The 144179-nt window shown below is 40.2% G+C and overlaps 2 protein-coding genes across 6 annotated transcripts; both read right to left on the bottom strand.

The window, feature by feature from the left end:
• Positions 1-14769: 14769 nt before the first annotated feature.
• Positions 14770-16883, bottom strand: tmem200ca (transmembrane protein 200C, genome duplicate a). The gene has a single exon (XM_061240555.1). The coding sequence runs from the start codon at positions 16881-16883 to the stop codon at positions 15249-15251; it is 1635 nt and encodes a 544-aa protein (XP_061096539.1). The 3' UTR covers positions 14770-15248.
• Positions 16884-31781: 14898 nt separating this feature from the next.
• On the bottom strand, positions 31782-119537 carry LOC133126444 (lethal(3)malignant brain tumor-like protein 4). 5 transcript variants are annotated; one of them, XM_061238693.1, is made up of 20 exons: positions 119415-119537; positions 105742-105844; positions 105067-105161; positions 104924-104978; positions 104162-104247; positions 102652-102756; positions 102342-102477; positions 101375-101466; positions 100847-100998; positions 94738-94814; positions 89325-89410; positions 88556-88666; positions 85022-85136; positions 81322-81424; positions 68219-68392; positions 66634-66801; positions 61772-61842; positions 43899-44071; positions 33849-33911; positions 31782-33345 (listed from the first exon to the last, which is right to left on the bottom strand). In XM_061238693.1, the coding sequence occupies exons 3-20, from the start codon at positions 105142-105144 to the stop codon at positions 33190-33192; spliced, it is 2001 nt and encodes a 666-aa protein (XP_061094677.1). In that variant the 5' UTR covers positions 105145-105161; positions 105742-105844; positions 119415-119537; the 3' UTR covers positions 31782-33189. The 5 variants fall into 5 exon arrangements, with proteins under 5 accessions (XP_061094677.1, XP_061094678.1, XP_061094679.1 ...); XM_061238694.1 differs by lacking the exon at positions 105742-105844 and having other exon boundaries at positions 119415-119470; XM_061238695.1 differs by lacking the exon at positions 61772-61842 and having other exon boundaries at positions 33208-33345.
• Between the last annotated feature and the right edge of the window lie 24642 nt (positions 119538-144179).

Here is a 144179-nt window from a genome sequence, read left to right as displayed (position 1 = left end):
AGCCATTCATTGCTCTTCCCAGAAACATATCTGCACGGTCCCTAAAGATACATTCTCTCCCCAAGGCACAGTTAGCCAAGTAATCAATTTCCAAACATTTTCCCTAAGAAAAATATGTTATCCAGTCTTTCAAGTACATTAAAAATATAAATGGGCTGAATTGACCAGCAGCATCATACTATAGGAGGGGGAAGAACTGCTGAGAGACACAACAAGCTGCAAAACCATCCATCCATCCAGGCACAGTAAACACAGGCCATGGCTGAGAACCCCCAGGAACCACTCTATACCTTATTCTTTTCTCCCTCACCCCACTTCATTCTCTCCCATAGCAGATTACTTTGTAGTGTTCTTTGGGGACAAAATTGCTGATAACCGTAAACCCTTTAAGGCTCCGCATGCATGGCTGACCAACCTCACAACCTTAAAGCTCTCAAAAACCCCACTCAGACCTTTCCCCATTTCAAGCAGTCGCTCCCCATCCCCATCTGCTTTCCTTTATCACTTTTCTCTTTAGTATGTCTCTTACGTCTGGCTATTTTCCTTCTGTCTCCTATTTAAAAACACAAACAAAACAGAGCACCCATCCTTTTTGATATAAAAAATATAATCAGTTCTCTACCAATGCTTGAAGATTCTGTGTTCAAATATAATTGCAATTTCCTCTTTCAGGAAACCTATTTTCTTCAGGGCTGGACCATCCCTGGTGATGGTACAGTTCATGGTACAGTAACTGAAGTTTTCCATTTCGCAAGCACTGTCTCCCTTTCAGCAATGATGATTGTGCTGGATCTGCATGGTTTGACATGACCTTGTTAGAAAGCTACAGATGATCCTGTTCATGCAACTGTAAATGGAAATCTCAGGATTTGTAATGGCCCAGCTGAGATACTACAGTTACCAGATATTTACCTGGATCTCAAATCAAAACCAAAATGCTTCACATACCATAGACAGACATGTTCTACCTCCAATACAAACAATAACCTCTGAAAAGGCCTCTCTTTGACTTCCTCCCCACCGCCTTCATGGACTGCAAATAACTTTTTATGTCAGGTTTTGCTTCACTGACAACAGCACTACGCTCACCTGGTCCTGCCAGTTCTTCCTTTCCTGCATGAACATGAGGATCTTTCAGTTTCTGACAACCTCATCCAAGCTCCTGGTCCTGACGCTTGTATTGTTTATCCAACTGGAATACCGCAATTCCCTATTGACCTACATTGTGCAACTTCAAGTCATGCAGAATGTTACTGCTTGGCTGGTCCTCAAACTTCCTGAGAATGTATGTGTTACTTTATCCTTGTTTACGTTCACTGGTTTCCACTTCAGGTAATTGTTCTATGCAGGTGTAGGCAGCTAACAGATGTACATGGGAAGTGAAGGTGCATACAGTACAACTACTATTTATGAAGTGCAGCAATTCGTTTTTATGATACACAGGTTATATTGATTCATGACTGTCTGATCTGCATGAAGCAAATGTTGATATAAGTTTATATTAGTCCTCCTGTGCAAACTAAGTTCCTTTAGTCTCATTTAAGTGTTGTTATTCTTAGCCATGATGACTATTTTTTCAATTCTCTGCTGCTGGTGAAAGTTTAAGCAACAATTTTCAAAGGAGTAAACAAATATACTGAACAGTTATTACCTTCACAGTGGAATTACAAAAGCAACCTCAAAATGGTTACCCAATGTATTAAGTTTATTTTTTGTAATTGTAGGATGCAATGATGGTTTACAGTTTAAATTTGTTATTTAAAGGTTGTAATCCTAATCATCACCCGTGGCAGTCCATTTCGTTGGCTGGATAATTATCTCCTTTTCATGCATTTTAATAGTGTTTTTGTCATTAATTTGTTGCTGATGGAGCTATTTTGTAGTTGATGATGTTTTACTATATTAAACTGAACTGTATTAAACCTAGGTAAGCTGACTCTTGAAGTATAACAATGGAACAGCACTGATCTTTCTGCAGTGACACTACTGATTCACAAAACTTAGGTTTTGGTGAAAGAGGATACAAGAGGAAGCCACACTCTTGTTGTCTTCATGCAATTCATATAAGTCTATCCATGCCTAGGATATGAATTAGGGGGGGGGATTGGAAATTGTTTTGTGCATTAGTCAGTTAGGAATGCACATGTTCTGGGGAGTACTGGCATAAAATAAGAAATATGGACAACATATAGGGTAATACCTATATGACATACACATAAATACATATCATTATGCATTTGTGCAAACATAAAGTGTTATGGAGGGTGTTTCAATAAAGCAATATTGAATGAGAATGTGTTTTATATGATGAATATCAGCACAACTGAAGGGGGTGTTAGGTATAATGTGAAGCATCCTTGTCGATTTGAACTTAATGCCCTATTTTCCTCTCATTGAAGTGAAACATTGGACAGTCCAAATTGATGATGTGATCACTGCATCAAGGAGGCTTAATGTGATATTAAAGGTCTCTTTTTATTATGGTTGACTGCTCACAATATTTCATCTTGAATGTTTTGGTCAATGGGAGGTGAGATGATTTTAAAATGATGTATGAACATTCTATAAGGGCAGCCTGTAGTGTAGTGGTTAAGGTAAATGACTGGGACACACAAGGTCGGTGGTTCTAATCCCGGTGTAGGCACAATAAGATCCACACAGCCGTTGGGCCCTTGAGCAAGGCCCTTAACCCTGCATTGCTCCAGGGGAGGATTGTCTCCTGCTTAGTCTAATCAACTGTACGTCACTCTGGATAAGAGCGTCTGCCAAATGCCAATAATGTGATGTATTTACCCATGCTATAACATGCTGGACTTGGACATAAAGAAACTGCATTGCACATCAAAATTAAATTGTCTCAATTTCCCATTCATAAAGAAAATAAAAAGTATAGTTTACTTATAGTTATATCATAATACACATTTTTTATGATGGATTGATGAATGCTTTAAAGGTTCTTAAAGTGATTGTACAGGAATTAGCATGACCTCCGCTCTTGAATCAATAGCTGCACAAAATGATGAAATGTTTCTGAATTATCAACAGGTATATCCAGGCAATTATTTTCACATAGCACCTAAAACACTAGAATGCATTAAGTGGACCTCAGATGGGGCTATTTGTAATTGCCAATCCTCAAATGCACAGGTAAAAGAGGTGAAAGATTTCAAGTATCTCAATCTCAAATATGATATACACAGAATATATTTATACAAAGTGAAGTGTTGCTATTTCTGACCAAGAGGTCTGCAGGAACCCCCTAAGGAGTGGTGTGAAACACCACTAGGTGGTGCTGAGAGAGAAGTGGAAACATAAGGTATTTAGAGAAAGGAGTTATTCAATACCGAGCCACCATTCGCCTGGAGGCAATTTCAAGCGATTGAAACCGTTTTTTGCTTAATTAGTCTGTTTACATCATACTGTGATGTTGAGACTCCACAACGATTGATGAGCTGCTACATTGTACATTACATACATTGTGTCTCCATAAGTAAAATGTAATTACTAGTAGTACAATTATGATAAATATATCTACATTTTTTAACCTTGAGGACATCTGTGAATGCCTGATTATTATTCAATGAAATGTGTGGGACGTATCTCCCCAGGTAAATGGATCTTTGTACCTGATACTTCTGCACTGTTGGCTGCACTGTGCCTTGCAATTGTGCAAGTGGGGGAGGGGACTAAGGCTGGATGTAGTTATATAAACATCAACCCTTCTTACATAAGACAACCAAGGCCTTTGCACAAGCCAAATTTTGGTTCCACTTTTCAGTACATTTCAATTCTGTATATGAGCATCTTAAACCATTTCTTTCATGCAATTGTTTCAACTTGAAATGGCACATCATTTGTTCCCATGGCTGAATTCATTCTTATAAGTAATACTAGCATATCATGCTAATCAATTTCGAATTAACAGGTGATTCAACATTTTCTGCCAATTCCTTCATCATGTTAGACTAATTAAACATTTTCCAAGATAAGGTAACATTTATAATAAAATAAAGCAACAGTGAAAGAATACAGTACAGCGGGAACTGTGAAGTAATTTTACACGCATGCAATAGTTGGGTTTACCGGAAAGAATGCCAAAAACATCATATATTCAAATGGCAAATCTTTAAGTAAATTGGTCATTAGCTAGATGGTCTATGATAAACATTTTAGAATGCTCCTTTCCATCAAAATTATAAAGTATTGATAAGAATACTTACATCAAATAGGTCCAAGTGCAATTATGCCATCAAATGGATGCAAATGGACGCAATCAAAGCCAGAATACCAGAGACTAATAGCACACATTCAAATCCTGATAGTATTCAAAGGCCTATCAGTATAAGACAAATCTGACAGGTTGCCCTGCGTGCCTTGACATCTTGACTTGACAGTGATATGAATGTGAATGTGAAAGTGCAATCAACAGCTTCCAGGTTGGTGACATGCATGACTTAATATTACTTGACATTGTACAGAGAAGGAAACATCCAGGTTTTCAAAAGGAATAAAGATAAGGCTTGAATAAAAGAGGGATGAACTTGACAGCGGTAGGCACAGCAGATTGTGGCGACTCTGTGACAGCTTATGTGGGCCCTTAAATAGAAGCTCTATTTTCTGTCACTGCTGCGGATGTGGAGGCAGCTTGATTGCACTCAGACCACCACACCATGTGAACATTTAACCATTGGCAATGGTGCCACATGGAAAAATATTAATCAACAGAATCTTTAAACTTTTTAAACGTTTTCCCCTGAAAATTAAATCTTTTGAAATCGCAAAAGAAAAAGCTTCTAAAAAAACTATAAAATGTGCAATAATTGTTTTCTGATTGGTAAAGATGATATATTTAGTTGATAAATTATTCATCATAAAACATTCTTTATATTGTCTATGCGCACAGCCTACAAATCTGACAAGGGAATGTAGAACGGTAGTTCACGTACAGCTGATTTGAAGCTGAGTTAACATAGGAGGATAAAAAGAAGTCCACCCAGGCTTCAATATGTGCATGCAGAATGGTGTATAGCTTCATACTTCTCAAAGAGGTATAACACTGAAGCATGGTACTGCAATAGGGTACAAAAATAACATCCACATTCCCCGTTCTCTCTATTTCCACCACTAAAAGAAAAATAAATCATAGAAAAAATAATAATACATTACAAATCCAATTGCCTTTTTATTATACCATGCACCAGCATGATTTCAACATTAAAACATGGAAAAAAAACTCTAGCCAATAGTGGTTGAAATTGTGTGTTACCACTCATATGGTATGTTGTGCCAGGCATATGCCAAGATTCATTAGATTGCTTAGAAAGGTGTAAATTTCTTCAGGAGCACTCCTTAGAAACAGTCATCCTGAGAAAAGCCTAACAACTCACACTGTAATGGATAGAGAACTGTAATATCAGATAATATTCTTAATAAACTTCACTTTAGTAAGAAACATGGCACTCATGAGACAAAGGCGAGTTTCAGAGGGTAGAGGAGGCAACATTGTAAAACACAGCAGTTAAACCACTCTATCACAGTCCAGCATTGCCCAAACTATATTTCAACCACACAATACCAGTAGGTCTTCTAAATCTACACAATGTACTACATCCTCAATTGTACAATATCATAGAGTTACAGTACTCTTCGGGCCATCAAGTCCTTGGCAGAGGTAAAAAAAGACATAATGAAGTGGGCATGCGCCAAGTTTGCCTATAGTCAAATGTTTGACAAACGATTAGTAGTCATCATCCTGAGTTGAGGGCAGAATTAGTACTACATTACCTTAATGGGCTAACATAAAGATGCATTTGAGTGAAAGGTTAGACAAAACCAATGTCAAATAACAAAAAATAATAATAAAAAAAAATGTCCACCTGTTCCATTTTGCTTTAGAATTAGTCATTGTCTTTTTTCAGGATACACAGCATATCAAGGCATGAAATGAAAAGACACTCAGGATAAATTATTTAAGCTAAGAAAAAAAAGCTGATTGTTCAAAGGAAAAAAACAGCTTCAATTAAAAATGTACAAAACCTTTCACAATGTAGTATTTTCATGGAAAGCAATCTTGAAATTAATATGCAGAAATGATAATCAAAGAAGATGATAATCAAAGAGCAAATTCTCCAAAGGAGTGCTTCAAAACAAAAATGTCAGTAAAAAGAAGAAAGAAACATTTTGCTTCCAGTAAAACGACAACCTCCACCTCCATGATATCCAAGGAAACAGTATAGAGGTTGTGTGATGAAGGGAAACAACACGTTATTTCCACATTGGAGTGCTAAGAACAATATTCTTATTTTGCCTGCCAAAAAAACAAGAGCCTTACTGTACTTTTTTACATTACATTACATTATTGGCATTTGGCAGACGCTCTTATCCAGAGCGACGTACAACAAAGTGCATACCCATAACCAGGGATAAGTTCGCTGAAAGACCCTAGAGGTAAGTACAATTTCAACTGCTACCTGTACAACAAAGATAAGGACAAGGGCCATTTTTTTTTTTTTTTTTTTTTTTTTTTTTTTTGAACAAACAAACAGAGCAAAAGTCACCAAAGTTAACTATCCAAACACTGCTTACCTAGCCAACTAAAATACTGATACACAAGTCACAGAGACAACAATTAAGGTTCACAGGGAGGTAGGGAGGGATGGGGAGAGGTGCTGTTTGAAGAGGTGTGTCTTCAGCTTGCGCTTGAAGGTGGGGAGGGATTCTATAGTTCTGACCTCAACGGGGAGTTCGTTCCACCACCGTGGAGCCAGAACAGACAGTAGTCGTGAGCGTGAGGTGGAGGTTCTGAGAGGGGGAGGTGCCAAGCGGCCTGTGGAGGCTGAACGAAGAGGTCTGGCAGGGGTGTAGGGTCTGATGATTTTTTGCAGATAAGCTGGGGAAGACCCTTTAACTGCTTGGAAGGCTAGCACCAATGTTTTGAATTTGATGCGAGCCATGACAGGCAGCCAGTGGAGGGAAGTAAGCAGGGGGGTGACGTGTGAGTATTTGGGAAGGTTGAAGACCAGACGAGCTGCTGCATTCTGGATGAGTTGGAGGGGTCTGATGGCAGACGCTGGGAGGCCAGCCAAGAGGGAATTGCAGTAGTCCAGGCGGGACAGAACCATCGCTTGGACCAGGAGCTGGGTCGAGTAGGGGGTGAGAAAGGGGCGGATTCTCCGTATGTTGTATAGGAAGAACCTGCAAGACCGGGTCACCGCCGCAATGTTCTCGGAAAAGGACAGTCTGCTGTCAATCACCATGCCGAGGTTCCTTGCACTGGGTGACGGCGTGAGTGTGGTATCCCCGAGGGAAATGGAGAGATCCAGATGGGGAGAGGTATTAGCAGGGATGAATATCATTTCAGTTTTACCTGGGTTGAGCTTTAGATGGTGGTTGTCCATCCAGCTCTGGATGTCCCTCAGGCAAGCAGAGATACGGGCTGAAACCTGCGTATCAGACGGCGGGAACGAGACGAAGAGTTGGGTATCGTCCGCATAGCAGTGGTAGGATAGCCCATGTGCAGTGATCACAGGGCCAAGGGAGCGAGTGTAGAGAGAAAAAAGAAGCGGGCCAAGGACTGAGCCCTGGGGAACTCCTGTGGCGAGGGGCCGAGGTGTCGATACCGAACCAGCCCAGGCAACCTGGAAGGAGCGACCAGAGAGGTAGGACTCAATCCAGTCCAGGGCTGTGCCACAGATGCCCGTTGCTGACAGGGCAGACAGGAGGATGGAGTGATCCACAGTGTCGAAGGCAGCAGAGAGATCTAGAAGAATGAGGACAGAGGAGAGGGAGGCTGCTCGTGCGGCATGAAGTGACTCACTGACGGAGAGGAGTGCAGTCTCTGTCGAGTGGCCCGATCTGAAGCCAGACTGATGGGGGTCTAGCAGGTTGTTGTTAGAAAAGAAGGAAGAAAGTTGAGTAGAAGCGGCTCGTTCTATAGTTTTAGAAAGGAAAGGAAGAAGAGATACCGGGCGGTAGTTCTGGATGATGGAGGGGTCCAGGGTAGGCTTTTTTAGCAGCGGAGTGATGTGGGCCCTCTTGGAGGATGCCGGAAAACAGCCGGAAGACAGGGAGGAGTTGACAAGGGAGGTGACAAATGGGAGAATGTCAGGTGTGATAGTTTGGAGAAGAGAAGAGGGGATAGGGTCAAGGGCACAGGTTGTAGGGCGGTGGCAGAGCAGGAGTTGAGAAACATCAGAGTCTGTAAGGGGGGAGAAAGTGGAAAAGGAAGGGATGGGCCTAGAGGGGGGGAAGGGCACAGTGAGGGGGGCGGCGGTTGTAAAGGATCTGCGGATGACTGCGACCTTCTCATCGAAGAAATCAGCAAAGTCATCAGCAGCGAAGGAGGACTGAGGAGGAGGAGGCGGTGCGTTGAGGAGAGAGGAGAAAATGTGTTCCTCACAACAAACACATAATCACCGCAAAGCTATATGGGTAACCCATTTAAATGGAATCTTCCGACAGCAGGGAGAAAATAATGTAATAAGATGGCAAGCTCGCCATGAATTATTACTGATAATTATTTCTTGAGTATGTGGCCACCTCAACAGCTTTGCAAATTACTAAAGTAGGTTTCATTGAATATTGAATAAACTGGATGTTACCAACTGATTTTGCTCAAAACATTCCTGTCAAACGGGATTCACAATCCTACGAATCACAGAAATGTGTCACGTTTCATGCTTGTCATGTCACGTTTTATGTTTAGTTATTGTCTTGGTTATGTTATTGTCATGTCACATATTATGTTAGTCTTGTCATGTCACGTAATATAGTTTATTGTCATAGTTTTGCAAACTTGTTATGTCACAATTTATGTTTTATGTTATGTTGTACTGTTCATTGATTAGCATACACTTTTTCGTGTCTTTCTGCAAATCTTGCATTCCTGCTTTCTCTCTTTCTCTCTCCCTTTCTGTCACTCATTTCCCTTGTCTTCTTACTAATCTACTAACTTTAGATCAGGATTGGGTAATACTAACATTCTAACCATGTGTTCATGTTACCTTACGTTTCTTGTGCATGTCATTTACTACTTTACTAACGCTAGGGCAGGATAGGTTTATTACTATTACTATTATTAGGGGTGACGTGGCTCAGGCAGTAAGAGCAGTCGCCTGGCAGTCGGAGGGTTGCCGGTTCGATCCCCCGCCCAGGCTGTGTCGAAGTGTCCCTGAGCAAGACACCTAACCCCCAAATGCTCCTGACGAGCTGGTCGGCACCTTTCATGGCAGCCAATTGCCGTCAGTGTGTGTGTGAGTGTGTGTATGAATGGGTGGATGAGAAGCATCAATTGTACAGCGCTTTGGATAAAGGCGCGATATACATGCCAACCATTTACCATTACTAATGATTACTAATTACCTTGTTAACTTGTCAATCCTCCTGATTTCCATTCTCATGCTGCTCTCAAGCTAATTGTCTATACCTGCATATAAGCTCAGTTTCATGTCATGTCTTTGCAAAATTGTTGCCCCCTGTTCGTCAGTGCACCTCTTTAACGTTTTTGGCCATTTGTCTACCTGTTATGATCCAAGCCTGTTTATTGACCAAAGATTATTGACTTCTGTTTTGTTGACCATTGCCTGCCTGTACCATGACTTTGCCTGCTGTCTTTGTGCTTTTACCCCGCGGAGCAGACTTCGGCCGTCATCGACCCTGACCCTGCCTACCGTCCACCTGTACTTCTGCCCTGCTGACAGCTTTCCTGGCTACCGGACTTTTTGCATGGTGTACCGATTACGAGACTGCCTTCTCCCTCAGTACTGGAGTTTGGTTTTGGCTGGATTTTACTTGTACGAATATTGCTTGTTTTTTGACTATGCTCTCTGGATATTCCCCGAATAAAGCCCTGACGGGACTTTATTACACCCGTTTCTGAGTCATGCATTTTGGGTCCAACCCGTCTCAAAATGTCTAGAAATAGAAATCAGACAGGACATGGTACTCCATTATAATTCTTGATATTCTACAGTAAAGTAAACACAATGACATAAATAATAAGGGGAAATTGGGATGAAAATCCAATTAAGTTACAAAAGTTGCACATCCTGTTATTCAATTTCTGCTGTAACACAGGCAGAGCAAAAGCAATATGAACTGAATAGGGCTGAGATTTATAAATATCAGAGTAAAACATTTCATATAACTGCAGTATTGTAAGCTGGAGATAAAATATGAATAATATTTTTGGCAGGAGCTTTATACAATGATCTAAATAAAGATATGACCTGTCCTCCATTCTGTGAACAGATGGAAACTTCACTCTCCTGACAGACATCACACCAGGACTCCACACCAAGTGGTGCAAGAGGATTGTAAAGTGCCGGGCATCCATGTTTCACCCCCAAGGACTTGACCTTCATCCATTTTGCATTTAACCAGGTAAGGCATACAAACATATACTGTTGAGTCTGAGGAATTATTTGCTTTCTCCCAGAAGTTAATAACAATCCACAAGAATTCAACCATCACGGTTTACAACCATCTTCTTTCAAATAACAACTACTAAATGACCAATTATCCACTTTAAACACATGTGGAAAAAAGATTGTTATGGGCCGATTTGTTTGTTTGAAATGTTAAATGGTTAGTAAACATGGGCAGACACCCTGTATGCTCAGGGTCAATGTAGGGTCAATGCTGGTTTACTGCAAATGTCCTGTGTTCTGGATAGGTCACCTTGGTGAGTGCATCCTTAAATTCTCAGGTTCTCACAACTTGACAAAGGTATTCATTCTACTAATTCAAAATGAAATATGATGTATTAGACTTTTGAATGGTATTTAAAATGAAAAAAACACAAAACAAAAACACAATGCACTCCACTACTGGGCCACTATTGAAGAGTGTTAAAATGTGCCAGCAGGAATGCAGGGACACACTACTCTTTTATCTGGCAGTGAGTGATAGCTCTCCTTAACAACTAAACCGAAATTTAGTTAAGTGTAAAATTGTGTTTTTCTACTAATTAGAAAGTGGAGCCCTGACATTCTTTATATCTGAGGTGGAGTTGGTGAGCCAGTCATGAATACAAAACATTTAATTACCCCACACATATTAAAAAAACAGGGAATTAATGGAGTGAATATACAGTACCCTTTCATCAACATCTGTTATTGGTGGATGCTACATCAGAATTTGATTAAATAGCTGATCTAAAATGTAAAACTTGGCACTGATGGTGTTTTTTCTTTACTTGCCAAGAGTGCTCAAGGTACGATATACCATAGCAAAGGATTAACATAGTGTTGGCACTTTGCTGTCACATTCCGTGTCTCTGTTCCACATTCTGGTGATTTCCTGATTTCCTTGTTTTATGTATTTTCTAGTTCCATGTTCAGTTTCATGTCCCTCGCTCACCCTGGACCCTGCCCTGACCCTTGTTCTCTGCCCAGCCCTCCTGCCTGCCTTACTCATCTTTGTCCTAGCCCTGCTCCAGCCCTCCTGCCTGCCTGACCCATATCCTACCCTTCAGCCCTCCTGCCTGCCTCACCTATCTCCTGCCCTTCAGCCCTCCTGTTCTCCAGCTCCCTGCTTCTTGATCTCCTGGCTTTGACCTCCACCTGTGCTGTGACTTTGACTTGCCTGATCTACTGTACCTTGTTTTTTGGATACTGACCCATTACCTGGACTTAACCATAATACTGCTTCCCTGTGTTGCCCTGTCTGCTGTGCTTTGACCATTTCTGCCTACTGTGATTAAAGCCTGCCTTTTACTAAATTCCAGAGTCTGCAATTGGTTCCCATCGATCCTCCCTTAACACATTGCACTTTGGTTTGCAGGACTGGTTGTCAGGACCACAATCGGACTATAGTGTAAATAGATATCTGGATCATTCATTTTGAAATGCATTCTGTGATGATAATTAATTGGAACCACAAGCAGACACCATGTAACAAATAACAGGCTTTAATGAAAGTCACAGGAAACCGGTCAAAGTGCCGCAAACAGATCAATGTACGCTAGGCAGATCGTGGTCAAGTCCAGGCAATGGGTCAGAGTCCAGGTAACCAGAGCAATGAGGAGAAGGCAGGGTGAGGTCCAGAACAGGCAGAAGTCGAAGCCTGGAGATTAAGCAGCGGGGCTGGAGAATGGGAAGGTAGTAGGGCTGGAGACAGGTACATGAACTGGGGGGCTGGAGCAGGGCTTGGACGAGGCAGGTAAGATGGGCAGGAGGGCTAGAGCAGGGCTGGAACAGAGACCGGTAAGGCAGGTATGATAACTGGAGCAGGACGAGGGAGACACAGGACTCGGAAACAGGAACTCGGGAAACAGGTAAGGAGCAGGCAGAAACAACGCTGGAAAGTACAGGGACACAAGCACAAATACAGCGCCAGACGATCTGGCACAGAACAAAGAAACAAGCAGGCTTCTATGACACACAAATGACGAGACAATGAGAAGCAGGTGAGACTATTACAACTGAGGAAATGCATATCAGGTGCGGGGGAGAGTGGACAAGAATTTGTGAGGAAGAGAAAATGTGAAACAGAGAAACCAGGAAATGAACTAAGGCACAGAGGCATGGGACGTGACAGCATTCCCTTGTATAATATTGACAATTAATATTTGCCATTTTGGTCACAGTACCATTAGAACAGAAAAGACAGATACAGACATCACATTTAACGAAATTGTAATGAAGCATGTCTTTAATGAACCAAAGTTGTGTATTTATTTGCTAAGAAGGTACCATACATAGGAGAAAATATTCTGTAAATCATATTCATATGAACACATACTTTGAAGACTGGGACAGCGTTAACCAACAGGATTTACCTTGTAGGATTTAATATGGTTTTGCCAGTTCAGCCATATCATGAATCATTTTAGTGTTGAAGTGATTAAAAAGATAAATTAATCACTATTAACAATACTGTATAATAATGTGTTTCATCAAACAATTACAATGATAAAGTGCCTGTGACATGATTAAAAAGCAATTCTACAAATACCCCTTTGAGTGTGGACAACAAATAAATTAATTAGTGCAAGTGACCAAAATAATTTGAAGATTCCATCTTCATTTTGAGTTGTAAATTCTCACACTAAATTGACATTTTATATGGGAAACGTAATATTCACACATTATATGTAAGATAGTAATTTAAATATTACATTATGGTAAAATGTTAATTCAACATACAACAATGTAATGCCCAAACATGGGTGATTTAAAGTAAATAATTGATAATTACCTCTATCTACTCTCTTCTGATGCCATCAGTGCTAGCAAGCTGAAGGATGCTACTGAACTCTTGAGCGACTATGCTTTCCAAGCAGAATTTGAGTTCACCCATTTGTATGGAGTATGTGCTATACAGACGATATACAGTACACCTAACAAGATCTCAATAAATATATCATTAAGAAACCTGCCCTTAATTTACTAAAGTTATGGTGATTTATTTATAGCCAATGTATGTTCTCTTTAACTACAACTAGCAGACGAATATACAAATGTCCAGGAAGTGATGGGCAAGCATTTTCCCCACACATGTAGAGGAGTCAACCGTTCACACAGCAAAACTTTACTTAAGGAAAAGAAGGACTCATTCCTTGCCAATAGCATTCAAAATGTCAACATAACTTCAGTGTAATTCAATTTCTCAGGCCATATTCATTAGACAACTCTTCAGTGTGCAAAAAACAAACAAACAAAAAAACCAATGTAGTCAATTGAATTCCTCTCCAGAAAAAACATACTGAAAGGATGCATATCTCTGATTGCACGCAGTCTATTGGTTCTCCCTGTGAACAATGTGTTCTGAAACACAACATTTTATGAACATACAGGTTGCGTATGAAGCACTATATCATGATAACAATATCATGGTCAAGTACCAAAAGCTTTTCTTTAGGAAATTAAGATTGATTATGAGGATGGAGAATCTGCATTGTCAGGTCTACAACTGTTGTTGGTTGGGCATATTTTTGTTTGGGCATATGAGTTTGTCATTCATTTGCAGTTGACAGTGTTTTGGGGTGCAAAATTATTTTTATACTCATTGATTAATTGATTTTGTCAAACAAGATTAACAGTAAAATGAATAGAGCATGCCAATATTCTACTGCAGCTGCATCACAACTTCAAATTGTATGATATATTGAAGAACATAAAAAATTGTGACCCATATCAAAGGTTCTTGTGCTTAGTAAGGAATGAGTATTACAGGGTATCATCAACTATTGAGTTAATTTGTCACATCATAGGCACTTCAAGGTCCAAAATATGTCAATATATTTGAACGGATTGGCACAGAACACCAACAAGGTATTTTAAAGGTATTACAGTATAGTACTATAGATTTCTTCATTAAAACTATTTGTACTAAGGGGTGGAATAAACCGAGACACTGTGCCATCTCCGTAAGCTCAGCAGTGATTCGTGCTCGTATGTCAAATGTTTGATTTATCTCATGCCAATCTTGCAGGTTATACTGTATACACAAATTTCTAGACAAGCAAGCCAAGCATTCAAATTAAGCATCAACATACCTGTGTAATTCAAGGATTGAAATAAATGCTATCCTTGCAGTGAGAGAAAAATACAACTCTCTTTTGTATTCATTCACAATTAGAATTTGACACTTTCTTGTATTGCCAAGTTTGGTTTTCAAACTTACAAAACAAGTCCATCCAGCGATAGAAAACTACTTAGAAACACATAAAAAAATAACAGGCTTAGACTGTAGCTCCTATTTGGATTGACTTACAGTAATTAATAAACTACTAGTATTATTAAACTAGGTTTAACAGCCACATATACTGTAAATACACACTAATTAATCTAGTGAGACACACTATCACAATTTAACAGTGCACCATTATTTTTGTGTTTTGTCTCGTTTTTGCTTTTACTCTTCTTCAGTAAACATTAACTGCAACATTCTGAGATTCTTTGGGTTATGACTTCTATAACTGCTTGTACTCCATCAATACTTTTAAGGGTCATACTACATTAATGTTGCAAATCAATATATAAATGCTTTACAAACTTGAATTGAGACAAAATACATGTTTTTTAATATCATGTTTTTTAATATCATGTTTGCAATATCTCTCTTTGACTGCAAGATCAGCAAAGAGGAGCTTCATCAGAGATGAGCCTCATCAGAGATTTAGACACTATGCCCATATACTACAGCCCATATAATTTGTACTGATCTGTTTTTGAATAATTTATAAAGTGTCCTTTTGCAAATCTGTAGAATGTCACCCTTGTGCAATTAAACACTTAAATGTTCCTTCAAATGTCAGTGCTTTCCTCTTCCTCATCGTCCAAAGTGGTGTCTGATCTGGATATCATCAGCAGCTTTTCCTTGTTGGAGTATTGCCTTTTAATTGCTGGCTGTAGCTCGCCAGAGTTGGCATCTTCCTGGTCAGGAGTAGCTACCTTTCTCTGACCATCTGCCAGTCTTTCCACTGAGACCTCTCGACTGGAGGCTAATATCTCGGAGGACTCAAAAGACTCCCCTCCCAGGTCCCCCAGTTTTATGTAGCCCTTGTTGTTTGAGTAGTCCAGGCGAGGACAGCTGAGGCGACGAGGCCTCTCTGGCTGCCTCTCCTTGGCTGTTGATGGACAGATGCCCAGGTCGATGGACGTTGAGTAGTCCGAGAGGGCGCTGAGGGACAAGTGCGACCCCGTTAGCCTCCGACCGGGTGAGGCAGGCAGGAGCTGTACCTGTGAGCCCTGCGGTGAAGCACGTGGCAACCCCGGGAGGCTGCCCATGCTCTTGTAAACATCCAGCGAATCCTGGTGTGAGATCCCTGCATCTCCTGAGGCCTCCACTTTGGTTTCTGGGTCGCAGGAGCTCCACTGAGCATCCTGGGCCTCGCAGACAACAGCCTTGGCTTTACAGTCAAGTGCACTCTCCACATCTGCTTTTCCAGATCGTCTTCTGTCCTCCACCGCGCAGTTATTAAGTTTTATCACTGGGAGAGTGAAAGCGTTAACGGAGGAGGTGACTATGGACCTGGTCTCCCACTCTCTGGGTTCTGTCACCTGCTCAGTCATCCTGTTCTGCTCTCTGTATATGCTGTAGACAGTGTCGGTGAATGTTTGCCTCTCTGGTGATAAGCTGTGCCGCTTCAGAAAGGACTGCTGCTTCGATCTGCCATCAGCCCCATGCTCTTGTAGTTTTCCTGAAAGCGTGGAGGGCCAGGAGTTGTTGGCAAGCACAGCAGTGCTGTAGGCGGTACTGGGCTTGCCTTCTAAACCCCTCGACTGAACATAGTTCACAAAGCCATTTAGTGGGCTACTGTCCTTGGTCCGCAAGCTGTGGATATCGATAACTGTCGAATAGATGTCCCTAAGGTTGATGATTTTGGTCTTTTTATCTCTGTTTTCATGCAGCACTGCATTGGCACAAATGAAAAGAAAAATTCCAATGCCCATAATCAGAGGGCCAAACACTTTCAACTTATCTGAATACATGTGCTGGGCAAGGAACTCTGCAAAGAAACCAAGGGTTGGAGGAGCATCAGTAGTCGAGGTGCCACTGGTACGATTAAACTCAATGAAGCGTTCATCTATAGGTTGCACATTTTGGCTATTGCTTGTCAAGTTAACAAATACAGGCAGTATTTTGCCATAGGTCCTTGTAGCTTTAGGCTTCGCCACCTGCCGACCGGGGTAAACAGAGCTGTCCTTCGGCCAGTATCCCAGGACGGCCATGGATATTCCCACCAGGAGCACAAGGATCCCCACTCCAGCGACCAGCCCTGAAATGGAGCATAGCTTGAGTTTGCCCTTGACCACCACCACATCATTCTTCCTCTTCTTCTTCGCTTTCCTCTTACGCTTGTTCTCCGCTCGATTCTTTGCCCTGAGCGAGTCTTGTCGCCTAGCAGAAATCCGCAGCAGGCCACCAGTGGCTATCATGATCAGGACTGGACAGCAAGGCAGTCACTCATCCTGGGAAGAAAGGAAATGTAGAGAGGGAGAGAGGGTCAATGACTCATCCAAAACTACTCTTGTTCACTTAGTATCTAGCACATTGAAGTGCCTTCCATGTACATTTTATCGAGAAGTGAACTTCAAGCCAAATAATAAGGCACATCAGTGAAGGATGAACATAAGCATTTATACATGACACTGATAACACTTTTCTGACAAACATTACATCTTTAATGAAACTTTTGCTATATATAGCTGGCCACAAAACCAAGCCTAATATACTAATACTTCTCAACAGGCATATTCTAGATCCAATATTTTCAAACAATTTTACAAAGACAATTTCCAGTAGTAGGAGATGGTCCTTCTCATTTCTATTTTATTGTGACACAAACCCTTTAGAAAATGTCTAAATGGCATGTGTATTTTGAAGGGACTGTGACAAAAGTTTTATAGTTCTGTCAATTTCATTGATGACCAAGAGTACAGATCGATAGTGGTGGTTGCTTACAAGTTGAGCTAGATGTACTTTGTCACAGGTTGAGGGTTAGGAAATGAGGCATGTACCCCATCAGAAATGTGTTTGCCAGCGCAGCTACAAGCAAGGAAATGCACTGAAAATAGAAATGGGGCATTCTGTCACTGATGACACAACTGCAAAGGCAGTCTATAGGCCAGAGGAGGATGGGGATCCCCCTATAGCTGGCTTCCTCCTGACATTTCTTTCCATCGGTGAGTTTTTTCTCGACACCGTTTGAGGGTTTTTCTATCCACTTGGGAATTTTTTTTTTTTACCTCATGCTGTCTGGGGGCTTAGAGCTGGTATATCCTTTGTTTCTTCCCTTCTGTTACTCTGTAAAGCGTCATTGTGACAGACTTCTGTGAAAAGCGCTATACATATAAAATTGAATTAAATGAATATCCAAATGGGTGAATGATTATTGAATAATCACACAGACAAATTCCGGATTCATATCTGACTCAGAACTTGCAGGTAAATTCACTAAGGGATACTCATTATGAAAGTCTACTGTATCTGCAGATACTTATGAATAATGCATTATACCATATCCTGAAATTCAATTTAGCACAGCAATAACAGGGCACATTTTGATGATGGCCATCTCTCTGAGTGAATGCACACTGAAAGCCCATCACTGTGTTGTTTATCCTACCACGCAAAAGTGCACAGCACATTCCCAAACAAATGCCGTATAGGCGAAACCTCAAAAGGTGACATAATCTTTCCTTGATATCAATACATTTAAAGACACCCTCTGTGTACTTAATTTAAGTTTTTCAGCTGAATGACCAAATTAGTACTGGATGAGGGCACTTGCTGCAGAATGCATAGAGGAGGCAGAAAAAAGGCAGGGCGCTTGGCTTAATGAAAAGAGACAACACAAATCACCCATGGACCCTGTGGAGCAATTTAAGCACTCTACCTTGGCATCTGTTCCTGAAAGATCTGCATGCTGCATGATTTCAGAAGAACTGGCCACCCTGTATTCTTCTGCAGTTAGTTAAGTATACAATGCAGTCTCTTTGTGTTGTGCCCACAATCTCAGAAGTGGATACTATTAAGAATGATTAATTTTCTACCAACTGCTGCAGTGTTACATAAATAAAGAGAATAGGAACATGCTGCACCTTTCCTCTCTCATTCATAATGTCTTTCTTTATTTAATCTACAAAGAGCTCCAGAATTATTGGCACCCTTGATAGAAATGAAGAAAAAAGGCTGCATATAATAAACAACACAGATAATAATTTACTTTCGATGTCATGCTCAAACATATGTGAAAACTATATACTTTCATTTCAATACATGCACTTTCATGTTTCAATGTTTCAAGTAATCTCATTCTTTCTGAAAACCATAGGTATCAGACTTATTGGCACCATACATAAATGGTTAAACATAACTTAACTTAAATGTGAAACATACTGAATGGTTTCAAACTTTTCAAACAGTGAAAATGTTTGTGATGGAGGCCATAAAGAAAAGATCACAGCTTAAAAATTATAGAGATTGTTTGCATGTTGGGGTAACCAAGTCTCAAAAAGATGAAGTCTCAATAGAATGGCACCTCCATACCACCAAACTCTTTGGAAGGGTGGCACAAAGACAGCCTTTACTGAGCACAATAAACGAAACCAATCATCTGGAGTCCGCAATTCCTCATTGGAATTATGACTGGAAAAATTACAAAGATGAGAACAAAACTGAACCTTCACATACACACAATCAACGTTTAGCTGCAAAAGAGGAATGCATACAAGGAGAAGAATGCATATCTACTGTCAAATATGTGGTCCAGGGGCATTCATTAAGATCAATAGCACAGTGAAAATCTTGTTGTCTGCCAGGAAGCTGAGACTTGGTAGGTAGATTGTCCAGCAGGACAGCCCACTGTATATTCCAGATATACATTATGATCAAAATCGAATTGTCCCGAGAATACTTTTTTATGATACATAACATATAAACACAAAGAATCTTGAAACCACCCCATTGTTGACCTCCAGCTATACGGTGCTGAAAAACCATATGAAGTGAGAATGCAGAGACAAAGCAAATATGATAGGCAAGGCAAGGTTCAGTAAATCCTCACAAACAATGGGACAGTAATGGCGGTAATGGCCTCCCTGAAGTATTGGTGTCATTTTTCTTAATTTGTGATGGCATGTTTATGATTATGGCCAGGAAAACTAACATCGCACCACAACCTCACACCGCATTCACAAAAGGCCTTTTTCTCCCTGAGCTTTTGGGTCAGTTTAATTGATTGCCTCACAGCTTGATGCCCAGCGTTAACCACAGAGAGAAGGAGATTTTGAGGACTAACTCAAACAAACAATATGTATTGATAATGTTGACTGCATTCCTGATGCAGCACATTGTGTTTTTCAAGTAATGTAATCGTGCAACCAGAGCTATGATCATAAGTACTATATCTAGGTTGACTAAAATTGTTTTCATGCCTTTGTAAAATGTGCATCTTGGTCCAAGAAACATTTTATACTGTAGTCTAGCCATACTTTATCTCAAAGAAAGGAAATGTTCAATATAGCCACATATTAGTTAGTCCTAGTTCATAACCAGCACACCAAAGTTTGAGTGAATCAAGGCTGCCTTGCTAATTGTTTTCTAAATTAACACAGAAACACATACAAACACTCTTCATGAGGCAGGCATGGATGTGTCAGTGACTACTCTCCACAGAAGACTTCACAAACAGATCTACAGAGGCTATATTGCAAGATACAACCACTAGTTAGCCACAAAAACAGGATTATCAGGTTAGAGTTTGCTAATAAGTACCAAAAGGTGAAAATGGTCTTGTGGACAGATTATACCAATGTTAACTATCAAAGTGATGGCAAAAACTACGTGGCCAAAACAAACTGCCCAAGATCCCTTCATCTGTGAAACATGTTGCTGTATGATTTAGGCATGTATGGCTGCCACAGGTACTGGCTTACTTGACTTTATTCATTAAGTAACTGCTGGTAGCAGCAACAGCATAAAATATTCTGAAGAATAAATTCTGTAGTTTACAGAAGCATCTTATCTGCTAAAATTCAACTAAATGCCTTCAAACTGATTGAACGTTACTTCATCCTATAGCAAGACAATGAAACCAAACATACCAAAGCAACAAAGGGGCTTTTGAAAGCCAAAAACGGGCTCAATTCTTGATTGACCAAGTCATTCAGCCAATCAAAATCCAATTGAACATGCATCCAATCTGCTCAAGAGAAAATGTCGCTGAAGATCGCAGCCGTGCAGGTCTGGCAGAGCATCACTAGAGAAGATCAGTCAGTGATGCCTATGGGTCAGAATTCAAGCAGTCATTGCATGCAAATGATATGCAACAAAGCACTAAACATGACTTTCTTTTACATAGAGTAACATTAATATGACGCAAACATAATGGTGCCCTGAAATATGAGGTCTGTGTATAAAAAGTCCTGTAATTTCTACATGGTGAAATCTAAAATTGTGGAGTGCAAAGTAATATTAAGGAAAAAAAGGCTTTGTCTGAAACTTCATGGAGCTCACTATACTTACTGGGTTGGGAATATTGTTAGCCAGTTCTAGCTCCATTACCTGTATAAATCAGGTGAATTAACTAACAGTATGTTCTCCTGCTCTGTGAATAAGTATCACAATTGGTGAGAAAGTTGTGTTTTTAAGTTGCTGTTTTTTCCCCAGTGCCTGTGGGGAGCACCATTTCGTACAGTTGCAGGACCAGCCACTTTAGTGATATGGGTGGATAGACATGTCCTGTCTCCATATAACACCTCTAAAATTAAAGTCACATGTTAATCTACTGTTAATCCTGTTGTGTTTTAATGGGCAGTTAAAAGTACATCTTAGAAATACACATTCTACCATAGAGTTTGCTCTCCCAATAAGAGCATTAAACAAAGTGTCTTGTGCCGCAGTGTCATGCTGAGGCTGCACTAACCTTTGATTAATGGCTCTCATTATCATAAACATTGCTTGTAGGAATGTGTTCTTTATGATACAGGTGGCTCCTCCTCTCTGCACTGCGGCCCTCGTTCATCACCGACCTCTGTTTACCCTGTTTAGGTCCTGAAAAACCCATAAAGATAAAATGATCTGTAAAAACGACTTCCACTTCCTGCCCACGGTGGATTAGTCACTAAAATTCTATTTCTGTCCCCTGTGACGTGGAACAGGCTGAAGATTTGTGTGGCTCTCGCCATATTTATGTCGAAATGAAACAATAACACCTGCGACATGAGTCAATCCAAGACTGATGTTACCAAGGTCGCTTCCTTCTGTGTTTGTTCTGAACATATGCCTGGATATTGTGATAGTGATAAAGGATTTCGCTCTGGAAATGCTTCATACAAATGGAGCGCAGATGATTGCAAAATCTGGAAATCACTTTGACATTCCTGCAATCTAGCTTTTATTTTTGTTGGTAAATTCCTTTTGTAGACTTAATGTTTAATTGTACTATTTTTTACACAGACTATTTGTTTACTTGCCATACACTCTCATGCAGGACTATGCTATATGTCTCAGAAGATACACATACTTTATATAAACAGTACATACACAAAGAAAACTCCAGCTACCAGCAAAGTTAACTAAAGAAGGTAAAACAGGTCTCTCAAAGCCATTACAAGCAAAAATCTTTAAAATATAGAATCTGCTATCAATTGTTATTACATTACATTACATTATTAGCATTTGGCAGACGCTCTTATCCAGAGCAACATACAGTAGATTAGACTAAGCAGGAGACAATCTTCCCCTGGAGCAATGCAGGGTTAAGGGCCTTGCTCAAGGACCCAACGGCTGTGCAGATCTTATTGTGGCTACACCGGGATTAGAGCCACCGACCTTGCGTGTCCCAGTCATTTACCTTAACCATTACGCTACAGGTCGCCCTCAGTAAGTGATATATTTGGAAAAAATCCACACTCAAGTGTAGATTCAGTAAGACTATTATGGAGTTCCTAACAACATGCAACAAACAACATGCCATAGAAAGGAATTGCACTCTTATAAAAACATGTATGTCAAAAACAGATAACTGCATGATAAGTAGCAGCATTTAATTCATTGCAGTATACTGAAATATTGTAATCGTCACCCTCATCTTTACTGAAAAACAGAGATTAAGGCTTATTGGCACCATAGATAAGAATCTAGTTCCATTCAAACATATGGGAAAATGATTGACTTTTATTTCAACACATTTACTCTCGTTTCAATGTTGTTGTTTTCTGAAAACCATAGGCGTCAAGAATATTGCCCCCCAGAACAATTGTTGTAAATAAAATCTAATTAAATTAGATACAATTTTACTTAATTTAGTTAATCTCAGTCTAAAGAAACTATATTGTGTCATTACATAATTTCCAGTTTCACTAGAGAATAAAAATGAGGTAACAAGCATGCAAAATCCCTTTGTCATCCATCAGCATGGGAAAAGCCAAAGAACTGTCAATTCAAGGTAACTGATATTCATACGTCTGGTAATGGGTACTAAAAAATACATAAATGATTAAACATACCACTTAGCACAGTAACCACTTGCAAACGTTACAGAAAGAGGATGCAATGCATGTTATCCCCACAAACAGTGAGGAAAATGGTGAGGGAGGCCATAAAGAACCCAACAAAGTCTTTGGAAGGGTGGCACAAAGACAGCCCTTACTGAGCACAATAAACAAAGCCAACCATCTGGAGTGTGCCAAACCTCATTGGAATTATGACTGGAAGAGGGTGCTGTATTTAAACAGTTTTTAAAGACAAACCGTATAGCACCAAACAATCTGGATGAGCACTCACTGGTTCTAATCTGGTGCACAACTGCCACTCACATCCATGCACAGGAGGTACTGGGAGTCAAAGTGTATTCTGACTGTCTATTGCAGCCTCAACATAGGGTATCATTTTCAGACACAATTCCAATGTCGTGTTGCATATAGAATATTTATATAAATGTACTTGAATGTTTATGATTTTATAGAAATAGAATGCATGGAAAATAATGTACCAATGATTCTAAAGCAGAGTCTTTTTAACAAAATGGATCCCATTGGGAATGATCAATTGTCTCTCTCCAGGGTGCTGAATTGCATGACAAGACACCAGTGCATGTGTCCATTTCTTCAACAACTGAGGTTAATGCTGTAAATATTTTAACCATTTTAGTCTACGAGTGTTGTTGTCAAGTAAATGGCTTAATAAACTGGATGAATAAATCATTTTATTTGGAGGGGATGGTGGAGGGCAGAATATTTAGGCATCCAATATTATTATCAGTGAGATATCTTCATTTCCTTCCATTACTTTACTGGGCTGTAGGCCATTTGGCAGCCTGTATGTGCAAAAGGTGAAAGATGAAAGGTACAGACTGATATTCTCCAGGCTCATTCCTAGATCTCCCTACCAAAAACAAAACCCAAATAATAACCTTGGCGTTATTTTCTGTCCCCGAGAGACAAAAACAGAGCTGCAATGGTTACATGAATGCCACTGGAGTTCAAACATCTGTCCTATACTCACATTATTTTCACTGATACTGTATGCTATAAAAAACATTCCTGTCACATATGTGCCCTTTTGCTGTTGTGTTTTCTGTGTATTCACTCACCTTCCTAATATTTTTCTGTTTCCTTTGCATTTTGTGTCTTATGTCCCTGTTCTCTTTCCGTAGCCCATTCTGTTCTGCCAGTTCATTCTCTTCACCTGTGTCTCCGCCTTCCACTCCTTATATGTATTTCCTACTTGTCTCTTGTCACTCGTTTCACCTGTTACTGATTGTGTGCTCGTTGTTTTTGTATTTAAGCCTGTCCTTTTTCAGTTCTTGTTGTATCTTATTCCGTATCTGTCTTATCCCCTATCTGACCGCCTATTATTTTCCTGTCCCTGGTTCTAGCCGCTGCTTCCTTGTTTCCGTTACCTGTGTTCTTCTGTTCTTCTTCTGTTTGGATTTTCTGTGTACGACATCTGCCTGGATTATTTGTATTCTGCTTCTGGATTGTTCTTTTGATACTTTTTCCTCTGTGAACTGTGTACCCATTACCAAACTATACCTGTTTACCCTTACGCTCTTGATGTCCCTTGATATACCTGTTTGCTGGTTTTTGACCTCTGCCTGCCTGGATCTGCCTTTTACTATTAAAGCCTGCCATTTTCACGTTATCCCTGAGTCTGCGCTTGGTTCCTCTGTCCCACATCCCTGACAATTCCATTCCAGCCAGTTTGGGACTACACTCACTTGTAATCACAAACAAATGTGTTTGGCCTAAATACAGACCATCCTGGATGATTATGTAAAAATAATGTTGGGGTCACCACAAACCTTCTGGAGGTTAAACAAAGTACAGTGCCAATAATGTCTAGAATAGTCAAGCAGTGTCTGTCCCTGTTGGTGTCCAATCAGAGGGGGGTTGTCATATCTGCTGCAACTGCAAGGAGAGGCGGAAACACAGTCCACTACAGGGGTCATAATAAGACATTCTATGACAGGCACAGCATCAGAACAGAAACTGACAGGATTTGTATCATGTGCATTTCATGTAAAAAGTGAGCAAACAGTAATGTGCCAGCAGAGCCCAATCCACACCCAAGCATTCAAGCATGACATTGATATCCTCCAGAGAACTGTTTAGGGTGCCTTTCCTGTACACTGTGGTTCAAATGTCTGACATGTGACCTCCACAAAGTCTCTGTAGCCTTAGCCTTGTTCCAGGAGGAATCTGTGGAGATACACTTGTATCATTCCCCCAACTGTGCAACAGAAAGCTAATCCAAATGCCCAGGGGAATTCTCCAGAAGAGTATCAGAAGGTCAAGGTTGAGCTGCATTCAAAATGTGTGCATGAGATAGAAATGTGTAGTTGGTATGTATCACACAATAACAAACTATTGAGTTTCCCCTCAAGGAATAGGCATACTTCATTCAGACACAATATTCTGGCATGGCTCATAACTGTTAATTTAATAATGAATGCATGCATAACTGACCAAATTCAGCATCTACTAAAAAATGTTAACAAGCCACTCATGTTATTCAAATTTTAAAGAACTGTATTCCTGCCAAAATGTAATACCTTAAAACAGATCATTCTGCTTTACCATCATTAATTGACAGGCGCCACTTTTACGCTTGGCTGTTCCCTGTAATTGGCAAGTCCACATTGGTGGTTTCGGAGCAGTATCGGCTACAACGAATACCCGGCAGATCAGCTCATCAGATTCTACTTTCTGTAAATCGAGGTTCAGAGGACAAATAAAGCACGTGCATATGGTTAACGTATAGGGGCGCAGCAGTTCATATCCTCCTAGTACAAGAGCAGGAACCGGAGCAGTTGCAACTTTATGCCGTAGTTGAACGTTCGTTCTTTGGGGAACGATAATTACGATAAAGTGCAGGCATTATTCCCAGAAGTCTATGAAGTAGAACTAAAACCGATCATGAATAAATGCACGTTTATATCAACAGTGTGACTCACCAGCTATAGCTGTGTACATCAAAACATCTGCATACATAATATGCACAATTAAAAAACGAACACTTGGCAATGGATTTCCAGTAGCCAACATAATCGGTAATTTTGCCCCTAGGAATAACATACGAATCAGTATATTGAATAATATTGTCATTCTAATATTATAGGCTACGAATATATATGGGGGGGCTCTAATATAGGCTTTTGTCAATTCCTGCACATAAGTCTCGCTATTATGTGCGCAATCCTATTGCAAACTATTTCAACATTGCCTCTGCATATATGATTCGTCAGTTGTATTGAATGCCTACCCCAAAGTACGACAAATCAGTGAACGACAGTTTAAAACAGCCGTTGTGTTGCTGATAAATTGCATTAACATTTTTAAATTACAGTTTTTTTGCATGGTTGATAACATCTGAGAGCAGCTTCTTCATACAACACAGCGTAGCTACGTTTTTTTTTTTTAAATGTAACACGAGGCTTTTTTAAAAAATAGCAGCGCCTTCGCATAACATATTCAGATGTGATATTCTCGTATTCTTACTATGATATCGTATGGAGTAAAAATCCATGAGAAATGAAGTATGCTGATATGGTGATATTTGAAGTGATACTCAACGTGAAAAACGATGTAAGCTGCTGAAGGGTTCGTTTCTATTTCCGTATTTATATAATATACTGACCAGTTTAACTTACCGAGGAAGACATGCGAATCAGTACTATAGAAAATATGAGCCATTCCGCGTTTTATTTAAAGATATTTAAAGTTTCTCTTCAGCGAGGGGTGTCGTGCGATGAAAAGCGCTGTAGCGTAGACTCCGTGAAAGTCCATTTGAAAAAAAAAAAACTTCCTCGGTCACGAGCAAAAACATCATATTGTAGTTTCCATAGAGTGTTCCAGTATAGCTGCGTCTCTCTCACGAATACCTTTCCCTTTATTCGGCGCGTTCGCGCTGGCTCCCCGGAGTAGTCCGTCAGCAGGCTGCGCGTAGAGTTTGAGATGGCGAGTTTTGTGGTGCCAGGCAGGCGATTGGGATATTGCCGAAGTTACCGATGTTATGATCCTTGGCTGTTGCTATGGCACAACAGCTGTGTTGAAATGAAACTGCTGCAGGATGTGAATAATTGCTTCTTACCTATCCTCGCAGTAACGAATGCTGTCCAAGCTTGGATGCACAGTACCTCCGGCGAGACACAGTGTTTGAGTAGTCAGTAGTCTGACAAATCTCCTCACAATTTTCAACATTAGGAGCATAGCTCTACTGATATGAACTCTGATATGAACCTGCACAAGGTATCATCCGGCATCATCTTCAACCTCCACAATCCAAAAGCTGTGTCCAAATTGTGCTATGATACAGATCTCGAAATAGAACCACATTAGGGCTGCTGGTTGTTCGAGTGTTAGAGCTGCAGGCTATATTAGAAAAACAACATTGAGTTTGGTCCGCACTATTACATCACGATATAGGCAACAAGAAGTTATTATTCTACTTGTCCATGGCGCCCCACTGCTTAACAGTTGCTGACTGCCAAATAATCGCAGGTAATTAATTCGGTTGCATTGTACCTTACCCAAAACTGATCCAAGACCACACATCCTCCTAAACGAAATCCACACTGCAATTATTTCCCCCAGGATCCAAAAAATGAAGCTGGAAATAAAACGCTTATGTGTGCGGGATTTCAGAATATTCCACCGGGGGTGGGGTACCCATTACGTTTATGAACGTTTTTTTTTATTTTTTATTTTTTTTTAGAATTTTGCAAGAAATGCACCACTGAGTAGATTTTCCATTGTGCCTCGTGTATTTCATACTTCGAGGTAATATACATTATACGTAGCCTATAGCCTACAGTTTTCGAACGATTTTCTTACCCATCTTCCGAAGTAAAGAATCGAAATAGCTACCTAATTTATTCTCGTTCTTCGTTTGGACATGTACACTACATGGTAGCCTATACAGTTACCCGAAACGTCGAATTCAAAACATAAAGAAACAGACTGGTGGTATCTGTTAGTAGCCTAAAGTGTTCGATGTGAGGAAATATTTCGGGAATAGCCTATTTGGGAATTCTTTAATAGCGCAATGCAAATTTGAATAACAAATATAAAGAAAACATATTAAACACGTTAAATATGATATAAAATAGATATTAAAATAAATATATTAAAACGATAAGAAAACTGCGTTTTCAGCTTTTCAATCGAACATAGCCTACAGTTACACCTCACGACAAGGTGTTAACAGATGTGGTTGCAAGGCAAGTGAGGTAGTCTTTTTCGCTCCTAAAATGCCGGCGTTTTAGCGAAAGGTATAGAAATTATAAATGGTTAGGCTCTGAGTGGAAGCCTTCTCACTGTTGTGGAAATAAGGAAAATATAGCCATGCCACGTCCTGTACGGCAAACTAAATCTTTCTCAGCAATAATGAAAGGGTCTTACACCTAAAGCCTAATATTAAGAACCAGGTCCCACACATCAAACATTTATACAGATTAACCGTCTCAAAGTGAACGAGTAATGATTATTCAGGTGATTGAACTAGCCCTAGCTGATGAAGAATGTTCTGCGTGCCTTGAAAGACACTCATTTAGGAAAACCACTGCATTTTGTGAGCTTTGCTGCAGTTCTCGAGAGCCTTGGAATGCCGTTCATTTCCCCCCTCTGAGCGCTCAGTCTCAAAACTCAAATGGCTGCCTGCTTCCACCTAAATGTGTCTTCACAATTCCCAAGAGCTCACCTCCCACAGGAGGGCTGTAAAAAAGCATTTGCCAAACTGGAGTTTTCTATTTAATAACAAAATATTTGACTTGATCAGCCTGTCATAATTCACAAAATCCTAAAACATGCAATACTCCCTGCAATGAGTATTGACATTGCAAAATAATTGATTGTTTAGACAAGGAAAGGTCTTGTGGGATAAACAGTACATATAGCAAGCTCCACAAGTCCGAGGGGACAATGTCATATTTTTCTTGATTTGGTCAGGCACTCCACAATTTTATATGTCATCAAACAATTCACATGTGTAGACATGTGACAGTTGTGCACATTGCCAAATCAAGAAAGTATGTCTTGTAAATAAATGCCTGAAAGACTGAAATCAGCATTAAGGGAAACAGTTAAATGCAGAAAGTATTTGGACAGTGACACAATTTTTGTCATTTCGGCTGTGAACTCATTGGTTTTGAAATAAAACTAATGATATGAGGCTAAACTGTCTGATTTAATTTGAGGGGCTTTACATCCATATTGGGTGATCCATGCAGGAACTACAGCCCTTTTTAAACAGTCCCTTTATTTTAGGGGAGCAAACGTAATGGGAGAATTTGCTGCCCAGCTATTTGCTGGCCAGTGGTGATTAAATTGGTAAAAAAAAACACTGGGTAAGTCAAAACCAAGTGTTTGATACATTGGTTGGAAGCAAGAATTAAATGGTGAGCTCAGCAATAGCAAATGACCTGGTAGACCACAGAAGACTGCTGTAGTGGATGGCCAAAGATTACGTTGAATTGTGAAGAAACCCCCCCCCCCCCCCCATTCTGTGAAGAATGGTGTTATGGATTGGGCATGCATCAGTGACAGGAACTGGTACAATTGTGTCCATTGATGATATGACTACTGACAGCAGCTGCAGGATGAATTCTTAAGTGCACAGAACTGTCTGCATTTAACTGTACATTTAAGAAATTAATTAACTACCCTACTTATTCCTGGTCAGGGTCGTGGGGGGTCCTGGAGCCTATCCCAGCGTGCTTTGGGCAAGAGGTAGGAATATACGCTGTACAGGCCGCCATTCCATCGCAGGGCACACATACCATTCACTCATACCTCATACCTAGGGGCAATTTAGATGGTCCAATTAATTTTAGCTGCACGTCTTTGGACTGTTAGAGGAAACTTGAGGAAACCCACACGGGCACGGAGAGAACATGCAAACTCCACACAGAAAGGCTGGGATTCAAACTTACTGTAAGACCATGCTGTGAGGCAACAGCGCTGCAGGGAAAGGAATAAAGGGAATTCAGGTTGATTAAAGGAGAGAACTGAACTGAAGGGATCTGTGTGGGAGGAATATGTAATTGGAACTGAGTTTGCTGAATTGGATTGGATTTCAGATTCTCTAAATTGATTTTCAATTCAGTTAATTGGAATAAGGAACTGCATTAGAATTGAATTAAAATAGGAGGGGTGAGAGTCAGCAGTTGGAGGATTGCCAGTTCGATCCTGCCCTGGGTTTGTCGAAGTGTCCCTGAGCAAGACACCTAATCCCCAATTGGTGTGCGAGTGTGAATGGGAAAATGACTAGCATCAATTGCACAGCGCTATATAAATGCAGACTATTTACAATTTAAGTTATTGGAATTGACCCAAACCATGTAACTTCAGGTGGCCCCAGTGTCTTACAGTCTCTGTTGCTAATGTTAACAAACAAGCTAGATTTGCTATTCTATGGAGCAATCAATATATCAAAAAATGTAGGGAGACTGATAGGACTGGATAAATGCACACTGGTTACCGTGTGATACAAACTCTGGAAGATTGATTGTGCTGTAACTATTGTTGGGCACATATACATTTCACCCGCTGTAGTCACGACTCAATGCTAGCATTCTGAAGATCCTCAATAAACCTTCCCTACAGCTGTAGTTAATCCAATGAAGGGTGAAATCAGCATGAGTACATCGACTATCACTGGTACAAGTTGGATAGACCTTTGCCCTTTCATGGATACATTTAAACTTGCCCATGATAACCTCAAATTAAATGTATAATAATTTGTATACAACTCAATTTGTGAAACTAAAAGGAACACTTAAGTAAATTGGTTTGTTTTATTCAGAATTCTATACCTTTCTTCTGTTCTGATTCCACCTAGCAGGTCTCCTCACAAGGTGAGGAATAATTCCATCTCCTATATTATTCATCTGTCTACATTATCTCCACAGGCCTTACTGATGACGCTGCTTTCCTGCCTCTGGACTCTTGGGTATCTCTTCAGATCTGTCTCTCTCTCTCACCCTCTCGCTCCAATGTGTCGCACTGGCATCTTTCTTCAAATTAACTCTCCCCCTTTCGCAAACCTGAGTGACTTCTAGTCAGTCACACTCACTCACTGCTTTCATACTGAACGGCGCAACTGTGTTATCAGAAACTGGAATACGCTAAGACATTACTGTTTCTCAGTGCATCTGTGGTACAATATAGCATCTACAGGCATTCTCTTTGAAAAGGTGGCCATCTGACGTATGTTAGATCACATCATAGACATCGAATCACAACATTATCCTTGTCCATCCGACTATTCAATACCTACAGTACAGATTTGCTTAGGAGAAATAAAAGACTATGGAAGATGCCAGAACAACGAGAGTACTCAGGGTACTGATTTAACTTAAAGTTAAGTTAAAATGCATGTTATATGGTGGTTAAAATTAATGTAGACTTCAGCAAGCAAGCAGTGTCTCTTGTCAGCATTTGAGATTTGAAACAGTGGGAGCAAAACCAGCTGAAAACAGACTCATTAGGGCTTATATTCCAATCTACTGGTACTGAAGCCTTCTGCTCCAGAGAAGCAGTTAACAACTATGAGAATTCTGTAGAATCAATGTAATTACTATAATAGGTTTATGCATATCTAAGTATTATATTTTCAAGAAGAAGAGAGCAGAAACATAATGATGGGGTGTTGTACTGGTATGGCAAGCTCAAACTAGAAATACTATGTGTCATTAATAGGAGCAAAATGAGAATGTCATATTTACATTTTTCAAGCCATTAAATCGGATGATGATCAGACATTTGAGCATGTAGTTAGTTGCTTTCGACTTATTTGGAAAGGAAGGAAATACAACAAGAAGGAAAGTCTAATTGATAAAGATGTATTTTGAATTTTATTCTGAAATAAGAGGTTACTGATGTGATCTGAACTGTATAAAGAGTGAATTCACAAGTTGGAAACCAGGCTTACAAATATGCAAAGTACAATTTAGTTAAAGACCGACAATTTTTAAGAAAGAATCAGGGGCATGCCTGTTCTGGTACATTCCTTGCACTGGAGTAAAAAGAGCACTCTCTTTTTAAGACAGAAAAAAGAAGCAAAATGTATCTTAGCCCTAAAAACTTTGGATTACAACAGGCCCCAGAGAAAAATGCACAATGACACTGAGCAGATTCGCATTCCTGAAGATTCTCTGGTGTTAAGGTTTGGCCATAATATTTCTTCTGCTCATTGACATACACAGAATTTTAAACTTCTGATGTTGCATTAAAATGTACCATTTCTAGCAAATATAGATTTTAATTACATACTTAAACATGTTTTGTTTTCAATGGTTTTCAAAAAAATTAAGAAAAATGCTTTACTGGTTAACACAGTTCTTAAACAAATGAACAGAGTGGTTGCCGACTTAATGTTCCAGGTTTGGAGAGACAGGTTTGGCATTTACTAAAATAATAGGATAATGGCCTATTCACATAACATCAGCTATAAAAATTTCAAGACCGAATAATATGCTTCAACTACTACATTTAGATTTGATTTGGAATTTCTTCAAAGAAACTGAGCAATAGGAATTTCTAGCTACCCATTAAAAAATTAAATACTTTTTTAGATATAATATAGTGTAAAATAAATTACATAAATTTAAACATAAACCCATTTGGTATTCCAGAATCTTGTATATACATATTATTAACGTCCTAGAAATGCTTCTAAATTTGTGAGTATCTCATAATAAATAGGAGTGAATCAGTAGGTCCAGTGAAATTATAAAGCACTTATAGAAAACAGAATCAAATTAAATAAGAAAACAAAACATTGGGTATGTCAAAATTTAAAGCCAGCCGCCAAAAACAGACATATCAGAAACAAACCCCTGTATAATTCTTAAACGCTTGTATTTTGAATACAGATAGCACCTTGATGACCAAGCAGATGACAGCTGAACTGTCACATTGTGATTGTCAGTCCTGTACTGTACTGTAGAAAATTACAGAGTTGTAGAATGAATATATACCAGCATATTGTCGATGCATCGTGATGTAAAACAGAGACCAATGCAACAATGTTTTGAGCATTTTTCTAGAGAAAGAATCAGGGGAGCCCACGTAAGAAGAGTGACGAGAGTGACTAAAACCAAAATCCCAAAGTCCAAGACAGACTAGGTTTTCCCAGCCAAATTCTCCCTGTGTAACTCTATACCAAAGCTCCTGGAATGCACAGATACATCTGTATATGTATATAGATAGAAAAGGTAAGGGTTGGTTTTGGTTGGCTTCATGTGTTGGTGTCGCTGCTTGCTGATTGGTTGTCTTCTGCATGTTTGAACATCAGGATGGAGTTGTAGATCTTCAGAGCTGGGCCCAGTTTCACACTCATTATCTTTACAATGTCGCGTTGAGTCAGGAGCAGAAATGCCTTTCCATCTATTTGCTGTTGGAAGAAAATGTTCCAAAATGTGATGGAACAAATATATTTTCAGTGGATTGTAAACAAAGAAAAAAAAACTTTTATCTCTAAATTGCACACACAAGTTGTTAATTTATATGAATAATTTCTCTTTCCCCAAGATGGTGACATTACTACGGCCGTTTAACTCTTAGAATATCACAAACAGCAAATTAAAGTTCTGCTTTAGGAACAAGACATTTGCTCTGGATTTGCTCTGCGGCCATTCTGTATCTTGCAGCCTACGATTCAAACTTTATCTTTTTCCCAAGGCTGATTTCTAATTCAAACAAACCGACGCTTACAAAATGAGAATAAACCCTGCCATCCCCTTGTGTCCAACAGTTGACACTTGCAAATGTGTTCCATAGCAGAGGCTTCTCTGCACCTGTTCTACCTAATTAAGCCAATATATCAAAACTCATTTGCTTTCTCTTAACGATTAAGGACATCCTGGGAATTTCTTTAGACACCGTGGGTCTGCTTACCTCTTCTTTGAACTGTTTGGCTTGTTCCTCACAGCCAGGCAGAGAATGGATGAAACCAGCCACCTAGACACACAAAGACAGGTACAGACTCTTATATTAAAGAAGGCGGCACTCAAAAAAGTACCTTTGTCTGCAGAGCAGCCATTTTAGAAAAGGCCTCGATTTCATATCTTAAATGGACCACTACTGTAGACCAGTTGCTAAGCGTACTTTCCACAGTCAGGTAAAATGTGGATACAGTGGTGAGTTGGGAATTAATGGCAAGTGTATAAAATTCTTAATAGTACTGAAAAATCCACATATCCCACAGATATATCCACAGATGTAACTAGTAGTTAATAGCAGTGCACTCTGCATAGTTCTCAGAAACACACCTGCACCCTTCCCACCGACACACTGTAATTTCCAACAATATTTTATTCAGCTCATCATCAACCCGTCTGAAAAGAGTTGCCTATATCTGAGATTCAGGTCACTTCAATGTGCAGCAATTTACAGAACTTATGGGGATCTCAATGGAATATTCAGTCATATTTCGATGCGCACAAATTTATGCGAAGAAATTTGATGGAAAACAGAACAGTCAGTTTTTCTCCATTACCTCCCGTTGCATATACGTTTCCGCTGAGACATACGGTAAAAACCACAGCCGTTGCCATTACGTCCCCGTCAGAGAAACGATAACCTGACGTCTACGTCAAAAGATATATTTACAAAAGACGCTCTTCCCTGCTTTGAGAAGAAGGCCGCAGGAATGTTCTGCTTCCAGTGCTGCCTTTTGGGTTTTGTCACATAACATAAGCAAGAGGACAGAGACACTCGGTGGAGGGGGGAACGGGATTCCTTCCCCCGCTCTTAGCGAACATCCTCGCTCTGAGTGGGTGTGAATATAGCCAGAGCCGCTCGCATCCCCTGGGGGGCTCCTGGAGTTCCTTTAGTCTGAGGAAAATCCGACTCTTTGTTTGCGAGGTGGCTGTTTGATGAATGCAGGGGTGACAGATACGCCTCTGTGCTCCTGAGGTATATGTGAGCTCAGTGTATTGTGTCTGCAAGAAGGTCAAGAATATGTGCTGACTCGGCTTCAAGTCATTGAACCTCAGCCAATCATAGACAGAGTGAAATGACAGTGAAATTCAGTTCTTAGATTATACAGGAGGAAGATTAAACCTCACAAACTCCATATCAGTGCTCCTCCTACATACACATACACACACACTATACCTTACTTCAGAAGGAGAAGGCAGAGCTGGAATGATGCTGCATCCATACAGGGACTGCGCCATTCTGTGCCCACTTGAGTCTGTGGACCGACGCGATCCACAGTGACATTTACCTTCACAGCAGCGAAACCCCGCGGCCTTCACACCCCTCCTTCTCAGCCGTTCAAAAAAGAAATTCCACAACCTCTCAAAGCGGCAGCAGCACAAGCCAGCACCAATGTGCCTGGAAGAGTTCCTTCCCTCTCACACTGCAGTGGCCAGGAAACAGAGTAAACTAAAGAAAACATCCAGTTTCCTTACCAGAGGAACTGCCTTCTGTTTGTCTGAGTAGTATGAAGGCCTTCTCCTAAGCCAGATGTAAAATGTATGTTTTTTTTAAAAAGGCTGGGTTGAAAGAACAGAACGTTAAAAGAGAGCTTGTGGCGTCAGGAGCCCTTCCTGGCACGCGAGGTTGTCTCTAATTAATGCAATTGGGTTTTATTTTAGTCTGTCGCAGACTGCCTGAGAGCTGATTGTCACTTTGAATATTTGTTCTATGTCAGAATTAATATTTAACATCTGCAGCGACATTACTCAAGAAACAAGGGCTGTCAAATGGTGCCCTTTTAGACAGCAAAGCACCTCACAATCAATATGCATGCTCTATGACATGAATGAGGATGTCCCGTACTGACTTACAAACTATTTAAATACATACATGACCCATACCTACTATGAAATGCTGCCCTTTTAGACAGCAAAGCATCTTGCAATCAATACGCATGCTTTAACGCATGACTAAGGATGTCCTCTTCTGACTTAAAAACAATTTCAATACATAAATGACCCATACCTGCCATGACCCATCGATTTCACCATAAATGGGTCCTTCAGTCTAAAACTAGCCACTGTCAAAGTGAGTGTTACAGAACTGGACAGATTCATGAGCAATGGAACAAAACACTCAGACCCTGCACTTTATGTTGGTTAGTTAGTTATTGTTAGTCTTCTAGGACTAGCAAGTGCACCACTCAGCATTATGGATAAGAGATTAATTCTCGTGAAAGGCAATCAGTGACTTGACAATAGAAGATCCCTCTTTGATAAACACAATTTAGTTTTTTCATCAGTAAACATTTTTGCACTTACATTTTCACTGCTTCTGCCCTGCCTAGGAAACTACCTTTTTTATTGTCCTATGAATAGGAAGCAGAATTAATTCACACAACTGGGTAACTATAAATTAAGCAGCATACAGAAAATGTAGGATGATGGAGAGAGGGTTTTGGGGCGTAACAATTCAACAGATATTAACCTGGGACTAATAAGAGTTAATGAGGAAGTCATGTAGCTTACACAGTAAATTAGTATTTTCTGTCCAACTCAAACAGTGAGATGGAACCTATGTATGAAACATTGCAGTGCAATAAAATTACTCTGGTAAATTAATGTACCAAATGTAGGGGTTTGACCTGTAGTGGTTAAGGTACATGACTGGGATATGCAGGGTCGGTGGTTCGATCCCCGGTGTAGACGCAATAAGATCCGCACAGCCAGTGGGCCCTTGAGCAAGGCCCTTAACCCTGCATTGCTCCAGGGGAGGATTGTCTCTTGCTTATTCTAATCAACTGTACGTCGCTCTGGATAAGAGCGTCTGCCAAATGCCAGTAATGTAATGTAATGTAATGTAATGTATAGGATCCACACTGTTTAAGAGCCATCTGATATACTGCCCTTAATGCAAATCCACCCCTTCTGGCTATTGCAAGGCCAGTTAGCAGATATGAGAATCGCCTCACGGAAGACTGCCTTCGGAAACTGAAACTTAACCGTAACGCAAGTGATTTTCTATGACCAATTCCAGTGACGTTCGGTCACGGTTGATCACTCCTCCATGCATCATTCATTATCCAGGCAGCTTGGGGCAATTACCAGCACCTGCAGGCCACTGATGGATTGTGGTTAACGTCTTGCAGAGCGACACACGATTAAAAAGTGTGAACTTATCATCCATCGCAAATACTGTGAGTTAGTTGCTTTCTATTTAATACAAGGTTTAAATTGATAGACACTTGCATGACGTGGTCATCTAAACCGCCCTAGAAAAATTTGCCCTGTAAATTTGACACCATGCATGTAACTAAAACAAGAGGTATTCCCATACCTCCCTTTGTGTACAGAGTAGCTCAATTTACAGCCTATAATGACAGGACTACGAAATCTGTGTGACGAGGAACATCATTACCTATTGGCTTTCTGCCAAGATTTTGAATCATGCATTAATGTGCTAAAACCATATTATCACATTTAAGTCTTCTCAAAACATGTTGTAAAGCTTCTGTTATAAATCTAAGCAAAAATTAATTTTTTCATTGTTGAATAAACATTTTCAAGTTAAATTTGGAAAGTAACAGATACATCTGTGAAATTAGCATAGCTATATAAAAATTTTAAAAAGCCTTTTTTTTAAAAAAAGGTTTACATGAGCAACATGCAGACCATCAGCCATTAGGGAAAGCTTTACTGTGAAATTATTTTGAAATTAAATTTCCTTTTCTCCAGAATCTGAGGGCTGGCCAAGAACAGTGAACATTTCTGAGTGAGTAGCTGGCGAGCTGACTAGCTTACTAGCTGACTTATTTGAATGATATTTCTGGCCAAGTTATGAGATGGTTGCGATGTGATGTTGCCTTGGGCATCATTTGGCGGCTAGCCATCTGCTCAGTGCTCTCTCGTAACTAGTTGCCGAGATATCTATTGATATCTACAGATAATCTTTCCTAAATATAACGGTAAAACAATTTATTTTCTGCAGACAGCATTTTGCAACTCTGTAATCAAGGAGAGGTTTCATTTATGGATATGATACAGTATTTCAGAAGAGATCTAGATCTAGAAGTCGGTAACCGCAAGGAGAGAAACCTTTTGATCGTTGATCATGCACTACCCTTAATAGGCTAATGAATTTACGAACAAACCAGTTAGGATATAACCAGTTAGGATATATTAGCAATCATGCTGCCACAACATTTATAGCTGATTTTGTTGGATAGGTTGTGATATGTTGATAGGTTTATAACTCTCAGACATACTGTATGTTCTGAGACTTTTAATAAACTCTGAAACGCAGTACATGGTTGGAAAATGCAGTTAGAATAAGGCCAAAGACAACTGTGTGAAGTGCAACTGATTTGTGTGTAGTCCGGGCTCGCACAAATTACCACGCTTTGTGTTCTCTGTAGGAAATGAAATGCTCCAAATGGGTAAGAGGGACAGTGCTAAAATACTCCAAATAGCAGAACAGGGGAAGGGAGAAGTGTACCAAATGTATTTAAGTTATAACGGAATTAATTATTTTAAAAGAAAATTCTCCTTTGTATCATTTTAACTGCTTTTGTATTTTGTTGTGTTTTGCAGTTTAGTGCTTTCCTCAGTGTGTCTGTAATATGCCTTGATATGCATTTTCCTTATACAGCAGAGCCTCAGACCCGAAAACTGAAAAGTCCGGTCAACTGGACAAGGCATGGAATCGACGGAAAGACGACCGCAAAACGTAAACACTATTAATTGAAAACTTGAAATGATATTAGACATGGGACTATTAACATTAGACATCTTAATGTTGTTAGAGAGCCTACAAGGAAAGTATAGCATTTAGACATAGCGCGAAGCAGGTGAAAAATTTTATATCCAGCAAAGATTGCGTCACGTTGAAGGCTACAGACAATGCAAGCGGCGACTTTGCTTAGCATTGGTAACCAACTTACATAAGCCCAAATAAGTAAACTTATCCAAAGCACACAAAGACTCCAATCCACGTTCCATGGCTCATTTTATGCCACACCACCTGTTTTAGGACACATGACATGAGTCTGAAAATAGTGGCCTGGTCTCATTGACCTTAAATGGCAAGGAAGTGTCTTCTGGAACCTTCCAGGTACATGAAAAGAAGGACCAGTACCATTTATGGACAAAAAGTCATGGGTTTCAGTTTCTGACAATGTTCCTCACAGGCTATATCCAGGGTCTGGGTGAACTAGTCTTGTTTCAGAAATTGCTGTCGTTCTCCTAAAATATACTTTCTTTGCTACAATCCGCAGACACATCTTCAGCAGGAAATTGAAACTGCAGTGAGGGGTTTTGAAGTAGGTCAACTGGTCTGGTTTAAAAATGTAGAAGAAGTCAGAATAAATTGGTTGCTAAATTAGTCAATGTATGTTGCACGGTAGACTTTTTTAAGAGTGCGTGGGTAGTAATAGTAATATAAGCTTGATACTGAAGGCTTTAACATGTGCTGATATTCTCTTCTTTAAATAAATATTTGTATTTTAAGCAATTTAGATACAGAAAATTTTAAACATTTTTGTTTTCCTGCAACTCCCCCCCCCCCCCCAGCTGATATTCTTTTCTGATAATCACAATAATAATAGCTTGTTTTACTAGCATTACAATTTGATCATGTAATAATACATTACATTGTTGATGCATCAAACTTCAAATGATGAAGATTAGGGAAATAATGTGTGTAAAATGGCTTTAAATATCGATGCCCAGTCACTCCTAAAATTAATATTGAAAGAAAAACCTACCGTAGTTATGATGCCACGGCAGGCTTAATGCCCTGATGTCTGAATGGGCCTGAGACATTAGCCAAGTTGTAAATTCTGCATCGCTGTTAACTTGAATAGGCCCCTGGCTTCCGTTCACTCCCAGGCAGGAACACAAAGTTCCAGTTCAATAAAGATCTTTGGTCTGACACAATGGGCTTTGTCTTCAGCAGCAAACTAACTGTACTCCATTGCTGGATAGGTTTGTTAGCATGACAGGCAAGAGCTGACAGCACTTCTCAACATATAGGCATTATCTCGTAGACGCCATGGCACCGTGAACTCGAGGGTTCTGTCATTGCGTTTGGGGCAAACTGAAAGTCTTCCTGTGCATTCTATTTTTCAGCTGACGTTGACCTTACAGAGATATGATTTCTTGTAATTGGACTTGGGGGAATCTTGGAGAAGACCAGTGGATCGACTTCTTGTTTCAAGAGTGAGACTCAAAGGAATTGGGTCCATGGTTTTAAAGCACAGTCAGAGCCTTAACCACAATTTTAAAGCTGCTTGATGCTAAATATGTACATGAAAATGTCTTTAAATCCAGTGCCCAAGGGCTTGGAAAATCATCACTTAACTAAAGAAGAATACAGTAAACCGAAAAAAGAATATAGTTATTGACATACACTCATTGAGCAATTTATAAGGTTAATGCAAATATTTAATCAGCCAATCAGGTGGCAGCAACTAAATGGATAAAGACATGCAGATGTGTGTTCAGCTGTTGTTCAGACCAAATGTCAGAATGGGAAAGAAATGTGATCTTTGACTGTGTAATGATTGTTGGTGCCAGACAGGGTGGTTTGAGTGCCTCAGAAACTGCTGATCTCCTGTGATTTTCACGCAGTCTCTAGAGTTTGCAGAGAATGTTGCGAAAAACCAAAAACATCCAGTGAGCAGCAGTTCTGTGGGCAAAAAATCTATTGTTTATGAGAAAATTCAGAGGAGAAGGGCCAGACTGGTCGAAGCTGACAGGAAGGTGACAGTAACATAAATAACCACACATTACAACAGTGGTATGCAGAACAGCATGTCTGAACACATAATGCGTCAAACCTCTAAGTGGATAGGCTAAAGCAGCAGAAGGCCAATAAGTAAAAAAAATAAGTCTAATAAATACCCAATAAAGTGCTCACTCAGTGTACAATGGATTTGCTAAGTATTTTGACAGCAGTGCAATTTTTGTGCCTTTGCCTCAGAATTCCAGCAGGCTTCATCTTTTCAGGGATTTTAGAGTATTTACATCCATATCGGACAATCAATGTAAAAGGAGAGGCGCCTCAAACCACGGTGAAATATGGTGGTGGCTCAGTGAACAACAGGCCATTCAGTCCAGCAATGCTTGCCTTTCCCTACCACTAAAGTGTACCTACTGCTTATTTGCCTAAAAGCTATATGGTATCTAGTGCCATATCTGGCCTGGTCTTGAAAACCCCCAGTGTTTGAGCCTCTACTACATGTCCTCCTACATATTTTGTCCAGGGGCACTACATATTCACCAAGTATCAGGCAGTCTTGGCTAACAATCTCTACCACAAGGCTGATACTGAAACAAGGCCGCAGATGAACTTTCCAGCAAGACAATGACCCAAAGTATACCTCAAAATCCACACAGAAACGCTTACATGACAACAAAATCTATGTTCTGCAATGGCAATCTCAGGCGCAGGAACTCAATCCAATCGAAAACCTGTGGGATGAACTCAAGAGGGCCCAAACTCAAGGATTTGAAGGGTCTTGCAAAGTTCTGCATAAAGGAATTGTTCAAAATCCCTCCAAATGCATTCCTTAACCATGTCAATCATTAAATTGTTTATTTTTTGTGCCAGTCAATCATTCTGGAGTAACATAATTGGATGCTTTCAAAGTCCTTTATGTAGCTCCCATTCAATGATAACTGGCCTGAAAACCACAACGTGCTACTAGTGTAAACCAATAGGAAAGCTGCACTGTGTACTGTAAGCTGAACAGGCGAGAGGAGAGCTGATCACTGTGGCAGAGAATGAGTGCGGGTGGGGGCTCTCTCAATTTTAACTTGCTTTGCTTCATTGACATAACAAAAGCTACAAACATACGTATTAATAGGACACATTTTCATTGCAGATATTCAACACAAATTGCCATACCAATAAACATATAGGTGAACCTCCTTTCTCTCCTCGCTATCTTTGATGATCCAACACTCGCTGTGCGCTTGTGTTTCTAGGCATCTATCAAGGAGCTTTCACTCTGCGCAGAGCCAGTATTGATCCCCCCCCTCTCTCGCCCCCCTACTGCGCACCGCATTCCTCCCTGTCCTCAGAACGCAGCGGCAATGAGACGGACAGAAGCAGTGGGCCGGAACCAGCTTGACGCCGTGGCGGGAGACGCTCGCCTTAGCAGAGGGGAAACTTCTGGAAGAATATCGTGCACTCGTCATCAGTTAATGAGAGAGTGACAGAGAGAGAGACAGGGGGAGAAAGAGAGAAGGACAGGAACAGGGAGAGAGGGAGAGAGAGAGAGAGAGAGAGAGAGAGAGAGAGAGAGAGAGAGAGAGAGAGAGAGAGAGAGAGAGAGAGAGAGCGTGTGGAAGACATTGAGAGAGAGAGAGGGGGGAGAGGAGAGGGAGAGAGAGAGAGGGGGAGAGAGAGAGAGAGAGGGGGAGAGAGAGAGAGAGAGAGAGAGAGAGAGAGAGAGATGCACCCTGAGGATTCCTCATGTCGTGCCACAGCCTGTACAGTGCAGTGACATAGCATAGAGGCTGTGGAACTGGGCTTGCAGCCAGCATGCTGCAGGTAATGTTTTAGGTTTACCTTCATTTCCTCACTGCAAGATGCCGCTGTACTAATGGAGAAGTTATCCTTGATGATGCCGTGTACTGATAAAATAAATTGCGGTTTGTAATTTCATGCAACACTGATGAGCATGACATTTTAGCAATATACAGCTTAATTGTAATGAACTAAATGTAAAAGGTCTAGTGATTTTCATAACCTTTGAAAGAATACCTTTCATGTTTGCCCTTTTAAAAGGGAAGTGGAAGACTTCTTAAAGAGAAACACACATTCACTGAACACTATTAGGAACACCTGTACACCTATCATTATGGCAGCAGTGCAATGTATAAAATCATGCAGATACATCAGAATGGAGAAAAAGGTGACAATAATGCAATAACCACACATCAGAACAGTGGTATGCAGAAGAGCGTCTCTGACCAACACGTCAAACCTCTAAGTGGATAGGCTACAGCGGCAGAAGGCTTAATAAGTCTAAAAAAATAAGTCAAATAAGTACCTAATAAATACCTACACCCTGAAGACAAGGAAGGACTTGACTTGTGCATCAGAGCAGGAGAAAATGGGAGCTTCTACACGACATTGTAAAATTGAGACTCTACAACCCTTTTCTGTCTTGATCATACATTTCTACAATGATACTTTTCAAAACTTTCCTCAACCTTATGTGGAGGTTGCAGGAGAGCACTACTATAATAGCACACACAGCTAGCACTACTAGCCTACGATGGGAACTGGTTGCCATAGTAACGTGCAGTGCAAACAAAGACACAGCAGCTGCTTTTTGACAATGATGACGGTTGATATTTGAAAAAGTGTGCGTTTATACCATACTAATAAAGCAAATGGTTTACATAACCTGGCCTGTTCCCATGCAATGCTCTCTGTCACTTTACCGTGTACAGTGCACACATGTGCAGGTGAGATTACCATACCATGTAAATCCGTTCAAGGGCAAATGCTTTTTCAGCACTGACTTAAACGAGAGAGCACGAGAAAGTCTTTCCGGAAGACATTATTTTTTTACCACAAATCAAAGAGACTTAAAATACCATTATGAGAACAAAAACTACTGGATTCTTGTTTTAATCTCAAGCGAACATCATCCGCTTTTCAAATCACATTACACATATTGACATGAAATCTACACATAAACTTGGCAGAGCAACACAAACTGGCAACATTTCAGCCTTATTTTTTCCAATCCCATTTTCCCTCATTATACAGTATGCCGAGTGCCAGTTTTCATAACGAGATTGTGGCAGTGATGACACGATCATGCGACTGCACGCAGTAGAATAACAGCGAGTCGTATGTTTTTATGAACACCGGCGTCTGGGGGCGTTATTTATTTTCAGTTCGCTGCTGTGGTACAATTTTCCAACCGTGAACTCAATCAATTTTATTAGGCCAATTAAGACTGCACAAAAACACGAGGCGACAGGGAGAGTGTGCTTTCCTCCTTACCTCTTCGACGGTCCAGTGCGCTACGCGGCTGGCCTGGACGCCCTCCACGCCGGGCAGAAGCTTGCAGTGTTGTTCCCAGCAGAGGGGCAGGTCGCGGCTGGGGTGAGCAGACATGGCCGACAAGAAGACGGACTGGTGCAGGGCCTGCTGCATGCTGTCCACACAGCGCTCGGCTGGGGGAAACAGACCACAGAGCGGTTGGAAAGCTGCGGGCCGCGCGGCTAGCCTCCGTTAGCGCCGGCAACTCGTCAAAGTGACAAATGTGCATTTGTATCATTGGGTAGCGACGGCTACGGTTAGCGTTTCTGGTCGCGTGTAATGTTTGGATTACAGTTATCGTCATGGAAAAATAACAGCTACAGGGTATGGTTATTACATTGTGAAGAATCCACATGAATGACTGACTCCAATAGGAAGGAATGCCTAATACACAAGTTTTGTAGAATACTCTTTTATGGGATCTCGCTGTGATACAGTTATCAATCATCAAAATTCTGTCCTGAAAGCATACATGCAGAATTTCAGAGTGACAAGTACAGGGTCAAAGTTAATTTTAGGGAAATAAACAAAATCACTTGATCATGCAAATGCAAATGCAAAAAAAAAAAGAAAAAAGAAGGGATTATTTGACAAAGGCATCAATAGCAGTCATAAAAACAAAATAACTCAACATATAATACATCTTTAACTATAAATGAATTGATTACAAGGGTGGAGTGATTACTGCAGTCTCTGTGTCCGGTTTCCTCGATGTGCCACTAACGTCATGTGTGACACAGTGCTGATTGATGGTGGTCACAGGAGAAGAGTGACCACAGGAGGCGGATATCCGATGTCCTCATTAACAGAGGTAAAACCATGCTGTACACAAGTACAGCATGGTTCCCCATAATGTGCTCATAGTTCACTGCTTGACCACAGAAGCTTTAGCTATCATTAGCTCCATCAGTTGACATGCACACATTTCTATGCAGTGGGAAGAATATAGAGACAGAAAGGCACATTTTGATCACAGATTCAGGAAAATGTTGCGTTTGTACACATTAATTGGTTTAAAGCAGGGCTTACACAGATCCAATAATTGGTATATGACATGGATTTGGCAGCCAAATCGTTGAACTCGATTAAACCATCCAAATTATTGAAAGATCAGTGGATCTGTGTGGCACTTGCTATCAACTGGCTATCCTGAAATTGTCTTGTTGTCTTGCAGGTAGTCTTGTCCTAACTACAATAGCACGATATACGCTTTTAAAAAATCTGAAATAAAATCTGTAAAAGATGATGGGGCCATCATATGCTGTTATTAACTCCACATGTCCATGGTTCATCACATTATGGAGGTTTCATAACACCACTTGCGATCAAACAACTCATTAGAGCATTAATCAGTCATTATTCAGTTTAATGAAGGTACGCACAAAAATAAGGCCATGTGTGAGAAAGGTTTTAAGTCATAGAAAGCAGCTAAAAGCATGGTATGGTGTGTTTTACACTATGAATTGGAAAATTGATGGACTTATGAATGAAACTATAAGCACAATCATTAAAAATTATGAGAATACAGTAACTCAGCATCTTACAGTAGGAATACATTCATACATTCATACATTTTTCATCTTTTCAGATTTTAAGTGTGTGAATAACTAAACTTATTGTCAAAAATATTTGGTCTGCTTGTACAAAAAACAAAACCAAAAAAAATATATAATATCTATTATATGACATTTAGTTTGAGAATCTAGAATTCTACTGGAAGACAAAGTTGGGAAATGATGCTCAGGGGGAAAAAATTACTTCAATGAATCACTTTCATGTCATCTAACACCATCCTGAGAGGATTCTGATCTTTTAAATGTACTTTCCAGCAGAGCTTAGCTAATTCACACTAAGAGCAGCTTCCCATGAAGACTCTTCTGAATTTCCTGTCTCAGTCACTGCTTCCCGTTTCACCTACAATCAATGTCACATATCACAAACAGCCATGTTTGTAAATTGGCTGAAAGCACAACAACCTCCTTCCTGCTTGCAAGATTTAAATGATACCGGGGCTTTAGTGCGGAACTGAGTCAAGCGTACTTTGATCAGGCGTCTTTGATCATTTAAGTCGGGTGTTAGGTGAGGAAGCGCAGATCTCATATTATGACAACACCATTACAGCCAACCAGAGAACCAGGTCTTGCAAGCGGTCCTATCATCCGCCATTTCACCTGTCAACAAGGTGCCCGCATACAGGAATGGAGTTGGGTAATCCTGTTAACGATCTCCGTGATTTTGTGAGCGTGTCGTCGGAATTTACAACCATAAACAATGAATAATTCTTCAGCCTTATTCCTTTTTGGCAAAGCCTTATGGGTTTGGGGTGATACCAGAAGAGACAACACATTGTGAAAGGCAGACCACAAGAACAGCTGTTTTTCTGTGACAGAAGCTGATAAACTACTGAGATGAAACACTAAGCCAGGGATCATCCAATCACAGTCCACATGGTCCAAGAACTGCTAGTTTTCCACCCGCCCTTTACCTGGGAGGCAGTCTGGCCAATCAGTAGCCCTAACCATTCAGCTAACCGGGGCAGTTGTGGATTCGAGGTCCAGATTTGATGATAGCTGCACTAAACGAATGCTAAAATATTTTCCTGCATGCTGGTCTTGAAAACTCGACAGAGCCCTACAGCAGTTCCTCACCGTGTGCCCTACTCCCCTCGGTGGGCCGGGGACGCTGTCAGTCAGAGCAGGCTGCTGCCACTACGCTATCTTTGTGCTTTCACGCTCCCCTGGCGAGCCCAACACACCAAGCCGCTACCGGCGCCCTCCCTCCTCGGCTTCCAGTGAGTGATGTGAGCGTCTCGACAGCTACCAACACCAACACGACTCCGCACTCCCCGTCCTTCTATGATACTTCAAACGTCATTGTGCGCAATTATGGTGTAATTAAGCGTAATGAGCGGAATAAAACAATGGAGCAATTTACTGTAAATGATCCGCTGAAAGAAGGGCTATGCAAGTAGCGCTATTTAACCGTTTACATTCCAGCAGGCGATATGTTCTGCGGCATCCATTTTAACAGATTAACTAACCGTATGTGATGCATGGCAGAGATGACTTATGGCAATAGCGAAGTTTACGGTTGATGTTCATGGTTGTAAATTCTGACAACACGCTCACAACATCACGGAGATCGTTAACAGGATTACCCGACTCCGTTCCTGTATGCGGGCACCTTAATATCCTGGGCCAGTGCCAAATTAGCCCTACAATTTTTTTTAAATACACCTGACCATCACAAAATGACACACTGCGCATTCATATTAACTGACTCTGTTGAGACAAGATCAAAGCTAAGTACGAACGTGGCACTGAGACTATCCATGCCCATGAATTATCTATACAGCACAGTTAGGTGGCTTAAGACTGAGCTAGTGCTTCTCTCCACTCTCTGAGCCCTCTCCAGTGAATTGTGCTTTTAAGATTAAATTGTGCCATTTAAAGCAATGTGGGGGTGTAATTGTATCACACAGCACCACAGAGCCCCTCACGACAACAATGATGAATTACACGAAAGGAAATACGGCAGTAACGAATAGAGTTCATATTTTTGGAAAGAGCCAAAAAATATACTCAAATATATTCAAATCCATGGTCTAGCGCTGCGCAGAAAGAGCTGTAAAGGCACGTGTTTGTACACTCTACCTGGGAAAAAAAAGGGAGACGGCCTGCAACTTAATTGCATCCCCACAATGCACCGGTTTCTGCGGGTTATCTGTGAACCCTGCCCGCCTTTCCCTCTTCCCAAATCTGCTCAGTTTGTCAGCACAGCGGTCATAAGAAAAGGAAATGGCCTGGACCGCGCTATTCGAGCAAAATCAATCTTCAGGCCTCTCCACCGTAATTCCCTGCGCAGGCTCCAATCACCCTCCACAAAGAATGGCAGGCCGTGGTGAGGAAATAAAGAACAGCGCGTGATGCAACAATATTAAATGTGCATAAGACAGGGCCCCAGGACGAAAAGAAATAAACATAAAGCCTTCACATCTGTGACTGCTCTCCTCTTGTTCCTCTTTTAAATATTAATAAAACAACGTGATTATGAATGAGCAACTAAGACAAAAACATCTACGGAGTAACATGAAAAACGTTGTTGTAAAAGAGATACAGTAATCAGGGTGCATTTTCATGTCCCTTTTCTGTCAGATTAAAATATCAATACAATTTATACCTGCATACATTTTTTCCCTGTTAGAAACAGAGGGGTATAACTCAGCCAGCTATTGAAATCTGTTCATGAATATTCAACAACCCACAGTGTAGATAGCAGTTGGTATAATTTACCATGTGCATAAATACTGTATACAGTCTGTTACCTGTCCTCTCCAAACCCCTTTCCACTATTCTAGATTTACTGTAGAGCAAATGACGTTGGGGATTGATGTTGCTGGCTTCAGCGTAGTGATGAACTGGTTTTCAGTATTGAGTACAGCTGGAGTTTAAGTCCAGGCATTTTAGTCTCATGTACCACTGACGCAGTGGAGTGAGGAGACGAAACAGCAGTTATAGTTTGGCCACGTGCACTCTTTCACACGCTATCGTTATAGGGAGGGGGGAGGACTTGAGAGCGATCGATAGCACGGATGCTGTATGATAAGCCAGTGCGCTGAGCGCGTACGTACTGTGGGCGTTCTTGAAAAGACAAACAGTCAGTTTTAGCATGTTCTGAACTGAAGAAATGCCTGTGTTTTCAACTAGAATGGACTGTAAAAAAAAGAAAGAATAATAATTAATTAGTATGCATGTGCGTTATTGGCCCGCGGTTGGGCGAGCATATGCAAAGTTCCAAAACCTGGCCAGTTTTTGTGATGGGAAAAATAACTTATGATTAGCAAATAATATTGAGTCTTAGCTTTAAAAGTATTAAAGGCCCCCATGCATTCTCTTCCTGGATTTAGTATCTAAAATGCCCACAAAGAGTCTAATTCTCTCACACCCTTGGCCCTGGTTATCGCTCTGTGATAACATTCAGCATCCGATAATTAAGCAAAAACAAACATCATGACAACAAGCTTGAAAAAATTTCAGTTAGACCATAAAATCTGCATATCTTCTACTTGAATCCGCATGAAACACAAATGGAAAGCGGCAGGATGATATGAAAAACACAAAAAAGCTTGGGGGTTTTTCAGTGACTTTTTGCAGTGTTTATTTACTATTCTTTTTTTACAAGCTACCCTCAGCTAGGTGCTGTTATGTCGCTACCTGTCTCAGAGCTACATGCTCTCAGCCTGCTTGGTCTAAACAGTCACAGCGAAAACAACAATGCACAAAAGGTGCATCTACAGCCATCCTGGCCAAGGAAACATGCTGCCTAAGCAAATCGATAACAGTGATTTCAGATGGCCATCGTGCATAATGACAGCAAAAATGTATCACAATTAAGTTAAGCAGTTTGAATGTGGGGCTTTTGCTTGTGTTAGCACCATTAATAAACAGGCCTGAAAAACAGAAACAGATAACACCGCAGTGGTAAAACTGAAAGCAAGCGAAAGAGCAGTGATGCAGTGTTCACTTCAGTACAGAAAGAATCAATAACCCCACGTCAATAAAAAATAGAAAAACTTAAAAATTCAGAGGAAGCAAAAATAAGTATTGGCTGCACATACTGTACCTGTGGCCCAGCCTGCCATAATAACAGGGGGTGAGCTTTATCACTTAAAATTCCTATATGACTTCCACATGACTTCCAGAAGTGGCTTCTACAGGAATCGTGTATTATTTAAATTGAGGCAAGGCTCAATTCCCAACGCAGATATGGCTAAAAAGGTTTGATGTATGGGCTCCGCGCAGACAGCTTGACAGCAATCCAATAGTGTCTCTGGGGTGCCTGGTGGGAGAGAATGTGGGCAAGGCCTCCAGCCAGAACAGCAGAGAGCAGTTGACAATGCCTAATGGGGCTCCATTATACTTCACCAGCACCCCGCCAGAGGTCATCTTATGAGAGAAAGCGGTCTTAATGACAAAACAAACAACACTCTGAAAATGACCTCACGTTGCTGGGCTTTGATATGTTCCAAAAAGCAGGATTTAAGAACAGCGCAGCAGGCAGAAACAGGAAAACTGACGTGAGCACATTTGAAGAGCACAGACAGCAGAAGCCCAAGCCACCAGCTCAGCGACACTGCGGATACATCTTCCTGTCCAGTCTATCTTACAAAGACATGACGTTGATAACACGGGGCTGTGCTGTGCAGTTCCACCAAGCATTCGTTCTCTATGACACACACTCATAGAGACAATTACTTTTTCCCTTATCAAAACCATTAGCTGAAGGTCATATCAGTGCGTGACTCAATTTGAAAATGCTTGCCATGTATATATTACTCAGGCAGTATGCAATGAAACTCCTGTCGAGCCTTGGGTGTTTCGCTTAATTGCATGGCAAGAGATTCTTTACCTTAGAGGGCGACTGGCCGTGAAAACACTTTTGCATGTTGTGTTTTTTAGGACACAATGACAAGCCTTAGAGAATAAGGAGATGACACTGATTAGGGGAAAAAAATCTGCATCTAATCTCAAATCTCAATGAGTCTTGTTTTCACTAATTACGCTTGTACAGAGAAAATTAAGAATGTTCAAGATTACGATCAGTTTCGCATTGCTTATCCATTTATGCATCATCCTAATTAAAATTGGACAAATTAGGGAAGCTGGAAAACAGCTAGCCATGGGTACAACATAAGGTACTGTCCTACCCATAGGTAAATTGTATGCATCTTATTTGAGCTACATTGGGGATTTACAGATACAAACACACTGAATTTATATCTTGAAATATTTTACTTATTCTTGCTTTGCCCTGTACTTATAACGGCTATGCATCATTTCAAATTCAAGCTGCACAAGGCGCATCTGTTCATATTGTACTTCACGTTTTGAATAAAACACACGATTGATATTTCCTTGGTCTAAGAGTCTTTCCAGAAAATGACAAGCTGCTGAGCGGTTCCGTGTAAAAGCGGAGCACTTTTTACCGGCACCCCGCAGCCTCAGGTACAGGTGCAAGAACTGAGCTTCACAGCACAAAGGAAAGCTAATGCAAATCAAAATTAGAGCATGTAAAACCTTTTATACATGAAGAAACATCAAACACTTTAAAAGGCAGAAGACCTGAATCGATCACCTGATACGGTTGGCAGAGGAAAACGACAAACATTTTTACAAAACAGTAGAGAATAAAATAAAGCCCCAAAGTTCAGTTAGCTTTGAAGAGTCTCCCCAGTCCCATTACTAAGGTAGACTCCTGTGACAGCCCCCTGGGTGATGTCTTTTCATGTCTTTGTCAATTCAAAGCCAGACTGAAAAGGCAATTAATTATTCAGTTAAACAAACAAAACCATCAGCTTTTTACAGGAAAGAAAAAGCTGCCGTTCCATGGAAAGGGTAGCTTTTGAAATTCAGAAGCCAAATTGCATAAATTATCAAGACCTCTAACTATGACAAATAAGGACAGAGTGATGTTACAATGTCCCACATAACAAGCATTTATATATATTGGGGCAATTCAATTTACAAATTCTACAGGACACAATACATTGTAAAAAAACTGAGCATGGAGCTACACCTCTTTATTGGGAAAAGGCCAGTGATCGTAGGGTCCCCATAATATGACATCAAAGGTCATCATCAGCAGTTGACACACTGTACTATTTATGTATTAAACCAAGAACTCTTTTTGGCAGACCGATATTGGCACACAAACATTTTTAATCATAAAGCATGGACAAAATAAATAAGACAAATAGATTTTACTGGAAAGAAGATCTATCCGGAACAAAAGACTTAGCAAATTGTGAATGCTAAAAGAAGATAATCTGCTCATTCTCACATTGACCAATATGCTATTAACCACCAAATATCTTCAATCAGCATTTTGTCTCCCTTGCCGATTTGGGCTGGACCTCAGTGGATTTGAAGTGGCTGTTGTGTAATCATCAGCCGTGGCACAACTCTCAAGCTCAGCCCAATTAATTCCATGTAATCAGAGCTGCCACTTCTGATACTCCTTACCCACTCGCCTCATAAGAGGCTGGCAGTAATGGAGTCGAGGGTCGGACCTCGACAGACACCCGTGTGGCGGTCCCCTCAATCAGACAACGGTGGGAAATGTGGATGGAAGAACCTCCCGGAACTCCGACCAAGGGAAGATAACAAAGTCGCAAAACCAATTATGCGCAGAGAAAAGAAAGGCTTGCCAGTTTTGTGCCAGGGGCATCCTAGCATGCTTAAAGACGGTATCTGTACACGTGACAGATTGATGAGCTTGGTGAGCGATAGCCCTAGCTCGAGAATGCAATCGGTTGGTGCATTACAAAATTACATCCTCTGATGTAGTGCATCGTGAGTGATTTGTTAATGTTACTCAAATTCAGGCACTGTGATAGCAAGAATTCATCAAAACCACTCAGTGCCCGCACTTTTCCCCTTTGGATGCCAAACTGCCAATATTTGCAATTAATTTCCTTCATTTGTCACCCAGATGAAGCAGATCAGGAATAATGATATTTACAATGCAGTCTGTAAATATTTGGAAAGTGGTACAATTTCTGCTGTTTTGGCTCTTTTGGTGTTGCATACCAGCACATTGGATTTGAAACGAAACAATGAATAATAAAGTGAATAATAAAGAAATTGCATCCCTTTTTGTACAGACACCCATTTTTGGGGACCAAAAGTAATTGGACAGCTGGCTTCCCCGCCATTTATGATTAGTCAGGAGCACAGAACCAAAATAACAGAAATTGTACCACTGTGAAAATACTTAAGGGCTGCAGTGTATGCTGCCTGTTATGATGCCTATACAAGTTCAGACACTGAGTATGATGCAGTACATCAACAGCACTGCTAATTCCCTCTCACTGCAACACATTGAAACAAACATATTCTCTTTTCGAACGCGCGGTGCTCGTTTCCTGATATTATGCTGCTCCTCTATCAGCTCGCCATGTTTTTGCACTGACTCAGCCATCTGAGATGCCCGAGGCCATTGTCCAAAGTCTTACAGTAAGTGTCACTGGCCTGCTGCCACCGGCCTTTGGTTCAGCTGCTGGGAAATACCCATTACTTCCAAGTGCTCTCTGCGACTTCACTGTATGTTCTCTGGAGGTGCAATGCTAAGTCACTTCCTTCTCAAATGCAATGAGAGAGAGCGAGAGAACAAAAAAAACAGAACCAGATTAACAGGGAAAGCAACTGTGACGGACGCGGTTCGCTGATGCATTGTAATTCTAATGAGACGGGCGCTTGAGCGGCCAATCAAACCCCATAAGGACCCGGGACGATGTTTATTCCACCAACGGCCTCTGAGATCCACAGGAAACGGCTTGCGGTAATAAAGCTTCGGCTTAATTTGCGTCATCCTTTCATATTCAGCGGCCGTGGAGGAACATCTTGTACACGGTACAGGATGGAAATGGAAAATCTTTTTGAAACATCTAATGGGGAGCAAAGTGGGACTGATCTCAATCAAAGCCTGAAGAGCTTCTTATCCTGGCCCGATCTGAATTGTTAATCTGGTCTTAATGCTGTGAACATATCTTCTGCATCAACGCTGTCAACAGTGCATTTAAGTTCATAAAACTCTTCACGTAAACTACTTGAACAGTTTGATTTGAACAAATGTGTATATACTGGTGAAACAAAATGACAGATTTTGAAATGTGTTGAATATACACTCAGTGAAAACTAGAAAGCGATGTATGATCTAAGGCACTCAACGTCCCTTTACAGATTGACCAATAACGATCAATACACCGTAACACTTAATCTATCTATGCTGCATTCTTTCAGTTCAGTAGATTGCAAAAAACTGTAAAATTATTCCTCTCATTACTTTCTTGAGAACACGCAAAGGGTGCAGATCAGGACAGTTAAACATGCAGCATCACTGTCAAGGTCATTTTCAAAAGTCAGTGGTCTGCTTTCGGTTAAAGCCTATTGTAGCCTGTTAATTACACAGTGGTTTCAGGCCAATCTGCTGTCCACTACAAATTCACTGAAAGCACATGACAGATTATTTCATAATCCACAATCAGATGAATATGTTTATCATTATTGTTTATCAAAGTAAAAATGAAAGGAAACAAGCATCTGTAACTATTTGATTGGTAAAGATCCTGTTTTGAGAGTTAATCAAAATTCCAATACTGCCATTTTAGGGAAAGACTGAAAGTGTATACCACAATCTCTGTCCAATATTGTTATTTAAAGGAGTACTCTGTACACACTCCACAAAAAAAGTCGGAGAGTCAAGCTTGATTTAAGTAGAGGGAACTGCAAACAAGCTCCTGACAATGATCCTTTCATTGAGTCTCTGTGCAACAAGGTGGCTTTTCATCTGAAAACTCCACAGTACAGATTAGCATAATGTATTCCTATGGCCGGGTAGGGATCACAATCTTAGCATCAAGGCTTTGATGCTGGGAGCTGGGCCAGACAGAATCTCCCTCTCCCTCTCCCTCTCTATCTCTTTCAGAACGGAGGCATGTGCCAAACTATATGAAGCATAAAAAACGGCCTGACATAACTGAACACTGCGGTGAACTGAATGTAGCATTTGGATTATTTTATCAGTACGGAAAATTCAGAAGATGCCATATTTCATATGTATTCTCTGCCATTGCCACCGCACACAAAATTAATATCTTAAGATACTTCAAGGAAATTCCACAAATGATGAACAAATTGGCAAGTGTCGCTGTGATTCATATGCCTCTTAAATAGGCATGAGATGTAAAGAATGGCCTGTGAAAGCTTCAATGCAATGGACTATCATCGTTACAGGAAGTGACAGCTCAGGGTTGTCATAGCAACTTCCAATTCAATAAAAGATGAAGAACATTACATCCCAATGCCAGTGATTACACTACATTTGAACTTCAACATTTCAGCGACAATAATAATGGGCTTCAAATGAAGTCGTCTTCGTGAACTATCAACGCTGCAATTTCAAATATTTTTCTGGAATTATTAATCAACAAAATGCTTGATACATTTTGATACATACTGTACTTTGCATTGTGCGAAAAGTAGTCAGGAGCATTGAAGACATCTTACAGCCACGGGACTTCAGAGTATTATCACCAAGCTCACTGTAAATAAAAGAGAATTATTCTAAGCTATTGGCACAGAGGTCGTCTTGACTACTATGAGATGAGATCCTCCAATGGCTTGGCCCCAAGTGTTACTATACGACCTAGGGAGCGTTTTAGCTTGATGAATTGTGCTGAGGACTGGGGGGTGCCCTAGGGAGTGTTTTAGCTACATGAGCTGAGTTGGGGATTGGGTGTGCCCGGGGCCCCAGAGAATGGAGGTAGGAGAAACAGGGCTTTTTGAGCAACATTCAAGGAACAAGGGGTCACAATGCAATCGTCCCTTAAATAAGTCCTCTGAGAGGAAGGGTGAACCGACCCTTGCTGTAAACTTCCTCACAGTGAGGACTGCTGCTTCTGACACTGACATAACCTTCCCTGCAGTGTGAGGGCACCTGCATGAGCAGAGTGAACACATTCAAATGCATGCAGGTACACACACACACACTCACACACACAGTGCTCAAAGAAAAACAGTCTCTGAAACAAGAGGGCAAATTCGCAAAGCTTTTAGGAGATGGGATAATGCCAACGCAATCAGGAGGGGAATCCGTCGTCACGTTGACATCCTTCATTACGTGAAGAGGTTTATGAACAACCCCTTGCCCTCCTAGTAACTGTAGCAAATGTTGAGAGGGATTTGAACCAGGGAATAATGCTGCGGTGCTTCACAAATACAACCTGGGGAATGACTCTGGAGGACTACAGCAACTGTGCACTGAGAATTACAGCGTACAGCCAAGGAAGGATTCAAGTACATTGCCTCCAATTTCAAATAAATTACTTTTTTTTCTCCTGTTGTGTTCCAATTTCCCAATTTATCATGCTCTCTTAGCCAGAGCCGGAACAGCGCCTGAAAAGATTGCTTTCGCCAGCAAGTCTCCTTCATTATAATCCAGTCCCATGTAATTAACGTTCAGACTTTCTGTTCTTCGGAATGTTTTCAGATGCCCTCCTTCTGGTGGAGTAGTTTCCTTTTAACAAAATACACAAAATATTTTGTGTGCATCATGACTGCTACATATTTGTACCAGTTTAATTTGATATGTCGGTACTGTTCGCCCAATGTATGCTGGGATAGGCTCCAGCCCCCCTGCGACCCTGTTCAGGATAAGTGGGTTAAGATAATGGATGGATGGGTACTGTTGCATTTCATTACTGAATATTTCACACTTAGTGCACACAACATCCAACAATTAAAATGGCGAAATGGTGGAAAATTAGTCCTAATTGCCTCTAAGGCTTGAAGAGCTCGATCCCCTATTTGTTAAACAATATTATACAATATATATGCGTGGATATACTCATACACACATGCACACACCCTACAGTAGCTTAAAAATAGCTGCCACTGGGTTGCTCTCAGTTTTTTTTAATTCAGAAAAGGGATACAAATCCAAGGGATAAAAATGATGTCAATTTTCTGTCCACTTGATCCACTTTCTAGTCATCAATTAGTTTGCCCCATTCAGGGCCCAAAACACAAGCATACAGTAAGTATCTCCAATTCTGTCAAGTTTTCCACAGCTACTGTAGACTCTTGAGAAGCAGCCAACTGTTTCACAACATCCGTTGCATTCCACAGTTCTCTGTTTCAAAACTGACGCACATTGCATCCTTGTGCCCAGTGAAATAGCCACCATATATGTATTGGCACAAAGGCCTGGAAAAGACACACCTAGTACATTACATTACATTATAGTCATTTCGAAGATGCTCTTATCCAGACAATAAAGTACAAATCATAACCACAGACAAGTGCACTGAAAACCCTAGATGGAGGTACGGTGCTCGAGTGCTAGGGTGATCGCATACTGCAGATAAAAACCTGAACCTTTGTAGAATAATCTGATACCTGTCCAAGTAGCAATACCACAGTTGGCAGCTAGAACACCACAAATAGCAACATATTAAAACACAAGGGCGATCATTACATACTATAGCATACAAATAGCATACACGGCTAATTATTACACTGAGGTAGGGAGGGAAAGGTGCAGCCTGAAAAGATTGCGCTTGAAGGCGGACAAAGACTCTGCTGTTCTGACGTCCCCACCACCGTGGAGCCAGAACAGACAAGCAGTCGTGACCGAGGAGTGCAGGTGTGACAAGGAGGCGTCAGGCGTGCAACGGTAAGAGGTGGTACAGGCAAGCCCCTGAAACAACAGAATGAAAGTGTGCTAACCTACTCTGAAAGGTGAGTGTTGTGGTGTCACCCTAGTTACACCGGCTGGCTGGCAACCAAGCTCCCCTCAGGTGCTATGGCAACAGACAGATTATAAAGAGAATAATTACCGCCACAGCCCGAGAGAAGCCAATTGGCCATTAATATGCTATTGGGCAATTGGCCATTAATTGGTTTAACATAAGCCTTTCCATCCTTATGTCCATAACACCGAATAATGTCCACTTGCACGCCAGTAACTGCCATTTGAGTAGACGGATGGAAAGTCCACTGTGCATTTCATCTATTTGAAAGTGGTTCCTGACTGCTTGTCGAGCTGCTCAGAACAACTCATGTATCATGCCAGCGTGGTGACCGGGCCACCACATCCCAGTGTGTGAGTTGCAAAGGCCAGATGGATTTCTGATATTACAATTATTGTCTGCAATGCCCTTCACTCCTGCCAGGTTCTACCAGTGACCATCTGTTTCCACAGCGAGGGGAGAGAGAGGTGTGCCATGTTCCTGGGGATTCTATGTGAAGCAGTGAGTCTACAACAGACTAGCAAACGACAGACTAGGGATTAATGAATATATAAATATTAATGAAATTGTGCGAGTGATAACGGTGCTATGCCTTATTGTGGGTGGTTGAAAGAAGGAGAAAAACGGTTGGATTCAGAACATAAGCTTTTTCGACGGTTTGCCACCTCCTATGAGACTACATGAAAGCAAAAAGTCAATACTGCCAAGATCCCTGCTGATATCAGCAATCACATTGATTTGTTAACATCTGTAGACATCTTTTCACAAAAATAGAGAAGATCATTGCTGTCTTCAGGAAAATGAGCTCAAATCAAAATGTTCAGGATCTCAGTCCTTTTCTCCTGTTGTTTTATATTCCATAATTGTGTCAATATTGATATGAACTTGGTGCAGATTTCAGGCACCAGAAATAAAGCTTTAAATTGTTGGCATTTTTTACATAGCGCCTTCATCCAAAGCGCTGTACAATTGATGCTTCTCATTCACCCATTCATACACACACTCACACACCGACGGCGATTGGCTGCCATGCAAGGCCCCGACCAGCTCGTAAGGAGCATTTTGGGTTAGGTGTCTTGCTCAGGGACACAGCCCGGGCGGGGGATCGAACCAGCAACCCTCCGACTGCCAGACGACTGCTCTTACTGCCTGAGCCATGTCGCTTTAGATACGTGGATTAGCCTTTAACCAATGAGAAACATGTTGAGGAGCTGTTGATCTGTTTCTCGTCTTTAAAGTATCCGCTCCGATGAATTTTAAAAAGACTGTTTGACCTGTCATTCCGAAAGGGCAATTTCAAAAACGCTTTTGGAATTTCTATAATTTCAGGGCTGCGTAAAATGATTTCACGACGAGGGAAAAACAGATTGCGAGGACTGAAGTTAAGTTTAAAACTTTTTAACAAGCTGAAAACACATTTAATTTTTTGAATAAAATAAATTAGGCACCTGCCCCAGTGTGTTTGTGCAAACTGAGTGATTGACAGCTCTGTACCTGCTAGGATCTGTCCCTTGTCTAAGCCGTGCCCTCCCCTGTCTTCAAACTGCCCTCACTTGCCCTCACTTGCCCGCAGGGAGGCAATATATTTGCTGCCTTATCTGTGGTATCGGTCTCCTCGCTCCCCACGCACTCGAAAATTCACTCAGCGTTTGTCACCTGGTTCACGCCTGCCACGGTGCTAAATTTGTCAAACTGAGAAGGCAGGGATTTCTACAGTGAAATTAAAATGCCTGTTACAAAGCCTTGCTTGGGAGGAGATACAACCCTCAATGGAAAGCTGTTGCTTTCATACATCTGATAAAGAGAAACGCGAACACTGAGAAAGTGAAGGGGGTTATAGAAATGTTTTCTGCGGAAGGCAACAGTGCTGCTGTCGACAGTCCCACACAACGAGCCCTTGACCTGTGAAACTCCATAGAGGATTCGACTGCGTCAAACCGTTATGGTGAAAACACCAAGGCTTCACTGCTCACGATACGCATTGGATCTACGGAAACCAGCACCCACTCCTCATTTCATTAACAAATAACCACATACAGTTTTGAATGTATAACTAACAAATATTATAAACCTGCCAAACCCTTCAAAAACAAGCCACGTGACCGATGACAAAACCAGAACGGCAGTTTGGACGTCTGAAAGAAGCCGCACGCGTTGGAAAGTGGTCGGGAGACGGCAGACGGTCACAGTCGGCGCGGCTGGCTGGCCTGGCGGTGGAAGTAATATGTTCTGTCACCACACCTCGCTCTCTTTCACCTCCTCTTATCATCCCAGAGGGCCGGGGACGCTGTTGCGGGCACGGAGCTAAAATTAGTTTTTCACTTGGATGAGCCGCTAACAAATGCGTTTGGTCAAAAAGGATATGCAAAGGGGCTCTTTTGAGATGTCGTATTTCTTGCCAGAAAAATCATGTAAACAAAGGCATCCGGCTCCAACTGACAGTAACAGAACCGAGAAGGGCTTCGAATCTTCCGCTTCCTGTAAAATTAATATGAGCTTGAGGCCTTAGTCTCCATGGAAACAATCAGTGATTCATAACAATTGTTTAGGTTCCCACTATGAATGCAGATGCAATCACAGCCGCAAATATTTATTCCAGTGGAGAGAAAAATAATGCCAGAAATGTTTTTTTTTTTTTTTTTTCAGAGAAACAGGCAACACGTGATGTGTTCTGCAGTTTTCACTCGTCTACGATGAGCAGAACAGGCATCTGTGATGAGCTTAGAACAGATTAATCAATTTATCGCAAGAGTTCCTTCCTAAATCCCAGGGAGGTGATTCATTAACCTCGGGCAACTCAAGATAAGACAACTGGGGTGAAGCGTTTGGCAGAGGTACTGCATCTTTAACAGTGGTTCGTAGCCTGTAATTTCCTCAAAGGAAAACTATTATTAACCTGCTTTAAATTCAAAGCAACAGATTAAAATCCTTTATCATTAATGGCCGTATTAAATAGCCTTATATTTAAAAACTGCCATTTTATTTTACTAAGCAACATTTTTATTCTATCAAATTTAGATGTTCCTTTCTTGTTGATATAAGCACAGATCTAAGAGGTCAGAGGGTGCAGTAAGCCCTGTGTGTGTCCCCGGTTTGATAGCTCACCACTGGGTGCAAAACAGAAGTCAGTTTGTGTGCTAAAACAACTATACGGCCCCAAGCTTCACAGGCCATTAAATTTAAGTATCTGGGATGGTCGGCAGTGATTCTAACAGGGCCTCTTGCATGGTCCTGAACCATAAAATGACTCAGAAGGGTCCTCAACACCTATCCACTGCACCGTAGCAGCTTATACTGGAAATTTCTGAAAACGTATGTCAGAAGTTGAAGAAAAGATTTAACCTGAAATAATGCCTCATGTCACAAGAAATCCTTCCTGTAAAGCAGCTACAAAGGATTAATATCCAAAAGGTATTTAATGTCAACTAAATCCTTTGAGTGAGCATGGTTTTTCAGCTCCTTTTCTCAGTTTGTTAAATAGTCAGCCCCAGAATTATTGGCACCCTTAATAAAAATGAAAAAAGGCAATAAACAATAGAGATAATAATCTATATGTTATGTTAAAACATATGGGAAAACTATACTTTTTCAATAAATTTCCTCTCATTTTTTCAGAAAATCATAGGTGTAATTCCATCACTCCTTGTTTCACTAGAGTATAAAAATCAGGTAACAAGCATGCAAAATCCCTTTGTCATCCATCAGCATGGGAAAAGTACTGAACTGTCAATTCAGAAGAGACAGATGCTAACTGACCTTCAGAAGTCTGGTAATGGGTGCAAAAACCCAAGGAATACACTATAAGAATAAAGAGATTGGTTGGATCTCTCACCAAGTCTCAAAAGGAACCATAAAATGGCAACGCCATACCAACAAACTCCTTCGAAGGACGGCACAAAGACAGCCCCTACTGAGCACAATGAACAAAACCAATCATGTGGAGTTTGCCAAACCTCATTCGAATTATGACTGGAAAAATGGGCTATGGTCAGATGAGACCAAAATTGAATGTTTTGGCCATACACACCATCAACATGTTTGTGGCAAAAAAGGAATGTATACAAGGAGAAGCACCTCATCATATCCACTGTCAAATATCGAGGTGGGTGATTGATGTTTTTGAGATATTTTGCTGCCAGTGGTCCAGGGGGCACTATTTAATGGCATAATGAATTCAGCAAAGCACCAGGACTTTTTGCAGATCTGGTTGTCTCTGCTTGGAAGCTGAGACTTGGTCATAAGATTGTCTAGCCGTTCAATGACTCCAAACATCAAAACATCAAACATCAAAATCCACACAGAAATGGGTCCGACTCAAGATATCAATGATTCTGAAAAGTTCAGCATGGAGGAATAGATCCCTTCAAATGTGTTCTCTAACCTTTGAAAAAGACTCATTGCTGTGAGTTTTCTGACCATGTTTAATGGGTTCTGTCACAAAAACAGATCAGTAAAATAGTAAAACATTTATTTTAAAAAAGCAATATTTTGAAATCGTGAATTGGAAATGTGTAAAATGTGTTACCTCTAAGGACACTGTGTAGATCAATCTCCTCCTCCTCTTCTTTGATTTTTAGATACTTCGTTTGAGAAAGCCTATGCGAAGAAAAAGAGAGAGGGAGGGAGGGAGGGAGAGCGAGAGAGAGAGATGCATTGAGGGTGATTATCTTGTCAAGTGGAACTAATTCACTATAGCAGCAAGAATCAGAGTAAGCAGCAAGTACACAAGAGGGAGGTTGACAATGCACTGACGAAATGGCAACCTTTACCATGACCCTTACCATTTACTTAGCTCAGGTCTGTGTCAACACGCTCTAAACACTGTACGTGCAACCTGTTAGCTATTTACACAGATGGTGTTTTACTGGAACAGTTCAGTTGGGAAAGTGAGCCACAGGCAAACACACTCACACAAACGCATACACACGCATGCACACGTATGCAGATCTGACCTGAGCTCACACCCAAAACCACCCGGTGGTGACGGACTGGCTGGTCGGGCTAAGACGACACGGTGCATGGTGTGCACCTTCCCTTTGGGCGACAAGCCCGCTCCCCCCCCCCCGATCTCGTAGAGACAGTGTGTAGACAGAAGACTGGCTGGCACGGACAAGCCTCACACGTTTACTGAGGCATGGAATCGTGACATTAAACCAGGGGGGACAGGACTGCCCAACTTTTAACTTTTAATGCTAGAGCTGCATAACTTTAAATGCTAGAGGGTGATGTGGTCTGACTGGGTGTCCTTGTGTGGTTGGTACATCAATGTCAGACTACTCTTGAAAGCAGCCCTGCTGGCGCTGGACTGGGGATGGCAGGTGGGGGAGTGGGGGGGGGGGGGTCATCTAACTAACTGAGACCACCGACCAGAGTGGGCAGCAAAACTGGTCTCTCAACCTACGAACCACTCCCACTACCACCACACAACCATCATTACCAGCACAACTACCACTACATTTCTTTGTATTGGACAGTTCAAATAAAGACCTGCAACCCACCCACAGTTTAACAATGTAAATGCATCGGAATTTGCCAAATAATACAATATATTTTACAAATATACCTTATATTATATTGCAAGTAGTTTAATACTTTAATGTACACAATGAAAAATAGCATAAATTCCCTTATCAATTCTCTTACAAAATCTAGGATCAAAATATCTTGCACCAAACTTTGTGATTCATACATACTAATAAAAATAATAATAAATGTCATGCACAAAGGAATGTCTCCTGGCCCAGGTAGGTGCAAGTAAGCAAGTTTGTGACGTTTTTGGTTGAGCGCCATCTCATTGTGATATCTTCCTCTAAATGTAACCACATTTTAAAAAGGGACTTTCCAAAAAGGACCACGACATTAACAAGTTCAGACAACAGGCGAAATGTGTTTCAGTCAGAAGGCACGGTTCAGTGACTGTGGTTTCAGCCCTTTTTTGTGCGGTTGGTGTGACACTCAATGGTGGGGGTGGATGGGGACAGTGAAAATGGCGCTTTCAGCCGACGATCCCAGCTCTTAGCCTTCATGCTCGACCTGGAGCGCAAGCTTATGAGAGGGAATTGTGGCGACGAATGAAAACGTCCAAGCTTAGCCTTAGCGGCCCTGATATTCGCGGTCAGAGAGCAAATCTCACACTCAGTGGGCTGCAGCGCCTCGCTGATTCAACGCTGAGAAAATTCTACTGTCCACGCGAGAACACAAAAGCTAGGCACTTGGTGTTAAGATGCTTCAAACGGAGTTCTGAAGCAGGGTTTCTTTTACACAGTGTATATACACTTTTCTTACAGCCTGTGACAAAAGAACATTAGTAATGAAGATTGGAGATAAGGGGTGGTCCAGCTGCTTCAAGGCAACACAGAAAGCTGGAGGGATTATAACACTGGACATGCAGTAAATGGCATCAAACCTCTACCAGTGGCATTAGTATGTTCATGCAAATCTGAAATTAAGTTAGATAAACTGAAAAACAAGGTACCTGTACAAATGCTTATGTCAAATTTTGTTCTTGAAATATTTATTGAAAATGCAACTTTTCACCACACCTATCAAGCCACTTCAGGGTTAAAAACCTTCAGAATTCAGCTATTCAACTGGCTATATTGTTATTCAGTGATTTTTGTTTCAACATCACTGAAAGGAATGTTGAATTCAGCATAACCTCACTTGACCCCAGATATTTTCAGTAGAAAGTAGATTTGAACCCAGGAACAACAGAATAATTTGCATAAAACATGGGCATGAAGCTGATGATAGTTATTTTCAGGAAATGTCATTTGCTTTGTTTTATTTTCTGAGCTGTGAGGACTCCAGCTCCACATAGCAGAATTATCGGCATTAGCTAGTTCTGAGAAATTTATCATCAGCTTACACTGAGAAAGCCTCCCTCTTTGATAAAAAACCACACCTCCCTTGCTCACTCCTACACAACACAGAACATTGTACGACACGTACAAAATTGAGTGTTAGAAACATGTTTATGTGCTAAGAATGGCTTTTGTGTGTTGAAAATAACAGAAAATAACCCATCTGCACCTGCTGCATTGTGGAAAGAAACTGGGTTTAGCTTGGAAATTATTTTTCTAGTCAAAAATTGCTTTACCACTTGTTATTGAGAGTGCCTGTCTACCAGACACACAAGGCTGAAAGAATTACTTTCAGAATCAAGCCCACAGTACAAGGCCCTCTCTTATTGACTAAAGACACCCTTGGCCAAGTATCTTGCATTATGAAAGATTTAGAATACAAATATCAGCACTTCCCAATCTGAGGTGTGTTTATGTCCATATGTTAACAGTTATTGCTTGAAATGGTATAAACAGAGATAAAGAGGTGAGTAACAGAGTCAGGTGGATACATATAAATTTGTATTGATATAGATTTAGTCATGATATCAACACAGAAATAAAACAGCCAATTGCTGACATTATATAGCAGTTCAGGTGGAAGTAAATCTCACTGCGAAAAAACAATCCTTCTTTCAAAGCAGAATGCTTAGGTTATAGTTTTTCCTCTGTTTATTTCCAATGACAGGAAACAACACAACAATAGCTACAAAACAAACCTTTTAAATGATGGCTAAAGCTCTCAATGCTACTAACAAAACGTGCTTACAGTGAGATGAAGTGATGTACAGTAGGGCGGTCATTGTAATGGACAATTTTGATTTCTGATTATGTGATGAGGGATTCAGCATGCAGTCACTTCATTGTAAATTGTAAATATTAACCCTCGAGTGCTTTTTTGTCTCTTGTCTCAACTCAATGTTTTTTTCAATTACCAGGACTGATTGTAATGGTAATCATTAAGAACATTAAGAACATTCTAAACATGCATTTGCGATCTGATATAGGGTTAATAATAGGGTTAATGGTCAAATACAGTCATACTTATTTCAGAAGGAGCATAAGAAAGTACAATATGCATTCAAAATGAACCGCAGCACTCCCCTATAGGGATGCATTTACATCCGAAAAATAATGACTTGCAAAATATCTCCTCTGGTGACAGTCACTCACAACACTCATTCTATAACAGGCAGTCAGCTGCAAGCGAAACAGAATTTCAAACTAGACCAAAGAGGCGACTGATGATGGGCCCAGGATTTTCTACGCAGCTTTAATTAGAAACGACCCGCGGCGTTGCACCCGATAGACAAGTTCGCGGGAAACTGCCGAGGTCGACCGCTTGACTCCAGAGAGCGTTCGCTGGCCTGCGGGGGGTCTGGCCCGTGTGTCAGCACATCCCGCGTAACTGTGATAAAGCCATCCTTCCGGAAGGTGCTGAAAGCTGGGTGCCTGCCACTTCCCTCTGAAACATCACAGTGTTGTGCGGAGCAAAGCTGTGAAGGCAAGACACAGAAACGAAAGCTTCCTCCCTGAGGCACATTACCCAGGTTTCTCAGCGACGAGCTACGGCACGCGCCTTCTGACACGACGCCGGCCTGAGACACGTGCAGGTCAACGCGCTAATTGCTATAAACAGACTTAAACTCAGTCGTTGCTATAAACATACTTCAAACCGTATAAAAAGGCAGAGCTCTGCAAGATCTCTTCTCTGTATTTTTAGGACTCCTTGTCTCAGTCTAACTGGACAAATTCCAGTCCTGGATGCATCCTCCAGCTAAAGGACACTGCCAATGATAAAAAAACTATTCAAAGGGAAAGACTGAATACTAATAGCAAAGGGTTTCGACGCTAAAATAGGCAGCATTTTACATTGTAAATTCATCATAGCCAATGCGAGCTCAAACTGCCACCTTCTTCTTAGATAAATGCCAATACTCAATGCCTCAACACAAAATAGTATTTTAACACAGTACAAAATTTTGCTTTCTTCAGCCATATCTTTATATTTTCACAAATCTGCCTCTAGCATCTATATGACAGCATATGCAATTTAACCTACCCCTTCCTATTATTTGATACATGCATTATTTATAAAATGGCATTCAGTCTCACGTGAGTCAGCCTCTCAGCATGAACCTTCAGTAAGAACTGTACAGAGGAAGGTGATACTAACAGCCTTTTGTGTTTGTATGCCCCCTTCCAAAAATTTAATAGGGAGATGCATCAATTCATCAACTTGACATACAGTATGGGATAAATGGCTGTGTTTATTGAGCTAACAGCTAACAGGTCACAAACACCACGAGCTCCACACTAATACAGAAGCCATTTTCGGGAATCCTGGCTTCGCTCTTCCAACTACCCTCACATCAACCCCTCTAAAAACACCCCGACAAGCAAAATGTGTGAAACAATCACCAGCTAGCTAAGAGATGGCACTTCTATGAGGGCAGGTGTAGACTAGCTTCATGTCCAACAGTCAGGGCTGTGCACTTTCAGAAAGAGGCAGGGATTCAGAAGGTGGGAGGGGATTTTGGCCTACCTGCCCGGGGGCCGACCCCTCTTCCCGTGGGGGGCGGGAGGTTTCTGTTCCTGAGTGTAAGGTTCATCCCTGTGCTCCCTCTTCATCAGCGTGTATCTGGGAGGTCGTGGGTTCGAGGCGTATCGCCCCCTCAGACGGCTCGCGCCCTCGTAACCCGACAACATGGCTCTGGGGAATCAGCCGGGGCAGACATTCAGGAAACCAAGAGGGCAAACGGTTACAAGGCCCGTCCACACCAAGAACTATAGCTATAACTATAACTATAAAGATAACGATGTGAGCAGTCACACTGCTGCATGATAACTTTCTGTAAATAGTCTCTCAGCTATGTCATCTGCCATTTTGGATTTGATTGGCTGTCAGGGTTTTATAATTCCTGCAGCTTGAAAAACAATTGCTCTGAAAGTGACATCATTCATCACTGTCATTTTCGTTCTTGGTATGAATGGGCCTTTACCTAGGCCAGGTTGGGCCACATAAGTGTTTAGGCAAAAGGCAGATACCTATTTTAGAGTATGTTTTAGAGTCTTAAAAATCAGAGGCTACATGCAGCATACTCTCACTAACTTTTAAAGTGCTGTCGGGGGGGAAAACTACCTTCTTTTTTAAAATGGATTAAAGTAATGCATGTACAGGCGCATATAGAGCAGAAGAGATTATTTGTTCAGCTGAATAACAAAGGGCATTTTTTTCAGTACATATTTCTCAAGGATAGCCAACTGTAATACTGTACTGTGATAATATAAAGGCTGCAGTGATAGATACTGTTGTGGAGCACATCCGTCCCCCAAAGGAAATGTATATCAAAAACATTCATCACACCCCTGATTGCCTTTGACTGGCTTCCAAAGCTGCCACCAACTAGTCTGAACAGAGGAGGCAAATGCAATTTTATAATATCACTCTGAGCCTTGAATAAGTGGATTTGGAGTGCTGAGTCAACATTCAACAACAACAAGCCTGAACTCATTTTTGTGAAAACACAGGCACAATTTAAAATCTATACTTCTTTTAGACAGGGCATATTTTTCGCCTTCCTCTGCTGATTAAAAATAGAAAATGAAAACCGAAACTCGCTGATAAAAAAACAACATCTCTAACTCATCTCTTAAGATTGGGTTTTGACAGGTGCTAAGACAACGGGAGTCTGTTATTAATCCGTTAAGGGTAAACTTGGTGGAGTCTTGTTATGGATTATGCCGCAGTTTATTCTATTTTATCTCCGTTTCCACGCCGTAAATCTGAATCGGATGCCTTAACACCCACTGTGAAAAAAGAATTCCGGGGCCCCTGGCTGTTGGCATATCCTTTCATAGACTGGCAATGGGTTTAAGCTTTCAGCTGCAGAGACTGGGAAATATGCCTAATGCACTTATCTGGCGAGCTCCACCAGCAGCTGCAAACTGTGCGGCTCCTGAGGTAAGAATTAGCAAAAGGCCTCTGCTGGATGAAAGAGCCAGGAGGAGAAGACACTTCACAGCCAAAACCGTGAGAGTCACCTGGGACCTCTCGGCATACAAGCAGGCGGGAACGCACAGTTAATCTCGTCCTGTGAACACGCTGGCTCCGTAGGCATTTTCCGCACCTTGTTTCCACGTGAGAGTCCTCGGGCTTTTGGCCTTCTTCCCCGGCGCTGAGTCGCCGGGTCTTCTGCACGAAGTGCACGGGGACGAAGGTGATCTGCTTCTCGCCCCCGAGCCGGTCTGGGAGCGCCACCTCTTTCTTCATGTTCATCTCCGAGTAGGGACAGCCGAAGGCACTGCAGGATATCAGTAGAGAGCGTTAGGCTGGTACACAAGAAGGGAGAAGCTACAGTACCAGTGGGGGAAACAACTGCGTTAAGCATTCATTTCATCAGTGCCTCAGTCTAGAATGTTCCAAAAAGTAGTAAATGGACAAGGTGCTTTGGAACTCTCTGAAATGCTCTGTTACCTGTAGATACAAGAATGCCTAACCAGCAGCCATACCACCATGCACCCAGCTCCTGCTGAATGGCTGAAACTAAGCATGTGTGGGTTTGGTTAGTACTTGGATGGGAGACCTCCTGGGAAAAACTTGGATGGGAGACCTCCTGGGAAAAACTAGTCAGGTCCATCTTTTTGGCTCTATACACCACCACAATGGATTTGAAATGAAACGAACAAGATGTGCTTTAACCGCAGACTTTCAGCTTTAATTTGAGTGTAGGAATTACAACAGTTTCTATATGTGCCTCCCACTTTTTAAGGGATCAAAAGTAATGGGACAAACTAACAATCATAAATCAAACTATCACTTTTTAATACTTGATTGCAAATCCTTTACAGTCAATTACAGCCTGAAGTCTGGAACGCATAGACATCACCAGACGCTGGGTTTCATCCCTGGTGATGCTCTGCCAGGCCTCTACGGCAACTGTCTTCAGTTCCTGCTTGTTCTTGGAGCATTTTCCCTCCAGTTTTGTCTTCAGCAAGTGAAATGCATGTTCAATCGGATTCAGGTCAGGTGATTGACTTGGCCATTGCATAACATTCCACTTCTTTGCCTTAAAAAACTCTTTGGTTGCTTTCGCAGTATGCTTTGGGTCATTGTCCATCTGCACTGTGAAGCGCCACCTGAAGCATTTGGCTGAATATGAGCAGATAATATTGCCCGAAACACTTCAGAATTCATCCTGCTGCTTTTGTCAGCAGTCACATCATCAATAAATACAAGGGAACCAGTTCCATTGGCAGGCATACATGCCCACGCCATGACACTACCACCACCATGCTTCACTGATGAGGTGGTATGTTTTGGATCAGTTTTGGATCATACATCAGTATGTTTTGAGCAGTTCCTTTCCTTCTCCATACTCTTCTCTTCCCATCATTCAGGTACAAGTTGATCTTTGTCTCATCTGTCCATAGGATGTTGTTCCAGAACTGTAAAGGCTTTTTTAGATGTTGTTTGGCAAACTCTAATCTGGTCTTCCTGTTTTTGAGGCTCACCAATGGTTTACATCTTGTGGTGAACCCTCTGGATTCACTCTGGTGAAGTCTTCTCTTGATTGTTGACTTTGACACACATACACCTACCTCCTGGAGAGTGTTCTTGATCTGCCAACTGTTGTGAAGGGGTTTTTCTTCACCAGGGAAGGAATTCTTCTGTCATCCACCACAGTTGTTTTCCGTGGTCTTCCGGGTCTTTTGGTGTTGCTGAGCTCACCGGTGCGTTCTTTATTTTTAAGAATGTTCCAAACAGTTGATTTGGCCACACCTAATGTTTTTGCTATCTCTCTGATGGGTTTGTTTTGATTTTTCAGCCTAATGATGGCTTGCTTCACTGATAGTGACAGCTCTTTGGATCTCATATCGAGAGTTGACAGCAACAGATTCCAAATGCAAATAGCACACTTGAAATGAACTCTACACCTTTTATCTGCTCCTTGTAAATGAGATAATGAGGGAATAACACACACCTGGCCATGGAACAGAGCAGCCAATTGCCCCATTACTTTTGGTCCCTTAAAAAGTGGGAGGCACATATAAACTGTTGTAATTCCTACACCGTTAACCTGATTTGGATGTAAATACCCTCAAATTAAAGCTGACTAACTGCATCCTGAGTCTGCAGTTAAGTTTGTTTCATTTCAAATCCATTGTGGTGGTGTATAGAGCCAAAAAGAGGAGAATTGTGTCGATGTTCCAATATTTATGGACCTGACTGTAAGTCGATACTGGAAGTGGTGTTGGTGGGCCAGCAGGGGGCGATCTTGCCTCCGGTCAAATTATCCACAATGCCCAATGAAGTGATGGGGACATGTTAAACAGGTCCTGATTCACTGTGGTCATTAAAGATTCCACAACACTCTTTGCAAAGAGTAGGAGGTTCCCCTGGTGTCCTGGTTCTTTCAACCTGCCACCTAATCATCCCCTGATTCAACTGGCAAAAACATTGTTCTCTCCCTCTCTACCTCAGCTGGTGTGTGGTGAGCGTTCTGCCACAAAATGGCAGCTGTGCATCACCCAGTTTGGTGCTACACAGTCGTGGGGTTGTGGCAAGTTTTCCCCTCATCACTGTAAGCGCTTTGAATGTCTAGAAAAGCACTATATAAAATGTAACGATCTATCTATCTAATGCCACCAAAATATAACAGCATAAATATACATAGAAAAACCTACATGCATAATGAATTCACACATCTAATGGTCTGATAAAAGAATACTTTGAGAAAAGGTTAAGCAGGGACACGGTTTAGGCACTATTACGGAGAAATTATTAAACAGCTAAATTATGAAATGCATTAAATGTACTTTCCTCATAACAGGATTTCAGAAAGCACTGAAACCAACCATCTAGAACACAAAGTATAACCTTACATGGAAGAGCACAGCTAAACGTTTAATATGCCAGCTGACGAGTAAAGAGAGATGTATTCATGCGAACAAGAGCTTAGCCAATCACATCTTACCCTTTGCCAAATGTGGTGCTCACAGTGGTAGACTGTTGCCCTTTCACAGATTAAGAGGCATTAAATACACTGCTTGCAAGAACCTGCTTATTTGAGGGCGGGGGGGGAAATCCAGTAATGCCATCCCTTTTCCACAGGATTCATAATGTTCCACAGGCACGGAAGGACTTAGAGTGGCATAAAACAGCCTGACCCCAAGCTGTGGTCAGAGGATTTTGTGCGTCTAAAAGCGCCCTTAAGAAAGGCTTACACTCGAAGATAAGTTACAATTAAAGCCATGGCAACGGTGCGAAATCAGCGCAGGACCAGAAAGGAAAGGGCAAACCATCCGTGAAATGGATTTGAATAAAGACGCACTGCATCCCTGTTACTTTTACCTCCCCCACCCCCACCACAACCACAACCACAACATAAAATAAAAAAACAATCCATGGATTGCAGATTGTAGCCAATTCATTAGGTGAGCAACCTTTGAAGGACAGAGCACTTTTTCGTTTATAGAACTAAACTCATTCACATCTGGGAGGACCATCTGGCCCCCGCTTCGTGTGCGTTTGGAAGGACGTTCTGCCCCCCTTCCCTCCCTCTTTGTGCGGTGCCGGCACTGCCTATAGTGGAGCATATGGCGCCACGAGCAAACGCATGAGTGCAGATGATTCAGTGAGCATGCGCCGTGCTCAGGGCTAGAGAAACCCTACAGTGTTACCTGTTCTGCCTATCTGGAGGAGTCCTGCTGAGAATTTCAAGCTAAAGCTCTTACATAAATGTTCACTGATCTTGTGAAGGCAAAGCATTGATGTTTTATTCAGACATAACCATAACAAGTTATGCAAGAAATACACTTTTTTTGGCTCATGATTAAGGTTTAGGGTTATGGTTTAGTTCAGATATGCAGTATACAATATGTACTTTTTGAAACCATTTCAAATATCTCAAGTTTTCCCATTTAATCTGAATGTGTTTCTACCTTACTCAGTATACAGAACTTAAGGGGACCTTTGTTTACAATTAGTTGAATGAATCCAACAATGATTGCTTCCGATTTTAAACTTTTGTTTAACAAAATGGAGTGCATCAGGCACAGACACTGTCATTTAAAATAACAGAACGTGATAAAGGCCACAATAAAAGATGACACTTCCTGTTCCACTGCACAACGTCGCCTCGACTTCCGTTTATTTAGCTTTTACTTATTTAACACAGGCCTTCGAAATAACTAAAACTTCAGCCATTACCCGTCAAGCTAAACTGAACTCTTGACTTTCTCTGAATAACAATGTTGAATTAAACACCCAGTAGGGCTGTGTTGGAGGCTGTAAGAATGCACTCACTGTATGTTACTTTTAAGCCTATAAAAAAAGAGAATGACCTGCGCAGAGGAACAACATATCACTCATCTCAAGAAAGTGTCCAGCATTCAAATCCCCTGGCAGACATAATGGTTTAGCATCATTCAAAGCTGAGGCCACAATTTGAAATGTCAACATGAGGCATCACTTTGTGGCTTTCACGCCTGTAGTTATTGCATTTTAAGAATCGCTTTGGAAACTATTTTAGTTTGGAGTTTTGCTAGATAGCCCGTCTACACAGGGTTAGTGAGAATTAGCTAAGTGGTTAAAGTATTATACTTTAAGATTACTTAAGAGGACAGACAACACTATGCAGCTGATTAGAGTCCACCACACTAAATAGAAAAGTGTATATAAGGTCTATTCAACTTGCACGCCAGGTGTCAAATGTGGCCGGCCACAGATGCAATCAGTGACCAAAGCAGAAAGCAAAAAGTGTCTGACCTTTGCAGACATTCCTGACAATATCATTGAAATCAACTATTGTCCAGAAATAGTGGATGTTATCATCCTGAATTATAACATGCATCACATATTGTTTACTACATTTCAAGCAAATAAATAAACTCTGCCATTATGTTTCTAGGATACCACCGAGCCAATAATAAGAAATAAAGACAGGTTTATTATTTAGTGACCACACTGCAACAAAGAGGTTCAGTATATGGGGGGACTGCCCAACTAGTTATGACAAAATGGAGGGGAAGTAACTTTTTTAACAGTCAAATACAAAAAATAAATAACAACACTGCCTGTTTTCATGGAATTAAAATGTCAGTCCAATGTCAGCCCAGTACCTACATCCATTTTAAACAATGCATTGAGAAAGAAACTATTCACAACTGGCAGGCAGACAGTCTGCACTCGCGACAGTGAAAGGCTCCCCATGCGAAATTGGCAGCGAAGAGAAGCAAGCGTGATTGCTACAAATAGCCTGCAATTACAGGCGAGCCTGGGATAAGGTGGAGGGCAGGGGACAGTGCAGACCTGTGAAGGAGCGCTTACAGCTGGCAGAGGAAGAGGACAGGAAGAACAGCCAGCTGCAGACCAGCAAGCCAAAACCCCCACGTCTTCACAGCCAATTACAGGGCTTAACGGCCTCCCCTTGCTCCTCGTAAACCTTAAGAAACATACCAGCAATTTCACACTGCTTTCACGCAGTCACAATGGCAAGTTTTGTCCTTTTAAAATTGAACAGGTAAAAAAAAGTAGTACCATTTCACCTAGTTTCTTCATTTCTACAATTTTTTGCACAAAGGATTTTATTGTTCAATTGTAACGCAACAAGAATGAGAACAGCCTTGAGGACAGGGAATTTAAGATAGCAGGATTTCAAAACACTTCCCCCATTGTCCACCCCCATTTGAAATGGCCAGTTGCAACTGAAGACCTATTCCACTGAAAAAATATCCTCAGTCATACTGAGATTTTGGGGCGGCAAAACAAATTCTAAAATTTATCAGCTGAGCACCCACAGATACAGCTAGTGCAGGCAGGAAGATATCAGCCATCGAGTGGACCAGAAGAGTGTGTGTGTTGAGGTAGAGTCCAGCCTGCTAAGTGAAAACCCCCCCTTTGTGCTACGCTGCAGGTCCAAAGGCCACAGCAGATACCGTCATGGCAGTCATTTGACAAGCCTGCCTAACATTACGCCGGTTTGGACCCATCTAGACCAGTACTACCCAAACTGGAGAATGGGATCCACTGCCATGTCAAGAGAGGGACTGAAGTGTGTTGCAAGATAAAAAAGTAACTTTTCTGGACATACCATAGCAGACTTTCAACAGTTAATTAACACGAGTCCAATTAAACACAGCACTGTTGAAACTTGCAGTTTATATGAGGTTATTTTCAAAAGTTAAAACGTAAAAGGTATGGTAATTCCATATTTGGACATATGTCAGGCTAAACTTTAAAGTGGCAAGTCACAGAAAAACATTCCTTCATTAAGTGGGTAATGGGATGAAAATATGTTGGGGCTAGACGATTTTGTTAATGCAATTTCTAGAATATACTCTCTGTCAATGTTAGTGCATTGACACACAGTTTTCACGGAGGGATTGTTTGGTACGGCACTGAGTAGCAGAGTCAGCACAAAGAAAACTTAACCACACTGCAAATAAATACTTTGCTCAGCATACCAAGCTAGGCTTTCCCTATTGGCCTTTGAAAAAATAGCATCCAGCCCTTCATTATTCTGCACGGCTAACAGCCACCACATTAGAGGTCTATACCTTGACGCAAGCTCTATACTATTCATAAAAATTCCAGCTGTATTCCCAGAAGCAGTTATTTTGAAATCTGCCTCGTTTGAAAAGGCATTTCTTCAACACTTTCTTCAAAGATTAAATTCACATGCATTCCATTTTGCTTTGGATTTTGGTGCAAGACTCTGCAGAATCAGCAAGTATTAGCAAGCAACCCTCTCAGATAGTAACACGACCCTTCTGCTATACAATTACAATGCGTTACCTTATCTTTTCCTGGATTCAAAACACATCCTCAGGTAATATGATAAAAATGACTGCAGCCATTATTCTCTTAAATCTGCTATTTACTCTAGTGTGAAAATGCACAAACAGCAATAAAAAATAGCTTAGCGGGTGGAGAACTTTGCAGACTTTGAAGATTTATGAGTCCTCCTGATTTACTGCAGTAGCTGAACAGGCTGAATATAGACAGCTTTAAATTCTCAAAGAGGATTCCACATAGGTCAATATGAACTCAATTTCAGTTTAGTAAGGGCCATAATATGAAACTAGATGTGCTGTTGTGGGCACAAAAAAAGACAGTGGCCTTCTATTGAAGACGGGTCATACGTGAGAGTAAGCCAACAGGGAATAAATCAACACCCACAGCAGGGATACCAGCTGGCCAGCTTTATAAACCTCTTCAGAGAGGATTATCTTGTTCAGAAATCGAAGGGTTAAAGTGTAAAGACCATGAAAAAGAACCACTAGATACTACAGTACATCTACTGGTAATGTTATCAATAGAACTGACAGATTTGCAGTCCAAAAGATTGGTTAAACAGAAAAAACATTATTTTTGTGGGTTAGTGAATGCCTTAAAGAGATAGCAAAATTACATATAGTTTCATTCAATAATTAAAAAAAACCAAATGACTTAGGCAAAATGAACACAAAATCAACCGGGTGTGGAATAGGAGAGCAACTGCAACCAATTGTACCAGCGGGAAGCACAATTTGTAACAGTTCTTAACCTTTAGGAGAAACAAATAAGAGCGAACTTCAAGCGCTGTGAGATAAGGTTATAAAATGAAATTTAAAAACTCATGCATCGTATGTAATTAAGAATATTGTCCTTACAGTAGGGATACTTATGAACAAAAGCAGTGCAGTACAATATTCAAGGAACTGGGCTTGTAGCTCAGCTGGGCTGGTGGTTTCGACTAGCTGGAGCATGTTCTCTCAATAGATCTCCCCAGTCCCCACCAATGTTTCCGGTCTTATTTTATGCGTGTGCCTGTAGCTGTAGAGTTATAGCATTTTTTATTACCATGACAACCCTAATATGCACACATTCTTTCTCTCACTCTCTCACTCAGGTACACACAATGAGCGTAATGGTATCAAATGTTAATACTCAGCGTGTATTTCTGTGCAGAGGGGAAAAGGACAACAGACCCGAACACAGACAAAACAGGGCACTTCAAAGCTTACAGTTCATAAATACTATATCGGTTCATCTGGAGGTCATTTGATTTGGAAGCTGTGAAAGGGGCATGAACTATGAATGAGGCTATAAAGAAGAAGAAATCGAGAATATTCCAAAATTCATGTGTGTGCATGCATGCTTGTTTCTGAACAGAGGGCAAAGGGACAAAAGACAAAACAGGGCACTTCCACACTTACATTTTTTAAATACTTTCGGTACAATTGGAGGCAGGAAAAGGCCAGATTGGAGGATGGGGGCTAATGCAATACTATATACAGGAAAGAGAGAATTTAGGTTATGAATGAATTCATGTGGTTTTATATAAATGTGTGTACGCATAGTTCAATACATGTAGGAATAATATTTCCTTGTTCTCCATCTCAATCTCCACCTCATACATTCGATAGGTTGTGTGTGTGCACATGTGTACACATTATGGTTGTCACATTAAGAAAAAAATGCACAGAAGCAATAATATATACATGCCCACACTAAAATAAGTCAGAACAAAAAAAGTTTGTGGGTAAATCCCTTGAGGGAACATAGGGCTAAGGGAAATTAAATAAAGTTTCTGAAATAAAAAATGAACAGCACTGGGAGTTGCCATTGCCAAAACACCATGTGGCGTTATTGGAAAAGGAGCAATTGCCAAGCTCAAGAATGGTATTCTCAATTCAAGATAAATGGCCTGAAATATAATTAATCTGTAATTAGTGGGATGCTGAATCAATCTCAATTCATCCCCAAAGGAAATAAATAATTATTATCCCTCTTGGGATTTAACCAGTCAAAGCCCTAGTTGGAGATAATTAAAAACAAATCAACAGTTTTTGTAGATAATGAGAAATTACATATATATAAATTTTGTATAAAGTTTGCTATATAAACAAATATAGAATGTACAGAACACATATGGACTACTTAAATTTGCAATCAAACGACATGTGGTTCAAGTGTACATTCTCAGCTTTTATTGAAGGGTATTTTTATATACTTTGGTTTTTGGACACTTTGGTCACCAAGTAGAAATGACAAAAAAAGTAAAAAACACTTTTTTTTTTTACATAGCCCCCCATTTGATGACATCATAATGTTCGGGAAATATCAATTTGATGAAAGAATGTAAATGAGATTAGATATGTTCAGCATAAAATGACAGCTTGAAGTCTGTGATGGACATCACCAGGTGCTGAGCATCTTCTCAAGCTCTGCTAAGCCTGCTAAAACATGAATATCTAAATTCACCTACAAAACATCACTGTCCAAAAACAACTTCAGCCTGGCTCCAACTAAGCACATTTCTGCACACCCACATCAAAACCATGACTTTCTCAGCACACAACTTAAATGTTTGCCTCTGTGACCTGTCATTCACTTTGGTCTCAATCTAAAACTCTTCTTTCAGGTGAGGGCACACCTTTATTCCCATGGAAGGGAAGTGTCCCTGTTAAACATACACACTTTTTTCGTTCCACTTTTTTGTGTGAGACATGTTAGATCCCAAACCCAGCACTTCTACTATGATGACATAATTAGATTAAATCAAATGAGTTTGCCTTTTAGAATTATTCAGATTTTTTAAAATGAACACACAAGTGCACAAAGAAAAGATCACTAAATATAAATAAAATGACTGAAAGCCTGAAACCAAAGTCCACAGCTGTGCATAAGGACACATGTGATATTGAGAATGCTAATACCATTTATTACTGTATAATGCATTCAAAATGAAAAAGCTATGTATATGCATGGCTTTATTATGGATCACACTCAGCTGTAACAGGTCTTCTTTTAAACCGGCCTTAGGCGAGCAAACAGTATGATGTCATTAAAGTCATGCAAAGAATAATGTCAGAAGTTTATATGAAATAAACGTTCCCACAGCAGGGATGTGGGATAATAATTGATAATAATAAGTGCACAAGTGATAATAATTCCGTAAATCGCACTCAGGCATTGGAAAATTGATGTGTTTGGCTATTATAAAAGAGAGAAAAGACAATTCTGTTCTACAGTGGCAAATAAAACGAAATGCTATGTTAATACAGTGTAAATTAATGCAAAGAGAATGTAAATGAAACGATAATTAAGTTTGGGGTGTCCCACTTCTTAACAGCTCAGAAATTACAGTGGCTCTGTTTGCAATCATGGTGCACATGAAATCCGAGTCTCTGAAATAATTCAGAATAATCCGATCCTGCAGTCTGCAGAGAAGCCCTGGCTCTTGCTCGATTCAGTTAGTGATTACTCTTTTGACAAGACGAGAGGCCAGATTAATGAGAAGCCTCTTTGATGAGGAGCGAAGAGCAGAAATAAAGAAACTGAAATTTAGGTAGAATCAGATGCTGTATTACATGAAGCGCACAATAAATGATTTATTTGATGAGGCAGAGTACAGGGGTAGTACCCAGATATATCACAGTAATAAATAACACAGTGTAAAACATAAATATCACATGTAAACCCATGTCTTTCCCATTGCAGACTTGCTTGGTTATCAATGCTGAAAAATAATGGTTTACCAGACCCATGTCAAACAGACGTAAAGCTTGATGCTAATATAAATTTAACAAGATGGAGAATATGAATTTTGTAACAACTCTGCAGAGAGCTCATCAGGATCATTCAGCATCGATCAGGATCAATGCTACAGTAATCCTCTGCATAATGTTTCTTTCCGTGAAAACCTTGTTGTAACTTGGCAGTGTGAAGTAGATTCAATGTTTTGTGGCTGAAACAGGCGTAGGTTAAATGTACTTATGTAAAAATGTTTTACTTTTTTACTTTTTATCAAGTTTTCTGCACAGAAGTTTCATTTTGCCACTTTCCAAATTGGCAGATTTAACTTGGTGAACCCACTGCATTGCACAGCAATCGGGAGCACAATCAGACTGCTGTCGAATGGCACTGTAGATTGGAACAACGGCCACTTACACAACAGGTATTTCCACAATGTTTAAATACCTGTTTAACTACAGTGAGAAGGTCCCGGATCTAGGGAGTTACCTTGCATATTTATTATGTTTATTAATTATGACTTATCATAGAAACAAGGTTTAATGTAGTTGAAGACTACATTGGAACATAAGTGCATCAAGGAAAATCTGTTTATTTTTATCACTGTGACAGGCAGTGAAATTCAAGTAGACTACAGCTCGGTACTAGTACTTGCATTGTCACACTAACAGATGACGCACAAAAATACATTTTGTTACGCACTTACAATGTGAGATGGTATCTCACACAGACACAAAGGACCACCTTCCTGTGGTTCTGAAACTGACAAATAAGGCCAAATAAGACTAAAACCCTGCCACAAAGGTGAAACACAGTTCATAAAAGCCTACCTCGGCATGCTTTTGGCTGAAATGTAAATAAATAAATAAATAGATTTAGGACTGTGTGAGGCAGATATTTCTGCTGTTCCTTAAAGCTCTTTTCTCTGTGAAATGACTTTCCAGCCCTGGCAACCAGGACCTCTCAGGATGAAAAGCTTTAAGCGGCTGTCCCCTCCACAGACACACGCCGCCGCGAGGGAACACAGTCGTCTGCCGTCTGACACTCTTACGCATGGTGCGAGGTGATTACAGCTGAATACGACATTTGTATTTGCATTAATGGAGGTCAAAAAGGCACGCGTGTGATGAAGGAAGGAATATTAGATATTTTAGGGAGGGGCTCCTTTTGACCCTGCTTCTGGGGGTCATCAATATGACAGACTGGCAGGCAGGGCTCCAGACTGACATTTTCAACTGGTGGTGCAATCACAAAACTCAGCTGCGCAACATTTTGACGTTTGACAATATATTTCACACACACACACACACACACACACACACACACACACACACACACACACACACACACACACACACACACACACACACACACACACACACACACACACACACACACACACACACACACACACAGAGCCCTTTTTTGATAGACCTGTAGGTAAATGCAAAATATTTCATCAGCCAATCATGTGGCAGCGACTAAGGTCAAGAGGTTCAGTTGTTTTACCGAGCAAATGTCAGAATGGGGAGGACATTTGATCCAAGTCACTTTGACCATGGAATGAGTGCTGGTGCCAGGCAGGGTGATTTCAATATAGCAGAAAAAGTTATCCCCCCCACCCAAGACACGATAACTATAACATAATAAGTCTCCAATAATCACGGCTGCATCTGTACATACTCCAGTCAGTCAAGCGTATTCCTTTTAACAGCATAACAGTGCTTTTTCCTTTTTAAATGTCATTAAAATGTCCTTGCAAACTGGTAATATATGACTGTGACATCTGCAGAAAATAGAAAGGTTACTATAATTTTACTCTAAATTGCATGCTTTGTGATTTATTTAGCTGAATACAATCATTTAAACTAATAAACTGAAAAAAACATTTTAAGTAGGGTATTTTTATGCATCAATATAAACTGCACAGATAGACACAAGTAGAGACATTTGCGGGGGGAACGAATGATGAGAGCAATTTTAAAAGTTTGTTAAATAATAATAATACTCGCACAGCCCAAAAAAAATGTTGCAAAATTTGATCATTTAGTCACAGCCAGGAGGCCTCTCAGGGAAAGTTCATGACATCTGTATTGTTCCATGAAAGACATGGGAATAGAATGAGATGGACCAATGCGGGCTATCCAGAGATTGCTGTGTTTGTGGGTATGTTGTGCTAACACATAAACAGTTCAAATTACATATTTATGCACTCAGGCATATTGGGATATAAAGATTGAACACACTGAATTAAGGTGATATAACTACATCCAGAGCCAAGATGGTGATCAATGAGGGGATGCTGCCAAGTTGTGTACCTTTTCCTAATTCAGCTCCAAAACCACAAAGCCAACAAAATCACCAAGATAATAACTCAGGAAAGCAAAGCTTGCCATTAAATTAAATGCCAAGTGACCTTTTAAAATTCCAATTCTAAGGTTACAAATGGGCCTTATAAAAACTGGAACAATTTTAAAGGTCTCTATTTGAGTTCAAAGAACTCAACATTACATTTTTTACTGCAGACAAACAGTCCCAAACAAGGTACTGAACTAGCACTGAAAAAGCTGATAATTTACATAAATTGTTTAAACAAACAGGAGAAGGTGCGATTTCAGCGAGGAGGGACAGGGCATTTAGCCTATCCATCTCAGAAAACCACAGCTCTAAAATGGCTGACTTGTTTACAGTGTAGTGGGAATTTAAGCTCACCTGTGGTGTCCTGTGTATCTGGCGCCTTTGATGTGGCCGACTCCCCGACATCCTGGAGTCGGGCACGTTCCTGGGGCTGCAGTGTTCTTGAGGTCTGAGTATCCTAAAAACAATGATGACCAGTCAAAAACACATTCCCCCTGTTCTGCCATCCTTTTATCTATCATTTTAGTTTATGGTGTATATAGAGTATGTATTTCTGCACTCTTCAACTCTCCCACTAATAATTCTAACTGAATGCATTCAATATGACTCCATTGTATACCTTCTTGTGAATAATATGAATATAACAAAAACAAAATTTTCCCAAATCAGATAGCAGCACAGATACCCATTTCACAAATAATTATATTTTCTCTCCTTCATGAATGCATTTAAAATGTTGAACTGATTGAAACATCATTATTCACTGCATCATCTTATCCCAACATAATTATTAAATAACCAAGAACTTGTGGAGGGGAAATGCCACATTAATATTGAACTGGATATGAAATGTATGTACTGCCTCAACCTGTACATCTTAGTGAATAGTATTTACTCCATTCATGTTCTTACACTCCAATTCCTCATCCTATTCAGCCAAGAGCATATTATCAATAACCTGACCGTGGGACATGACCTTAATTCAGCCACAACTGCGTATAATGATTAGTCAGGATAAAATTCATGTAGGATGTCAAGGAATCACTTAATTAAATAATTAATCAGCAGATGCAATGAAGACTATAAACATCTGTCATAATGTATGGTTTGGTGAAATACAGTGGTGTTGATGAATTATACTTAAGGCTGGGTATCTGTCATGGAAAATATTGACTGTCACGGAGTCATGGAGCAGTCAACGTGGCGGAAAACCATGGAGAAAATGATTTAATAAAGAATCAATTTTAGGGTGTTTGCCCAAAGTATTAAACCGGGGTGCCAACAATTAGTTAAACCAGTTTTTAGGGAAATACATTTTTTATTTGGTTGATTCAAATGAAACAATAATAAAGCACACAGAGAGTAATCATTTCCGTGTTTAAAAATAATAATAATAATTTTTTAAAAAAAAATATATATATATATATTACCTATGTGGGATCTGTAGTCCCATGCTTGAATAAAACAGAATCCAAATAATTCCTCGTTTATGTGTTTGGAATTCACTACACCGGAGTCTATTGCTGACAAAACCAATTTCTGGGAAATACTAGCTTGTGTATTCTAAAGCCAAAAAAACTAAATGTATCAGCACCCAAAGGACACTCAAACATGCATTTACAAATATTTTCAGTTCCTCAGATTACATTGATTAATATACTGTATTAAACGAAAAGGGGAAGAGATGCGTCTCCAAAATCTCCATCTTGGATGAAATCTACAGTCACAATTCAACTGGTGAAGATACTGCAAGTGGCTTTCTTTCTATTTCCATCCTGTATTCATTCCCTAAAATTGAGTTGTAAAGTCTGGGCTGAGTTCACAAGCAGCCAAATCCACCAAAACACCTGTACCCTTTATCTACTATAAAAATATCTCAACTATGACAACCATTCATGCAAAAAAAACTCAGAACTGGATGGTAACATCTATATCTTCTGTGAAGGAGTGGACAGAGCCTTAGCTTATCTTGTCCAACACATCAATAACCCAAGCTTTCGCCTACCTATTATGCCAGGATTTTCATTCTTGTCCAATAAATAATAGCACAACGTGTGGTTTACAGAGTGGAAAAATAAATCCTCAACAACAGCCAAAAAATGTTACTATGACTGATGCGTATTGCTCTCATGCCTTTTTAAGTCTGGAATGCAAAACCTTTTCCCTCCACAGTTTCTCTGGATTTCTGCCAGAGAAACACCTTAACACCCCTGCGTGACAATTTCTGAAATGCGTCAAACAGGATGGTTTTTTGTTCCATCTACCCTACCTCTGGTGCCACAACAGACAGGTACTCTCCTGTAATTACACTCATTTATCAATGTCCCAAAGCACCCAAAAATAGCTGGCTATACAATTTCTTGCAAACTTCTTGCATTTCACCCTCTGCTACAGAAACCCATTCAAGCTTCTATGATTTATTTCTATACAGGCAAATCTGACTTCTGCAACACAGAGAAGTTTGATGTTAATGCGCAAGTATAATACAAGTATATTGACAGCTGAGTTGCAGAGAGTTCCAGTGGGTTACAGGGCCACAGCTCCAGACTAGGGGGTGGCCAATCCACCCGGAAGACCGCTGAGAGACAAATTGAGGTCTATACCACAATCTCTTATGCAGTACTGCTTCAATTCTCTAATGGTTATCAATGTAATATGCTTTGAAACATTTACATAATGCAAATTAAGCAAAAAAAGAACCTTTTTCTGACCTCAATTTAAAAGTCTCTACTACACCGTCTGTCATTGCATAAGGCACAGTATAAAATGTACATTCAGATTAGTTTCTTTAGTAGCTATGGCTTACTTCATGTAAGAATGCAGTCTGAAAAACTTTAGCGACATTTTAGTAATTAAATCAACTAAACATGAGAAGCTCACTCAGTTTTCCTAATCAAAATATAAGAAGCTCCCTATTCAGTATATTCAACTAAAACATTACAAAAACAAAAACCAGAAATATTTTAGTGGCTCAGAGCATTGACATTTCTCATATGCGTGTTGTTAGGTGCAATACTCCCCAAAGCTTATCGATGGGCATGCCCTGTAATGATCTTTATGCCCCTGTTGTGACAAATAAAGACCGACCAGTTGTCCAGATTGATTTGAAATTGCTACTGAAATGTAAAAATTTCCTATTTTACCCCTCTAAAATGCTATGCTGAATACAATGCTAAGTGCATTCAAGCTAATTTGTCACACAATTTAGGTTTGTTCACAGATTTGTCCAAGGGAACCACTGTATTGCCCAGTTACTGTCTGTGTATATGCAGAGAGATTCTGTACATTTCTGAGAGCATTGCTTCCCAATTATCAGAAAAGTACTTACGGAATCACATAACAATGCACAGTACACAGTAAATAAACTCACTACTCACTATTTGATGAGCTGTATCAACAGCTTTTGACAAGTACTGTGGGTGACAGCAAAAGTTCGTTTTTTGGGTTTAAAGCTAGAAGCTGAGAAAATCCTTTATATTTTGTGATATAAATGTTTATGAAGGTGGTGAAGGTCATAAATTTGGATTAAATGAATTACACAAAACGGCTAAGTTTTGGAAGGTATAATCACTTTGGCAATCTTAAGAAAAACAGGCCTTCTTTCTTTGCAAAGTAAGAGTGGCCTGTAGAATTTCTTTTCACTTGAAGGCACTGACATTCATTTTATTGACTTAACATGCATTCCATTCTACACTTTCTACACAATATCAGGCTTTCTTCTTGGTGGATGAACAAAAGCCAATTATGCAGAAAAGCGGGTGGCTGCTCTTTCATTCCGCACATGACCCACTCTCCTGTGTACGTAAGACGTAATGATATTCTCCTTTCAGCTACTGCATGCGGGAATGGCAGAGTAGATCACTATCAAATGCTGAGATACACTGCTCCACATGCGTCAGGGAGATTTATCGCCAACGGAGAGGTGAGTGCAAAATCAATACCGGGGATCAAAATGAAGGAGAGGGCTTGAAGCCAGAGAATGTAGCAGAATTTTTATTATGTCCAAATTGCAGGTGTATAGATCAGAAAACCCTCAGGGTTCGAGTAGACTCACTTGGGGGTGGTTCCAGAGGATGGCCCGTTCGGTTGCACCAGCCGGAAGGGTGTAGGTCTGGGAGGTCCGAGTCCACCCAGAAATCAAACTTCTCATGCCAGCCGTCAAAGTGGATCTATTCGGGGTGCGCAAGTCAAACGATCCCACATTACTTATTCAGTTAGCATACACCCATATCTCACATGACTTTGCATCACTTTGTTTGTTTACATGACCAAACAAATCCCTCAAACTCAAGGCACATTGACAATTTTTATTCAATTTCATTTACTTCTGGCACAGCTCTCGATAAAGCTTCAGTCAGGAACTCTGATGAAAAATTAATGCTAGAGGGCCAAGGCCAAATAGTAATCAAAAGGGAAATAAAAAATGGATATTCAGGGACAGGCAGACTTGTCCTTAAACACATGAATTTTGCATTTCCCATTTGAAATGCACAGATTTATTGCAGTAGCATATTAATCTTACCCAGGTGGGCAATCTATTGGTTTGTTTTACATGCAATACATTTTTGTGCACCCGTGCATTCAAGCTTGCCAGGAATTTGGCATCTTTTGTGAGTTATCAAAACCAAAGCAGCACACATTTTCAATATTTATCAGGTTATATTCTGAGGGTTAAGCCAACAACCAGGCAAAAACAGGAGGGAAAATCATGACCATTTTACATGCATGTTAACCTCAGCCCTATACTACATGGCTGAAGTCAATGAAATGTCTGTCAGCTTTACCTGTTTCATGCATGCAATGACAGCGTATAAAAATGTTTTCTTTTCCATGCTTTTTCATTTTAAGCTTATGTTAAATCACTGTTTCTATGGTTTACCCTAGTAATTCCAACAGAGAATATTATACTTTTTTTATTCACTGGATGCCAAAAGCATTGTCACAGGGACATTAACATGTATTATTTTTTAGGCAATTAAACTTTAACTTTTTCAGCAATATGCTGGAGTTTAATGACCGAAAGCTTTCTGAAGTATTTCTGTTATTAAAAATCCCATTTCCATCCTGGAGACACCTTGTCACTGTTATTCTTTCTTTGTTAATGCTCTCCAGAAATTTTTGACTGGCCAACTCATACATTTTAAGACCTCATTTTAAGCATCTGGATGCTTCTGTATCTACTCATGAGGCTTTTCAATTTGGCATTTAAATACAAATGACCAAAGGATGTTAAGAATAAAAAGTAAATTCAAAACAAAACATCTGAACAAAAAGCATTTATTCAAGCTTTTGATCAAAAACCTGTCAGGGCTATAACCGAAAGCTTAGCTCTCGAGAAAATGTTTGCCTCTGGCACTTCTGAGTGGTTTTCCTGAACTTGGTCAAAATACAAAAAACAATAAACAAATGAAAAGGAAGGATTTTCATTTTTTACCCTCGATGTTATTCAGCCTACAATCAACTCTCCATTGACTAATACTCCATGGTTTTTATATTAAGTAAAGAAACAAGGTAATATCATATAAATATAAATCAACGTCTTCATTTAACAACAGCCAATTCTAAAACCCAGTGAAGTGCACATCAAACAATTTTGAATGAACTACATCTAGGGTAGGATAAAATCTGTCTGCACACCATCCAGGTATTCTCCTTGCTGACATTACCAAACTGGGTCAGGAAGTGATCAAAACCATCCAAATGTTATGCCAGTTAAAGGCTTGCTATGATAAGTTATCAGTACTGCTGCCACAGGGTGAGCGACTACAGCCAGCTGTTGTCTAGAGTATCAGTCTGCAATTTAAAGCTAAATTACACATTTCAGCTCCCAAACAATGCCATTATTAGGTCACGGAAATAGATTTCACGCTTCCGCTAAACTGAAAATCAATGCCAAATAAAGCGTGAACGATAAAAATGAGAATTGCAAATTGACGTTAACACTTTCACACCTTGCTTCGCTTGCCATATGTCATGACGCTCATGGAATACGAACAACGGTGCCGTTTGTGTACAAGAACCGACAATTTGTGCATCCCAGCGGTGGTCATGGGTGTCGGACACTCAAATTGATTAAATCAGCACCATCCTTCTTATCTGCTTTTATAAACAGACTGCAAAACAAACACGATCAAGTCCCTACAGAGCATTACAAACAGGTAAGGGTTCGATAAATCGACTGTTTCTGAATGCGATGCTAAAGAACCTGAATAGCACTGTTTACATCCATGGAGAAATCCATCAATAAAGGAATAACGTCAACAATACAGACTTATTGGTACTGTCAGGAACTGTGGTGACCGACATACCAGCAAGCAAACAAGCTGGTCACATGCCCCCTCCTTTTAATGAATGACCTTTATGAGTTATGTTCTTCCTAAGCTGTTGACTGGCTACCTGATTGTTTACATAAAGTCCTACCATGAACACACAAATGTAAAGAGGCATGCGGAAAGATCAATGGACTTATTGATTTGCATTATTTGCATAATAATGATTAAAAGATGCACGGACTCAGCTGAAAGGCATTCAGTCGTGCCTATAGATGGCATTAATCATCACTTGCACAGAACCACATAGCCAATCATTCAGAATATATATTATATATGGCAAAGAATAATTACGCAATAAATATAAGTGTTTCAAAAAACCTGCTCGCTATAATATAACATTAATTTCTGGACAATCAGCTGTGCAATGGTAATAAAGCAGGTTTATCAATTTTGAATAGCACCATGTGGCATCAATAACACTGTACATTGATTTACTTTAATCATGAAACATGTTGCATAAAAGTTGTAAAATGGTCTCGCGCTGTGTGTCAGAAAAACAGCCTCTACTTGCAATGTAAATGGTCATCTTTTTTTTTTCCATGTTTAGTATGTTCCATGCTTGGGGCAGTAGATCCCTACAGTAATGTGGAAATACCTTTTCACTCCTCAATCTGTGTCTGTTGCTCAAACAGGGTGCTAATAGCCATATAATAACCACACATATTCTGCTTGATTATAAATTGCCATTTTAATACAAATATTTATTCCTATATTCTGACTATATTGCTCTATGGTGAAACACATGGTGAATGCATTAATTATTGTCAATTATAAATATGTTGTTACAACACAATAAAACCAGTTCATATTCCCACATGATTGTAGACTGCTGTGAACTTCTGAACTCCTTATTTTTTAATTACAGTTAAGTTTACTAAAGTTAAGAATTCAGGAAGAGTATGCTGGGAAATCAAGAGACCAATGAAGATAATATGTCATGATACAGTATGACCTAGATATAGGGTCAAAGATACCTACCTACCAATTAGATTAAAGTTCATTTAATTGGTTTTATTTGACAAAACATACTGTATTACTGTGTCCTTGGGATGGGTCACCGAGTAACAGACACGACCAAATGAGTAATGTTTCTTTTTTCCTTTACCAGCTTAGAGTCAATCCATTGTCTTTGGGGAAGGAGCAACATATTGTAGCTGTACCTACTGCAGGATTATTCAAACTGCCTGGAGAGTAGAGAAAGTTTTTTGATCTGAATTTTGCTTTGACAAGCGCTGAGCGCAGTTAAACTCCCTCACCTTGACGCGGTAGTCCTCCGTGTCGACAATGGTGGCCGCCCGTATCAGCATGGGGTTCCGTCTGTCCACCGCCTCCAGCTTCATGTTCAGCTGGAACCTGTGTGGTGGCCTCTGAAAGACGCATCATTGCATGTATTCATTTACCTTTATTTAACCAGGTATCAATCGATCCATTTTTATTTGTATAGCGCTTTGTCACAAAGGGACTTAGTCATAAAGGAGCTTTACAAAGAACCGGCCCCCAAGAGTAGGCCTCGGGCAACAGCGGCAAGGAAAAACTCCCTGGCTGATAACAGGAAGAAACCTTGAGCAGAACCTGACTCAGAGGGGAAACCCATCTGCCGCTGGTTGGCACCGGTCTGTTGTATAAAATGGTATTACAAGATACATTTGTAATTAAAAAAGAGAGACCTGGCCAAGGTCAGTCAGGATCACAAGGTCAGTCACCTTGTCCTTTTCACTGAAATATGTTTTAAATAGCTAAAATTATGAGCGTTTTTCAAGATGAAGGATGTCCTTCAACAATGGCATTGCGTATTAAATCCTAGGATGCAGCTCTATTACTTGTATTTAAAAGTGATTCAGATTTAACTTCAGGCCTGGTCCTCTTTGATCAGACACACATAATGGTAATTTAACTTTTACAGTGACACCACCAAGCACTTTAAATGATTAAGCAAATTGCAGCAAACCACAGAGGTAAAGGTAGCAAGTCACGCACAGGAATTATAGCTTTTAAGATGTCCGCTGTGATTTACACAAAGCTTACCATACAAAAGGCCTGGCTCGGAACCACAGAAGAGCCAGTGTCTTCCAAGTATTCCTCCCACAGAAAATTTTCTGGATTGGGGTGTCCTGCAAAATGTAAAAATGTGATGATTCTCGACTGTATTCCGAATAAGGAATTCCAGAAACTTCCATGTAGTAATCAGCACAGGAATGCTTTAAAAATCATCTTGCATGCCATGTAGTGTTTGCAGCACATGTGAGGAAACAAAGCCAAGGTAAAGCTTCATTTAGAAGTTAATAATTTACATTACATTATATTACGGGCATTTGGCAGAAGCTTTAATCCAGAGCGACATGCAACAAAGTGCATAACCATGTACAACAAAGTGCATACCCATAACCAGGGATAAGTGCGCCGAAAAACCCTAGAGGGAAGTACAGTTCCAAGTGCTAGACGTGACCACATAGATAAAACCTTGAATCCTGTAGATTAACCTGATGAATACAAACCAACAAAGAAGCAGCAATAAAACAGTTTTGGTAAACAATAATCGTCTTCTCTCAGTTTCAATAATTGAGGTTTTGCGCTGGTTTTGCTCAGACCACAGTGGGCTTATGTGTTAACTCTACCCCCCACTGTTTCACTAGTGATTGCTCAACCATGAGTTTTATGTATTTTCCCTTTCACTTGAAAAAGAAAATTTCACAGAAAATCAGAGGGGCATGTTTACTTTGTGCTTTTAGCCCTCGTTATGTTTTCCTAAATAACTACAGCAGCAAAGATAAATTACAACACGCAAGTACAGCCCATGCTATCGAGTCCAATAAATTGGATGAAGGGGCTCAAGGAAAGTAAATCCCAGTGAAAATATCAATATACAGTAACAAGCAAGTACAAATAATGTCTTACATAGAAACTGGAATGTAAGTGTAAATTGCAGCACCACGCTGTTGACTTTGACTATGAACTATACATTATGAATGCAGGCGTCTACAGCAAGAACAAGACACAAATTTCATGGGCTGTTGTGAGCAGAGCTTTCAGATTAGTGGAGTGAAAACAAATTGGATTTCGCCCAACAAGGTTTACACGCAAAACCGAAGAATGCCGTGAATGCATTATTCATGTTGCTTCTTGGCTGGAGGTGCATTGTTTTACCCCTGCACATAATAAATAAACCTAATGAAATTGAGAATTGTGAACTACAGTATAATGGAATACAGACTAACCTCTAATATACAGGGGATATACAAGCATTCTAGGCCAACCGCAATACAATTCCAGTCAAAAGCTGCACCCAAAGTGCTTGTGTTGCCCCGGGCTTCAGGTAGGTGAAAGCACCATTATGAAAACTATCATGAAGATTGCACAAGCACAAGCTGTGAGCCAAGTTTGTTAAACTATTTCTGGTAATTGTACTGAAGACACCCTGAAACGGTCGTTCTGAAAGTGGTGGCCATGATAGACAAACCTACTGAGCAGCCAATGCTGCTACCAAGCATTTGGCTGGTTTCTCCGGCAGACAGTATGGCTACTGTGGTTCAGAGCTATAATAGCTACAGTAGTATGGACTACACTGTAGATCCAGCTACAGTAATTGCTTTTATTGGTGGAGGTTCTGCTTCCGCCTTCTGAGATGGGCGATAAAACCATACACGCAACCTCTTCCACTCTGTTCTATTGCCCTATACTACGCTCATTGTCCATGTGGTCATGGAAAAAAAGTTGAGAGACTATGAGGTGCTCTTGGCGTACTCTCATCTGGAAAAATTGATGGACTTACCAAGGCAATAGCACACATGTCTGTCACCACAAAGGAGACAAACTTCAGAAACTGTATGCCTTCGCCTTAAATCTCACTCCATATGATTGACATTCACAAAAGATAATCCCTACAATAATTGGGCTTTATCAGTAGCACACACATTTTGCATACAAGAAAGATGAAACACCAATGAAAAATGTAGGATGAGTGTGCTGGGAATTCAAGGGACCAACGTAGATTATAAGTAATAAGACAGTATGACCTAGATATAAGGTTAATGCAGCAGTATCCACCCTCACACAAAGCCATCTCTAAATGCAAATGCAATTTTATGTATGAAGTACAAAAAGGGGAAAAAAGGAACACTGGAAATAGTCCATGAATAAGATTTTATTTTAATCATAAGAAAATTTAATAAATTTCACCTATGCATTTTTTTCTTTTCTGTATGTCATTTATATAAGCTCACATTCTCACATCTGTAAAAACTGGAAAAATGGCAAGACTGCTGCCTATTTTAATGTACAATATAAAAATAATTGCACCTGATATGGCATAGTAGAACCTTTATATAATTATGTGTCACTACATTGGCAAGACCTGAGGCTTATTCTAAAATGGGAATAGGTTCATGCAGCTAATTATAACCAGGAAATAGGAGTTTTACTTTTTTCTTTTCTTGTCCTTTTCCCTTGAGTATTCATTACTAGAAATGACAAAGCTAACATTTCCATGTTTTCCGCATTAGCTTTTGACCAAAACGGCTATAAAGGCTGCTGTCCGTCTGCGGCTTATTTCCTCACCAAAGCCAAAGTGCCAAGTCACGTTCCAGCTCCTTGTCCATGGTCCCTTAATCTTAGCACTGGTGATGTGTGCTATCTGGGTTATGGCAGGGGATCGATTACACACAACGCACTGCCGGGTTTTAGGAGCTGGTTATAATGGTGCTCTGACTGGCCATGATTGCAGAGCCTGATACAGTCCCCCGCTTTCCTTGTGGCAAGTTATCAGATGCATAATGATTCTGCTCCAGAACTAATTTGAACAGCCCACACGATTTTAAGGGGGAAAAAAAAACTGATGATGCAAGCACTTTGGGAGAAAACTCTTGAGGAGCACACAATCGAGTTCTGCCGCTCAGCTCGGTAGATTGATGAGTGTGCCAAAGGGGCGGGTCTGAAATACACTGACCTGGATTCCTGGGGAATGGAGTACGACGTGCGTTCGGAACCGCTAATGCGATTAACTTGCCGCCGTCAAACCCCTCGGGTGTAGCTGCCGTCAGCAGTGGCGCTGCTCGGCAATACCCAGGGCGAATCGCAGCACATTTGGACGCTATAGACCCAATCATGTGCCGTGGACGGCCAAGAGTGAGCAGGTTTTCATTCCAACCTATCAGCACACCAGCTGCTTTCGCCAATTAGTCCCCTCCTCTCTGGTTGAAGTGCGAATGACTGAAATCAGCTGGTCTAGTGATTGGTCAGAATGAAACCATGGCACATGACTGGGCACCCCTGCTATAGAATTAACCAAGGCGGATGGGAAGCTTTATAATGTCTGGTGTGGACACCGCAGAACGAAAGAGGATTGGAAAGCTGTTTGTCTGAAGCTGTGCCAACCAGAAGACTGCACTTTTATTTCTTCATTTATCGCCTTGTTTTTCTACCAGCTTGTTTTTCTTCCCGCACCAAAGATTACAGTAGAAATGATGGAGGAACAAAATGCTTTGGCTCACTCGGCAGCCTCCTCCGTTGTGTTGGGAAATGTGCGTAGATTCCCTGACAGCACAAATCAATAGGAGGATATGGAGTGTGTGGAGGCTGAATGACAATCCTGACACCTGATCAAAACCTCAGTAAAAGCAGGACCAGAGATCACAGCGAGGCCTCGGGTCAAAGCCAAAGATAAATCTCAAATACATGACACGGATTGCTCTCTTGATTTACAGATTACTCTACTTCTGCCCTCACAAAGTATGACGGACGCTGAACAGTGTTTGCGATAGAGCGCTTATTCGGCATCTTTAACCGTGATGTCCTGTAATTCCGACACGGTTCACCAGATATGGATGTAAAAACCCTGAAATTGAAGCGGGAAGTCCTGCACTTTAACCACATAGCCCAGTGATTGTTTTATTTAAACTGTTTTTGCTCTGTTCTCCAGCAAGCAAACAACAGAATATGTGTCACTTCAAATACTTATGGACTGCACTGTATGAAATAACAATAAATTATTCTTTAAAATGAGAAAAAAAAGATATAATTTCAGTGAAAATTACATTAATGAAAAATCATGTTTTTTTAACTTAGTGGCCTTACTGCCCTGGCATGTGGCCTTTATGCCCTCAAAAAGTTGCCCCAAAGGCCAAGTGGCCTTACCCCTAAAATTATGAAATTCTAGGTCTGCTCACAGGGTATATTTTTCTAAATTAATATAATTGTTTGTCAGATACATAGGTGCATTTATGCTTTTCTCACACCTAAAGTGTTTTACAGTGATGAGGGTGAAACTTGCCTCAACCACCACCAATGTGTCACACAGAACTGAGTGATACACAGCTGCCATTTTGTACCAGAACGCTTACCACACATAAGCTAAACAATACTTTGGCCAAATAAATCAGGGGATGATTTGGTGCCAGGCAGAAAGAGCCAGGCTGGGAACCGGGAAACCCCCAACTCTTTCCGATGAGTGTCATGGGATCTATAATGACCACAGTGAGTCATGACCTTGGTTTAACATCTCATCTGAAAGTTGGTATATCCTACAGCACATCGTCACCATCACTGCACTGGGGCATTAGGGCTTATTTTGCCAGAGGGAAGATGACCCCCTACTGGCTGAACAAAAGCATTTCCAGCAACAACTTGAGTTTTCTCAAGAGGTCTCCCATCCAAGTACTTACGAAGCCCACACAAGCATAGCTTCAGGAAGGAGCAGGGTGCGTTCTGGTATGCTGTTGTTGTAATTGTGTTGTTGGCAGGTGAAGTAAATTAAACGCATCATTAAAAAGCTTAGCTTTATCTGTGACATACAGAAAATAGTATGAAAACAGAAGCTAGGAACAAGTCAGGGTCAGGGAAGGGAGGTCACAAACGATGACCAGACACATTAACATCTTCCTCTTCACCTGCCAAAAATATAGCACTCTCATAGATGAATTCCACAAATATCTTGGCTCATGCATTGCAAGTCCCAATATCTCCAAAGGTGAAAAACAAGTTAAACCGGCTATATTAAGTGGGAGAACGGAGAATGATTGATTGAGACAACAAATTCAATCAAACTGTTCAGAATGGATGCATAATTGTATGTCTACTGGAGTACATTGTAAAATTGTCAATAAGTAGATTTTTGCTGACCACACACATACAGTACAGTAGCAGGGATTCTTTGTGTACAGAGACACAAATTTAATTTCCCTCAGTTTTGTTACTGTGCTCTCAGTTAGTGCAACAATACAGTACATATAAGAGGGAAACTCCACCACACAAAGAATATTTAATGAACTACGTCTCTGACTTGGTTCCAGATTGAAAGTTGTTTGCTTTTTTGTGATTTCCGCTTAAGGCTGACGACCATTGACAAACACAACAATGTAGTCTTCTCTGTTTCAACCTACTTCTGCGAGTCTAATGAGGGGATCAGGGGGGACCTACTGCTGTGAGGTTAAGCTTAGATACTCACCCTGAGGTGCTGTGAGAGGTCGCCCATGGTCCTGACACCATCCCACGGGGTGAATGTGTGGACTGGTGGCATCACACCTGAGACAAGAAAAACACCTGTTCCATTACAGGGCACAAAAATAAACCAAATGAATGAAGCATGCTATTATTCATCAGCTGCAGGGTGCAGTCTGTAGCATAGATATATGACTGGGACCCAGAAGGTTGGTGGTTAAAGTCCCAGCTATTGGGCCCTTGTTCCTGAGGGGACTGTCCCCTGTTTACTGTTGCTTTGGATGAAACGTCAGTCATACACATCAGAGGTATTAAGTCATACACATCAGAGGTACAGTACCATATATCATATGTACCATCAATATACAGTACATAAAGAAAATATTTGTGAAGGTGCATCCTTATTAAAAAGCTCATCGATCCATCTGAGGTACAGTGAGCTGACTTTATTTTCTAGAATGTTTTGCTCGTGGCGGTTCTGGGCCAACCACCACCCAGAAATCCAAGGAAAAAGGATCAATAAAACACCCAAAGATAGGGATGCCGGAATATTCTTAATTTATATAAAAAATGACAAATTAACTTTGGAATTCCACCAGAAACAAAATACATGAACAGATCTATTCAAAATATATCCCCATGTTTCTGATGGTGAGAACACATGTGGCAATTTAAACAGGGCTTGGGTCAAAAGCCTACCACAGCTGCTCGGCACTGCAGAGAAAGAACAAACTGATAACAAAACGAGTCCCCTTCTACCCATGCGCACACAGGCGCACACTGTAAACGGCTCAACCGCGACTTAATTTTGAAACCGCCGAGCAGGACCTTAATTCTACCCGGTGGATGCTTTTATCTGCCAGCGAAGGGTACGCAGATGGTTTACGGACAGATGTCAGCGGGCGACGGAGAGAGCAGGGTACGCTCTCCCACCGCACATGCTCAGAAGCGGGCCGGCGCGTGACGCAGCTCTGCGATTCCTGGAATCCGGACGGACGGCGGAGTTAGCTTCTCCTGCTGGACGGTGTCAGTACAGCAGAGAGAGACCCGGAGCAAGGGAACCGCACAGCTGCAGTGCAGGCCTGACCGGGGGAGTCAGCAATAAACGGCCACAGCAATTTCCTACAATTAAATAAGCCAAAAACCTGATGTATGCCTCCCCCTCCAGGAGGCTCAGTGCAGTTTTACTTTAACATAATACAGCCTGACAGTATTGTTCCCAAACCTTCCAATATTTCCACATTTCTACCGCCTAACTGGCCCTGTGGTGTAATTTCATAGAGTCAGAGGAAAAATACTTCAGAGAATTAGATGCAAGTGGAACAGAATAAAAATGGCTGCTCAAACACAAAATAAAAAATGCAATTACTACTTGACTGCAAGGAACAAGGACGTGACAGACACAGGCCAGCACAGTAGATTCTTGGTACTTTCTGGGTACTTTCAATCAACGTTGTGGGTAAAGGGTATTACTGGCTGTATTGTACCTACAGACACTGTTTTCAGAATTGATTCATCATGCAACATTGATTCCAGAGAATAGTGCGGCCTGTAGTGTAGTGGTTAAGGTACATGACTGGGACACGCAAGGCCGGTGGTTCTAAACCCAGTGTAGCCACAATAAGAACTACACAGCTGTTGGGCCCTTGGGCAAGGCCCTTAACCCTGCATTGCCCCAGGGGAGGATTGTCTCCGGCTTAGTCTAATCAACTGTACATCGCTCTGGATAAGAGCGTCTGCCAAATGCCATGAATGTAATGTAATGTAGTTCCCTAAATATCAGGGCTATGCATATTAGAGAGCACAGCAACAGCATCATTTGGAGTATTTCTACTCATTCTTCTCAATTTGTGCGCATTTGCCTGATCAGGATCCAAAAACATATTAGCAAATTGTAAACGAGCACTTCTGGAACAAACTTTATTTTGTTCCCAATGCAAGATCAGTGGTCTCCACAGTGCTACTCAAGAGGTGTAACTCTCCCATCTGTTCTCCTAGCTACTGGGTTTTTAAAAGCTGGCTAAGCACCAAAATAAATAGATAAATAAATAAAGGAGACAGTAATAGTGACAGTAGCTGTCTAGAAAAACTACAGCCGAGTACATGGCACATACATCATTTAGAAATCATAAACAGGAAAGAATCTTCTTTAGGTATAATTAAAAATAAAATCTAGCAAAGTATATTGTCATCATGATTCATTGCAAAGTTTGTTGGTCATTAGAATCAGAAACTTGGCAACCAATTATGGGCATGAGAGCTTATTGCCTACAAAATGTTTTTTATGATAAGGACTGCCCTTGAAGGAAACAAAAGGCTGTGTCTTAAAAAAATGGAAGCAGTTGTAAAAACAAACTTACAAGTTAAGTTGAACTTTCTGAGTGTAAATTGAATTGTCAAATACATCCAGTAAGCGCTTTATTAGTTCTTTTTTATTGGTCTTCTGCTGCTGTAGCATATCCACTTAAGAGGTTTGACACATTGTGTGTTCAGAGATGCTCTTCGGCATACCACTGTTGAAATGCTTGGTCTTTTGCGTTATTGTTACTTGTCAGCTTTGATCAGTCTGGCCCTTCTCCTCTGCTCTGTCTCATTAACGTTTTTTGCCCGCAAACTGCTGCTCACTGGATGTTTTTCGCACCATTCTCAGCAAACTCTAGAGACTGTTGTGCATGAATATCCCAGGAGATAAGCAATTTATGAGATACTCAAACCACCCTGTCTGGCACCAACAATCCTATTCTGACATTCGGTCTGAAAAACAGCTGAACCTCTTGACCACGTCTGCATGCTTTTATGCATTTAGTTGCAGATTGCCTGATTAAATATTTGCATTAATAGGCAGATGTACAGATCCACCTAATTAAGTGGTCACTGAGTGTACATTTACATAGTTACTGTAAACTCCTTAGTATATAAAGACATTAGTTTCTCCATTTATAGCCAATGGGGAAATAGAGAGGTGTGGCACACACAATGCAATAGTGATTGCTACGGTAACAGGTTATGTCCATTCCATATCATGGAATTCACCGATTTAATCAATCAACATTGACGTGACTGCACATGTGTGATTGCACATTACTTTACGAAGAGCTGACACTCTACTAAGTTTTGAATTAAGGACACAGGGTGCAACTGCCTAGTTGTATACATTCTAGTAGCTACTAAGCCTGTAGTGTTAGCTTTTCATTGCAACTTAAGGGAAAACCCAGGTTGTAGTTTTCTAACAAGAAATGTCATGTGGCCTTTGGTGTCTTAAACACCAAAAAAACAACAGACCTGAAAATCTTGTATGGTGGGATCCTAATGAATAATGTGTGAGATTGGGACTACAAAGGTCTACCACAAAGTTCATACAACAAGACAACTAGACAAGAACCCATGAATTCAAAATTAACATATGCTGTGGGGTTGGGATACTAACCTAACAGCTCCTTCCACCCTTACAGATATACAATACCCTGCAGAGTCAACAAAACAAATAAACGAGGACGATTTACAAGAGCTGCAACTGAACTATACGTTGGTCCCAAAACAGCCTTAAATCCAAGAATTCAGCACATTTTAATGTCTTTTTTTTAACTCAGGGATTTTCCTCCGTGGGATGTATTTCACAACGGAAGCCGGTTCGACATCTTTACAAATGCAGCAAATGAAGTGGCAAATCCAGAGGGGGTTTCCACTTCACAAAGAATCCACACAGAATATTTCCACTCTTTCTGCCTTTCTGAAAATGAGCGGTACTCTGTTGCCTCACTGAAAATCTGTACGCTCCAAAGATCTTCTGGAAAAACATGATTCTGTGTTTATTAAAATCAGGTCCCTCCCCATGTCAACCAAAATTCCCCAGAGACATATAACAAAGGTCTCAGTATAAGATAGAGGTTTCAAAATTGTAGCCGCTGGGATCTCTTAAAGCAGCCCTGCATCAATATAATATGACTTTTTACACAATGTCCCTCAATATTAAATGAGGTAGCATTTGCTCCAGCTTCCAAATCCCATCACCAAACATCTAAATTCAATGCACCTCAAATCAGAAGTCACTACCAGGCCCATAAGATGAATCTGTTATGCATGGTACATTTTAGGTTTTGGGACTTATTCTCAAGCTTCCAGTCAGCTCCCAAGTCCTCTGCCATGCCATCGCTCTGAGGCTCATTTACCAAAATATACCATACAGTTCAGAAGGTGATTTTTAACTTACATTTCTGTTATAACATCTACTTGAGCTTAACTGTCTTTTTGATACTTGCACACTAGCTAGTGCAAAGAGGCAATTATTATCATCAATGTCACTTGCCAGTTTGAAGGTACATTATTTTATCAAATAATGTAATTGCACTATACAAAAGCTTGTAGGCTGTTTAGGCTTGTATTCAACACATGCAATATCTGCTCAGTTTATTGGTTCCAGCTTTACTAGCAATTACATTTTCAACATAATGGAATCACTTCAGGGGCAGGTACGGCTGCATTGCCTCACTGCCCTTACTCTGCAGAAAACAATGTGATATTTGCTGAAGGTTGAAAGGGAGGATATCAAGTTCTCCCGTCTCCATGAAAATGCCTACGCAGTGTTACAATGTCTTCATTTAAATCATATGACCCAAAATGACTTTCCCTACACAAACAAAAAACCACTGTTCTAATATTATTCAGCAATGCAGTTAATTTCCTTCCATTTACCGTCTCCATAACTGTTAAGAAGATGTTTAGTGCAATAGCCATTAAATAGCTGTCACATTTTATATATTTTCTCCTTAATTAATTAATGAATTCTTGAATGAAGCCAATTTGGGCTGAAGTATATAAATCTGAAAACAGGATCGGTAATTGTGCGTTCTCAGCTACATCAAGTCCTGACGATGTCTATGAGACAGAATACAGTTAAGATTAATTGGAACTGTCCATTGGATATACAGTACAGGTCTGTCCAGACATACTAAGATACATGATGAAGCTTTCACTAACCAGCTGGCTAAATCTCATAAATCATTTTAACCGACTGTATGTCAAAAGGAAGTGTCACATTCATGCTGAGGATTAGGAGACATAAATAAATTTTGCCAGCCTGTAAAAAAATAATTTTAACTGAGTGATACAGTGCTACATCATTTGGCTATGCACCATACTGCAATGCCATGACAAATAGTTTTTGCCAGTTGAGTTTCTGTCTCTAAACCGGGAAAGCCAAGACAACTGACAGATGGACATTTGCATCTGCCTTCATCGTCAGAATATTGAGATGTATTGTAGAAGCACTAAACGCCAGTCAAATCGATCATCACAAGCACTGCCTGGAGAGACAATATATTATAAGCAACACACAGCATTAGACACAAAAATGGACAGTGATCAGATATAGTTATTGCTGTACAATATAGTGTTCTGTCATTTTTAAGTGAATATGAACTAGTGTTGAAGTCAGATTACAGCAAAGCTATTAATACAGTTGAAATGACAATCGTGCAATAATGCAAGAATCAAACAAACACTTGGTTCCAATGAAAAGTAACTGAAACATTGTCTTGTATGCCATTCAAGAGACTCCAGAAAACTCTCATAAATCGTTTGTGCAATCCACCAATTTTTCACAGTCCACATGTCATGTTTGGCAAGATATGAAAAGTATCTTTTGCATAAAATAGTCACTCAAAATGACAGAAGAATTGCCCTGCACTTATTCTGAACCTAAGCTTTTTACAATACACTACAGGCATCAAACTACAGGCTTGATTTTGGCAGCTACTTTAAAATGTCTAGCCTTAATTTAAAAATTTTCTAAAGTTTGTTTTCACACTCCAAATACCAGAGTTCCACGCTAGGAGCAGAGTGCAGTGTATTTTGGAGAAGGAAAGAAGCCTACCTAGAAGCAATCAACAATGTCCGATGCGGTAATATTGAGCAACTCATCAAACCAAATTCAAAATTAAATCAAAAATGTCTGAATGACAAACTAAAGATTATTTTGTGTGACGATTCAAGGGGGCCCCCCCGGTCTTATCCTAAACGACTATAGCCACCAATCACATTAGATAGATCAAATTAATTTGCCACAGCATTACAAAATGGGCTCTTGCACATCCACATATAAATAGCCAGCGTCTCACCAGTAGTCGTACGTGTCGTCCCAGTTGTCGAAGTGCACCAGGAAACGGTTGTCTACGATGTCGGCAACAGTTGCCACACACACCAGGCAGGGATTCTTCCGGTCGACCGCCTCCAACTTCATGCCCACTTGAAATTTTGTGTTTGTTGCCGTCTGTTCGCAAAACAACGTTACAGTCCCATTCAGCCAACCAACGCTACATGCCACTTCATCTTTACTGCATATTTTTTTCATCTTTCATCTTTTTTCATCTTTTTTTCATCTTTTTCATGTAGAAACAACATGGATGAAGAGCTCTCAGAATAGGGCTCTTCACCCTTGCAAACAACAGAAATCCTTGCCCTCGAGAATATTCTTACTCACCTCAACTGAAACAGAGAATGCAAAATCATGACTCAACCCTATCCATTCATGTTCCAGACTTTATAATGATGCCAATATCTGTTTCTCCATGAGCCAATTATGCAGAGAACTGTATCTCCGGCTGCAGTGCAAGTCTGTGGAATCTACACAGAAATACAGTACTTACGCTATTTTGGGTTTTGAACAGATTCTTTGGTGCAGTTTGAGCATTGCAAGCCTCTTGGTACTTCGCCCAGTTAAACTCATGCTCTTTATAACCTAAAATTAATGGAGAGAGAAGCGCATATGAGGACTGCAGGGATCACAGTACTGGGACTCACTTATTTTACTCAAAGCTCACTTCACGCAAAATTACTCAAAACCGCATTCATTACCCCTTAAATTGGAAGATTACGTATGGGATTAGATTATAGTTCTTAACTAAACATTTTAATGCTGATACAACAATCACTACTGGCAACTGAATGCAATGGACACCAACTGAAAAAAAAAAAGATGAGTACATCCAAAAAATCCTGAATGTTTATAGACCACACATATTTCTAGTTTCTATTATGATGGCATTATTATATATTAAACACTCACTGAGCACTTTATTAGGCATTTACTAGACTTTTACTTATTGGTCTTCTGCTGCTGTAGCCTATCCACTTAGAGGTTTGACGCATTGATGCTCTTCTGTATACCACAGTTGTAATGCGTGGTTATTTGCATTACTATCACCTTCCTGTCATCTTTGACCAGTCTGGCCGTTCTCCTCTGACCTCTATCATTAACAGAACATTTTTTCCTGCAGAACTGCTGCTCATTGGATGTCTTTTTTTAGAGATGTTGTGCATGAAAATCCCATGACATCAGCAGTTTCTGAGATACTCAAACCCAATAATCTAAAGCCAATAATCATTCCACAGGCAAAATGACTCAGATCACATTTTTTCCCATTCTAATGGTTGATGTGAACCTTAACTGAAGCTCCTGACCCATATCTGCATGATTTTATGCATTCAAGTAGGTGTACCGGTCCTAATAGTGCCCAGTGAGTGTATTATATACTGTTAAGCAGTTTGTTTTTATTATTGTGAAATTGCGATGGGTGCATTAAGCTTTGTGAATACACAGACATGGCAACAGACCTTTCGGAGGGTGTAGCTTGTGTCCCGACATCTCGCACCACCCAGCAGGCCTTATGTTTGGAGAATCTGCATTTATCCAGAAGTCATAGCACTCCGAGTATCCCTCAACATGTAGCCGCATCCGATAGCCAATCACCTTTTGGGGAAAAAAACGCATAGTGCTACATTGATATTTGCACAAAAAACAAGTTCAGTCATCAAATCGTCAGGCCGTTGGGGCACTCTTTCCAGAAACATCTTGACCTTATCTGAACTGAAGCCAAACTGCCCCAACCCAACCCCCCGACCCCCCGACCCCTCCCAAACTCACCTCGGCCACAGACAGCACGCAGAACATGGAGGGATGGAGAGGGTCGATTCCCTCCAGCAGCATCCCCTGTTTATACCCGTTCCTGTTATTAGGAATGGACTGACACTGCGGGGAGACAGACAAAAAAAAGTACCGCCAAACCCGGAGATTAAAAAACCAACACACGAGCAGACCCGAAGACGTTTCCCAGCGCACACCGATTCATTAATTCAATATTATCGCGCTTGCATTTTCTAGCCGGTGGCATCGCTCTGAAGTGCCTCTGCAGCTTGGTTGCTATAGAAACAGCTGTTTATGCTTCTGAAAGAACAGATGTCTCATCAAATCCTGTCAGAGGAGGAAAAAAAAAACCTCATCTGTACGCTGCATGTTGGAGAGGATCTATTCCGGCATGAATCACTGGTGGGGGGGGGGGGGCAGGGGGGGTTGAAAAACAGGGGGGCGTACTGGCCACAGAAGCCAGCTCAAATCTCCGCCATGGGGCGATTGTTATAGCACTCCCCAGAGACACTGCAGACTGATTATGTTCCAACTGCACAGTTATAACTCCGATGACAAACAGTTATTTCTTTTTGCAAACTCTCACACAAACTGTCCCAAAAACAGGGCTGAGCATGAAAGAAAATACAACCCTTCACAGGCAGTGGGTAGAGTTTTTATACTGCATCCACCCCTGAGGCATAGCAATGGAAACTGTGGTCATCCGTAGATTCAACAAACATCCCACTCTCACAGTCAAAATTAGTAATCAGACAAATAATTAGAATAGCATACAAATCTGTCGGAATCCACAAATATGTATTCACTTCATGAATCAGACATGAAAGATCATGAGATCTGCTCTCCCCATAAATAACGCACTGCATACAGTAGCTGGAAATGAATTTTAGGCTAGTGAAATGAAGAAAATGGTTATCTTACAATATTGCAGCAGTCTTACTGAAATTAACTGGACAATGAATGCCAACTGATTCATTTACATTTTTCTGTTTCAAACATTTAACATTTGCATTCAATTCAATTCATGAAAAATATATGTACGCAACATTGCAAAAAAATATGCCACATGCATATTAAAAGTCCCATATTGTACACCTTTACAGTGTTTTATTTTAGGTCCTGACAACCATAAGATGTACCAAAAACAATGTCTATCTTGTTTTCAATTCTCCAGCACCTCTCATGAGCTTAAAAAGAATAGGCTGTTTTAGTGACTTTGTCCTTAAAGCTCATTGATATTAATGAACCTCTGTTCTGATTGGCTGGCTAGCTCCAATGAACTGAACGCCATCTATGCCGAGCTCTTGGATTTGTTCCGGCTACACGGTGGGTGTTGCTGAAGCAAATGAGCGAATTTGTGACATCTTGGTCCAAACGTTTTCTTCATACGTGTGGATATATCTGGGAACTATCTTTCACTGTGTTTTTATAGCACCTTCAACTCCATTATAATCTACATAGCAATGTCATTTTCCACAATATGGGACTTTTAATAAACACATTTTGATACCTCTGTGAACAGTCTTGCTGGGGCAGCAATGGCCTTCTCCTCCTCCAGGTACCGATCCCACGACCACAGCTTCCTCTTGCTATTAACTGCCACAGAATGAGAAAAAATAGCACTGCACTTTGGTACCAGATGCATACGTCCACCATCCATACCTGCTTATTCCTGGGCGCGGGGGTTTCTGAAGCCTATCCCAGCATGCATTTTGGTGAGAGGCAGGAATACACCCCGGACAGGTTGCCATTCTATCATAGGGTACAGGCACCATTCACTCACACACTCATACCTAGGGGCAATTTAGACTCTCCAATTAACCTAACCTGCTTTGAACTGTGGGCGGAAACCGGAGTACCCGGAAGAAACCACACGGACATGGGGAGAGCAAGGCCCCGTCAGGGAGATGAACCCAGAAAAGATTAACCCACTGTGTCACCATATCGCCTTAGATGCAGACAGCATGTCCGAACAGTGCATTAATCTACTTTGGTGTAAATAAATACATTTTACAAAAGGATATTTGAAAAATAAATACTGTCACATTTTGAAAACAACTAAAATTAGTCACAGGGAAGACCACATTTCTCAAAATAGGGTGCACAGCAATGCATGCTATAGACCGCATATATTTGCTTTTTCAAAATACTTTTCTACTTCTACTAAAACCTATTCCAACACCATTTTAAAATAACACTAAAGACTATTTTTCACACATTGCCACAGCTTATGGGCTTGCTACAAGTAAAATGTTATCTGAGGATAGCTCACCATGCGAACTAGACATTTTATTCTTCATCTTTGCCTCGTCTTCTCTTGGTCTCTCCTGAAATGCAAGAGCTTTAGTTAGTAAAAGTGGAAGATGGTGCTTTTGTCCAGCTGAAATCCAGCAGATAAGAGGGAGAGATACGTACTCTCAGACAGTATTCATCTGAAGCGCCTTTGGAGTTCATACTTAGTTTCCTTCTCTTCCTTTCTTCTCCCTGCATCATTAGAAGCTGGATAGAATCTATACAGAAAAAAACAAAACGAGTATTAAGATACAATACAACATTTCATGTCAATATGAATTCCAGCAGATCCCTGAAACCATATGTTCCTACTTTCTAGGTCAAAATGTTTTCCCACATTGTTTGTGTGTAAAATCCTTTAAATGGTTCATCAGACAGCAAGTCTAGAAACCTTCAAAATCCGTCCATAAAAAGCGCCAATTTCTATTTTTATATCCACTGCGGAGAATTCCATACAAATCCTCACAAATCTGGTCATCTGTCAAATTACATTCTACCATACAGTGCATTAGTTCTACAGCGCAAAAGCAACTAGGCCGTCCCTTGAACACCTCAGAATCAGGATAATAAACATGGTATTTTGTTGCCATTTGGGTTCTGTTATGCATGCAGAATATAAAAATAGGCAAACGGCCCCTGCTGATACGGTGTCCTGGATTTTAATTCCATAAAGGACAGACAGTTTCATTTCATTAAGCCAGTTATTCCCCAGCTAGCAGAGATTTAGTGTTTGTGTGCGTTGCGTTAAGTGTCCCGTTAATTGGAAAGCGGAGAAACAGCTCAATCCGGATCCCTCACCCTTGGGTGTCCGCACCCTGCCCACACTACCGAGGACCCGGCCGTCCAGCTTCCATGATAATCACATTCTACGTCTTCGGCCGATGTGTCCCCAAGTCCTTGTCTGAAGGAGACAGCAAAGCATATTGGTTTTACTCTTGGCCCCAAATTCCAGTTGTCCACCTCTGCTTCTGGACCTCTCCAGTAAAACAAAAAGATTCTGATGGCAAAGGGGTGGAACACCTAAATCAAGTGTCGGCCTGCAGTCCAGGACCCCAAAGGTGAAACGAGAATTACCGAAGACGCATTAATCCGTAAGCCCCTGATTAATGCATTCAGGGTGCCAAATCCCTCGACAGACTTTCCTTTGAGCCGGTTCCCCAAGGTGCATAATTGATCTCTCAGTTTAATTCACAGGAGGACGTCTGAACACCATGACATTTCGCAAGAAAAATATTTGTTGAATGAAGGGCATATCTGAGAGAGCGAAAAATACTAAAAGCTCTTACATGCTTCTTGTAACTTCTCAATATTTCGAATTTCAAGGTCAAGGGTTTTTTATATTTCCACCAAAGCCACACATATCAAGGAAAGAAAATGACTGTATTAGTTAGTGAGTGGTGCACACTGCTACAGCAGTCATTTTCGGTGTATGGCACACATTGGGTCTGGGATCAGGTCTTGACCATGTCGGGGGTTGCTAGTGGCTGGGAGCCTTAAATGGCAGTGCTCTGTGTAAAACACTGAGGCGCTGTATTACTTTACAGAGCCGTCGTCTTCGGTTTAAAGGCCCACACACATATTTGTGTTTTTGAGCTTTTCATATAATCCTGGAGCTTACGATTTGTGTTCCATATCAGTTGAAGAAAAAACTTTGGTCGAAGTAGGCACATTTTGGTGTCTAACTGCTATTTCTCCAAGCTGTTCGTAAAATGATTTTCCACATGAAGTGATGTATGTTTTTAGTAGTTAGTTACTAGTTAGTTGTTTTATTTTGTTCCTTTATCACTCTCCCTCTCCTTTGCTATTGTATTCTCTTAAGCTACAAAGTCACCACTATCCATGGTAACACAGCTGACCACAGGAGGTGGATGGGGAGGGAGAATTGGGCTCTGGTGGCGGGGTTAGGGACTTTTCAAAAACCCTTTGTGGGCGTTTTAGATGCTAAAACCAGAAAGAGAAGGCTGGTGCATGTCGGGCCTTTAAACAAACACCATGTTTGTTGAATAAGAACAAATCAGAATCCCCAGACTGCTAAGGGCTAATGGTTGCAAATTGCTCACTGACTGTCAAATTGATTCCTTGTACCTTGATCCAGTGGCTTTGCTAAAGCACTGTTTACAACTGAGTCATGTTACACGCATAATGCATTTAATCAAGATAAATGTTGTTCAGGAGCCAATACCTTCAGGGACCATTGCAGTAGCATTGACAAATCCATGGCATGTCAAGCGTTACACTGAGAGACCACGACCACGCTCACATACACCTTCCAGACGTAATATATGTAATGTGAAAGCTTATTACCAAACTCATTACTGATTGATTTGAAAATCAAACGGAGCTTAAAACAGCTGAGCAGTGGTGTTCAGAATAATAATCGCAGGGCTTGGTAGTGTTCATAATGAAGAGTGTTTTGAACTTCAGCGGGGCTGTTTCTTTCAACCTGCACAACTGAATTTCCACTGTTGCCAAACTGGCCGAAGTCGAGTCAAATACTGCATACGTAGGAGTTGCAGTTTCTAGCCTTTGGCATTTGGGACACAATAATACTCACAACAAAGAAATATACGCAAAACTCAGCATTAATGCAAGTTTGTACTTATTGGGGTCGCTGCAACCGGCTACGTACAACAGATGTCACAGGTTGTAGCGCTGTGTGGTTTGTACTCTGGGCGTCTCGGAGTGTGTCTACCATTTATAACCATTTATGACTGTATAACGACCACAGTCTATGTTGGGCAACAACAGAACTTTCACCAATGTTTTGCAATTTCAGTCGAGCAACACTCTGTCGCTGGACCAAGAACTGGTCTTTACTCACTTTAGAAGGGGAAACAACAACTTACTGACAAACTGAGTCGATTTCTTTTTTTTTTTTTATATATGAACAGTGACCACCACGGGACATCTCAGAGGACATTAAATTCAATGTGCTATATGTTCAACAAAATCCAAACAAGTAGAATCCCTGGTTTGTTCTGCCGGTTCATTTGTGGTACTGATTGGCTAGACTGTCATCAGACCTGACTCCCAAGTAAAGGGGTGGAAATTTACCAATTCTCGGCCCTCGAGGACCGCAAATCGCTGATATTTGGTGCATTGCTGCTCAAAAAATATTGAGAGGAGAGAATTCCAAAACAACCAATTTTCTTAATGAATCTGCCTATTCCTTCACTAACGTAATTTCATGTGCCCGTCTACCATTTGAACAACATGCAGCAGATGAGACGAGTTTGAGGGTGAAATGGAAGCTAAATGTGGAAGCTACAGATGAACACAAAGTGCCAAGCCCCGGGTTGCCAGCACCATCATTATAAAGTACACTCAAGAAAGAACAAAACGACAAAAATAATCATGCCTCTATTTTGACAACAGGCCTCAAAAACACACTCCACGCAAACCCGTGGTGTATGCTTTCGGCTAATTTGCTACCCATCAAAAAAAACAAAAAACATGTTCCCTCTGTAAGTCAATTGTCTGCTTCAAAGTAAACTGATGGGTGATATGCGTCAATGCGACTCGGTGATCTGCATTAAAGCACGGAATAAGCAGCAGTTGTTATTTAGGCAAATCAAATACCACATCCCACATTATATACAAACCTACAGCCCCAACTCAATATTTGAACTAATTATATAATCAGAAACAGGAATAAAAATGAGCATATACACGACCCTCCATGGCACTGAATTGGAGGCCACTGATCTGAGTTAATCAGGCCTGAACATTGGTTGTAAGTCCAGGGGTCCTGCCATGCGTTTCTTTCACCCAGGAACTCAGGCAGTTGATTTCATTAATTAGTTCTACCTCCTTTTCTGCAAATATTCTGCTAATTTTCTAATCCAGGTGATTGGAACAAAATCCGGGGGAGGACTTTTATTTCTGAACCTGAATTGTTCCACCTCAGGGCCTGCGACATACAGTATGCATTCCAGCTTTCCCTCATCATTGCCTGACTCATTGCTGTGAGTACACCCATCACCGCCTTCTGTGGTCTGGCCTGGACAGGGCAGTTTGGGCGCATGCCAATTCCCCATTCTAAAATCTTTCTAAATACTGTTATACCTTCAGTTTAATGACGGTCAGTCTACTCTTCCCTCAAAAAGCAGCCATTTTTGCCATTTAATTGTACATTAATCATTGTGTCACAATGACTGGGACACGCAAGGTCGGTGGTTCGAATCCCAGTGTAGCCACAATAAGATCTGCACAGCCGTTGGGCCCTTGAGCAAGGCCCTTAAACCTGCATTGCTCCAGGGGAGGATTGTCCCCTGCTTAGTCTAATCAACTGTATGTCGCTCTGGATGAGAGCGTCTGCCAAATGCCAATAATGTAATGTAATGTAATGTAATGTACCGCATCTTCGAGTACCTTGAAAAGTGCTCTATAAATAAAATGTATTATTATTATTACAATTATTAACAGAATAATATTTTTTATCAATATGCTATAGGCCTAGAAATAATTCAATAGTGTTTTGGACCAGGAAGAGAAATGTGAACTTAATTTAATTTACCTGTGGAGTCCTGATGGAGTGCTGGCGGCATTGCCCCTGTGCAATTATCAGAATCGACAGATGAGCAGAGCGTGAACCTGTTCAGAAGTGCTTTTCAAACAAGCTGAGTAGGGAGTGGGGTCCTCCTGAGGCCAATCGGACTACAGACATCAGGAAACGCATAGCCTCTCGTGCTCGAGACCGCACAATTCAGCCGTCTCAGTTTTAACAGCGTAACGGAATTACGGATAAATAGCGGCTTCAACGCGCAAGTTTTCAGAAAGCAACGCTCTGCTCTCGTGAGGAGCTGAGAGTACGGTGCACTTAACTTCGATGCAAGTGCCTTAAGATATGGAAAAGCATGCAGTATATCAACACGCATGAAATACATGCAACTTTAAAAAAACTAAACAAAAGTTTCAAATGCCAAACAATTGAACACATTATTTAATAGTTAGTATTGTCTACGGGGGACCTATATAGAGCTTTAGTTTAGAATCTGAAAAAATATAGTCACCAGTTTGGAAGGGCCCAGATTGGGTTTAATATTTCTGGTTTTGGTGAGCTGAACCAGCTTGTTACATCTTGTTTTATACAAGGATTCAGTAAAAAGTAATAATCTTTTATAAAAAAAAAATTATTAAAAAAAAGTCATCACTGCATGCAGTAGTACGAAAAACGCTTACACTTCACGCGGCACAATTGTCTCAGAGTAATAAAGAATCGAATGGTTCACAACACTGCCTTGTTAAAGCGTTCCCTGGAGCATAACGTCTGAAATGCCACTGGAAGGCCTACGGAAATGATCGATAGCGGGCCAGTAATTCCCCAGACCTTGCCGTAAAAATGCCACAGAACACTTAAAACACATAAAAGAAATGTCACTGAGGCAATGATGCTGGAGGCTGCAGCCCAGCAACAGAAGGGCACTTTGGACGCCCCCTCAGGCCAGTATCATTTGCCCAGCTGTTGGCAGGATGGTGCTCGTAGACCCATATTCCAGCCATAATCTACTGAGGGAGGTGGCATTAACAAAACTGCTACAAATCCATGGACAAAAAGGTACAAAATCTCCTTCCTGACAGATGCTTGACATCGCATTAATGGAGACAGTTACAGCCCATCATTACCAATCGACTGTATTAGCAGACTAGCACAGTTGAGGTGGACATCAGCAATATTAGCGTTGTTGAAACTACAGCTGCGACACTTGACACGCATACAAAAGCCCTCGCTCCATTTACTTCAAATTATCCTATTGTTCCTTCGAAAGTGATTTAGCCTAAACCATGTCCATTTTTACATCAGTAAAAATGAGCAAAACCATAGGCATTTCACATTAATGATATTGTCTGCAGGCAACAATGAACAACAGTTTGAAGACAGGCCATTTCTTGAACCTACAGAAGCAGTTGTAACTGTTCCCATACTTCCATAGCAATGTGAAGAAACACTTAGCCTTGAACTTTGAGTGTTTACAACACACATTTATTTAAATAGGCTACATGACTCCATGTTTAATTCATGTTGCGCACTGAAATGGATGCATTTGCGAAAAGGGAATATACAGCAATTGTTTACTGTCACTCATTTAAAATGAAAGAGAGGATTGATTGAATGTATTAGCCTACACTGTAACTTGCATTAAAATTTACTGGCAAGGGACAAGGGTCGATAAAAACTGTGGCAATGCTGAACATCAGTAGAACTTCAGAAGCCAGCCGATACAGCTTCCAACTGCAGAAGCCTGATTTTTTTTTAGTGTAAGGCTTTTATATGACAAGTACACAATCCAGATGCATTACCATGAATAATGCATTTCTGAAGGTAGTACATAGCTCAACAATCAGTGAACAATGAACTGAAAACAGTACTCTCTTCTAGATTTGAACCAGTATTTGGCATTCTAAAAACTAAAAATATTATTTTTCAAATCCAAAAATGTCATTTAGCAAAGACCAAATATATGCAGAATTTATGAGCATTAGGCTGCATTTGTTCAAATAAAACTCCACAAGTTTATACCCTGTTATTGAACACTTGGTAAAATTGTCAAATATCTCTTACAGTTGCATAACATTTATCACATTACATCTTAGTTTGAAGTACAAATAATTTATAATAAAAATCATGACTAACACAAACCCAAACTTCCATACTGAAGGATAAAAATAGCAATGACAATGTACCAGCTAACAATAATAAGTTATCCACTGCAAGGAAGACTGAGATACGTATATCTAAACAGCATTTTTGCCTGATTCCATCTGGAGCTCTTTAAACTAATCTTCCTTAAACTGCCTGTAGACTAGGATGGCTAGCTATGGCAAAATCTAATTGACATTCTTCAACAGGTTACTTCAGTACAAAACAGTGGTTCAGTGCAGAAGATTAATACTCAATCAATGTTATTCTCATTGGATTGGGGTTAGCAATAGAAAGAACCAGAAGAACTGTTGGCCAAGCATTGCTGAAAAGCAACAGGGTCGAGCATGACACAAGGCTAATTAAAGAAGATAAATGAAAGTTAATTGATTTCATTAAACAAGAAATCCAGGAAGCTAATGTAATATGTATATTGTACTAAGGCAGTCAATTTAACAGCCAACAAAAGTGTTTTTGGGTCAAATGTGTTACCTTAGCAACATGAAAAGATCTTGTGAATAAAATGACACATTAATGGAAGGATTTTATATGCCAGCACCAAATATAGAAAATCGTTTGAGGCAGAGTAAATATTTTGGACTCGACAAATGTGTATGGATTTTATAAGAGAATATGGGTGGATTACTGAAGCTGTAAAACGGTAAAGCACATCATTAGCATGGCACACAACCTCTCAACAATGCTAAAAAATGAAACAAACAATCAACAAATTTGAAAATCACGCCTTCTCAACAGCATTTCTGCATTCACACTTGTATCGGCCCAGTACTTGTGAACGTAAGCAATCCGAGAAGTGATAACGATGACAAGGCTGAAGGATAAAATAAGACTGGTTCAAGCCATTGCACAGTGTCTCTGTCAACAATGTGGCAGATATAAAAAAGGATCCATAAAACAGGACTGCTACTCTACGGCTTGGTGGTCATTAACCATTCATCCAGTTTTATCCATTACAGTATGTGAAACAACAGCATTTAGAAAACACAAATACGAAACAAAAAACGAACAACTAAAATATGGTAGTAACCAAATATCCCAGAATGGATACTCGCACTCGCACTCAGTCACCCTCTCTCTTGCTTCCATGCAGTCCACTAGCAGCTGGTGCAGCCTCTCCCTCAGCTCCTCAATCAGACGCAAAATGGATGTATCCTCAACAAGACTAATTCTCAGGATGCTCAACACTGTAACAGGCACATCACACATGCCACAGTCCCGAGCATGTGGTATTCAAGGAGTTGTGTTAAATTAAATCATTCATTTGTCAGACATGAACTAGTCAGCTTTATCGAAGGCCAACAAACATGGAGAGTTCAGCACTTTAAATAATGTGCACTGCTAACATGGAAAATGAGCTTGACAACAGAGTATTGCAAGCCAACCGGTTGCATAAACTTGGATTCCAAGCTAAGCAATCAAACTAGCAATTTGCTAAATAGTCCAAGTAAGCTCAAAAACTGTCCACTTATAGTACACTTCATTATCTTCTTTACTTTATTTGAAGCCACAACTGCTTCACACAAATATAGTAGCATATTATTGTAGGGACCACATTTCTCACGATCCCACAGGACAATTCCATGACATCCACCCAGCATGACGTCTAGTTCGGTTCAGCCAATCCCGAAATGGCAGGAGCAATAAACTTTCCCCGTATAAGAGCAAGGCATTCTCTTGGGACTTCTCGCTCTTTCGAAGCACTTCTCTTTTTGGACACTCTCTATGACCATTCTCTTCACTTCATCTGCTGACAGAGGCTGAATACTGCACAGCACACCACCAGGCCTATGGACACACCTCACGGTAACTTAGTGGCCTATAGTGAGTGGAAACTGGTGTATGCGGATCGCTACATCAGCTCACCAGCGAACTACAGCAACAAACTTTTCCACACGGAAAACGGACCAGCAGACAACACCCCAGCTTTATGCACCTCTCCAGGGCAGCATTCACAGCACCGTCGCTGCTTCTACAAGGACAGCACGTCTTTTGGATCCAGAAATGCGTATGATATTGTGATATTTCTATATTTGCTTTGTCTTATCATTTGAATGTATTCTGTTAGCCATATATGTACGTGAATAGATTCGCCGTCGTATGCGTATGCAATTATAGAGTAAAACTACACTAAACTAAAACTAAGTAGTCTCTCTTTCCACAGCTAATACTCTAACACTCCCACTTTTACCTTTCCTTTGTTCAAGGGACACGCGCGCTTGCAAACATTCCTAACATACCTTATCCTACTAACTTCCCGTTAGTTCAACCCCCTATATGTACGTCTGTTTACTAAATATATTTTATTAAACCCGGCTTTTGTTTTGATGTCACATAGACATGAGAGCCGAATCAAATCAGTCTTTCAAAGAACTTCCAACTTTTTAAAATTATTAATTAAAATACTACATTTGTGGTTAGAGATTTCAGATAACAGTAATTTTATGAGACTGATTACTTTTTGCAGTTATACTGCTACATCACATTAATTGGTGCCCCGTTTTCGTAGAGAGTAAAATGCGAAGACCCTACATGAGGAAGGAGAATGTCTTGTGACTTCAGAATGAATTCCCCTTCATTATACACTTGCTAATAGCATATAAGAAATTTAAGAAGACTGCTGCACTACACACTTGTAGATATGCTTAGATACTGTATGTAGATTTATATATATCTGAAGAAACACAAAAGCGTTTATGGCAATTTAAAAGCGGTAAAGCAGACATTTAAAAAAGCTCTAAACCACAAAGAGCTTCTCCTTTCCCCTCAGGATCATGTAGCTCATGTTTTGTCTGTGACATCTGGACTTCTGTAAAGCCATCAGCATACAGTCACTGGGCACAACATGAGGTTGCAGTATTATGAACTTAGAACATGTCATCTTGCCTACTGCAGTGTGCATTCCCGCTTTTCCTTCACAAAAGAGCGAGCCAATGCATCACCTGCTACCGCAGGCTCCTTCAAAATCATTACAATTTTATGCTCATTTGTATGGAGTTTACTTATACATCTTGCAGTTGAGCGAACAGTCAATTTGGTGATTCAGCTTCAGCGAAAAGTGGAAATGGTGAAAGTGGAATCGCTATTTGACTCAGCATGGCACTACATACATGTACAGTGCATTGTGATACCTTACTTAATCTCACTTACACTTCTGGCATTCTGTTCTGGTATGCTCATGCCTGTTCATAATACAGCCCCATAAGTAATTTCACAAGTCACAATTCAATATAAAAAAGTTTGACTTCACTTTTTATATCTGAGAATAAATTCAAAAAAGTCTGCCTGAAGGAACATTATTTAATAGCCTGGTACAACTGCAATCATGACAGCTAATAAATAAATGCATCAAACATTTTAGAGAAAATACCTAAACTCTTCTACTTTCATGGCAAACTTGCAACTGCATGCCCCGAGTTAAACAAGGTCCAGTTCTTGACTATGAATTGTACATATTCATCTCACAAGGTCTGTTAACCATCCAAAATATTACCGGTCCCATTCATATGTGTAGCACCAAAAAACCTGATATTTCTGGAAAGTGTAAAACAAATACATGAAATAAGTGACCCTCTAATGTTCCAACAATTTTTTTGATATGGACAGTTTTTTTTATCAAGACTGCCTCTTCATTTGAATGAGACAAGAAAAGAGGCGAAATTCTGTGCTAATGGAATTTGGAAAGGACTTTGTGGTCTCCGGAGAATGGTGAATCATCCCCAGGAAAAGCATGGGTGAACAGTAATTAGCATGCAGACAAGTTATGACAAAACATGCCAAACACAATAATTGGATTTCAGTACAAAAGACCCCAGGAGTACACCCTGCTCCCCTATTCTCTTCTGAATGGAAAAGAAAAAAATCTATTTTTATAAAAAATAGATGCCTCTCTATGTAAGGTTTATGGCACAAAAAGATATAAAGTAAAAGCAAAGCTCAATCAATAGCAGGCCTCTCTAGCTGTTGTTCGTGCAAGTGCTGTAGCCTTAGCATTTCTTTGCATCATAATGCTATCATATAAAAGCTGGGGATTTTGATAAATACACAAGGTGGACTCAGGAGGTGGTCAAATGTCATGCCTTGGAAAAAAAAGAATGGACAATGCATTCAAGAAAGGCGAGAATAATATAAAAGACAGCCAGTAAAACCTTGAGACAGATTAGAGTTGTCACAAATTTCACGTATCTAAAGAGTGTTTGTCTAATGCTTTTGGCAAGAATAGAAATCACAGATTGTTTTTACACCAGTATGCGCATAATATTACAGGAAAAGGAATCTGATCTGAAAGACAAATGCGATGGTTCTTTGTTTTCAACATATTTTTACTTGCGGTTTTAATATGTTTTCAACAATGACACATTTACTCCAGGCCTGTCCAATAACAATTCAGATCAATGCGAAGGCCAGCCATTTGGCCCACTCACTGTGTTTACAATCCATTTAAACTTAATGCTATATAGTGATGAAGCCTTGGCAAAGGCAAAACTACACAAATCATGATATAAGTGACCAAAGATGTCGTTTTCAGAGTTACTTCAGAAAGCTCATACCCACTGGTACATGATACAAAAAACACAACCAACATCCACGGATACCCCAATTCACTCATGACAATAAAGGCTTATGTTTATGACAAATAGTTTGCAATGCAAAAGCAATGAGAATACGGAATATGAAATTGCCACTTTGCCGGGTTCAAAATAAACATCTCGCCTATACAGTACAGGGTGTATGGAATAAAAAAATTAAAAAAAGTGACTCAAGGACTGTTATTATGTGTGAAGCAATTTCTAGCTTGTCTTTTGTACCAACATTTTTGTTGTAGAACAAAACCACCCAGACTACATATTTCCTCTTGATCTGTGATGTTTCCTATTATTGAAATGCAAGACAATGGAACATCTACGCAATTCGAAAATGGATAGAAGAACGGCCTTAAAGTCTTGTGCTGTGTTGAACAGCACAAGTTAAGTTTAATCATAATACCACAACAAGGATTTATGGCTTTAAGTATATTTAATGACAAGCTAACATTGACAAAATCCTCCCCCAAAGAGAGAGTAATTTAGCAGCTGAAGCAAGGGAAACTACAGATGAAGCAAAACAGTGCGAGTTACCCTTGCTTGTTCTAAGTATAACAAATTTAACACAATTAAATGCTCAAAGACAATTGCAGCTAGTATGGTTAAACCATATAAAAGACTCAGATTTCAAATAGTATGAGACAAATAATAATCTATTTAAAAATGACACTTCATCCATCCTTAACATTTTAGATCATCAGGCAATGTTATCTTCAAGTTCTCTCAGCATGCATTAATTAAATCCAATCCAATGCAATTCAATTGTATTTGTATAGTGCTTTCCAAAGCACAAAGACAGACATACAATTTAAATGCAGACAGCACATACCATGTAAGCCATGGCAGTCCCACTGATATAGCCTAAGTATTTAGTCTACACTCATTCATCCAAATCCGAAAGCAAATTCAAACGCAGGTTCAAGTTCAGGTTTCTGGCAATACACAACAGTTAAGTATCCAGCATCGATATAAGCCAATAATATTGTACGTAGGCTATCCAATATGATAAATGATACTCAATGTGCAATAATAGTTATCAAAAAAAGCTTTAGCTTTAAATTTTCCAAATGCTACATAATATACACAATTGTTTTTTAACCCCGCTCATGTATTGTCCACCAATTAATGTGACATTTAGAAATGTTAATTGAGGGGAAAAAAACTGTCAATTGCCCCTTGCCATGCATGTTTGTGATAAGCAAGTCATCTTAAAAATCAACCCATTTTTCTGTTGACATGTTTCAAAGTCATATCCTGCGCTCAGTATGAGTGCTTATGTCCCTTTGCATGAAGTGATAACTGGGGCAGCAGGAAGTAAAGCAAAATTCCACATTTGTTTGATGAGTTTCAGGAACAAAAATGATTAGATGCTACAGTGAGCTGAATGCAGTTCCTCAGGCCTTGGTATCTAACTACATTAAAACTTAATTTTTCAAATACCAGTCAAAGTAGTGTATAGTAGGCAGTTGAATTCAATATGGTTACTGTGCCATCTCAATCCCAGAACAGTTTGGAATCTGTTTACCTTCAGTTAAGCATACATTGTAAGTGATGTCAATGTCTTAACATGTACAACATTTCAGGTATGCCGGGCATAATATTTTTAAATGTAATTTATTGAGAAATCAGAAACCCGAAAGGTTTTTTTCTTATTCTGGTATACAGCAGAATGAAGACATGCAATGAAAGAAATGCTGCCTTGGGCATTGATATTGCTTGACCATTGCTGTGACTGACATTTCTTGTTCTTTGTTACATTGCATCAAATAATCCCAGTGGTGCCTGTTTCTTATTGAATTAGGCTACAATTGTCAAAGGTTAACATGTACACTACATTACAGAAAGCATTTGAAATCACAGAAGATATCATAGAACGCAAATTGGTGAGTGATAAAGTTGGATAAAAATTGAATTTCTGCCACAACATCTAATGATGACTTTAAGCCAGTACATAGAATGTTATTCTGCCCCACTCTAAAGCAAATAACATGCCTGTTTTATGAATAAGTCTACAAAATATGTTGTCATTAGCTTAAAATTCTTACACTTAGGTATGGTCTTCATAGCATCCTTTGCTGTAAGCTACTGTCACTGTTTTCAAAGCAACAAGTTACATTCCTCTCATTTCTATTACTAAGACGTATTGCCTTGCCAAGCCAGCAGTTCAAGTATCTGCAAGCGTTTAAACTAATGTTAGTAATAGATTTTTCAAGTTGTTTTAATACTCTATGAAAATTAGTCGGTATTAATGGTTCTACAAAGCTTAGTTACTACTTTATTCAGCACACTGTAACTAATTAGAACTGTTTGGATATTACTACAGTGTTTTAACAAAGAAATTTGTCACTAGACGTTTCTAAGTAAAATTTTCTGAGAAAAACAAGTCCCGATAAATTGTTGCAAGCTAAATAGTACATGGCACAGAAAGAAGTCCTGGGGTCGGTACGTAATGTAATTTACTCGGCTGTAGCCTAATGTAAATAGGCCTACCTAAAAAGGGAACAATTACAATTTCTTATTACAGATAAATGTAACTTTCCGGCAGCGAAATGAATATGAAAAGAAGTTTAGCATCAAAATGGCGGAGGTGTAAAACCAAAGACCAAGAAAAAATTAACCAGAATATAATTTCACGAGGAAACCGACACAACGTAACTAGAAGAAAAAGACAAATCCTGGGAGAAGTGAAGGCAAATTAAAGATTCAAAGCTAAACCACGCAGCTAGCTACTTCGTGTCTTCTAATATTGGAATTAATACGCTGTCACACGAGGAAGAGTAGACTAATGATAGCCTACAGTTCAGGAAGAGTTGCAGTTGACAAAAAAAATGTTGCAGAATAGCAAATACTAGAGAGGAAACATTTCCGAGAATAGAAAATTATAGTTTCACTTAGCACGGCTCTTGTTTACTGTCTGTATGTCATATGTTTGGAAACGATTTTCCGGTAAACAAACGTGGGTAATTGGTCTATGTTATCTGCTCATGTCGATAATTTCATGGGTCGTCATTACGCGAGTAAAACACCTTATTATATCTTGGCTTAAAATGAAAACAAGAGTGATCATCTCAAAACGGATTTGAACACGATGGGGAAATCCTAAGACCTCCTTCGAACTGTTTCCGGATCTAGTTTTATGAAAATTGTGGCTTTCCCATAGAGTTCACTTGATCACCCTTTTAAATAAAGTCTACTATCACCGCTGTTGTATGAAATTATTAATTTCTTACCCACACGGCAGTCGGTTTGCCCCTCAACGTTGTGACAGGAGAAGCAAGGGTTCCCTCTGTGGATCTGCGCATGCTCTCACAAGCCCTCTGCTGGAGGCAGGGCTCACCACTGCTCAGTCCATGAACAGGTGTGAGAATAAAGATTCGGATGCTATATCTTCTACGACATTTCTTTCTGTCGTATAAAGTAGGCTATCAAACCCAGAGAAAGAAAACGTCGAGCGCGGTGGTTGGTTTTTCCGACACATCTGACCGTAGCAAATTATTTTTCTATTGTCTTATACTGTATATATATTTTTTTTTTTGTGGGATTTGCAATTGTCCTCAGCATGTGTGGAGTGGGTGTAATCGCTATGTATGCTACAGTTGTACAGTGTAGTTGTAATTATTTTAATCAGACCTTTTCATTAGACTCCCCAATGAGTAGCAATTGGCCAATCGAGGAGCGCCTTCAACATGCAGCATACCATAAAAAGAAATAGCTCCACCGACATATAGTACTTGCTTGCAGTAGGCTACATGGTTTTGGTACAGTAAATGGGCCAATATAATGCCAAACACTGCAGATTCAGAAGCAATCAGCGGTTGAATCGCTCCTGATGCAAATGACTTCTAAGGCGTGTCACCACTGTGTGAGTGCTATTGAATGGAGTTTACATGAGGCTTGCCTCGTCAGACACGAAGATTGCACAAAAACTGAACTGCAAAAAAGACCTTTTTGAAGGTATTTTGAGTTTTATTTGAGTTTTAGACCTTAAATGTATTATTTCCTTTTTAGACATATTTGTTTTGTTTTTTGCCGTCAGATTGTGTATGTTCAACTAAACATTAAATTAATCACATTTATGGAAGGTTAAAATGTTAAAGGGTGCATTAATATCAGCCTCTTCATCAGGTCCTGATCCAATATTAGAATATAGAACGCATTCAGTTGGTCATATAGGAGCAGATTATGCCATTCAATTCAGGTTTTTATACACACAGCACAGTAACCATTGTTCTTTTTCAGTAAATGTATTTGCCTGTACTGTATGTTTATTTTCATGGGATATACTGGTAATTTAAAATTGTTTAAGTAAGATTGCACATTATACGTTTGTTATTCTTTGAATATTTAATATTGTATGGACCTCAAAGTTAAGTGATGTATTCTTGTAGGCCTACAGTAGAGTATGCAGTTGTTTCTCTATTGTAATTATTTATAGGAAAAAGTCAATTTATTATTGTATGGACCTATCTTGGCAGCTACTTGATGGATTCCATATATTGCATGGTGTTTAGTATGCTATTGTATTAATAAACATACCTACATACAGCACTTACATAAACACATGCATATAATAAACATCTAGGTGATGTTTTGTAATCGTGCAATGAGCACAATGTTTCTCTTGGTTAGAACTTGTTTCCACTTTGTTACTCTCTCATGAATCCCTTTTTGCCCAGTCTGTTATCATAGAGTCATGAACACTAATATTAGCTAAGGCTAGAGAGGCCTGCATGTCTTTGAGTATTCTTCTGGGATTATTTTTGACTTAATGAGTTGTTTCTTAACCTTGTAGGAATTTTCGTAGGCGTGGTTTGGACAGCCACATAGAAATGGCTTTGTAACCCTTTTGTGAACAGCCCTTTTTTATTAATTTATTCTGTTTATCATGACATATCAAGCTTATGAAGTTGCCTGAATTAAAGTAGTTCTGCAAAGAAATGTGCAAACCAGTTATTAAGATTAAGTTACTTTTTCACAGGGGTGATATGGGCTTTTGATAACTTTTTTCATGAAATAAATTAAATAGTGATTTAAAAAAATGTGTTTGCGTTTACTCCATTTGTCTAATATTACACTTTGTCTAACAATCTGAAAACATTCAATGTGACAAATATACAATAATAGAGGAAATCAGGAAGGGGGCAAAAACTGTTTCACAGCACTGGATGAATGTGTGAATGAAGTTTGTGTGGGGCTTGTGGTGGAATGGTGACCTGTTCAAGGTGTATTCCTGTGTTTCGCCCACTGCTGGGAAAGGCACCAAACCCTCCCCCCATGACCCTGACCAGGAAAAAGCAGTTTTGAATATACGTACATGGATGGATGGATGAAACCTTTCAGATAATATCTCAGTTTCTACTGTGATGGGCAGTGTGACAACATTATTTTAAATAAATATTGACAGACCCTGTGTGTCAAGTTCAGCAAAACAATCATTACTGCTCACTCAATCTCTGCCAAAGCTTTGCTATATTCGCCATGTACTGCAGATAGTGGGAGCTTACAGTTAAACTCACTTCACAGCTAAATTGGGCTCTAGAGCACTCGTCCCTGTGTGAGATACTGTATGTTCTTGTCACATAGACTGGCCACATGTCCACATGTCCAAGCTGTGTACCTCAACTGTATTAACTTGTTGAAATTAAACCTAATAAGTGTGATTTATTTGTGCAACTGAATCACAGTCAAAGGCCTAAAGAATTAAGCTGCCTCTAAACAGAAAAAAGGTGTGTGTATCAGTGTCTCAGAATGTCAAGCAACACAAACTCAAATGCTTTAACTTCATTGAATATGGAGGAGCCTTATCAGCATGTTTTGTTAAAGTTATCGGTGGATAGGTGATCACCTTTTACCTTTTCCCTTGCTTGTTAGTTAGTCGCTATGATGACTAGCTTGACATATTAAAAGGAAAACAGGTCACCGTAGAGGAACTTAGTTTTGTCTTACCTGTTCCATAGTATGTGGAACCTAAGACAGAGTTGACAAAAACAGCAATATCTTCCCAGGCTTTAGTCTTCCCTGACCCTGACATTCCACTGGTTACCCCCATTTTACTCTGCTGTGTGTATACAGCACCTAGGACACCACACCACATTTTACACTGTTCATTTTTATTCCAGTCCTATATGGGGCATACATAGTTTATGTAGCCTACATAAACAAACATACAATCGTAGTTTTCACTTCAAAAAGAAATACGGATAAAAATAAACTATCAATGTTTTAGGACACATGTTTATCCTTGCTTTTTCTGTAATGCTACATATGTCTTTTAGTATTCCTATAATTGATAAAGTCTTCAGGAAAATGCTTTAATGTTTTTCTCACTCACGCCATTACATTAATGGCATTTGGCAGATGCTCTTATCCAGAGTGACGTACAGTTGATTGGACTAAGCAGGAAACAATCCTCCCCTGGAGCAACTTCCCTCCTGGAAGAGATGAGTCTTAATTGTAAGTTTTATGGTATTAGCTAGCTTCCAAACTATGTTATGAAGTTGGGTCAGGTCGTGCAAAGGTAGGGTTGCCACATTTAATTTGTGAAAAACCGGGACATTTGACACGCGATGCGGGGCGTTAAACCATATTTGCAAATATACTATGTCAACAGTTGGGTTGGCCTTATCCATTCAGAAAAGTGCTCTCTTTTTGCCCAGTCTGAGTTGTTCATTTTACATTTACGTTTACATTTTAGTCATTTGGCAGACGCTTTTAATCCAAAGCGATTTACAAGTGCATAGGTTCTTCCACAAGTCAAAGCATCACATCCATAACTAGGAAAATTCACATGAAACATATAGTCATCATAAGTGCAAATTTTTTTTTTTTTTTTTTGGGGGGGTTAGGGATATCAGAAAGGACTAATGTAGAGTTTGAAAAGGTGTGTTTTTAGTCTGCGTCGAAATAGGGGGAGGGATTCTGCTGTCCTGACAGTGGTAGGCAAGTCATTCCACCACTGAGGAACCAGAATGGAAAACAGGTGTGAACGTGCAGCTCGACGGCCAGGTGCACATAGAGAGGGAACCATAAGGCGACCAGAGCTGGCAGACCGGAGTGGTCTAGCTGGGGAGTAGGGAGTGATCAAGGATTGTATGTAAGGTGGGGCAGTCCCCTTAGCAGCCTGAAATGCCAACACTAGGGCCTTGAATCGGATGCGTGCGGCTATAGGAAGCCAGTGGAGGCCAATGAGAAGCGGAGTGACATGAGCAGCATTCTGGACCAGCTGGAGGGGCTTGATGGCACACGCTGGGAGACCAGCTAGGAGGGAGTTGCAGTAATCCAGGCGGGAAATGACGAGCGCCTGGACTAGGAGCTGGGTGGCTTTCTCCGTCAGGAGATGACGGATACGGTGTATATTGTACAGAAAGAACCTGCAGGTTCTGGCAGTGGAGGATACTAGTGGAGCCAGGGTGAGGCAGTTATCAAGAGTCACCCCAAGGTTCTTTGCCGTACGGGAGGAGGAAACTAAAAAGTCCTCAACTGTCAGTAAGAGGTTGGTTGACGGAGAGGACTTAGCAGCGATCCACGCAGAGATATCAGCCAAGCAGGCAGAGATCTGTGTGGTGACTTGGGTATCGGGGGGGAAGGAAATAAAGAGTTGGGTGTCTCGGCGTAAGAGTGATAAGAAAAGCCATGGGAAGAGATAACAGAAGAAGAGAAGAGGAGAGGACCAAGAACTGAGCCCTGCGGGACTCCAGTTTGTAGGGGGTGAGGGTCAGAGACTGAGCCCCTCCAAGTCACCTGGTAGGAGCGACCAGAGAGGTAGGAGGAAAACCAAGCGGTTGAGAGCAGAATCTCATGGTTGACTGTATCGAAGGCGGCCGACAGGTCGAGGAAGATGAGGACAGAGGAGAGGGATTTGGCTTTAGCAGAGTGGAGTGCCTCAGTGACCGCGAGCAGGGCGGTCTCAGTGGAGTGGCCACCTTTGAAGCCGGACTGGTTGGGGTCATGGAGATTGTTGTGAAGAAGATAAGTGGACAGTTGGGAGCAGACCGCCCGTTCCAGAGTCTTGGCCAGAAAGGGAAGAAGAGAGACCGGTAGTTGCTCAGAGCAGAGGGGTCAAGATATATGTTGTATATCTTTTTTTTTCTTTTTTTTCTTTTTGCTGCTGGTTGCTTGTCTGATTTTGTTCTCTCGTCCTCCTCGTCCAAATACCAAGTAATCATACATCAAAAGCATGTTCCCAGAATTTGTGATAAGCATAAATTGACACCCATAAAACACTACACTGCTCAAAAATTAAGGGAACACTTAATCATCACAATGTAACACCAAGTCAGTTAAACTTCAGGGATATCAATCTGTCCATTTAGGAAGCACAAGTGATTGTGAATCAATTTCACCTGCCTTGGTGCAAATGAAAGTGACAACAGGTGCAATGGAGATGCAAAAGCAAGACAAGCCCCAAAAAGGTAATGGTCTTGCATGTGGTGCTTATCCTTCCATTACATTACATTACATTATTGGCATTTGGCAGACGCTCTTATTACAGTTGATTAGACTAAGCAGGAGACAATCCTCCCCTGGAGCAATGCAGGGTTAAGGGCCTTGCTCAAGGGCCCAGCAGCTGTGCGGATCTTATTGTGGCTACACCGGGATTAGAACCACCGACCTTGGGTGTCCCAGTCATTCACCTTAACCACTACGCTACAGGCCTGAATAATTCTTCTCTAGTTTTGTGTTCTGCTAGTGTCTTTGTCACTACTGGTAGCATGAGGCGGTACCTGCAGCCCAATCAGGTTGCACAGGTAGTCCAGCTCCTCCAGGATGGCACATCCATACGTGTGGTCACAAGAAGGTTTGCTGTGTCTCTCAGCACAGTCTCAAGAGCATGATGGAGATGCCAGGAGACCGGCCATTACACAAGGAGAGCTGGACAGGGCCATCAACCCAGTAGCAGGACCGGTATCTGCTCCTTTGTGCAAGAAAGAACAGGAGGAGCACTGACAGAGCCCTACAAAATGACCTCCAGCAGGCTACTGGTGTGCATGTTTCTGACCAAACTGCCAGAAAGAGATTCCATGGGGTGGCATGAGGGCCCAATGTCCTACTTAGATTTTCGGTGTGATTTTGAATCCAGCCCTCAATTCCTTTGACTGTTGTTACGTCATTTTGTTCTCAACAAATTATACAATGTACATTAGTAAAGATTAAAGGAGTAAAGGAGCTTGGAATTTCAGTTATTTAAATAAATAGCCAAAGAAAGACTAAAGGAAAAAGCTTCTCTGAAGCGGAGATTATGTTAATGGCGGAACAAGCCAAAGAAAAAAGTATTCCATAGTGTAAGCAGTGGATTGAGCTCAGGAATCCTAAAGCCAGGCAAGATATAGCCTAGCTGTTATAAACTCTTCATCATGTTCCACGCCCTATGCAGCAGGTAAAAATCTAATGATTTTACATTAAACGGGAGGCAAAAAAGATGAATAAACGAATGAAGTGCATCAGCTACATGCCATGCCATTTCTATAGATGATGTTTGCAGGACAAGGAGTTGATTGTACTTGCAGAGAAACATAAAGAGATTAGCAACAGCAAACTAATGCTTTTGTGTAAAATGTGGTGCGGTGTCCTAGGTGAAATGGGGGTAAGCAGTGGAATGTCAGGGTCAGGGAAGACTAAAGCCTGGGAAGATATTGCTGTTTTTGTCAACTCTGTCTTGAGTTCGACATACTATGGAACAGGTAAGAAAAAATGATTTTACATTGGCAAAGTTATAAGTGAGACATTGTGTGAAATTGCCCAGGAGGGTGACAGCCATGTTTTCACCACTTGTGCCAGTCCCCAAGAAACTGAGCATGGAAAGCACCTGAACATGGTCTGGAATTGGGGAGTTTAATTCATTTTAAAGTAGTCGATTCAACGAATAAATTAGTCTAATTCCTGTCACGTCTCGTGTTCCTGTCCTATTGTTTATTTCTGTGTTTATGCAAGCAGGTAAAAAACAAATATTGATGACTCCATTGGTGTAAATCATTACTTTACATTATTGGCATTTGGCAGACTCTCTTATCCAGAGTGACATACAGTTAGACTAAGCAGGAGACAATCCTCCCTGGAGCAATGCAGGGTTAAGGGCCTTGCTCAAGGGCCCAACGGCTGTGCGGATCTTATTGTGGCTACACTGGGATTAGAACCACCGACCTTGCGTGTCCCAGTCATTCACCTTAAACACTATGCTACAGGCCGCCCCATCACAAGAAGATCCATTTGATATGAGAAACATACTGGATCAGAAAGTCACTTCACCCACAAACAGGTGATTGCTGAGAAAATATCAAGAAAATGTAATATTGTTACCATACCGAGACCAACTGAGGCAGCACCAAATTTCTTGCGATTGCTCATATATGTCTGCACAACCCTGTTTATCTAATTCTGAATGAATTTAGAAATATATATCAGTTATTTAATTAGCCTATGGAAGCCACTATGTTCAATGCAAAAATCTGAGAACGTCAGTGCCTAAGACATAAATACTTTAATAGTAATTTAAGCGCTACTGCATACATACTGTAACATTGACGAAATGAGTCAAATTAATCAGTGGCAGTCATGTTTAATGATGTATTTGATCAAATTCTGAGATGATTGTATGTGTTTTTGCGTTCTCACTATGCATGTGATGCTACAAAATGTGTGGTCTCTGCGGTGTATGCTATATTTGCAGAAATTCTAAATCAATATAGAATCTGTGGAAATCCATAGCCCTCAACAAACCTGTTTGGCTGCTTTTGATTACTTACTGCATGTGGATCTTACTGCCATTTTTCCAGTGTTACTGTACATAGATGAGGTATTTCATGCTTGGAAGTGTAATATGAGATGGAAATTACAATCTTGAAGATTACAATCTTGATGAAAACTGGATTCCTTCCCGATTGCCAAACAAATTGACACAAAACACTCATAACTGTATGCAGCAATTTCAGGTTATTACAGTCTAAAGAGTATCATAAGCCCTTGAACTATTTTTTCATTCACTGTTATAGCTAGCTCTCTTGTTCTTTCCCCATTAATAATACTTTTAATTGCTACCTTCCACCTTCTGTGTCAGGAATAGTTTAATTTAATTACAAACCTCAAGACAATTTTTGTATGCTGAATGTTCAAATTCTTAATAACCTCACATGTTGGTCTTTTGCTTGGGGAATAAAGACACTTCCTAATTATGGAAACAGCTCATATGATCTCTCTTGACCCAATAAGTTACCTCAGTAGTGAACATATAATCTTATGTCTCTTCGCAATATAGAAGTAATCAATATTTGTCTCTTTCCATATGCAGACTGGCCTGTTATTTGAGGTCACTGATCATTGGACAGATGCATTTTTGCATTCAGTCGCAGATCATACAAAGTGTTTGCTGAGAAGCATGCAGCAAGTGTGATGCAATAAAAGAAATCACAGTGTGCCTTTGGGCTGGGAAAAACTGCTGAGGCACCTACCTTTTCTTTACTGAAATAAATCTGAATTTCTGTCACTGCCTCTGTCAGTTTCTACTGAGACTGTTCACCTTCCGCAGAACGACTAGCCTCTTTGATTGTGTCAGGGCGATTTCAAGCTTCTCAAACTTGAGCGAGTTGTAATGTTGGAAGTTCAATGCTATTTTCATCCTTTTGGGGTCTATGCAGAGTTGGAGTGGGAGTGGGATGGCATCATGTTCATCCCCTGTAGCACCAGCAAGTTCTCATTTGATATGAATGAAAATCTTCATGGGGAGACATTGGCTCAGGTGGTAAGAGCAGAGTAAGATCCTGCCCTGGGTGTGTCAAAGTGCCCCTGAGCAAGACACTTAACCCCAAGCTGGTTGGTGCCTTGCATGGCAGCCAATCATTAACCATCATGAATGGAGCTGGGAATACAAACTGTATATTTGAGGTACCAGTACCAAAGCAAATTTCTACCTGAAGACCTATAGTATCCCTGCAAGTTTTCTTTACATCTGAATGTAGCATATGTTTGCAGTGTATTCAGGCACTTTAATAATTTCTATTAATGTATTCCAATTAAATTCATGCCAGTATGTAACAGTTATTTATTGATTTCTGTCAGAAATCAGTTTTGCTGTGGATTTAATTTTCAGTGTGTTAGCAAATAGTAGACACAACACTGAACATGTAGCCTGGCAGACCTTGGCGTGGATGCAGCTCCCTGTCAAAAGGATTTGAAATAAATCAATAATGAGAGCCGAGGGATTTTTGGATTTAATTTGCACACAGCACAAATCTATCTAAACCAGAGCAGAATGACCAACCCCCACTCTCAATCCTCAACCCCCACCTATCAGGCTGTTCTATCAGGCTTTTAACCCCTTTTAACCAATAGGTGGTGCTCTGATGCTGTTGTCAGGATTAGATGTGACAAAGAACTAGTAGGATTGATGTAATGTACAGTGGCGTGAAAAAGTACTTCCGAAGCACGAAACACATTTTTTTCATTGATTTAATGAAAAGTTATCAAACACCCATGTCACCCCTGTGGAAAAGTAATTGCCCCCTTACACTTAATGACTGGTTTCACCACGTTTTGCTGCAATAATTTCAACCAAACACTATCCTATAATTTGATATCAGTCTTTCATATCACTGTGCAGGAAAGTTAATCCACTCCTCTGCTCTACTGTAATAAAAACTAATTGGTAGGTTTTTGACCATGAACTGCTTTTTAGATTCTGCCACAGCATCTCTTTTCAAGTTAAGTCAGGACTCGAATAGACACTCCAATACTTTCATTTTGATTGTTTTCAGTCAATTAGATGTGAACTTGCTTTTTGATTTTTGTATTATTGTCTTGTTACATAACCCAATTATGCTTCAGCTTCAGCTCATGGACAGATGACCAGACATTCTCCATAAGAAATGTATGGCACAGAGCAGAATTCATAATGACAAGTTGTCCAGTTCCCAGCAAAGCATCCACACACCATCACCATGTTTGACTTTTGTTATGATGTTCTTACTGTGAAATGCTGTATTGCTTTACACAATATACTATATAATTGGACCCGTACTCAACAGAAGATCCGTCATCTGTCCATAGAATATTATCCCAAAAGGCTTGGGGGTCATCCAGATCCATTTTTGCAATTGTGAGATGAGCATTGATGTTTCTCTTGGTTAGCAGTGGTTTCAACCTTGCTACTTTGCCCAGTATCTTTCTTATTGTAGAGTCATGACTAAGCTGAGGCTAGAGAGGCCTGCAGGTCTTTGGGTGTTCTTCTGGGACATATGTCACTTCCTGGATTAGTTGTCACTGTGCCCTTGGAGGAATTTTGGCAGTCCAGTCACTCCTGGAAATATTCACCACTTGTTATTTCCAAAACATCTCTTCTGAAGTTTCCTTTGATAATGGCATACCAAACCAATGAATTTGTTTCAACTAAAGCAGTTCTGTGAAGAAAAGTGGGATAAAATTCCTCCACAGTGATGTGAAAGACTAATTTGAAATTATACGTGTTTGGTGGCAGTTATTGCTGCTTAAGGTGGTGCACCCAGGGTTGATTTGGGTGTTTGATAATTCTTTTATGAAAGAAATTAAATGATAAGTTCAAATAGTTTACATTTTGTCTAAGGATCTGAAACCATGTGACAAATACAAAATGATCAGGAAGGGGGCAAACACTTTTTCACGGTACTGTATACTGGCCTTCATTATATTCTAATTATATCCCACATCCAGATGTACTCAGATCTACAAATGCACTCTGGCCACCTACAATATAGGATCACTGGTTGGTTACAGTATTTCACAAAGTACATTAATCCGAGCAGCAGTGAAATAAATTCACTTTCATCTTATCAATTTACAATGCTCAGTAAACAGTCACAATATATATATATAGTCCTTTTATGTTTGAGTGCAGGAAAAAGACGCTTTAACTAATACAGTATAATAAAGCAGGCATGTACTTCTCTATCATCTGAAAATAAATGGTTCAATGTGTTCCGAGCTGATGGATGCCAGTAGATGGCAGTAATAACAAGGGGACTGACACTGAGACCTAAATGTCGTTTTTGGTGGGTCCATTGATTTTGGTGCTAGAATCCTATTGCTATTGTCACTATTATTATATTATTACAGGACCAAACACTGCAGATGCTGAAACCCTGTGATAATATTATGAATAATACCAATAATACTAGTACAACTACTACTACCACCACCACTACTACTACTACTACTACTACTACTACTAATAATAATAATAATAATAATAATTATTATTATTATTATTATTAAAATAATATGATTCTTTAATTTGTGTCTTTTCTCCCTTTTATTGTTTATGTTCTTCCATTCTTCCATTTGCTACATATTCTGTAGATGACAAAAAAAGATGAAAAACACATCACAAAAGAAGATGAATCACTTGGGATGATTAAATTGACCCTACGCATATTAGTCTTGTTGGTCAAAAAGAGAATGTTTCTTCCCAATCTTACACTGGCAGCATTATGTCCTTCCACTTCGCCCTGTGGGCAACATGTTTCCCAGCAAGGAATGACTCATCTGTGCACACAAATATGTACCCACACATTAGATCACCATAGCACCTGTAGGCAAAATAACAATTGCTCTGCCAAGACAACCCAGCATGTCATAATGACATGGCTATAGCAGACTGGCTAGCAGCAGGCTGAGACTGTTGCTGCAATATTGCAATTATTTCACATAGCAACATTTTCACACTTTAACACTCATACTATAAGATTCAGTTTGGCAATCTTGCTTCTGTCCAATCGTGAATTCAATTTGCTGTTGTCTTTTAGAGATACTTAGTGAAGCAGACAAAATGAAACAAAGCATTGCTGTCATATGAGCCTTAAAAAAGCCTTGAAGCAACCTCATTACTATTGCTGTTTCATTTATTTTTAACTATCAGGGAATGTGGAACAAATTGACCAACATCTGTTTGTTTGTAATACAAAAATACCCTTCATTCACCGCAGAGAGTGTTTCAAAAATAGACTCAATGACATCTCCAATGTCCATTTTTGTGACATTTTCTTCAAAGGAACACGTCCTGTTGGAGAGACAGAATGGTTGTGACGTCAGTAAAGCAGCATGCAGAGCTCTTCAAGGCTCCTGACCAACAAAAGGAAAGGGAAATTGATTTGAGCGATTTATCCTGTGATGCCTGTCTGGGAGGCTGAGTGATGCCTTTCCTGCATTTTTCTGTAGCGTTTGGCATTCAGGACACCAATCCTGAATCCTCAATGCCAAAACTTTTTTTCCCTAAAACTTCTTCCTCCCTAAAAACATACACTCCCCAGCACACAAGGACCACCATACAAAGTGACTGCATTTGGAATGTCTAAATTACCATTTGTTACTCTATTGTGCATATTACATATTCCATTGCTTGTCTTCATAACAAATGAATATAGAAAAGTGCAGGTTAGGATCCTGGGCAAGGCACTGCCAGAAAATACTTGATTGCGTTTGCTTGAGCAGTATAAATGGAATATTGAGAGCTATGTACGCTACCATTAAGTCAATGACTACTGAAGGTAAATGATGCATTATAAGTTAAAGTGCAAATAGGTGGAACAGAGTGAAGCCCAAAATCAATTATGTTGTTTGGCAGAGAGAGCTACCCAGGTTTAATCCTTTGGTATAACTCCATGTTATCGTCTTGTATTAAGGCCAATAACCCAAAGTGAAATTAAAGCAACAAACTGTTTTAGTGCAGCCAAGTCGCGATGTTTCCATTCACTGTTAGTCGGCTGTCTGATTTATTCATTTGTTTTGATCAAACTTGATGGTATGTTTCCGACTCTACAAAGTACCTCAATGTATTAGGCAGGGCTGACTGAGCAATTTGCCTCGAATCAAGACTCGTCAACAGAACTGAAACATTGTAATGGCCATAAGTGGTCTGTTAATGCTGAGACATGGAAGTAAATCACTTCATTTGTGGCTTTGAAAGGGCTGTGTGACCTCCATGCTGATGTTCTCTGCAGTAAAGATAAATGGCTAAGTGTCTCTGATCCCATGCTCTACCCGATTTGCACAAAAATATTTGCTCTGGGGCCATCGCTGACAAGTTACCTCTTTCAGCTCACTATTGTGGCTATCATGTGACCTACTGACCATCACTTATGACACACAGGATTTATTAATATCGTTGTGTCCAAGTCAATGTAACTTCTAGACAATTCACCTAAACTATTTCACCCTTGTTTTTCAAAAAGCATTTCATGAGTTGGAACAAAGGCACTCATGGACCAAAACATTTCCATTAATATGTCTTTTCAAAGTTCTTGGTAAAAGGACGATTTATCACTGTTGATATCAGTGGGGTGTTATAGATACACCCTTGTGAACATGTTATGCCGCTGGTGATTCACAAAAACAAATAAATATAAAAATTCAAATGCCAAAAATGCAAATAATCTTATGTAACACTGAACACAGCAACATGTTAAACGTATATGCATTTACATGTATGCAATATCATATTTTATTTATTCCACATATTATTCAAATGAAAACATTATATCTTTCTTGGACTTACTAATTAACCCCTTAAATATCGCCCCTTTTCTTTACACAAGCTTAAAAATGACCCAAAATAAAATGGTTACTTCAGCCCTTTTGACTACGGGCCTACTTTTGGTCTCTTCTGAAACTCACACAAAGTTAAGGATGCTCAAACACAGTGAAAGTGGAAGCCTTTTTTTCTCACTGAAAAGATTTTCTGTTTTTGACTGGATACAGTTCATTATAGCTGTGGCTGGTGCGCTTAGAAACATTTTATCCTGAAAAAAATTATTTGAACTTCCCTGTCTGTCATGCTCCCCTACCTCTCTGTCCCAAACTCCCTCTCCTTGTAGCTATCCTCAGATAGCAACAGGTCGAGAAGATCATAAAAAAATAAGTACAATAATCACAATAATACCAAATAATTTGTATACCTGTATACAAATACCCAACCCCCATCAACAAGTCACACACATTGCATAATTTTACATGGTATTTATTATTCAATAGCAGGCTGGCTGCTTATTTATAATAATCAAATATTTTGAGAATGTGTTTAGGTCAGAGGTGATCTGCTTCAGGATTTGCTCTTAATTTTTTAATTATCTAAATAATATCTTGATCAGACATTTGTATATGCAGAAGCCACAGCCGCAGATTACTAGTGTATCCAGCGTAATTTCTAGAGCTGTAAGAAAAATAAGTGAAGGTAATTGATTGAAACAAAAACCAGCTTGTTGTACACCCCTGATTTAAATGCTCACAGTTATAAAATTGGGTCATGTCACTGAAAATGGCCTCAACTGTATTGTCAATGGTGATTTCACTGTCTTCCTCAGAAATATTCACTCAGCCGAGATTAATTGGAACTCCTCCAAAGGAAGTCCTCTATTTAGATGTAGGCATCGCAAAAAGTTTAATTTTTTGTAAAATGTCAATATTTCTTTGGCATAAAATCTCAAGAACTGTTTTTTCCAAAGCGCAACAGACTCCGTGTGAGTAATGAAAATGCTACAGTTTCGTTACGCAGGCAAAAGAATGCTGTGTTGTTTTATGCAAGCCAAACAGATTATACACCGTTGGAAACGTAATGACATCAACTAAAATGCTTTTTAGTCATCACTTCAATAATATGCCAGTAGTCGGTTCTTTGTTGAGCTGAAGTTATACTGAATTTTCTTTCGGATGGGGGTATCACATTTTCTCTGCAACTACGTTACAAATACTTGTCAGAGATGGTTGTACTTTGGCTCATCATGTTCAAGAGAGCCTTTACAAAACGTAGATAATAGAATTTGTACAATAACTTTTGTAGAAGTATACAGCGATGATAATTCCTCTATTATAAGTATGTTTCTCCGAGCACATTTAATGAGAAACTATTATGCATTTGGTTTGCTGGACGCTTGTCATGAAAATTACACTGACCTTACCTTATTTCTTGTAGTATATGGATTTCCAAAATGTAGAGAAGATGAGGTCCCCCCCCACACTTGTTTTACCACCCACATGATGAATGACAAAATGAGGAACTGTTGTTGCTAAAGCAATCGTATCCTAAAATATGTTTTACAGATAGAACCGTGAGTTTTAATGCTTTCAAACAGTATATCCTGTTACCATAGTGATAGAAAATTGCCCCCTGAAAAAATTAATGAATGCAAAAAAAATGCCAAGGCCCAGTCCTGGGTCGGTGAGACTTAAGGGATTCAAATCCAAACTAATGTCATTGACAGTGAAAATATATTATTTATCAGTTACCAGAAATATTTTTCTTATACCAGGAAAATAGTTCTCAGAACAGCAATAATATCACTACCATCACAACCATTTAAAATTAAATTAAATTCACATATTAACATTGTTAAACAAAAAAGATTAAACTATTGATGTAAATGTCTTGTATGAATGCCAGCGTCTGCATTATGCCTGTAATGTGCTTTGTTATGGATTGATTTCATAGCTTTTTGGCACCAGTCTGACCTATACCCAGAAATTCTCCTTTCACCTTCTCCTTCAGCCCCTCCTCCTCATCTTCAATATTTAATTCTGGAGAGACTGGGCAGGAGGTCATGTAACAAACTATCAGACTGTTTACAAATTGGCAGCTGTGCTTGTATTGTCAATACTGATTCAAGAAGCTGTCTCTAGGCCTTGCAGCCTAAATCACCTTTGTGAAACCTCCAGGCTCTGCATTTTGTTGCACGTGAATGCTTTACACTTAGATTCCCAGATCTGCTGCAGAAATTCATATGAAGTATGAATGAGACTTGTACTCATATGTGTTCTGTATACTTACTCTATGCTGAAGAAAATGCATAATTTTCCTTTCTATCGTGCAATCTTGCTACTTATAGTTTTAGTTGTTTATAAAGCCATCATGTTAGTATGGTTTTAAGCACCAAAAACTATTTCCATCCAGTTTTACATTCCCCAGTGTCTCTCATGAGCTTCATCAAGAATAGGCTATTTTAGTGACTATATCTTTAAGCCTCCTTAATGTCAATTAATCTCTGATTGGCTGGCTAGCTTGGCAACAAACTGAACATTGGGCTCATTCCAATTGCTTATTTTTTCACCATCTTTAAGGACCTTCTAAATGTTCCTTCTAGGAGCTAGAAGTAGAAGTCCGAAAACCTTACTTTGAACAAGGAAACATGAGTGCATAATTAGTGGAAGTAATTATTTTTGGAAAGCGCAATGTATAAATGATCAACCTGTTGGTCCTCCCTTCATCTGCCATGCATATGTCATGTCTATAACTGATGTGGCTTCAAACTGACATTTGAAGGAGCAAGGACATTCCATTTGCCGTGTTCACGTTTTCTCAGTTTCCCTGCCTTCACAAGGAAAAGAAAAAATATGTGAAAAATAAGTGAAAGGAAAGAGTCCAGCATCTGTACTGAGCCCTTGTTTCTCCCAGCTACAAGGTGGGTGGACATATGAAAGTGAGCATATAGTTTTGGTGTCATAAAGAGACAGAAGTCCAAACGGCTCATTTTAATGTTTCTTTGTACAAAATGTGTGGATTTCTTTGGGGACTGATATTTCTCATTGTTTTTATAGCATGTATTCCTATATAATTCACATAGGAAGGGAAATGTAGTTTTCCACAATATGTTGCCTTCATTGTAAAATGTCTTTGAAGACGTCACGTTGTCAATGTTGGCTGGATAAGAACTTACACATCAGATGAGGGTGGGACTGGAAAAATTTCACATCAGTGCTGTCAAGGTACCTGGCCCATGTCTTCCTACAGTCTGGATAACCAAGATGTATATGAAAATTTGCTCTTTATACTCATTAAGCTACACATACAATTCAAATTTGGGGTGGCCTGTAGCGTAGTGGTTAAGGTAGATGACTGGGACCTGCAAGGTTGGTGGGTCGATCCCTGATGTAGCCACAATAAGATCCGCATAGCCGTTGGGCCCTTGAGCAAGGCCCTTAACCCTCCATTGCTCCAGGGGAGGATTGTCTCCTGCTTAGTCTAATCAATTGCTCTGGATAAGAGCGTCTGCCAAATGCTATTAATGTAATGTAATGTAATGTAATGTAAATTATTTATGAGAGTGATGAATTCTGACAAATTCACAAAACTGATATCCATCTTCACTGAGGAGTTCATTCTTTATAATAACATAAAAGTTTGGTTGAAAGGTTATACCATATGGTTAAGTAAAGGAAAGATGGACTGAATTGACATGACCAAGCTTTGGCAGCCAGCAGTGTCGTGGATCATTTGCCACATTGAGGATCAATATCTTGCACTTGTGTTCCATCGCATTAATTATTCGCCGAGTATCCAGCCTTTTCCAGGGCAAGCTGCCTCACACCAGTTTCACACATCTATGCAACTGCATCTTATCACTGTGTGCTTAAATGCATATCACTATTGTAATGCCTTAAAATAATGTACCTATTGTATGAAAAATATAACTGAAACTCAAAGGCTGAGTTTTTAACAATGTTTATTTTTCCCAAGAAAGAGCGTATATGCAGTATATACTGTATGTCCAAATGGATTGCCATGTAAAATTGTAAACATAAGGTTTAAAAAAAACTACCTGTGCTAAATGTGTGTGTGTGTGTGTATGTGTGTGTGTTTGGAATGAATGAGCTTTATTGTATATTCAAAGATTTGTCTCACATATATTTTCCCTTCCTGTATTTAAAATCGAATAGAATCCATGGTGCAGCCACACAGACTGGGATATTGTGTGGCTCTGTTCTTCACAAGCCATCTCTGTTTCCTGCCTCATCTTGTCATCAGCAGGGAGCTTGAATGGGTTGTTTATCTCCCTCTCTGTGAAACGGAATCCTGCTGCTGTGTAGGTGGCATGTGGGGCCGGGGTTGTCAATTCAAAGTGCCTTTTAGTTTTCAGGTCAGGGATCAAGTCTGATGATTCGTATCAACAGGTGAAAATGACAGTGGAAACAGAGACTCGAGGACAGGCCTACAGGTTTCACATCCCCTCAGCAGAAAAAAAGGTGCCAGTTTCAAGGAGAATTGAAAGAGGAGAACGTAAACAAAACATTTGATACGCTGTAAATTTACAGGGGAAACTTGCTTTCGTGGGTATACAGAGTGGGAACAGCTCCAAAAACTATTTCTGTTGAATTACCTCTGTCTAAAACAATAACTGCATTGACAGTGAAATGATTGGCTAAATATTTAATTGTTGGAGATACTTGACTTATTAATAATTGACTTAAATGCTGTAATGTTTGAACGATTCTCATGGCTGGAGTGAAGCTTGATGGAGTGAACAGACCAGAATTATGACACATGTACCAAGTTTAAATGATACATGGTTTGTGACTACATAAACCAAGTAAACTCAGTGGAAAAATAACAATAATTCTATTTGAAGACGGCTTTGTTTATTCGGCATGTTTGAGGGCATGTTTATCTCTTCTGTGTGAATGCGTGTCATTTCAAACACAATGAGATGCCACGTCCTATATTTACATCAAAAGTAACATGCATATCTATGTGGCGCTGTAATTCATGTCACCGTTCCTCTGCCGAGACAAAATGCAATTTCCTGCCCTTGTTAAGTAATTATGGCTACTGTACTTTAAGTTGGCCATAAGGAGAAACTTGACATTGCGAGACTGTGTAAACATTGAGTGTAGTGGCGACAGACAGAGGAGGTATTATTTCAGAGCGTGTTTGCTGCTGGAATGAGGGGTGAGGCTCCTGAGCTTTTTCAGCGTGGCGGGGAGCCGGGGACTCCCATTGGAGAGTGTCTGACTGGCTCCGCCCCAGCCGTCAGCTGCTGCGTTACTTCACCAACTGCCACCACCTCATCAGGGAAAAACTGACATTAGACGGACAACGGACCTGCATGGGTCACCAATGTGAACACCTACAGTGGGCTCCAGAATTATTGACACCTTTGATAAATATGTAGAAGAAGTGCAGAATGATTTAATTATTGACAAAAGCTTTATGTTCCAACATGTGCAAAGTAGTGTGCTTTATTAATGATTCAATGGAATCAACCAAATAAGAACTTACACATCAGATGAGGGTGGGACTGGAATGGTAAATGGTTGGCATTTATATAGCGCCTTTATCCAAAGCACTGTACAATTGATGCTTCTCATTCACCCATTCATACACACACTCACACACCAACGGTGATTGGCTGCCATGCAAGTTACTGGCGGAGCATTTTTGGGGGTTAGGTGTCTTGCTCAGGGACACCCCGACACGGCCCGGGCGGGGGACCGAACCGGCGACCCCTCCGACTGCCAGACGACTGCTCTTACTGCCTGAGCCATGTCGCCCCCAGAAAAGTTTCACATCAGTGCTGTCAAGGTACCTGGCCACATGTCTTCCTACAGTCTGGGTAACCAAGATGTATATGAAAATTTGCTCTTTATACTCATTAACCACATTTTTCAAATAAAAATATTTCCCCAAAAAACAGGTTCCACAATTATTGGCACGCCCCTATAAGGTTAGAGAACACATTTGGAGGGATTTTTGACCATTCCTCCATGTAAAACTTTTCAGAATCATTGATATCCTTGGGATATCAATATATATATAAGAAGTGTAAATGGTTTGAGTTGTATCAAACAAAGATAGCTCTTGCTTTACACATTTAACACATATGACATTTACTAGATAATTTAGCTACTGGTTAAACTGATGATTAAATAGAGGAAAGGTCAATACTGTTGTATTGCGCATTGGCCTGTACCTCACAAGACGGTAGCTGCCCTTCTTTAGAAAGAAGCCTACAATTAGCAAGTCCTTAGAGCAGTGAATAATTTAATTCTTCACAGATACATGCAATACATTTCTTTTGTAGGTCAGGAGAAAGAGCACTTTCTTTTCATTTACTCAACTAACATTTGAAGAAAAACAGCTACATGGCAGAATCATTAAAACAATTCAAAACAAATATGGCATTCAGGTTATAAATGCAGATTCGAGGTACTTGTTGCAATTTTCACAAAATCTGGCTGCATACAGTACGTACGTAGATACTCTAAATGGAAGCTATTTCAGTACATGGTTCCTCAATACTTGTTTTCCAGAGTGACATTAAGCCACCACAGTTCTGCAGTAAATGGTAAAATCAATATACAACATCCTCTCCATTAGTAATGCAGTCTTTCTACAAGCCTGAATGTCTAGGTAACCACGATACAATTCTCATTAAGACATTCATATCAGCCTGCTGTCCCTGGCTAGCCCTGGCTATCAAGCAAGTCAAAGCGTTTATAGTACTATGCTATTGTAATGTGAAGAGAAACTATTTCAGACCTGTTAAGGCAGGATCACACTTTTCCATTTTAGCATTGTGCTTTGCGATTAAGAATGGGATAAGGGGCAGACAAGGCTGAAATAGGATACCTCCAGCTATCAGGAACTAATTATATTTAATACAAATTATATAAAAACGAATTATATGTCATACATCTTCTCACACTATCATACCCATATTTATTTCAGAGGCACTACCACAACCCTTGACATATGGAGACAAGGATGTACATTCTAAATGAAGATCCATGACTCAAAATTATCAGAGGAAACATAGTTGATACAACATTTACACAAATCCAATAACAGAGCAGCGGGAAGTGGGGTGGGCATGAAATATTACTAATGGACAAATTACACCCACACTACATTCTGACTGCCTCCCACTGATGGAAATCTAAAGTACGTTGACCCTATGCCGCATTTCTCAGTGGACTGTCTGGGAAAATTTATGAAAACTGACAAATTGTTGCAAAATATGTTTTTCATTATTTATTTACCGTATAAAATTTTTTTTTTAATTTGAGGTAGGATTACAGCGTATAAAAAAGTTGAAAATCACTCCTGAAAGTTTGAAATTATCATCTTTAAGCATTTAAGGGGGAAAAAAACATAGTCTAAATAAGGTTTTCTATGTTTTTCTGCAAGTATTTGTATATGGAAACAATTTCCTAACAGCTGCAGAGCAGGTTAGCTCAGCTATATACTGAAACAAAATCAGTTTGATGCCAATACTAGATTGATTTATGATTTATTTTAGCTGAAACTTCAAAGAAAAGACCATTTGTTCTTTGAGGCGAAGCCACGTGCCCAAGAAAGTGATTTTCTCTCTTTATATTTACTTCTCTGTGGCATTGTGGTACTGTACTTCCTCCTCTAAGTAATTATGTGGCCCAAGGAAGCATCCTTTACCCCCACATGTGTTTTATAAAATGTATTATGGAAGAGTGTCAAGTCAAAGTTGCACAGCAACACAAAATAACAGCACCGACTGCTTCCCAAATGTAATTAATTTGGTCCATATAATCCAGCTTTTAACAACTAAACACATAGTACATCATTTTGAATATTTGTCTCCAAAATATGAATAAGCTATGCTGAAACTTTACTGAAGATAGAAACAACACTGCTCATACAGTAAATGCTTTGCTCTGCCTATAGTGCAGGTGAAATACACCTTGTTATGCAATCGAGAAGAACATAATATTGTTACTTATATGGTATGTTGGAGTTTTGCAAAAATGCTAAAATTGCTTCCAAACTTAAACCAACCTTATCACATAATTACTCAGTAATGGAACAATTTCAGGCATATAATTAAGTCACATACCTCTGTGAAATTGCAAACATAATTACAATGCAATTATGCCAGTAAAATATTTATGGAGGGTAGATTCCCCATTCTTCAATGCGTGGTACATCACACATGGGTATGGTAGAGTTGGAGGGAATGTGTTGACTGTAGATTAATGTGTTCTATTATGGTACTCATTTCCATTTAATGTGCTGGCATTTACAAAATAACTACTTTAGAGAGACTTTTGAGAGAACCCTATGTATGATATAACTACCAGCAACCATCCCATAACCTGCTCCTGCTGATTGGCTGACAGTGACACAGTGCAAAAAATGGCAGCTGGGCACAACCAAAGTGGTCTATACAATGGTGGTGGTGGTGGTGGTGGGGGGGTTCCTTTCATTCTAAATGGAGCTAGCCCTTAAGCAAGGGAAGAAATCTGCGCAAAAAATCTTTAGATAGCTGTGACAGATGTTATGAATAACCTTCAGATTCACTTTAAAATAATTACTGTAAAGGAGAACAAATTTTTCTTGACAGTTATATATAGAATACTCTATATCTCTAAGACTGCAATTATGTGACAGGAACAGTCAACACGCAAAGTGAGAAATCAACTAAATTTACTTAGTAGTGAGTTGATTATCTAAAGCTTGAGGTATATACACTCACTGAGCACTTTATTAGAAAAACCTGTACACCTACTTAATCAAGTGATTGTCTAATCAGCCAATCATGTGGTAGCAGTACAATGCATAAAATCATGTAGATATGGGTCAGGAGCTTCAGTTAATGGTCACATCAACCATAAGAATGGGGAAAAAAATGTGATCTCAGTGATTTTTGTTGATTGTTGGTGTCAGACAGGCTGGTTTGAGAATTTCTGTAACTGCTGATCTCCTGGGATTTTCTCCAGAGTCTCTATAGTTTACTCAGAATGGTGCGTAAAACAAAAAACATCCAGTGAGAGGCAGTTCTGCGGACGGAAACGCCTTGATGAGAGAGGTAAATGGAGAATGGCCAGACTGGTTACAGCTGACAGATATAGGCTATGGTAACTCAGATAACCACCCTGTACAATTGTAGTGAGCAGAAAATGTGATAGCAACAGCATGAATTCATGGACCCAACCGGCCTTGTGTCAACAGTCCAGGCTGGTGGCAGTGGTGTAATAGTGTGGGGAATGTTTTCTTGGCACGCGTTGGGCCTGTTAATATCAATCAATCATCGCTTGAATGCCACAGCCTATTTGAGTACTGTTGCTGGCCATGTGCATCCCTTCATGTCCACAATGTACCCATTTTTGAATGGCTACTTCCAGCATGATAATGCACCATGTCCCAAAGCAAAAGTCATCTCAAACTGGTTTCATGAACATGACAATGAATTCAATGTTCTTCAGTGGCCTTCCCAGCCACTGGATCTGAATCCAATAAAACACCTTTGGTATGTGGTAGAACGGGAGATTTGTAGCATGAATGTGCAGCTGACAAATTTGCAGAAACATGGAACAGAATCTCAAAGGAATGTTTTCAACATCTCGTGGAATCCATGCCATGAAGAATTGAAGATTGTTTTGAGAGCAAAGGGAGGCCCTACCCAGTATTAGTATAGTGTTCGTAATAAAGTGCTCAGTGTTGGGGGTAGGAACTACAGGGAATGCACTACTATACACTATCAAAGGGAATGCCCTTGTCTTACCAGTGGAGGGTGAAGCTAATCCATATGTTATTGGCCATATACATGCATCTCTATGTGGTGTATTTACACTCATCGAGCATTTTATTAGGAACATTTTTACTTTATTATACCTACTTATTCATGCGATTATCTAATCAGCCAATTGAGTGGCAACAGTGCAATGCAATGTTAATGTTCGCATCAACCATCAGAATGAGAAAAAAATTGATCTAAGCGACTTTAACCATGGAATGATTGTTGGTGGCAGACAGGGTGGTTTGAGTATCTCACAAACTGCTGATCTCCTGGGATTTTCAGGCACATATGAGCCTCTAGAATGTGTGAAGAATGGTGCAAAAAACAAAAACATCCACTGAGCAGCAGTTCTGCAGACAGAAACACCTTCTTAATGCAAAATGTCAGAGAAGAATGGTCAAACCGGTCAAAGCTGTCAGGAAGATGACAGTAATGCAAATAACCATATATTATAACAGTGGTATGCAGAAGAGAATTTCTGAACACACAACACATCATAACTCTAAGTGCATAGGTTACAGCAATAGAAGATAGAAAATAAAGTCTAATAAATGCCTAATCACAGTGTATGTTTACCTCTGTGTATCTTAAAGGGATATTTTCTCAGAAATGGTCAGATTCACCTTGAATTCCAAACAGGGAGGTTAAATCACAACACATTCAATCTTCATCATAACACATTCACATAAATATAAATCTTAAACTGTTGGTAATTGGTGCTGAAACTATGTAGATTATGGTTATATTAGAGCTATTTATTTTCTTACATTGCGATGGACAGATTCAGCTCTTCAGATATTAATCTTCAGAGGAGCTTGCTTCCTTCAAAATCAAGCATACAATATTTTTTAAAAAGAATAAGCATATCATCTGGTTTCCATATGATGGACAATAGTGCAAAGGTATAACAGCTCCCACAACACATTGTAGCTTTCTACCAGTGACATCATTGCTGAAACAGGAACAATAAAGGGGACTTTAGTCTTGTCTACAGAAGTATTTCAGAAGTATTACAGAAGTTATACAGCCTATTGTATGCAGATTTTAAAAATACCTTAAATCCATTGATACTTTTGTGCTGTGATACGGGTTTTCATGTCCTTTATTAATGCATTTAGCAGATAAGACAATGGATTAACATTTGATGAATGCACTTCATATGATTGAAATACTGTTTCTAATGGGATCATTAACTTGACATCTAAATTCGTTAAGATTTACTTACCACACCATTTAGCACTTTACTCTTCTTCATGTGAGTCCTTGCTTGTGTTGTGACCGTAGTGCTTCAGAAAGCTGATGGAACCACATCTGATAAACAGATAAAGGTAGGTTCTAATAACAGTGACCCTCTCTACATTGAATTCTTATAGGTCTCCTTCAAATGGTAGTGCTCACACAGTCAACAGTTTGTTCTGCTCAATCTTCCCGTCATGTCAGAGTCCATTTACAAATGAACCACCACACACATACAGTATTAGAGGATTAATGCACAATGGTTCTGCCATAATTTCAGGGCATCAATGAATATGTTTATTCGAGCCCTCTGGGCCTGTGGTAATATTAGCTAGCGAATACGCATACCCTGGGAACCCTACACCTTGAGATATGAACAAGTAGCATTACCACGAAAAGCAAGATAGTATCTAGAGCAGTGAAAATGTATTTGATATTCCATGTGGCACGATAGTAGTCAATAGCTCCTAATGAAGGCCT

This window comes from Conger conger, chromosome 4 (assembly GCF_963514075.1).
Source record: "Conger conger chromosome 4, fConCon1.1, whole genome shotgun sequence".
Taxonomy (NCBI): domain Eukaryota; kingdom Metazoa; phylum Chordata; class Actinopteri; order Anguilliformes; family Congridae; genus Conger; species Conger conger.
This window is presented reverse-complemented; position numbering and strand designations above follow the sequence as displayed.

Coding starts and splice junctions, on each gene's coding strand:
- LOC133126444 (XM_061238693.1), bottom strand. CDS start 105,144: ATGATGCAGGGAGAAGAAAGGAAGAGAAGGAAACTAAGTATGAACTCC. Junction 61,843..66,633: donor AGGGGTCGGCCCCCGGGCAG/GTAGGCCAAAAT, acceptor TTCTTCGCATAG/GCTTTCTCAAACGAAGTATC. Junction 33,912..43,898: donor CGCACTGGACCGTCGAAGAG/GTAAGGAGGAAA, acceptor TTGTGTGTCTAG/GTGGCTGGTTTCATCCATTC.
- tmem200ca (XM_061240555.1), bottom strand. CDS start 16,883: ATGATAGCCACTGGTGGCCTGCTGCGGATTTCTGCTAGGCGACAAGAC.